General features: G+C 37.4%; 1 protein-coding gene across 1 annotated transcript; it reads left to right on the plus strand.

The window, feature by feature from the left end:
• The first annotated feature begins 7,570 nt into the window (after positions 1-7,570).
• On the plus strand, positions 7,571-113,591 carry LOC149804066 (aminoacylase-1-like). The gene is made up of 16 exons (XM_089953934.1): positions 7,571-7,735; positions 38,742-38,806; positions 47,332-47,436; positions 52,016-52,087; positions 54,091-54,113; positions 57,643-57,719; positions 59,379-59,468; positions 68,047-68,103; positions 77,136-77,209; positions 80,335-80,384; positions 82,883-82,946; positions 89,687-89,729; positions 95,453-95,559; positions 98,525-98,604; positions 100,780-100,840; positions 109,122-113,591. Exons 1-16 carry the CDS (start codon positions 7,621-7,623, stop codon positions 109,293-109,295), a joined length of 1,257 nt encoding a protein of 418 aa, XP_089810060.1. The 5' UTR covers positions 7,571-7,620; the 3' UTR covers positions 109,296-113,591.
• The last annotated feature ends 30,588 nt before the right edge of the window (positions 113,592-144,179 follow it).

Consider the following 144,179-nt stretch of genomic DNA (forward strand, 5'->3'; position numbering starts at 1 on the left):
AATGTGAGGGTATGTGTGTTTGTAAGAGCTCAGGTATGTTTGTGTGAATGGTAGATTATAGGTTTCTTTATTGTTTCTTAGCGTATGTGGAGAGTATAGTTTGGGTTTGATTATATGAAATGAGAAAAGTGGGGGATGTTTTCCTTCACGTCCGGGCGTTGTTGGCTCATGATCTAGGTAAGATCAATTTTATGTTTTTAGGGAATGTTTTCCTTCACGTCCGCGCTTTTCGTATAAGAACCCACAGTATTCGTCGTTCAAACCATTCTACAGAGAAGATGGCTTCGAACCACCTAGATAAATTTCAAACATTACAAGACGTCCTTGACAATTTGGGCATGATAGAACAAATGCTCGTACGACTCAATGAAGACCACTATTCTTATAGTCCGCATAGAGTAAAAATGGAAATTAACAATTTAAGAAAAGCAAAGGTTATGATCAGTGGTGTCATGAAAGAGATAAAAGAGGAGAAGGAGGATGAAGAGGAAAGAATAAGAATACGCAAATGGAACGAAAAAATTGAAAAAGAAGAAGAAAATGAGAAGAGGAAGGAAGAAGAGGAAGAGGAAGAGAAGAAAGAAGAGGAGGAGAAGAAAAAGAAGAGAAAGAGTGTAGGTGAGAAAATAAGAAGTTGGTGGAGAAAAAGAAGAACTTAGAAGTAGAAGAAGAAGAAGAAGAAAACCCAAAGGCCCTTTTCAGGGCCAGCCATATTTCTCGAAAAGAGATAGCCTTTCAATTGCCTACCCCTTTTTTAAAAAAAAATTTTTAAAAAAAAAAAAATCCCATGTTCAATTCCCCTTGTCCCTAAACAAGCCCAAACTCTATTCCCCATGTTAAATTCCCCTTGTACGTAGAGTGACCCACGATTTTTCGCCATGTTAAATTTCCATTGTACGTAGAGTGTCCCACGATTTTTCGCCATGTTAAATTTCCATTGTACGTAGAGTGTCCCAGGGGTCCCTGTAATGCTAATTCCCATTGTACGTAGGGTGCCCCACTTTACTACTTGTGTTCCGTTGTTTAGTATGTCTTTGTCACACATGTATCGGTAACGTACGTATTATTAAGCATTACTTATGCTAAAATTTGTCAAAATATTACTTAATAGATTTATCAAGATTTTATTTTCAGACAGATATGAAACACAATTACATTTTCGAAGGGTTTATTCAATCCTTCGATCTTGATTTCATATTATTTGGACCATGAAACTTAATTATCCCATGTTTTATAACCATGAACATCACAACATTTGGCACGTAAACTTTGTTATGCATCAACAATAATCATTTATTTGGTTGTTTTTTATAATAAAACGTACAAGTGAATTTTGAACGCCTTTTATACTCCAAAAAAACCTCGTTTTACACCAAAAAATGTCGTGCGTAAATAAGGGTTGCGTATGTATCATGACCTTAGCGACCTACATTCTGAAAACTCGTGAATGAATGTTCAGGGTATAATTATTCAAAATTTGCTTTTAGATTTCTCAGAGAGTATTCACGATTGATTCAGAGACTTTTTAATTCAATCTTCAGTTTTATTTTTCATCTTTATCTGACAGAATTGGCTTCTAATTACACTAGCGACAGTAACGTAGGTACTGATATACACCATTTAGGTTGCGATAATTTCAGATCCAAGCTTTATTTATTGTTTATATTGATTTTTTGGGGAATGATAGACGTATATTGATATAGCAAAAAGATATGCATTAAGGAAAGAAACGTATATAATGAGGTAACGTGTCAGCGACATTGATTTGTGCCTCATTAGTGAATTTGGGTCTTTGGTGGTGTTAGTAAAACATTGATATGCATGGATGATAAATTCATTCAGAAGAAACATATTAATATACCCATACTAAGACATGGAAGACACTGACAACAAGATACAAATTTTAACTGCAGATTTCATGGATAAGATTACAACAATGACAGACATTACATTCACATAACTTTACAACGAATTACACGCTCGGCTCAAACAATTTAAAACACACACATGATATGTTAATCGAGAACTGGTTAACAGCATCGATATTTTGCAGCGAAGTTAATGACGACACAGACAAAAGTATCAAACGAATGGAAACGATCTAGAACAAAAGTTTGAAATGGACAGAGATTTCTTCAAAACTAAAATAGATCAAAACATTCTCACACTTAGTCGTAGAATCAACACAATTAGAACCGGAATGAACAAAGCATAGAGAACATCAAAACAAAGATTAACAATCTTAAAATTCCTTGATCACCACTATTCCTTATCCCCCCCCCCCAAACTAACTGAATCTGATTGATTGACACTATGTAACATGACGCCCTAATTATCATCAGTTTCGTGATAATTTTAATTATTTCTTATTCCTGTAGAGCTCAGGTCACGTGATACTATTTGAGAAAAACTTGATCGTCACCAGTGCAAGATTTACACGCATATCACCTTATATAGAAACAGCGTTTAAACTTTGACAGGGAAAAAAATGGCTGAGATATTTGATTTAAATACTTGAATTAGAGCATTATTCTTAGTTTAATTAAGTTTAACTTAAATAAAAATACAATTTCAAATTTCAAATAAAAACTGAGTCTATCCCCGTTAAAAAGAAACTATCATAACTAAGTTCAGCAATTATTGTTCTGTATGACTTGCATGAACGTGTCATTTTAAAATATAAGACAAACTCTTTAATAAGCTTGAATTATGTGACGTTTATTGACATTTTATGTGATACACATTCATCTTTTTATGCATATATATCTTTGAAACATGGGACATGACATTTCCAGTCACGTATTTGTATTTGTATATGCATAGTGTACATACCAGATGCGTGCTGTGGTGTCTCTTTTTCAAGTACAGTAGTTCTTTACAACAGTTTAAAAATACTTTTTCTCGATCAACACAGCATATTATTGTCACGACGAATGTGGTTAATTATACAACTACTATCTAAGGCCTTAGGTGTGACCATTACTAATATGGGAACTTTTTAAATTTGATATGAGAACTCTTCTGCCTGCACGTGACATTATGATTTTATCCTGTGTATACATGCATTTAAATTCCAGTCCTGTGATTTTAAATTATCCTTCTCTCTTTCCACACCATACGAAATCTTTCTGCATGTGGTCTGACACATGCACTCATTGACTTCGTGAGCTGAGCAATAACTATTGTTTAGAGGGGGAGAGAGAACAAATAGACGAGAAGTCTGTGGGACAGAACCCTTGACGGTGGCCCCTGTGACAAAGCCGCCAGAATTTCCTACGCTTTAAGCGTTTCGGTGTATAATTTTAACGAACGAGAAGAAAAAACTTACTCTAGAAATTGCTCCAGTTGTTTCACGCTCATTTTAAGATTTGTGAAATCTGAATGGCACTCGGAATCCGCTGAAGGAGCTAGTATGTCCGGTGGTTATTAATCCATTCTTCACCAAGTACAGCCGGCAGGCATCATGTTGTATATACAGAATACGAACTAACACTCATGTAACAAAATGTTGTCCGGGCTTTTACTTTACCAAAAGTTATTTTCATTTTTGCCTCATATACTATATTGGGTGGAAAGCAACATTAAAATTTTTCCAGAATACTTCTGTTACTTTTTTAAAGTTCGAAATAAATATATACCGCCTAGTCTGCAGTAATACAACTAAAATGAGGCATCGATAATTGACAATTATCAGTAATGTATAGTATAGTATATATTTAAACAATATCCTGCAAGTCCAGATCAGGTGAAGTGTTGGGGGTGGGTGGGTTGGGTTTCCAACATTTCAAAAGGGATCTGACTTTCCCAGATGGGGCACCAAAGCAAACGTCTATGTGTCTATTTACACAAAGTGTGAATTATACCCAGTAAACCCCCACAAGAATAAAACATTTATCAAATTTCAAGTGAACGTGTGTGTGTGTGTGTGTGTACCCCGCCCCCAAATCCGTTTCTGTACTGATTAATAAAGTCGGGCCCTATACTGTGATCCATATACATGTATTTATATACATGCATTTATATTATGTAGGGTTATCCCCCTTTATCAAGCCTATCCTTAATCCAGCACCCTTCTTGCACGCCTATATATTAGCTGTACCGTGTGCTTCTGTTTCACAAACGATGTAAGATCTAAACGCATATCCTTATGTAATAGTGTATGCATATGCATGAATAATTATAAGAATTATGGTAAACTGTAAAGTTCATACCCTAACTTAGAAAGTGAGATGTCAGTTGTCATTGTGAATTAATTATTTATTAGTTTTCTATTTATTTATAAAGTCTCTAATTAACCCTATCTTCGCTAGCCATGATTCCAATATGTTAAAGGTCACCGACCACCAATATTGTACAAACGTGTGATATTATTATAGCTATAAACAAAACGCATTGGTTATGTATGCACACCATAAAAATGTTTAATTAGACTTAAAACTCCGCTTTAAATAATGAAAAAATTATTCGGCAATCTCCGTAAACTAGCGGTAGTTTCCGCGTGCCAAAACCGGATATAACGTCCCTTCTATTCAACCTAGCCATTCAAGTGCTTAATTTCCCCCACGTAAATGTCTCTGTGACATAGCGTAAGATCGTGCTTTTGTACAGCAAATATGGTGGACTGTGTTGCATTTGGATGTAACCAAAAGAGTGATGATGGGAAAAAGCGTTCTTTCTTTTTCCGAAAAACAATGTTTACCAGAAAAAAAAAGTGTATTTAATATGTGGGATCGAATAGGGGAAGCATGGGAATCTTGTATCATTTATGCCGGATTATAGTGAATTTGGCCCAAAGACAATTCGGCCCAACTCGAAATACAATTCGGCCAAACATAACAATAGTTTGTACGTTCTTTTTCTTCAACAAAAAAGTAGATGCTATGTAAGATACGTTTTAGGGGAAAAAAATTAATTTAAACAAACTATTTTGATATTCTTTGAAAGAAAATAATTATACTTCGTAACGTACATATTTATGAGAGAAAACACAAACTGACATATCTTGCTTGTGCTAATTAAAATATTTATATACATTTTTTATGCTAAAAAATATATGCATCTGCACAACAACATTCTCAATTTAAGTCTTCCGGTTAAATTATTAATAATCATTTATAAAACAAAAATACGTAACAGATAATATTCTACATAATACGTATACATTTTGCTAAGGGTAGTGTACATGAGATATTATAACAAATATACTTAATTTTAGGCTTCACGTTGTAACACAGCTGCATACAATACATACTAGATTACACAGAGAGAGAGAGAGAGAGAGAGAGAGAGAGAGAGAATAATGTTGAGCATTTTGTCAGTATTTAGTTTGCTGCAAGATCAAGCTCTTGCCAGTTAATTTTGTTTTTATTTTTCAAGTTGTCTTAGTGTTTGCGCGCGTACATTAAAAGCTTATCATTACTGGTCAATATTGTCAATCATATTTGCTACATTATTCCGTACAAATTAGAAAGTAAATAAGTCTGTGTTTAATTTGTGCCCCCCCCCCCCAACACACACACACACACACACACACGGTACAAAATAAATTGAGAAACATACACTTGTTTGAAAATAAAATGGAAGAAACTAACCTTGCACTGTTATCAGATATTCCTTCTTTTTTTCGTCATGCGAAAATTATTTCTTAAAAATATATATCCAGAAACTTCGTATATGTAGCGGATGCCGGCTTGCGTACGCATCCTTAGTGTAGTGTGTATCGCTTATGTCAAATAACAAAATCGCAAATGAGACGAAGGTATCACCCGATTGCTTGAAGGCACCTGCCATTTACGCATTATAACTTACTTATTACAAACTGACTCAGACTGTATTGTATCCAGGTTAACTATAAGTCGGTACCTCGCAAATAAAAAAAAATAATTATTTTAAAATACATTTAATGTGAGTGCAAATGATAATCTTTTTGCTAGCATGGGTTACAAAAGTATTACTAAAGGAAGTTATTATTGTGTATAATATTTGCCCTGCAAACATCAATTATGATTACATATGGCAAACAAATAGAAGCCCGGTTGATAACCATAACTAGCAGGGAGTAATAAACTCATTGTTTAAATTTACCGACAGGATATCAAATACATGGGTTATTTTATTGCAATGCAAACCAACCCCCGGAATCTTGACTTTGGTATCTTTTTAGTGTGCCAATTTTTTCTTCTGAAGTCGGCCGACAAAAGGAAGTCAAGTTTGGTTCCTTTGGATTCTTTAAGTTTGCCGATTTCTTCCATCTTTTTTTTTTTTTTTTTTATAAAGTCTGCCGACGAAGGGAAGCCAGCATTGATTCTTTTTACCTGTATTAACGGGAATTTTGAAAATAAATTGAAACAATGGAACAGTTTTGAAAGCGACAAAATCTAGTGCACGAAGCATAATGATATAAGGCTGAACAGTAAATTAGTATTCATTAGTTTCATCTAAATATTCCTTATCCATAGTTTATAGTGTTTTATTTTTCGACAACAAGAAGCATGTACTTCGTCTTGTAGGGATAAATGTATGTCATTTCCGGTTGCGTCCTCTATAGGTGGGAAATCGTAACTAAGGGGAAGTAACAGCGTTGTATACTTCAATTTCGAGTAATTAAATTAATATTTCTTCTTTAGACTTGATAATTCTTTTTTTTTCTTTTTGTGCTAGAATAACTATTTTTAATCATGTAAAGCAAATCTGATATAAATAGGAAAATGTTGGAGTATGGCCGGTGACCTTTAACCTTATATACCCCTTGGCGGATCCAGCAGATATTTCTGTGCTTCGGATCTGTGAATTTCATTGGATGCGGCGACAAGCCACTACATCCAATCGCACTTAAGTTGTTGAAATTTGAACACTGTCCTTACATGATCGAGACAAGTGGAGCACACAAATGGAATGCACTAAAAAATAAAATGGGTTCTTTCTGGTACGTATCATACTTTCGACGTTAAAATATACAAAATATCTTTCTGAAGTCAGTTGCCTTCACCATTTTCGGCCGATCTATACAATGCCCCACTGTTAACACGCCACTGGTTAGTTGTCATTGTATACTAAGGGAGACAATTCATGTAATCCAATAGATGTCGCTAAAACAAAGCACTAAAATATTTGCTCGTTCCGCAAAGGTGTAGATAGGGCTAACATATGGGAATCTTGGCTAGCGAAGATGAATTAACCCATGTGTGTGTGTGTGTGTGTGTGTGTGTGTTTTGAAAAGGTAACAAGCAGATAACGATTTTATGTAAATGAAGGATATGCAGTCTGCTATTATCATGTTGCAACTACAAATAAGTAATGTTTTATTTCCGAATTGATATATAACTTGATAGCCATGTAATATAGCAAATTTCTGAGAACAAAAGTAATTGCATAGGTGTTAAATTGTGAATTAAATGCATGCACCCACGAATTGTTTTCGGTTTTTCCATCATAATTCCCACCGTAACGGCACGGTGTATGACAAGTTAAAAACATTCCAAAGAAACAATGCACGGTTGATACATCTGTGACAACTACTGAACTAGGCGCCGGTTTCTTTTTTCGAGGTAAGTATTAGGTTTGCGAACCGTGTGCAAAATATCATTTACAAGTTGTATTGTACCATTTGAGTGTCAAAGGATGGATACAAAAGAGACTGACAAGGGAAACAGGAAAGGGGATGCAGAAGATCCTGCAGTGACGAACTTCAGGGAATATCTGAGGATAAAAACAGTACATCCCACCCCTGACTATGGTATAATATTTGGATTCTCTTAACTCCCATCACGGAAACATTTTGATGATTGTTCATAAGTTCCTCCAAATATGCGCGCACACTGTACTTCTGTCTAAACTGATCGCTTGAGTGATTTCGAATCGGTATTTTTTTTTTAAATGATTCTTTTTACTGTTTACCTTCGAGAAGGATGAACAGTGAAACTCCACTAAAAATATCCACAAGTCAAAATCATTGGTCAAAAGAGCATCAGAATGCATTGACATGTTAGTCGTACGATGTTAGTCCTACAACGTAAGACACATACCCGATATTTTTGTTCTGGGGGGTGATAGGTCTTACTGCCTAAATAACCGCGCTGTGTAGCGTGTTTTGATGTCGACTAACAGTATAACGAAAGTAAAATTTTCATAAATATCAACCAATAAAGTTACTTTCCTACAAAGTAAAGTTATAATGCTTTTGTCATACTTTACTTACCATGATGCCTTTTCTCTAATAAATTAAAATTCTCACAAAAGAACTGGACCTGTTTTCAATTTTCGTTGGCCTACTTTTCAGTTGGCTGGAAAGCGATGAAAGCCGGAAATGCCAAAATTGGGTTAAGTTGAAATATTATTCTTTAAAGAAAAGAATAAAGATATATTATGCCTATTGGAACTGTAAAGCAATGTCTCGTTTCATTCAAGAAACTTATCCCCCACATGAACCTACTTAAACATACTTCGGCATACCTCAACTACCGTTGCATTGCAACAAATTCGAATGTATGGCTAGGCCAACTAGTAAGCAGCCACCTTATGTTGACATCGCATGGTGCTGATGAATTCCAACTTTTCAGTAGGCAGTGGACTCTTACTCGACACCCCAACATAAATGTCAAAATATAAAAAATGTAGTGGCTAGGGTCAGAAGAAACTTATATTAACATTGACTCTGATATTTATGTTTTTGGTCGCCGTCATACTGCCTAAACAGAGGTGTTGTGTAGAGTGTTGCAGGGTTGACTGACGGGAACGAGAAACCAAACTTGCTGGAATATCTCAAACACTTGGCAGCCCATATTGACACTTTTGCACAAATTAGAGTCGTATTACTTTAGTTGGACTTTACTTACTCTGCTGTCTTTTCTCTCATAAATTCAAATTCTGGCAGAAGCAAATGGATGTGTTTTCAATTTCTATTGACCTACATTTAAGTTTGCTGGTATGTGATGGAAGCCGGAATGCTGAAATCAGATTAAGTTGAAATAAGTTTCTTTAACGAAACAAATAAAAATATACAAATATTGAAGAAAGTGTTTAGATTGCTTTGTTATGTTCAAGATAATTATCCTTTTAACCGATTTCATCATTCCCATCTTCCATTGTGTTCCAGTCAACTGAAATGTATGTCATTGGAACGTGATTCTGTCATAATTTGAAGTTATCAGAAGAGAAAAAAAACATGAGAGTAAGCAAAGTCTGACTAAACTATTATGACTTTAATTTGTAGAAAAGCATTGATACGGACTGCCAGATGTGCAAGATATTCATAAAAATTTGGCTTCACATTCCCATCACTTGACCTTGGGATACACTTCACAATGCCGCTTTTATGGCAGTCAGATGGCAGGATTAGAATTGATGCCTTACTTTGTAGGACAAATTAACATGTATGTCCACATGGTCATGTAGTGTTCCTGAAGTTAACAATAATATAATTTTAGCACAGTTCTATTCATTCCTAATTGCTTTTTTTCCCCCTGTCACTGGACCTCGGAACACACTTCACAATGCTGTTATTTAGGCAGTAAGATAGCGACCCAAAAACTTAAATATCAGGGTCGATGTCTTACATCATAGGACTAATTAACATGATTGCATGGTCATGTAGGTGCCTATAGTGTTCCTAAAGTTAACAATAATATTGTTTTAACAAATTTTGATCGTTCTAATTATTAGTGTACTACATCTTAGTTGTTGAAATTCCAGAAGAAATTATTGATTGCTGTGGACCTTTGCAGTGGTAGTTGCATGCTAAAATGGGTCAAGAAATTAGGACTTTGGGTCTAATAATTACTAACGCTGGTTACTACAGATTTTTCCAATACACTGTGCATTTGTGACAGCACAGTGTGTGACATTTAAGCCAGTCAGTAATGGATCACATTTATTTGGACACTGATTCTGTGGAATATATTTTTGGGGGCAGTTATAATTTTAATCTTGAATGAATGTTAATGGACAATTGAGTGAAATAAACTGAATAACCACCATTTAAAGGTATTTGTAATCAAATGTGAAAATATGACATCAGTTATAAGCTGAAAATATTAGTACGTCATGCCTCCATCACTTGTATGACTTTTACCTTTTAGAAAGGACAGTATTATTTGTACCACTAACACAAACAGTTTAAAACTGAAATAAAATATAACAATGAATGAATTTCAGTAGGATAGCCATAGACATTTTGGGGTGACCCAGCTGAACAATTCTGTCTTTCTCTAAAGTTGTGTTAATATTATATTTTGATATAAGTCGGGAGATTGCTTATATAAATAGGGAGATTGGGACCTATAATTGGGAATTTTTTTGCGGCATTTTTTAAGCCTCCTTTTTGCTAAATATTGACCAATCGTTGGTTCCAACACATTTGAAATTCTCAAAGGACATGCTATTTCTCCCTGTGATGTGGCTTTTTTTCTCCCGGGACATGCCCTCAAATCATTATCTGGTTAGCTGTGGCCAAACTGCACTATAGCTAAAGGTTAGTCTTAAGTAAACAAGCAAGAAGGAATACAGTACTTTGCAGGCCATAATGGATCGGTCATCACTTTCAATTTAGGATCTCATTGGGACTAATTAACAGTTAAGCCCTATCATTGTAATTATCTCGTGAGAAGGATTGACCCTCTGACATTAATTCAAAGAAACCATGTTAGTAGTTATGTGGGATACCCTAGCCTCAATGGGAATTAACATTACAGGACCCCCTGGGACAATCTAGCCTCAATGGAAATTTAACATGGAAAAAAATCGTGGGACAATCTAGCCTCAAGGGGAATTTAACATGGAGAAAAATCGTGGGACAATCTAGCCTCAAGGGGAATTTAACATGGAGAAAAATCGTGGGACAATCTAGCCTCAAGGGGAATTGAACATGGGATTTTTTTAATTTTTTTAAAAATTTTTTTAAATTTAAATTTAAATTTAAAAAAGGGGTAGGCAATTGAAAGGCTATCTCTTTTCGAGAAATATGCGTGGCCCTGAAAAGGGCCTTTGGGTTTCTTCTTCTAACACTTCCACTTCTTCAACCATCTTCCAGGGATAGTCCTGGCTTTTAAAAAGCTGTCGCCAAAAAAATCGCCAACCTCAATATTTTGTCGCCAATTTTCAAAAAGTATCGCCAGAACAAGTAGTGTACATTTTTTCAAGTGTTAATTTAGTCTGTTAATGTAACAGGCAATGAAAATTACAAAAGATGAGTTAGTTAATACTCTAATTACAACAAGCATTAACAAAAGGTTACAAAGTGTTGCATGAAGATCCGTCACGATTTTAGGGCTGCCCACTTGTTGAATGCAGTTTTAAAGTCTAATTTTTCACATCTGTACATGCTGATTCTCATTAAATTCTCGAGAGATGAGATGCAGAGTTTATTTCTGATGTCACTTTTTATGAAGTTCATCTTACTGAATCCACGTTCACAGTCTACAGTGCTGACAGGTGGCACCAGTAGTCTCTCAGCAGCCCCCCCCCCACCTTATGGCTAGCTTCACAAAGCTTGTAGTGAATTGCTTCCTAAATCCCAAGAATGATCACTGAATGCTGTATAAATTTTCTTGACAAGCAAAATAGGATCTCCATTCCCACGAATGAAACTTACACGAGTCAACACCTGGCAATATTGGACCATATATATATATATGCATAAATTCACACCCAATTTAGGGATTCTTTCACTCCTGTATTTTGAGAAATAAATAATTATTATTAATTATGCAAAACTGTTTTTTTTTGCTATTTCTTGTTGCGGAGTTTAAGTCTCTGCAGCTGTAACACTGATTGATGGCAAAAGGAAAAGATCAATGAGTAAAATGCTGCGCTGGCGACAGATATAATTGTGATTGAGATTTTTTCCATTTGCTTTGTATTTATACGCAGTATTCGGTACTTCAAAGGTTATAAGTTTTCTATGAAGGTTCAGCAAAACTATTGTATTGGTATATGTCAACAACAAAAAAAAAAAAACAACAGAACGATTAGCCATTCAATTAATTGTATCTGTTCTATTCGCATCTTCAGAAGTCGGTCAGTTGTAGGTATAGTTCGGTAGCATGATTGACTGTATCACAGCATACAGTACTCAGCCCAGATGTCAGCATAAGCAGATTATAATGTAACAATGCATGGTAAAGATGGGGTTGTCAATACGAACAAAGGGTTGTTTGTGTAACAGATTGATTCCAATGCATTGCTTAGTCAAGTTTGTGGCTTCCTTTCATTCTCCCTTTCAATTTATCCAGTCCAAATCCATGATTGTATGTACAAATTAAATAACCAAAAAGTCTGTCGCCAAAAAAATTGCCAGATGGGATATTTTTGTCGCCAGTAAGGAAAAAAAATTGCAATTTGCGACATTGGCGAAGCCCAGGACGATCCCTGATCTTCTCACTTTTGTCACTATTCCTGTCTTCTTTTTCTCCTTTTCGGGCATCCAGTCTGGATGGCCCAAGGCTCTAAACTTTTCCTGGACTTTGATCCAATTTTGATTTAGCCTTTCAAAATCAGCCTGTTTCTTTTTGTTTTCCTGATCTTTTCTTTCTTTATACCATCTCTCTTTAATCTTCTTTACCTCTACCTCCATCACTTTTCTCATCAACTCCTCTCCTTTCCTCAGTCTTTCCTGACCTCTCTCCACATAAGAGCACTCTGTCCCATGTGACATTTTTTCAAGAAAGCACCTGACTTTGCTTGCATTGTCAAGTGCTTCCTTTAGGCTTCCCACTCTGACATAGGTGGGATTTATCATACCTCGCAATCTTTTTTCCTCCTCTTCAATCATTCCTGCTATCACTTCTTTTGCTATGTTTAGACATTTAGCGTAGTCCAGGTACTCTGCTATCTTCCATTCTTTTTCTAGTCTCTCAACTACATAGATACCATCTATTATCCAGTTGTATATATCTACCAAATTATTGAACAAGTCACTTGCAACCACCATCTTCGTTTTTTATTATTCCGTAGAATGGTTCGAATGACGAACGTGCTGGGTTCTTATAGTGAAAGCGCGGACGTGAAGGAAAACATCCCCCTAAAAACGTAAAATTGATCTTACCTAGATCATGACCTAACAACGCGCGGACGTGAAGGAAAACATTCCCCTACTTTCTCATTTCATATAATAAAACCCAAACTATACTCTTCACATACGCTAAGAAACAATAAAGAAACCCATAATCTACTATTCACACAAACGTATGCTAGCCGTTACTAACACATAGACTCCCACTATGAATAAAGAGTTAGTGTTTATATTCACACTACTCTACCTACACACATTGGCAAATGGATCGTTATTTCTTTTCTAGAGTATTGGGTAGCCCTGAAAAGGGCTGTTGGTTTTTTTTGAACTCCAGATGCACCTATCTAATGGTTGCACCTTCCAGGCCTGGCGCCATACACACATCTTTGACTCCAGTCTCTTTTTACTTTTTGTCTTGAGAGTGCAGAGGCGGGATGATTCGCTTCAGCACCCCAATCCTCTGTCTCAGGAATATTGTACGACATCCTCTCCTATTTTCTTTTCCTCCTCTTCCCTCTCTCTTCTCTCCTCCTCTTCCTTCTTTATTCTTGCTTCTTCTATGATAGCCTCCGCTGATAGTTCATTTACTATGCGCCTGGCATATTCCAGGTGCATCTGGAGTTCTAGCAGCTTCACAATCCTTGTATTCATTGTCTTGCTGTTAACAGGTCGACGATGGGTAGCCCAACTGACGATTAGTTTTTAATTTATACTGAAAGCGCGGACGTGAAGGAAAACATCCCCCTAAAAACATAAAATTGATCTTACCTAGATCATGACCAAAAAAAACAACGCACGGACCTAAAAGAAACACTCACTCACTTTTTTATGCTACCCATCACTATTTTAAAATTTTTTATAAATCACTTCAATAGACTATTTACATACGCAAAGCAATTCAATCTAACCCCAAATCTACACCTCAAACACCAAAAAAAAAAAAAACCAAACATCATATTAATCTACTATCCACACCAACTTACTTGAGCACTTACAAACACACAATCCTATACACAAACACATACCCTCACATTTTTTGAAAAAGAGTTAGTGTTTATATTCACACTACTCTACCTACACACTTTGGCAAATAGATAGTTATTTCTTTTCTAGAGTATTGGGGTAGCCCTGAAAAGGGCTGGTTTTTTTTTTGTTTGCTATGGCATTCGTTTTTAGTTTCTAAGAATGCGATGTCCTCTGAGGATAGACTTTCTGGCAATAGGTCTGCTTCTTCGGAAAGAGAAGAGAACTCTTTGGTGTCGATACGGCAATCGACAAAGCCTCTGTCAGCTTCAGGTTGCTGCTGCTGCTGTTGTTGTTGTTGCTGCTGTTGCTGCTGTCTCTGAAGTCTGTACTTCTCTGTCCATTCTTCTTTTTCCCTGTTCATTTCTTCCCAGAAGAGCTCTTCTATTAGGTCTTCAGTGACTTTTAGCATTCTCACATTCTCTATTTCTTCTGGCTTCGGTATCAGACTGTGTCTGACCCTATGCAAATTCACGTAGGCTTTGTTGAGCTTAGCTAGTTTGGAGCACATCTTCGTAGGAGGATGAGTCGACAATGGATGGTTAGATTGGAAACAACCCGGTTCTTAAAGTCAAAGCGCGGACGTGAAGGAAAACATCCCCCACATGGTTTTCGAGTCGCAACGTTCAGTGAGTGTCATGAGAGGGATAGTAAGAAATGAAAGAGCATCAATCCAACATTCTTATAGCTAAACAAAAGACAAAGGCATTTTTTTTTCAAAACACAACATTTTTTTATTCAAAAATCACTTAACACTAAACAACAACTCTTAACATTTTTAACAATAATCCAACCATATAACATCAAACAATTTTTTCAAATCACAAACATTTTTTCTCAATTGACAATCTACTTTAAACAGGGCTGACAACGTTGTGAATGAAATTGTGATTTCCACTGTTGGAAATCATTAGGCCATTGATGGACACTACGTTCCCTAGCTTGAGACAAAAGATAAGCATAATGGTCACAAAACCATCGATCTACTTTCACATCATTTCTTGAAGAAGAACGAGGATCAAAATGAGTCACTAAATGTTCTAAGGAATAGCCCAGGCTGCGATGATGCAGAAAATACACACAGTACTGTCCACACACCAAGGAATCTGTGCCTTGTAATTTCACATTATTGAATCGGGTGGTTTGAGCATTTCTTCTCATAAAGTCGATGATATCGTCTTCCAAAGGGGGCAATCCATACGAATCGAAATATTCCACACATCCTTCTTGAGGAAAGTAGACGGCTACCCAGTGGGTTCCTGGGAGATGACTGTCGTCCGTGTTGATCACGTAAGCTTGATGGTCTTTAGGTTTGCGATGAGGGAGTTCATCTTTAGCACAGACGACAGGATTCCAAGAAGACGTATACGAACTGTGGTTCAAAAGGTAATAAAGTTCCCAGGTATCCATTGATTTGTGTGTTGTTTTCTTCTTCACAGATAATAATAACTCGTCAATTCGATCCTGACTTTTTGCTTGAAAATGTCTGACGAATAAACGGTTATTCGTTCTGTTTCCTCACTCTGATTCAGGAGAGCTTCGATACGATGGATTTCTTGAGTGGTTAATGGTGGACAAGAATGTTCACGCAAGTCTTTATACCACTGGTGCAACACGTCTTTGTTCGAGATGAGACTCCAAGCTTCGTCCAGATACTCGTCCAATTTTTCTTCTTGACTTAACATTAGGCATTTATCGTGTTGAATTTGACTGGGATGATCGTTTTGACATCCATAACAATTTTTCTTGATAAATTCCGTCATTTTTCGAATAAGTGTTTGGCAAAACAGCAGACTAAATGGGCTTCTTGTTCTGGCCATCTCGACTTCATCATGATCACTTCTTCTTCTTCCACAGTCTTCTCACATTTCATGTCCAAAGTTTCTCCACTAGGTAAAGAGGGATAACAGTCTTCCATGACTTCTAGTATCTAGAATGACTTCTCTCAAGCTGTTGATTTCTATGGTATTATCGAATTCAGCATACAGGATGACGTTCACCGTCTCGTCCAGTGCCTTTTTAAACTGAAGTTCCACACGAATCTGACCTGATTTTATAGGGTGGAAATGTCCCTTGTCGCTGCCTTGGTCTGGAATGAAATCGAAAGCCCACAAAGCATAACCTCCTGCATAATTCTCGTACGCAATGCCGTGACTGGTATTGGTTCCTAACTGTCCCGTGGCTTCGTACAGGGACAAGTACAATCTCAAGTAATTCTTCTTCTCAAAGTCAGGTTCGAAAGGTCGGGTACACAAGGTCTTGCCATCGCGACTGACTTCGATCTTGGACACGTCAAAGTGTTGAAAGTGGAAAGGATTTTCAGCGAAGGCTCGTTGAAGGCTGTATTCAAGACCATACCAAGGATTAAACGTTTGGGTAACTGTCCTTGAAACAGATGATCTTCGATCATGGATCGCTGTCCCTTGGGAATGGTGAAGGTTTTCACTTCCACGTGACGTATCGGATACTTGGTGGTCATTCTGCTCAACGTCTGACTGATGTTGTTTCCCGCTTTGGGTAACACTTCCACGCGTCGTACGTAGAGTTTGGCCTCCTCGATTTTGCTTTTAGGAGTGCCAGTCTTAGTAGCATCAGTATCAGCCAACAAATGGAAAGCGGTACTGCTGCGATTCAGTCTCAAGCAGATATTTACGCTGTTCAGCAAATACTTTTCTTGCAACCACATGTCCAAATGCAAATGATCCATCAGTTCTAAACTGTTGTTATTTAAGATTTTCTTTCGTCTTTCCTCAAAGCCGTCATTGTCTTTATCTAGTAGGTCAAACTTGGCCTCTTCGTCAGGTTCCCATATCACACAAGCATTGAGATGAGTGTTCTTGGCATCTATTCCGTACGTCAAGAGATTTTCCAGATAGGCACGGTAAGGGTAAGTATCCATGCTGCTGCTGACCAGTTTGTTATTTAAGTACAAGTCCACTGAGCTTAACAAGGAATGCATGAAATTGTTGATGGGAGCTATATTCTCAGTGTCGTCTACTGCACCATTATCCTTGTCTAGAACTTTGACTTTCAAGTACAAGTAACTGCTATTCAGATCGATGTAATCTTCGGGCTGTCCCTTGATTTCAAACTCGATGGGAGCAGAATCAGTCGATGAGGAGACGGGGTGAAATTCCACCCATTGGGATTCTTCCATCGTCGTCATCGTGGGGGGCATGGCAAACAGGTCCAGTTCCGTCTTGGAACAAGCGCAAGATTCTCGGTGCATCATTTTTCTTTGTGTCTCAATAATCAAAAACGTCTAAGTCTCGAACGGTTCTTCTTTTCTTGGCCTTTCTAGCTTGAAGTCTGGTGAAAGGGTGTTTTCTGCGTCGTCTCTTTCTGCCTTGTCCTTGCTGAATGCCTGACTCGGTAGCGTGCAGGGCATTTATAGGTGTGTCTCGGCGACCCAAAATGTCTTTGCCCGTTTGCAGCAAGACATTTTTGCCTGCCCTCATGAAGGCTTCTTTAGGGCTTTGTTTGTCGATGATGACATTTTGGAGAAATTCTTTGCCTTGCGTCAGTGCCGCATCTTTCAAGGCGTGCAATCCACGTGTCACCATCGGTTTCAACACCAGGGCCACCGAATGAAAGGCTGATTTTAACATATCTCCTAAACCGTGTCCTCGCTGTCGAGCAACCCCTCGGTACACTGGATACATGATTTACTTACGAGTCGTGAGAAAACCGTTTTCGAAAATGGAGTTTCACCGTGACTTTCCCTTTGGTGAATGGAATATTTTGTCCCAAATCTCCTTTTATAGTAATGTTGACCGTGTCCAAATACGACTTGCTAACAGGCAAATAGTGAGGATGGATAAATTCGCGGTGAACGTGGTAAGTGTTTCCACCTTCCTCATCAGCGTTCGTGGCAGAATCCACTTTGAAAGGAATGACACGTAGTAACGGTACGGAGGTGTGTCCCACCACGTTGTACTCCACCACATCGGAGTACACAAACATCAAATTCAGTCCTTGATTCAGTTCTACTGGGGTACGAAATAACTTGTTAAAAGACTCATTGTTGTAAATGATGGGTAATTCGTTTTTCTTGAGCATGGCCATTCTCATGTTCATGTCTCCGCCCAACATGTCATACAATTCATGACAAAATAAAATGGACAGGCTTTTAGTTCGTTCAAATTTCATCGAGAAGCGACAAGCTGCTTTGTGGTACTACATGGTGACTCTTTTGTTGATATGCTCCAAAGCTTTCAGAAACACGGCATTAAACCTGGTGGCTATGGTGTTGACCAAATGTTGACGACTAAAATAATAGCCTGGGGGAATAAACAATTGATAGGTGGTGTACTTTTGTGTACGGGTTTTCTTGTCATATTTGACATGGGTATCCATCCACTGTTGCATTTGCTCGTCATGAACTTCCACATCAAAAAAATTTTGATTGGGAAGGACATTGAGGACTTGGGTTGGGTGAATGATTTCTACTAAAGCCACTTCCCAATGGGCTTCGTGATCTAAGGGGATGGCTTGAGGTAATTTGGCCGTGTAACAGCACAACGTGTTGTGGGGAAACACCTCCATGGAACTGTCACTGGGTAAGGTTAAGTAAAATTGGTTTTGGTGACTCATAATTCCAGAGTTATGTTGCTGTCCGAGGGGTTACTGGACGTCAGAGGTGTGTCTCTGCTCAAAATGGGGTTCTGGTTGTGGTTGGACTGGTGACTGGCACTGACACTGGCACTGGACACAAGGTTCCCATTGGAGGAGAATTTCAGGGAGGGATTGGGAAGCAGGTAACCGATGCAACTGCTCAATAAAATGGTCCACAATTGTTTGTCTCCTTGTTGCAAACTCAAATTGGCGATGGCTGCCCCGATGACACAATACACCACGAAGATTTGGCAGAAAAAGACGATTTGCGTTTTAGGCACACGTTCTCCACACCACACCCACAAGGGTTGTTTTTGTAAATCTTGCACAGAAGAACTAGGTGAAGGATGAGTAGTCGACGTAGCTGCGTCTGTGTGAAAAGGCATGATGGTCACTTCTTTTTATAGTCGATGACTTGCGAAGCGTCGATCCAAGAATAAAAACTGGGTGGATATCCTTTCCAACGTACTTTGACTTCTTTGACACGTCGTTTGCCCACTTTATGGGTTCTGCGTTCGAGAATGCTTTCGATGTCGTACACGTTGTCTTCTTTTTTGGTGACACGTTGTAACTCGGGCAAATAAAACGTTCCTTTGAGCACTTCTCCGTTCATGTCTTCCAATTTATAGATGGCAGGATGACGGCCATGCACTCGTCCAGTGACGCGAAACAATTCGGTCGTCCAGTTAGGTAAGTAACCTTTGTCGAAAGTGCATTTGGTTTTACCAATGCGCACCCAATCTCCTACGGCCAACATTCCACTTTTCTTGGGGACAGCCCTCGTCGGGGACGTACCAAACAGACGCTCAAACACCAGCACTTCGTTCTCGGGAGTCACGTCTTGCGGGGCACGTCCGATGCTTCGATGGTAAGATTGGTTGTACGCTTGCACCAGGTGCGGTAAGATGTCAGTGTACTTCAGAGTGTGGTGATGAGTAAAATATTTCCACATGCGTTCTTTCAAAGTGTGTTGAAAACGTTGCTGGCTTTGGTTTCGGGATTCTCGGTGGTAAAAAAATGAATGTCACGTTTCTTTAATTCTTTTTGGAAAGCTTGGTTCAGAAATTCGGTGCCTTTGTCCGTTTGCCATCGAAGAGGGTGACGACCGCTTTGTTTCAACACCCATTGCAGGGCTCGCACTAACTCGCTGCTCCTTTTGGAAGTCAAGGGCACGACCCAGGCAAATTTGGAAAAGACGTTGATGACACAAAACAAATATTTGTAGCCACGATTGTAGCTGGCCAAATGAGAGACATCGGCTAAATCGGCTTGCCATTGATGATCGATGCCTTCCACTCGGGTGCGACTTCTGGCAAACTTGCATCGAATGGGTTTGTGCAAAGTGTAGGTAGCTTGTTCTTGTAACCATCGTTGCACTTGAGGTGAACGGAGACTTTTCAGTCAAGTTTTGGCAGCACGATACAATTTTTGAACTCCTGCGTAACCTGCAGGATGCGAGGGATCATAGTAAATGCTGGCTAAGACTTTTTCCATTTTTTTATTTTTTTGTGTTGGTTGGTGTGTTAATAAGTCACCCACTCTTGGAAGAGGCTACTCTTTTTCTCTTGGGGTATTTTCTTGGATTGCAATGCTTTGCGTGTGCGACCGGCAATAGGTGTCGAAGAGGAGGAGGATGTCTGAGCAGGGGATATCGGTTCTTGTTTCACTTCTGTCTTCACTTCTGTCTTCACTTTCTTTTTCTCTTGTGATGAAGAAGGGGTGGCCATCATCTTTTTAATCCATCCAATTCTGGAGGTAGGTGGTGTTGTTAACTTGCGTACTTTTTCTGGTGGAGTTTGAAACCCTTCTTCTTCTTCTTCTTTTCCTTTTTCTGTCTTGGTCACTGGTAGTGGTGGAACTGGTACTGGTGATGGTGCTGGACTTTTCATCAAGGTCTTAAAATCTTTCAGAGTGGGTAGAGCTGTTTCGTCTAAAGCTTTCTGGTGAAAGAGTTGCAGTCGTTGCAAGAGTTGACCGTACTTTTGCGATTTTTCTGTTTCGGACAAATCTTGGCGAACCATCAAGGACTACAATTCGTGTAGTAACTGGGACATCTCGCTCAAATTGGGATTGGGAGGTAAATGCGGGGTGCGTTGTTCTTGCCACCGATGGTATTCCATCCATCGTTTGTAAGGCACTAAAGCTAGTTTTCGTCCTTCCATGGGGTTGTCAGGGGTCGATTCTGAGATCTTGGGACTTCCGAAGGTCTTTTTATCTTGCTCCCACCAGTCCTCCCAACATGGTTCCCAAGACTCCTTTCAGTATGGGGCCTAACAAGAGAGGCAAAATGCCTCCACGTTGGACCAACATCTTCTTTTTTTGACGAATGGGAATTTTCTTTCGAACCATTTGGCGAAGAACGTGACGATGCTTGCTTAAGCATTGTTTCTGGTGTTTGGACAAAGGAATCGTGCCTTTCAAAACGTTCAAACAACATTCGCACACGGTATCGATGACCTCTTTGGAGGTCGTTTGAATGAGTTTTTTCGTAGGGGTGGAGAAGCTTTGGACAGGACAGATAACATGTCCCCATGTTTGACTAAACGTGGTGGCAGTCCTTTCCTTTTCTTTCCTTGGGGTTTTCTGGAGGGTGACATCTTTGAGTCTTTAGGAGCACCAAAAAAACACTGATACCCTACTTGGTCACAGGCCTTTTTTATACTGGAACGCGTCGCCACTGATTGTCTTTACTTTGTATCAGTTTGAGGGCAGGCATGACACGACGTGCAGGGGTACATAACGGACTAAATCGAGCCAGTTCTTGCTTGGACAAATCCAGTAAACTTTGTAACATGCCCGATCTTTCATGGACTTTGATTTTGGGAGAAGGTACTTTGTGAGCAGCAGCCACTGCCACTAAATTGGAGGGTCCTGCCACTGGTGAAGTTCTTTTGGGGGTCATCAACGGAGAAGTTCTTGGTGTGATCAACGTCTCCAAGTACTCTTAAGTTCCTGGTGTCATCAACGGAGAAGTGGACAAACGTGAGGATGCCGGAGACGTAGTCACTGCCGTGGCAGGTTGTGGTTTGCGAGTGTAAGGTTGCGTCCTGGCCGAAGTACCTCTCTTGCGACTAGTTTTCTTCTGTGGACTTTTCTTTTTCTGGGGACTTTTTCTCTGTTTCTTTTTCTGGGGGCTTCTTTTCTTTTTCCGGGGTGGTGTCTGGTAAGAGGAGGGTCCCGCCACTGGAGAAGTTCTTCTCTTTGGGGACCTGGTCTTTTTCTTTTTCTTCTTGGGGCTTCGTTGGACTTTTGTCTTGGGGATAACTTTGGGGGCATTAGGATCCCATCTCAAGAGTGAGCGAATGATGACCCCTCCTAAAGTACCGCTCCCTCCAGGTTTCAAAATGATTTGTTTTTTGGTTTGAGTGTCGATGCGGGGATCGGCCAGTTGGACCAAAGCGACTTTGTTTCAATTGAAAAAGCGTTTGGTTTGATGAGAAATCTGAATGATTCCTTGGAGTATTTGACGTGCCGTCACCGTGAACCATCGTAAGACTTCTTTGAGACTAGCTTCTAAGACACGAGCTCGTGTTTATGGATTTTTTTCTCGACTGATGCCATACAAGGCACGAATCAATTTGACGGGAAGATGCGACTGAAGGGACGTCATGTTCACACTGTGTGAGACAGACGAAAAAGGGTCTGAGGTTTTTATAGATTTTTTTATGGGGAGTGAAATGAAGTCAAGGACGGAGACGTGTACAGGACAGGCCCTCCGTCTTGGCACCAGTGGTGAAACAAGTGGGTACGAAATCGCAAATCCTCGGGGGTCGTAGGTTTCAAATCGACGAGTAAATAGGCATGTGGCGTTTGAGTGGCATCGTCGTACGCCTGAGTCAGCCAAGGCGTCCCTAACTGTTTGGCTAAGACTTGCACTTGCGATTTATCTTGAGGGCTTTTAAACAAGACCACGTAATGCGCATTGAGACTGATGGTACGATGGGCTTTACTTTGTTGAAACAAATTTTGGGTGATGTAAACGACACTGGCATTACGGTGATGCCCTTTGCGCGTGAACCACAGTTTAATTTCTTCTTCGTCTTCTCCTAACATGTCGTCGAAAATGACCAAATGGGTTTGACGAGAGTCAGAGACGATGCAGTCGTCTTCTTTAGGAATGCCTTCCACAAACACGATGGAATCGCCTTGACTTTCTCGCAAGAGGTTGTACGCCGATTGCCACTCTTTGTAACACCACACGATCCGTTGAGGTGGCCGATCGATCAAATGATGTTTATGTTCGATCAAACGTTTGACGAATTCGGTTTTGCCTGAACCGCTAGGTACATCAATGAGCATGTTAAAGGGATGGCGAAGATACAAAGCCTCCCAACTGGCACGATCTAAGTGTTCGTCGATGACTTTGACAGTAGAGGAAGAGGGAGCAGAGACAGCAGAGGTAGCCATTGTGTGAGGAATGTCACTTGTGACACGAAAACAAACAAGCCAAGAGTTTATATACTTTTTCAGAACAAGTTTATTGAATGTTTTTTTTCAAACATGAATACGAAAGACAGAAATACATAAAAGCCAAAGGCTTAAGTACAAGAATAAAAGGCACATGATAACCATGAATGTGGAATAAAGACAAGTGTCTGTACAACATGTTTTGGGTAATGTTCTAACCAGTTCTGTAGTAGGGGGTAAGGTCACACAAGTGTCCTCCTGAAAGGGTCTTTCAGGTCTGTCCACGACAGTCCTGTCCTGGGTGACGGGTTCTTCTGGCACCGTCGCTAACACAGGTTGAAAAGTAACTTTTTTCCTTGAACAACTCTCGTGCATACTGGGCCACTTCTTGGGTCCAAGCCTCAAAACCCCATTCTTTCCAGGCACGGACATCTGTCCAATGGGGATGTAAGTCACAAGCTACACACACATCGTCATACACGTCTTGGGTAGCTAAAAGTTGACGAATCTTTTTTTCCTGTTGAGGTTGAGAAGTATCCAGATGAAAACGCAAGGCTTTGAGCAAAAGGAGTTTTTCGTGACCATTTAAGGCCATGGGGGTATGGTAAGTACTGATCGTAAAGAGTCCACAAAGAATCGGCTGGTAAACGAAATCCCAGAAAACAAGTCACTAAGACACACACCACTTGTCGACCCAAATTGAATGGATACAGTTCTGGTAATAATTGATGGTAATGATCCACGGTTTGAATATGGTCATTGAGTTCCTTCCACGGAATCTGTTCAATGATATGTGACATAATCCGTGGCATGGCAACTTGATTTTATAGTGTCTTTGTTTCGGAAGCAATAAAGGTAATTTCTAACTAAACATGTTCGTTCTCCAGTAGGGAATTTAAATGTTACATACTGTAACTGAAACGTCAGAGTTTGTCTAGATGTTTCGTCTTTTTCTAAGCAGATTCCATGTAACAAATGTTGGTAATCTTTTAACTCGTCTTCCTCAATACGTTGCAGTAAGTGAATCTCGAAGTAACCAAAATTACGAACGTCTGGTCCATCATCATCCACAAACTGAAAGTGTTCAACAAGGTCTGACCACTGAAAAAATTTCTGACGAATCAGTCCTCTTATACCATTCAGGTACCAGTGGTTAAAGATCTGGTGACGTAACAGATGCAATTGTTCTTTACGTTTGACTTGTATTTTCACCAGCTCTCGGTAAATCCTTTCTCTCAACTCCTCAGGCAAGCTCAAAATGTTCTCTTGTAAAGTATCCATAAGTATATACACTGTTTTTGGAATCATTGGGTGGTGGCCAATAGCCTCGTTTAACTTTGTGCCTAATGTAATATCCACTCATAATCAGTCTTCTTGTACTTTGGAACAGAGCATAATTTAAAAACGGACGAATCACTTTGAGTTTGCGTTTCACTTGTATTTTGATCAGTTCTCGGTAAATGCGTTCTCTCAACTCCACAGGCAAAGCACGAATGTTCTCTAGCAAAGTATCCATGAATAGGTCATACTAAATCCTCTTTGGTCTGACACAAGAAATGTACTGTTTGCACAAACATGGTTTTACTTCAGTGTCGAATTTAAATCATTCGGTCACTAATCTACACATTACAATTCGTTCAGAAGTTTCCTCTTTCACTAAGTTGACATTGTGTTCAAGATGTTGGTAATTCGTTAACTCTTCCTCTGGAATTCGATGCAGTACGTTTACAATAATGTAGGTAGAATCATCCATACCAAACCAATCCTTTTTAAAACTAGAGGATCGTTCATCAATGTCTGTCTGATGGAACACTTTCAATTGAATCAGTCCTTGTATAGCCTTCAGGTACCAGTGGTTCAAACACCGGTGACGTAACGGATGCAATTGTTCTTTACGTTTCACTTGTATTTTGACCAGCTCTCTGTAAATGCGTTCTCTCAACTCCACAGGCAAAGCACGAATGTTCTCTTGTAAAGTATCCATGAACAGATGATGGTAAGAAGTACTTCAATGTCTCGGTCCCACTAAGGGTAAGTAATGACAATTCGGTGATCATCGAGCATGTTCAACGTAGGCCGAATCTTGCGGTTCCCAGTGGTGAAGTGACACACCACAACTGAAGCACTTGATTTTATCTCCTTCGCCCAAGTAGAAAAATCCGGATATGGCTAATTCTTCGGGGGTCGGTCCTCCCAGATACTTGGGCCATTTTCCTTTGAACAATTGAAGACGATTTTCAAAGTCGCAGTATTCCAACAAACGCACAGGGAACGAATATTCGTCTTTCACAGGTTCGTTTCGATGAGGGTTGAGTGACATGGGTAGGAGTTTGCTCAGGGCTGGATGACATCCGTAGGGGGGTAGACGTGAAGGTGAACATTCCCCTTTAAAACGAAACCCAGTAAAATGTCCAAGAGGACGAGCGGCATCACTTTCGCATCCCTCAGGTTTGACACGCACAGCATCACTTTCCATGATAGGGGTAGGGACACTAAAGTTCCCATGATGCTTTACGGCATCGCTCAGGTCACAACGTACAGCATCGTACCCATCGCAAGGCTCACAATCGCATTCCACTTCAGAAGCCTCACACTTGAATTGTGCATTTCTAAACAACTTGTTTCGTGCTTCTCTGAAAGTATTCATCTTGTTCGCTCGGTCTTGGTAGTCCCAATGAACTATCGATCTTGCCTAGGGTTCCTTTTTTATATACAGACCAATACCGACGTGACCGTACGGCAGCGTAAAGTGATTGGGAAGTCTCACTCGCTTCTGGTACATGATTTGATAGACTTTTTCCAAGGGCCGACTGATGATGTGGTGAGTGGGTAAACGTACAATCTTGTTCGGTTGGTAAGTGGTCACTTTAAAGTTTCCATCCTCTCCCGATTGCAAGGCTTCTTTCAATACCCCAAAGTTGACCACTCGACTGGTACGATGATTCAGAGTCAGTCCTTTCACTTTGCACGTCGTGTGCACTTCTCCTTGTTTGTCACGGTATTCGTAGCCATAATTTTTGGGACCGCCACTGACGAAACTTAGAATCTTGTCGTCGGGATGCTCGTCTGTCCAGGCTCCTAAACGGTTTCCTTCGATGTCAGGGTGATGTTGAATCGGGTGATGGTTGTAAATGCAACTGTCCGTGTCAAAGTACAGGACGCGTTCCCCTAACAGTTCTAAAGCTTCGTACAATTTTAAGCGAGCATGGGCTGTCACGTAAGCCGCAATGATGACATTTCCAAAAGGGTCGTCTTGTACAAAGTCCAGATCTTCTTCGTAATTGACCAAGATCAAATCCTCTCGAACGACGTCCACGTGTTTCATGTATTTGGTTTTGTCGTGAATCATCTGGAAGTAGTGGGAAGATTCTGTCAAATATTCCGTCTTGAGTAAACACGGTCGTTGTGCCATTTTACCCCACAAGCAATTTAACATCACTTTGGCAAAAGATCGCCTGCCTTCGTTTTTCTCGATGTGGTCTAAAGAGATGCCTTCTTGTTCATAGTATTTCTCTTTGAATTGTATTTGGTCTTCGGGAGTGTGACACCAGGACGGATACCCGCTGGCTTCTTGTTTCAGTTTCAAAAAGGCATCCACGTAGTCAGCGAAAATGCCTTTCTACGTGGGATCACCCTTGTGGTATTGTTGTGTCTTGGGAAAGTGACAAATTTCGTACACTTCTAACAGTTCATATCCCATGTCCAGAGCTTTGAACAATTCTACGCTGACCCAGGTTGCCGTCAAGGCACGTTCTTCCTGGCTGTGATGGCAAGGCTGGACTTGGTTGCACGTTTCGGCACAAGTACGGCACAAGGGAAACATCAGTTTGCCTTGACAATGGTGAGGTAAGACGGGATGGTATAGGTTCGTGGGAGGCAAAACTTTGCACTTGATTAAGCCTTCCTATTGTCGAATGTTTTTCAGGACGATGTGTTCCGTGAACAATTGCGGGTGCCCTACAGGAAAGCGACAATATTTGCACATGTAGGGATACAGCGAACACACGTCCAAGTATTTGATTTCTTCTCCTTTCTCTTCGTCGGCTTGGTACAGCAAACAGGTGGCATTGGTCCTTCCTCCGTACAAACTATCCCTCGGGTTCAGCGGGTCCATGAACTGGTCACTTTCCACGAGGCGTTTAAACTCGGGATCGGTTTTCATACGGTGATCGTACTCGTGTTCCCACATTTCCACCACTTGGTATCCTTCCTGTTCCAACTTTAGGCGGCGCTGACAAGTGTCCTGGTACAAGTCTTCCATGGTTCGTTGCAAAAACTGATTTTTAGTGCTACGATCAGGGTAACAGACGGGACATCCGTGAAATAAGCAACCGTTAAACTCGTACACGATCTTGGGGTTTTCTAAGTCCCAGCCATCGACCGAATACGTTCCGATGGTCTTTTCGCCTCCTCCGTTGTGGGCATGCTGAATCCATTTATCTTCCTTGTCACACAAGTAATGTAACCAACGTAGGCTTCGACCGAGTATTGACGCTTGACATAGTGGATCGTTTGAGGACTGATGACAGCCACGGTGTTTTCAGGCATAAATCATTGGCGGTACACTAAGGAACACGCTTTGGCAATGGTGCAAGCTTCTTTCAAAGGATCGACCCCTCCGTGTTCCATGAACAGTTCTCGAAATTTTCCACAGCAACGCCGTAAAATGTCCACATCGGAACGACAATACTTTAACATTTCTTCCTGAAAGTCGAAAGGGTCGGAGGCGTGAGCCTGGTACCAAGCGTAGAAAGCTTCTCGTTGTTCGGTACGCATGTTGTCGGGGTCGTAATAGTGAGCCTCAGGTAAATGGGGTAGAACGGCGTGTTGATTGGCTTCCGTATTGAAAAAGTGTGGAAAGTACCCTTTAGCCATTTCTGTCATTCCAAACGTTTTAGGCATTCGACTCAAAGGCATGGCCAAATAGCTCATCGAATCTTTAAACTGTACTTGTCCCACTTGCATGAAAATGATTTTGGCTCCGTTCAAAATCACTTTAGGACGTTCGGTGCCTTGTTCCTTATAGTATCTCAAAAGAAACTGTCCATCGTATCCGAAGAAATTGTGAGCCATCACCGTGGCATGACGATGACAATCTCCGTAACATTCGATGTCCTCTTGGCTCCACGTCTTGTTGATGGGATCTAAGACCCATTGGGCAAAATCAGCTAATGTGTTTGGTCCTCGAAAGATTTTTTCACGCCCTCCGGGAATTTTGCTGCAGTGAGGGCAATAACTGAAGATAGGTTCTTGAATGCACTTCTCGCACGCTCGATGAGCCACGCAGAAATTAGGAATGTGAATGCCGGTCTCTTGCATGCATTCAAAATCGAAAAAGATGAAATTGCCTTTCTTCTTGTGACCGTCCTCTTTCTCTGGTGGGGGATGGTATTTTTGCACGTAGCATTGGTGTTCCAAGTCCACGATGTGGTGACAAATGTGACATTTTTTCTTTCCTCGACATACGTGTACCTTGGCATTATTGGTACGTAGGCCTTGTCCACAGGTAGGGCACATTCTCAGCAGTTGACAAGCACATTTCTTCTGTGAACCTTGTGTCTTCAAATGTTGTTGGTAACAGGTAGGGCTGACAAACGTGCGCAGGCAAGTTGAACAAGGCACTGGTTCTTCGCTCAGACAGGGTGGAGAGGCCAAACATCCTGAGCATTTCATTCCACAATGCTTGTGTTGCTCTCGATTGTTATAACCATAATCACATTTCTCACAGTAATAACCGTATCCCAGGAATCCAGTAATACTGGTAATGGTATCGAAATGGTCATCGTGATAATAAACATGAATGTATTTTCCGTCCTTAAAATCTTGGCCTCGAAACAACAGAGACCCACGCATTTCTTGAGGGTGCACTTTCAAGGTGTAGCGTGGAGCTAGGGCATCTTGCAATTTCTGCATCTCAGGAATGCCAGAGGGTGTGTCTTTGGTCAGACCAGCTTGTTGCAACAGGAGTTCTGCTTCGTTTCGTTGTTTGGCTCGGTCCGATTGTCGAATAGTTTTCCAGGCTCTTTTCCATTCTGTCGTGTCATTCTTGTTGGCATAGGTTTGTCCCACCACGATGGCTCGAGCTAAACACATCTGGTCTTGAGGGTTGTTAATTCGGACGAGACTTGTTTTGGTGTTGCGAAGATCGTCCACCAATAACATCTTTTTGCGTCCAGTCCCTTGAGGAGGAGAGACGTGGGCCATTTTCAGTGTGGCTTTACCATCGGTGATGTCAAACTGGTCATTAGATTGTTGTACGTGTTGAATCTTGTCCATGACTTTGGAAGGGGTTAGTTCTGCGTGTCTGCTAAACTCGATCCAAACAGGGGATTTCAAACCGTCGTGATCTATGGATAGTGTCAAGCGATCGTCTTCTTTTTGTTGACATTGTCGCTTGAGTGCAGTGAGCAAAGAATCCCACATCTCGGTGATAAACCCTTCTGCTTTGTCCAATGGTACGTCGGCCTTGAAATCTTTAAACTTCACCGTGTAGGTGTAAGCCCTTGGTTCTAAATTTTCTAGAGGAGCGCTTTTCCGTCTCTCGAATGGAATAGTACTTTTCAGGATTGACTAAGGGTGGTGAACTTGGTTTAGAGGTTTCAAATTCTGGTTCACTCATGTCCTCTTCAAAATCACTGGCATGAATTTGTGCCAAGATTTCAGCCCTGGTACGAGGCGATAGATCACGTTTCTGCCTCTTACTTTCTTCTTCTTTCTTCTCGAATGAATAGGATCGTTTCATCTTGAGTGAAAAACGTCAAATGACTCAAGTTTAAACACCATAGACTAATTTATAGTCATGGCAGACCAGCGTATATAAAAGGGTGTGTGTCTTGTCCTTTCACTATTCATTTCACTCTCAAGCCGAGCACAACAATGGAAGAGACTAACCAAATCGAACGTTTCGTCAGAGCTTTGCAAGGGGTCATTAGAAAATTCTCTTCAGACCAACCCACGGACTACTCTCCTTCCTTTCGAGATAAAAGTCAAGATACTTGCTATATCTGTCAGAAGAAAGGGCATTGGTCTTCAGAGTGTCCAGACCGTCAAAAAAGAAAAAAAACGGGCTAAAAAAGACAAAAGTCAAGATACCTGTTATTATTGTAAAGAAAAAGGACATTGGTCTCCAGATTGCCCAAAAAAGAAACAAGAGGAGTCGGAAGAAAAGAAGGATTCTTCAGAAGAAGAGAGGGATTCTTCAGAGGAAGAAGAGAGGGATTCTTCAGAGGAAGAAGAGGAAGAAAGAAGACAATTCTATTTAAATGAGGCAAAGAAACAGGAGAAGAAAAGAAGAAGGGAAGAAAATGAGGAAAAGACGGTGAAGAAATTTAAAAAACAGAGAGACTAAACAAGGAGAAAGAAGAAGTCAATGAACTTTTAATTAAAGTGTTTTGTTGTAAATTGTGGATTGGATTGGAAAAAATGGAGAAAAAAATAAATGAATGATATAAGGTAAGTGTCTTTGAGTTTTGATTTTAAAATAAGAACGTACACTCACGCACTCATACACAGAAACGTACTATAAGGGTAAAATGAGTGGGGTTTTTTTTTGAGTGATTGGCAAATTGAAATTGTATTTCTTTTCGAGAAATGTGGGTGGCCCTGAAAAGGGCCTTTTTTTCTTTATGGTGTAGGGGTGAGTTTAAGCAATCAACTTTAACTACCTTAAGCCTTTGCCACGGCCAAGGCCTACTTCTGGACTGCGTAATGATGATGATTGGGTTGAAATCACTAAGGGTGGTACGGTAGGCTTAGTCACAGGGTTGACGTGTTTAGCTCGGGAAGGTCGTATTCTCTTCGGTTGTGATAAAGAAGTCTGATACATTTGTTTCAGACTTCTTAACTCCGCTAAAATGTCCAACAGTACCGTGACCGTTTGATTTTCACCCTCTTGTTTCTTTGCTGCTACTTCTTCTTGTTGTTGTTTTTTTCTTACCTCTTCTTCTTGCTGCTGTTGCTGTAGGAGAAAAGCTTGTTCCGCTTCCTTTTGTCGTTGTATAAATTTCTCCAATTCTTCTTTCTGTCTCTGTCTAAAATTCTCCACTTGCGGTAATGAAGAAGGTAACGAAGGTTCCGGAACAAATTCTTGCGAGGAGAGAAAATCCACAAAATCCCAATTCACCTCTTCTGAAAGTAAGTCCGGGTTCCCTTGGGCGGTCTCCCCTGTTGGTGCACCCCAATGGATCGTTTTCTGAGTTTCCGTCATGTTGAATCACTGTCGCATAGATTGACTGCACACAAGCGCTAGCGAATCTATATAGACCACGTGACGTCACAGACTGCTCTCTTCGGATTGGATGCGAGCTGACTGAATTTTGTAACGCGTTTTCGGATTGGTGAATGAACTCAATCCGTTTCAATCCTTCCTGTACCTATAAATAAGCGCAGTTCACTGCATTGATTCACCTGTTCTCGTCGCTTCAAGATGTGGACCACAGTTGAGTCATCCACCCTTGTGTCTTCCATGATGTTTAGGACGGACATGCTCATGTATGTCCGGTCCAAGTGGACTGTTGTTGATAGGACAGATACTAGTCTATGGATGAGGAGAGTTTACATAGAAAGACAAGGATGTCTCAAGAGGGTACTTGTGTATGGACTGGCAGTTAGAAGGAGTTTAAGAAGAAGAAGAAGATGTGACAGATGCCATCTATGTTAATATTAATATTAACATAAACCCAAAGGCCCTTTTCAGGGCCACGCATATTTCTCGAAAAGAGATAGCCTTTCAATTGCCTACCCCTTTTTTAAATTTAAATTTAAATTTAAATTTAAAAAATTTTTATAAAAAAAAAAAATCCCATGTTCAATTCCCCTTGAGGCTAGATTGTCCCACGATTTTTCTCCATGTTAAATTCCCCTTGAGGCTAGATTGTCCCACGATTTTTCTCCATGTTAAATTCCCCTTGAGGCTAGATTGTCCCACGATTTTTCTCCATGTTAAATTTCCATTGAGGCTAGATTGTCCCAGGGGGTCCTGTAATGCTAATTCCCATTGAGGCTAGGGTATCCCACATAACTACTCATGTTCTGCAGTGTGTGTTAAGTATGCACCAGCAGTTGATTGACAAATGAACAATGCTTTATTTTGTTGTAACTAGCGGTGACTAAATATGCAGTCTCAAGCTACCATACATGTGGCAACTATTTTTCCCACGTTTTATATCCCATCTGATTTCCTTATTCTCAGCGTGAAAGGCATTTACCATTGTTTGCTAAATAACATATTTAATATGAATTAGTTGCATGGTATGTCGTTCATACCTTGTTTTAATTTAATGATGGTAATTAACTTTTTTATATACGATACTGTAATGCGAGGTGTTCACTCTGTAGGTTTCTTTGGTTGGTATAGAGATGTTACAGCATTCACAGTGATCATTCTTGGAATTGAAGCTAATTGCTGACAATGTTCTTGTTGTGGTTTATTTGGGGGAGGGATTTCTGATTCTAGTATTCTAGGGTTTAAAAAAAAATTATAAATTGATGCAAATAATGTTTAAACTTAACATTCTCTTTACTGAAGAAAAAATTTCTTTGTAATGTGATAATTATTTCGTCATGACAGTATTCACAGGTGATAAAGTAGAACATGGCTTCTGTGGATTGCATAAGAATTATCTATGTAGTTTTTTTAGGAGAAATTAAATTTGACAGACATAATGTAATAATCAGAAGTTCTCTGCAAAAATCTGGAGATATGAAATAGAGAGGTACGGGTAGACGTTGAATGACCCCAAAAATTTAGCGTTTTTTCTCCCAGCTTGAGAGTTGACAGGTATGACATTCCAACAATCTTCTGACAACATTCAAAAACTGTGAAGAATAAAAGCTACTTGTGTTTCTGAAACACATATGACCCACTACTAGTAACAAGTTCCAGATCTATAGTAAACATTACACAAATGTAACCATCCAGCCATATCAAATCAGTACCATTTTCATTTGGGAGAAAGAAAACATCACATGTCCTTTGATGAAAACTCTATGTCACTATGAACATCCATCATGGACAGTGATGCCCAACCTCAGGTCATGACCCAAAAGAGGGTCACAGGGGGTCGTTATAATGCTAAGAGTCAGTAGGTCTTATTGGTGGCCACTTTAGGGTTGTAGCAAAAATAGGTTGGGAACCACAGGCTAAGGAGGAGTATTGAGATGGCTACCATGGCAACTACATTGATTTCAGGTTGGCACCATTTTCGTCAGGGATTGACTAAACATGGTTACATCTTTTAGTCAAAACCCCATATCAAGGAGGAGTAGTGACAGAGCAGGGCTTCAAGTTGCTAGTAAATTAATTGCAATTTTAAACCAAAGTTCTAATTGACGAGTAAATTTTCCAGAATAATCACTGGCTGACGAGGAAAAAACAAACAAGGCTCAAGCTCATTGATACTGATAGAGGGGCTTGTATACGTTGCTTACAGTTGACATATCAGTCATACATGTACTATAAAAAGTACAAGGGAGAACATTTGTCATGCAACCTATTTAAGAATCTATGCTGATATTTCAAGCTACTTTTCACGTTGTGTAATAAATTTTTTTTGGTACTAGTGTTTAGCTCAGGCAATTAACTTTGTATGCCTATCCAAAGTTTGGTTTGCTATCATACCTTTAAGGAATGCCAGACAGTTTTCTCATGTTAATGCTTGATATGGTCATGATCGTACCTGTTTCATATGAAAGCACCAAGCACTGAATGGAATACTGCCCTCTCACTGGTCGACCAAAATGACTTGTAGTGCCAACTGATAACTTATTTTCATTCATCCGATAAGGGTGCAGTATTCGAGTCAGTCATACCCAAAACATTTTACAGGGATTTTGTTTAGTAAAGTATTTGTATGACTTCTTTAAACATGACTTAAAAATGGCATTCAGGCAGCAAGCTTCTTTACAATCATTGGCTTTTGAAGGCATTAGTTGGGAAAAGGTTTCAGAGTGGATACAAATATAACACAAGATGGATCTAATATTAAAATAACCTCATCTTAGCAATTTGTTAAATAAATGGCTTTAAGAATTTTCATGGTTAAGGTTTAGTGATGGAATGATGTTTTTTACTATATGTTAGTCCACACCAACTCCAGCTGAAAAAACTGACTTCATTAGAGGATGCACAATATTCAGTAAAGAATCACTCACATTAAAAGGAAACAGCAAGAAAATCTCTCCATTCATGTTATTGTCAACCTGTTTTTTCATTATAGGCGACGAAATGTTTGCAAATGACATCTTTATTTTTAAGTTTGTATCCAATCTGTGACCAATTCATTAGACCTGCTTGGAGCCCTGCAAGCCTATCAAGATGGTTGCAGTGGCAGCCATATTGGTGCCCAAGTGATAACATTTTCATTTAGACTCAACTAAACCTGAGGCCGAATCTTTGTGTAAAGTTTCATACCATTCCTTGAATCAGTTTTGTCTGAGTAGTTTACTAATGATTTTATGTTGAATTAGTGTACAAGTGTTAACAAACTTGTGTTGACAGATGGATGAACCATCCCAGAAACTCCTCTGAGGCATGGTCAGTAGAGCTAACAAGGCTGAAAATTGGGAGTTTTATTACATTAACATGGTATCCAGTTCAGATGAATGGTGAAAATTGACAGTTTTTGTATTAAGAGCACTAATTGAATCAAGTATGTACACCACTCTCTTGATAACTCACAAACCCGCTTTTAGCAGTTTCAGGCATGGATACAATTTTTTAAACTAGAAACTACTTCAGAAATTGGCCCTTTTTATTGCATGTGAAGAAAATTGCAATCAAAATTGGCAACTGAAAAGTTCATGAAATTCTCAACTTTTCAGAAGAAGTCATATATTTTGTTAAAATTTGTTTCTAAACAACATAATCACTACACTGTGAATAACAATATTCAGTGAAATTTTGATTGATGAAAATGTGTAGGTGAAAGTTCTCCATCATGGGATGGAATTTCCATCTTCAGAATGCCTGCATGGGTCTATCCTCCAAATCATGCAAATTAATTTTTGAGGGGAGAGGATTGAAGTGGTTGGAGAGCAATTAGAAAAAATCAGTGCTCGTTATACTTAATTTGTAAACTTACGATTTACTGTTGAGCAAGTAATTGGAAATTTTCATGTGGTATTTAATTCACTTGTGGCTTCTCAGTTGTGTTGTGCTGAATCATGAAGTTCTTACTTCACTCCGTATTTAATAATAAATAATTTGTTACATTATCTTGGCCAAGCTGTCAACAAGTACCTGGGTACTCGGGTTCCTGCCTGTTGATAATAACCCAGGTAACAAAGTGGGCAACTGGTACCCATTAAAAATTAAAGAAAACAAGCAACAAAACATTTCTAAGCTCAGATCAAAGACATCAGGAGTGAACGAGATGCAAAATAATAATAATTATTGCAGTTCTAGGCTCATATTGTGTGACTATTTGCTGATGCGCATTTATCCTTTGTTCGATGTCCATCTAATTTCCTTTTTTCTAGCTATAGTAACTGTACATGAAACAGTTCCAAGAAAACAAGATTTTCTTGATTGAAACCACATCATAGATTCATTATGTATTTTGATACGTACATGTATGTAGCAGGCCAATGTAAATTGAAACAAAATGATGCCATATATTTAGAAAAACAGGCTCTATCATGATATGTGACACATGAATGTTACATGACTGAAAAATGTTAGGGGAGTGGGATTTTGTTAAATTTAAAAATATTTTACCTGAGGAAAAGGACAAATTAATAGCACTTGATTGTATTTTGCTGAATCATCAAGTTCTTACTTCACTCTATAAATCAGTGCTCTCTATGGGTATGGAAATCCATTCATTATATTCCAGTGCAATTTAATTCCTACATTTGCCTCATAGGAATAGAGGGCACTGAATTATTTGATTGAGGGACCTCGGCTGTTTCTTTTCCCCCATGAATACCATTTTTCCATTGTGTTCTGTCCCCCCAACTTCATAGAAAGGGTTTTTTTAAAAATAATAAATAATTTGTTACATTATCTTGGCCAAGCTGTCAACAAGTAACTGGGTACTTGGGTACCTGCCTGTTGATGATAACCCAGGTAATAAAGTAGGCAACTGGTACCCATTAAAATTTAAAGAAAACAAACAACAAAACATTTCCAAGTTCAGATCAAAGACATCAGGAGTGAACGAGATGCAAAATAATGATTACAGTTCAAGGCTTAAATTGTGTGACTATTGGCTGATGCGCATTTATCCTTTGTTAGATCTCCATCTTATTTCCTTTTTTCTATCTATAGTAACTGTACACGAAACAGTTCCAAGAAAACAAGATTCTCTTAATTGAAACCACATCAGATTCATTATGTATTTTGATACGTACATGTATGTAGCAGACCAATGTAGATTTTTAAAAAAATGGTACCAGATATTAAGAGAAACAGGCTTTATCAATGTGACACATGAATGTTACATGACTGAAAATGTTAGAAGAGTGGAATTTTGTTAAATTTAAATATATTTTGCCTGAGGAAAAGGACAGATCAATAGCAATTTACAAATTCTGAAAGAAGAATTCAACAGTGATGTAATACAGCATTCATAGTTTGTGGACTTAGGACCATCCAGTGGAAGTTAGACACGTAGATAATTAAAGTGAGTGTAATACATCAATAATTTATAAATTTGTTTTGTGTCTGTACTCTAAATCCACATGGATCTTGATGATTTGTGCCAAGAATTGAAATGACAGATCTAGGTAAGTAGCAAAAAGAAATGGATGTTTTTCATAGTTTTCTGCAATTATGGCAATTAATATATATTGATTGCTCTTTTTATGCTCAGATTACACCTTTTTGTCACTTGTATTAGTAGTTGTTATGCTTATACCTCTCTTTGTGGTTGACATGTATATGAACCTACAATAAATCAGTTCCGCTTTACATTTAATACAGTTTCCCTTTGATTGGATACCCCTGTAACTGATCATTATCGTTGACAAGTACCCAGTAGAAGTTTCCTAAAATTGTGACAGCTTTAATCTTGGCTTGGGAGTCATTGGTCAGGATGATTGGAATTTTGCCCATGCTAAATTGTTAGACAATAACTGCATTTAACCACCCACTAAAATACATTGGCTTAAGGGTATTGCAAGAGATGGCAGATAAACTTAAGAGCAAAGAATCCCATGAGAATATTTTGATTTTTAGTTGGTGTCAAAATCTGTCTTTCATCTTATGTGTGCAGATGTGATAATTTGAATATATACTGTTTGAAGCAAGTTTTGTAAAATGGGGAGGGGGAACAATCTTAATCAATAACGTTTAAATTTGTAATTTATTGAGATTTACTAAATTTCATATTCTAACCCTGTCACAGGCAGCACGATAAATTTAATCCTGCCAAACAGACATGGACCAAACTTTGTGGATGGCTTGCACCTCGAATAAGGAAGAAGCCCACTGATTTTTGGGTCAAGGTCAAGGTCATTGAGACTGAAAGAAGAAAAATGGCTTTTGCATGTCTTTAATTTTAGGTCATGAACCTTGACTGATGTTTGTGGAGGGCTTGCACTTAAAGTATGAAAGAGGTATATTGATTGTGGAATGAAAGGTTATGGTCATTTTGGCTCAGAAAAATGGGTTTTGCAGAAAAACTTATTCTAGACTAAGTTCTTTGACCAAACTTTTGTGGATTTTCTGCAGTTTGAGTAATAAAGCAGTTTATATATTCTGGGGAATAGAGGTCAGAGGTCATGGCCATGATTGGTCGAATATAATGGTTTTTGCACAGTAAGTTTAGTTCAAGCCTTCATACCTTGACCAAAGGGCTAAGTCATTGAACCCATTACTGATTTATCTCCAGAGTCGACCATGTGCAGAAGCCTTTTAAGTAAGGGGTGGACGTGTATGTTGTTCTTGTTAAATATTGTAAGCGTCCACAGAAAAGAAGATAGTACAGTGAAGTTAAGATAGCAAAAGCATCAAAACAAATGATACACCCAGAGACCATTGCTAGTAACAATTAGGTACATTATTTTTCCTGCCAAGTAAGTATATAAATATATGGTATACATATATGGATTTTGTTTCCAGATTTTCAACCAGGGGCCAAGTCCAAGGGGGTTTTGGTGGTTGTGGCAAACATAGACCTAGATTAAGCCAGGCACTGGTTCAATGATGGCTTTAGGTTGAGCAACTCACTAGTTACCCAAGTGACTTGGACGCTAAGTTAGGGGCCTGCGGGGGAGGGGGGATTTTTGTAAAAGTTAACCCTGGAGCCAGTGTATGCTGCATATCTTATGTGTCTGAAAATTCAGTGGTCCACGCTAAGTTTTATTTAAAATTATTAAGGATGAAACTTTTGTTTTTGTGTATTTTGACCGTAAGGTTACTCCGTGGTATTGTTGTTTTGGCTTTACTGCCAGTGTTTCAGCTATATGTGGCGACCAGTATATTTGGTGGAACAAGAACCTGGGAAGAACCACCAGCTACATGCTTTCTCAAATATGCACGTTGGCCCAGCCCAAAACTCGAACCCACATGAATAGAGGTGTGATATCAATGTCTAAAGGCAAATGCATTAACCACTCGGCCACCCTGGATGCCTCTCCATGGCGTTAAAAGTCATATATTGTACATACTTCAGCAGTTTTAGTTGTATCATAAAGGTGTAGAGGAGGTTTGAATGACAAAACTAAAAGAATGAATTTAATTTTTTTTCAGATGGTGCTATTGCGTTTTTGAGCAGAATGGCAGATGGAATAGGTCTCCCAATGAAACAGATAGAGGTGTAGTATGAATATGATATTGAGGATATTAGCTTTAATTAGATATAATTACACATTTTTATTTCATTAGATGTAATTACTAAAGCTGAACCGATGTCACTTTTTGCCAATACCGCATATAGCCGATTATTAAAATTGCCGATACTGATTATGAGACTGATTATTTCATTATTATTTGTTTTATAACAATGACTGGTTCAGAAACATACACCTATTAGTGTAATGCAAACATGTATTTTGCCGTGTGAGTTACAACAAGGTTGTTTATGCGGCAAGTGAATATGAATTTCTGTACAAAAACAAACAGGAACCGGACAAGAAGTATGATGCTATTTATAGAAAACAACGATCATAGAAACATTAAACTTGAAATTTTTAAAACTAACACTGATAAAATTCAAGATAAAAATGAATGAAAATGTATTAAACAAGTATTTTAACTTGGGTTCAGTGATGCAGGTGGCCAGTACTAGATTTCAATAAATGACTAAAAAAGGTTAATAACGATAGCCCAATTATAATTAAAATTAATAATGCACATACTTTAAGACTTAAGTTAGACGTCACTGTACGTTGGCTGCAGCTAATACTGAAAGCCTAGCTGAGGTAGGTTGTATTTAAGCAACAGTAACATTTCTCCCTTCTCGCCAAGTAACTATCCACAACGATCCGAAAAAAATGTGCCCTGCGCCACTATATAGCTGCTCACTCGGAACACTTGAAACTGGTGCAGACAAATAGCATCTAGCTAATTTGGCCAAGATGAGGAACTGAAACCTGTGAGCGTTCCGCCAGGCATATATGTCTTCTCGTGGCAACAGAGGGCTGGCCAGATACATTTCAAGCATCGCGCCAACAGCGTCATTCATGTGGGTTCTTTCGTAGACGGTATGGACAGGTTTGTCATGGGCCACAGAAACACATAAAACAAATCCCAGAGACGTTGATGGTCCAGTGGCATTTGTTTAAGTTTTTCTCTTTTTTTGGGTTGGGGGTTCCTCCTTGTCAGCTGATGCAACTATGATGCATTCTGCTCTAAACCATTCTTTGGATCTGGTCACAAGTAATTCTGCACTGAATAGGCGATGTTTGAATCATGGATCCAAGATGGTGACCAAGACAAGCTTCTTGTTGCTGGAAACGTCAGCAAAGCATGTGTTTAGTGGTGTCAACATATCACGGTACATTGTCTGAATACTTTGACTAGCTTCATGCTCTCGAGCCAGCAACATTCAGAGCATTTTCAGTATAGGAAGAATGACAGAAGCAGCTGGGGTATCCAGTTGTAACATCGCTGGCGCTGGCATGCCAATATTAATGCTGCATAATATTTGTATGTTGGCATTCAGCTGCTTCAGCATGCGACCGCTATTCATTGATTAACAGCATTGCAGGACTGGTTAAAGAACAGATTAACTATAGTGAGTCATAGTTTTGTAGTAGTTGGAAATTTCGCTACCTATCTAATCTGCCTAGCTATCTGCTAATGTGTATGCTGGAAGTTCAACAGCCACATGATGTCTCATTGGCTGGTTGGCTGCTGTGACTGGGATGAGTGCATGAATGGTATTGATAATTTGTTGCGTGCAGACAATTTGTGGTAGTTTACAGCAAGCGTGTTGAAAAGTATTTACTTTTAAGAATATATTGGCTTTCAATTAAACCCCAAATCAAATGTTTATTCCTTAATTTCCATTATTTAATTCTGATTTAAAATTCATGCCATGCCAAGATGAATGTTATGATTGAATTTATATTTGGAAATTTGTTTACATCGGCACCGATTATTTCTGCCGATACCGATTATACCAATTGTTCTAATAATATGCTCGATTATGAGTATGGCCAGTTAATCAGTACAGCTTTAATAATTGCACATTTTTAATTAATTAGATATAATTACACATTTTTTATTAATTAGATATAATTACACATTTTTAATTAGATTTAATTACAATTTTTAATTAATTAGATACAATTACACATTTTTAATTGATTAGATGTAATTACACAGTTTTAATTAGATACAGTTACACATTTTTAATTAATTAGATATAATTACACATTTTTAATTAATTAGATACAATTACACATTTTTATTAATTAGATATAATTACACATTTTTAATTAATTAGATATAATTACACATTTTTTATTAGATATAATTACACATTTTTTATTAATTAGGTATAGTTACACATTTTTTATTTATTAGATATAAATACACATTTTTAACATTTTTTATATCATCTCTGATCCGTTTTTAAAAAAAACAGTCTGTCTGGTCCCATTCTGCAACGACCCATGCAAATTATTTGTTCCATATATTAGTTAGCACATGACTGTTGTAAAGAGTAATCTGATTGATCTAAGTTATAAATTCATCCAATGAATCTTCATGTAATGGAAACTGATGGCAATGGGAAGAAGAAGCATGCTTGCAAAACATGGCATCCCAAGTTGTTGAGAGAGAATATGATACGAAAGGTTTAGATAAAGGTTTAAAATTGTATGGGAATGGCTGGAGCAAAAAGTTGACAGAAATTTTGTTGGTAAGTTTATAAGAAAACTGAACGCATGAGGACTGGCATTTTGTGACCTCTGCAAGAAAGATCTGAATTTGGTAATCACGGTTGGAAGAGTTTGGAACAGCCCTTACAAAAGAAGCTGCATATGGAAAAATCGAAGCACAGAAGGCATCTGGAAAAAGTGCACTTAATTACTATAAGAAAAAAGATTTCTTGCCTGAGAGAACAGATGTAGCCCTCTGTCAGAATATGCGCACTGCATGTCGCCAATAGAAGCACCAGCATGAAAAGGAAAAGGCTGTCACTGAGATGGAAAAAGAAATGATTGCACATTGAGCCAAAAGATGTAATTGGTGACAGAAAGGAAGGCTAAAGAAATTTTTGCCAAAGCCGCAAAAACAGCTTGACTGGCATATCAGCAGGTTGTGTCCATTGGTGGAAAAGACAAGTGAATGTATGCGATTATTTGTATATAGCTGATGTACTTTGGTGTTTATTTTAAAGATTTGTTATGAAAAGAGAGAAGTATAATATATTTGCTGCAAAAATTGACAAGTTATTGTGACTTAATTACGATGTGAACACTAATTTTGTTGTTGTTGTTGTAGGGTTTAATGTCACTTTTCAGCACATGATAGGCTATACATGGCGGCCAGTACTAATGATGAAGGAAGAACCCGGGAAAACCCCGGAAAGAACCACCGACCCACGAGAAGCTACTGGCAGGCTTTCTCACATTCCCACATTGGCTGAATCCGAGACTCGAACCCACACAGAGGTGAGATGGCAGTGATCTGTAATGGGGAGCGCTTTAGACCACTTGGCCACTCAAGGACCCCCCGATGTGAACACTGACAAGCACATGAAAAAGCTTCAGCATAAATAGCATTGGAAAACAAATTTATGTGACTGTAAATATTGTGAAATTATTAAAGTAAAGTTGGATATTTTTTGTAAGTTTATTAGTTTTTTGAATGATTATTTTGCTTTATTTTATGATCATAAGTTGTACCAGGAGCAGTTTTTTATGAGTGTAAAATGTGTTTTTGACCTGGATCACGGATGCTGCCCCTCGAGACCCCACTGGGGTAGGAACCCCAACCCCCCTTAAAATTTGTTCATTTTTTTTTATATGGAAGACCAAAATCTTGTCTGGTAAAGAATGCTTAAAATAATATAATGCCATTTATTTGGTGAGCTTTGTTATTATTGATATTCAGATTCATATTTTAGAGAAGTCTTGAAGTTTGAAAAACGGTTACACACTATGTATGAATGTCTTTCACTTTGCTATAGTCATTCATGCAATGTGTAATTTGCTATGGCTTTTCACACAATGTGTAATTTGCTATGGCTGATAATGTAGTGTGCAATTTGCAATGGGTGTTCATTCAGTGTGTGATTTGCTGTGGCCATTCGTGCAGTGTGTAATTTGCTATGGCTGTTCATGCAGTGTATAATTTGCTGTGGCCATTCATGCAGTGTGTAATTTGCTATGGCTGATAATGTAGTGTGCAATTTGCAGTGGGTGTTCATTCAGTGTGTGATTTGCTATGGCCATTCATGCAGTGTGTAATTTGCTATGGCTGTTCATGCAGTGTATAATTTGCTATGGCCATGCATGCAGTGTAATTTGCTGTGGGTGTTGATACAGTGTGTAATTTGCTATGGCTGTTTATGCAGTGTGTAATTTGCTATGGCTGTTTATGCAGTGTATAATTTGCTGTGGCCATTCATGCAGTGTGTAATTTGCTATGGCCATTCCTGCAGTGTACAATTTGCTATGGCTATTCATACAGTGTGTAATTTGCTTGGCTGTTCATGCAGTTAGTAATTTGCAATTGCCATTCATGCAGTGTACAATTTGCTGTGGCTATTCATGCAGTGTACAATTTGCTATGGCTATTCATGCAGTGTGTAATTTGTTATGGCTATTCATGAAGTGTATGATTTGCTATTGCCATTCATACAGTGTGTAATTTGCTATGGCCATTCATACAGTATGTAATTTGCTATGGCCATTCATGCAGCGTACAATTCACTATGGCTTTTCATGCAATGTACAATTTGCTATGGTTATTCATACAGTGTGTAATTTGCTATGACTGTGCAGTTAGTAATTTGCAATTGCCATTCATGCAGTGTACAATTCACTATGGCTATTCATGCACTGTACAATTTGATATGGCTATTCATACAATGTGTAATTTGCTATGGTTGTTCATGCAGTAATTTGCTATGACCATTTATGCAGTGTATAATTTTCTATGGCCATTCATACAGTATGCAACTTTCTATGGATATTCATGCAGTGTGTAATTTTCTATGTGTGTTCATGCAGTGTGCAGTTTGCTATGGGTGTTCTTGCAATGTATGATTTGTAATGGCTATTCAAGCAGTGTAATTTGCTATGGTTGTTCATGCAGTTAGTAATTTGCTATCGCCATTCACACACTGTGTAATTTGCTATGGCTGTTCACGCAGTGTGTAATTTGCTATGGCTGTTCATGCAGTGTGTAATTTGCTATGGCTGTTCATGCAGTGTGCAGTTTGCTATGGCTATTCATGCAGTGTACAATTTGCTCTGGTCATTCATACAGGCATCAAATTTATCATCATTTCTTGGTATTTATTGACCATCACCACTCCCAGCCACATGAAAAACACTTTGAACCAAGTCATCACAGTCCATCTAAATTAAACTGTGGTGTTGTGTAGTAAATTGTTTGAGGATTTAATGAAAAAACAAAGTGAATGTAGGTGCAATATTTCTTGTTTATTTTTCAAACTCATAGAAGCATAAACATTCCTTAATTGATGGAGACAGATGGTAAAGGGCAGAAACTTCATTATCTGTTCAGTTAAACAATGGGATGATCTCAGCAATTGTTCTAGTTAGCGATTTGTTCACAATCACAATTATATGTAGGTATGGCCAATTTAATTTAATTAAATGTAGATGAATTGATTGTAGGTCTTCAGAATGTGTCATACTTTGTATATGCTAGGTATGTCTGACAGGACAGACTTTTTGACAGGCTATAAAATGCTGAAATCAGACATCGGGATTTTGTTCGTCTTGTTCACAAGGTGTACATTGCATTAGGTGTGAAATGGCCATGTGGCTTTTATAAACAGTACAGTGTAACCTCTAGATGGGACCGGTATTTGGGAACTAGTTCCATGCCTCAACCATGTTTGGGAGTAGACCATTTAGTTTTTTGGGTAGAGAAGGATTCCCAACAAACAGTTGTCATTTTCAAAAAGACATTAGAGATAAATAGTGTATCCCTGCACAAATTGAAATTTATATTGATAACTAAGGATTTTGCTGATGCACACCAAAAGCAAAAGGTAACAAGCATTACATCATCTAATGAAGTGGTGGTCGCATAATGCAGTGTTGTTCACCCAATGTAGTGGTGATTACCTAATGCTTTGATGATCACCTAATGCTTTGATGATCACCTAATGCAGGGATGATCACCCAATGCTGGGATGATTACCTAATGATGGGATGATCACCCAATGCTGGGATGATCACCTAATGCTGGGATGATCACCTAATGCTGGGATGATCACCCAATGCTGGGATGATTACCTAATGCTGGGATGATCACCCAATGCTGGGATGATTACCTAATGCAGGGATGATCACCTAATGCTGGGATGATCACCCAATGCTGGGATGATTACCTAATGCTGGGATGATCACCCAATGCTGGGATGATTACCTAATGCTGAGATGATCACCCAATGCTGGAATGATCACCTAAATCAAAGATGATCGCTGGTGAAATACAATTATTGTTTTGAGTTGATGCTAAGGAATAATAAATATTGAATTAAAAACTGAACTGGATTTGGTTTGACTGTAGCAGATCAGTGAAAATAATGGTCTGGTGTGTTAGTGATGGAAATCCTAATTTCAAGCCTTGCTAATCTCCTGGTATAATGTCCCAAAGCTGTGTAAAAGAAAGGAACTTTTTTATCCTTCCCATCATATCTTGTGAGTATATTTTCAGGCTCCTTATCAAAATTATTTAAATAGATTAATACTTTTACATGTGACAAACCAAAGGAGTGAAATAATTTAGAAGTTTTGACAATAAACTTAACTCATTAACTCCTGGAGGCTTGTGTCATTTTTGCCTGAAATGCAGGTAGGAAGAACATTTTTGGGGCTATTTCTGAATTTCTGGTTAACCTAATCCCAAGTTGTGTTACAAACAGTGGTTTTTTCCTCTGTATTTGGTAGTGCAGCTAGAAAGTCCAGATTATTTGGTATCATTGTAGAGCTACATCTGTCTACCGTTCTGTAATACCACCCACTTTGGTGTATCTTAAATGACCTTGATGCTACAGAGCTCGGAAGTAGGCTACTACCTCCTGATGCATAAACGAGGCACCAGGGGTTAAAGAGTTAACAAGGGTTTGGGAATTTTTTTACAAATTGTCAAAGAATGTCTGCTTTTGTAATTTATGTGCAATGTCGATGCACAAGTGATTAAGTACACAAGGAATATTCAAATTTGGTGACCTCATCAAAATGCACCCATTAAGAAGCCAGGAGCTGTGCTTTTGAATTCAGGCATGGACAGGCATGGACAAGGTGTGTCTCATTTTTTACCCAGCTCTATTAACAATAAGGCAATTTGTATGATTCCCTCTGTCTATACATGAGTGATTCCCTCTGTCTATACATGAGTGATTTCCTCTGTCTATTCATAAGTAATTCCCTCCAACCATTAAATTACAGTGCAGATGTTTTGTGCTACTTGTCATCGTTTCATGGTTTGTTAGTGTATGATATTTCTAAGAGTTTAAATATCTAGTAACTTGCTAGTATGCTGGACTAGTGACTAGAAAGTTGCAGGTTCAAATCCTTTCTAGCTAGGTCAGCCTCTGTGTTGTGTCTCTGCACTAGAAATGTTTCTCTGATTGCCGTAGCATGATATAATCTTTCGTGTCTTAATGTGAGGTTAAACTCTAGTAAAATGAACAATCCTCACTATAGGTATGGTTTACATTAAGCATACAGATTCAGTGATGGGAACATAATATGTTATTGCTGATATATAATTGTCATTTGGCTCGGTGACTGTTGATTATGTTATGAATATACAATAGTTGTCCAATGACAATTACTATATAATTGTTTGTGTAATGTTTATATGGTAGTTGTCCAATAAAAATGTTACCATTGTTATGCGTTTAACAATACGTGTCCAGTAATGGTGACTGTTGCTTGTATCACATTTTTAGCAATTGTCCAAGTTAAATTACTGTTGATTTTAACAGCAGTTATCCAGTAAATGTGACTATTGCTTGTATTGTTGTTAGCAGTAGTTATGAAAAATGACTGTTGCAGTGTTGTTTTTTATAATATTGGTCCAGTAGCAATTGCTGTTGCTTATTTTTTTTACAATAGTTGTCCAGTAAAAATGACTATTGCTTATGTTGTTTTTACAATAGTTGTCCAATAAAAATGACTATTGCTTATGTTGTTTTTACAAGTTGTCCAATAAATGTGGCTATTACTTTTATTTTATTTTATGCAGTAGTTCAATAAAAAATATTTTAAAACAATAATTATCTAATTCAAGTTACTTCTGCTTGTTGTTTTTGCAATAGTTGTCCCATGTAAATCACTGCAAATGTATTTTATAAAACTTCCCTAAACTTGCTTTTCAAATACCTGACTTAGTTGCAGACTTAACATATTGGTTTATGTGGAGCAGATTTTATACCAATAAAGGTTTTTTACACTAGTCTGGCTAAATTAGTAAACCAATCCATATAATTTGGTCCTTACAATGTCCTGTTTTATGATTTTTTTTCTGTAATGTGGTTATGTTGTTGCACTCATAAACAGGACTTAAGTTCCTTTGAGAAGGAAATCAGTTGTTTTGATAAAAAATCTACAAGATTCTAATCTACTCTATCATTTTAGAAAGTAGCTTGATTTCTTGAACAAGTTCTGTGTTCTTTTTTCAGGTCTCTAAAGGCAGAATAATAGTGTTAATGACTTGGGAAGGAACCAATCCATCGCTGCCATCTATACTTTTAAACTCGCATACAGATGTAGTGCCTGTATTCGCAGTAAGTATAATGGAATACTGTCCCAGGGGAATATTGTTATGGAATACTGTCCCAGGGGAATATTGTTATGGAATAATGTCCCAGGGGAAAATGCCTGCATTGTTAAATTTTCACAGCCTGACAGTTTTGAAAATTCTGAATAAGTAATTGTCTGCTACTTTTCATTTAAAAGAAGAGGTTATTGAATTGGACCAGTCCATCCTTTCTCTCATTTTTCTCCATACATTTTCATTTTGACATGATAATTCCCTTAATTATTGCTGTATTTAAACCAGATTCAGTAGGCAGCTTTATTGTGACAAGGTCTTGTCTGAATTTGATTTTCAGTGCTGGACAACCGGTTTGGCAGAATCTGATTTTTGACTTTCAGTACTGGACAACATGGTTAGCAGAGTCTGATTTTAATTTTCAGTACACTTCAGTATGGTTTAGTGGAGTCTGTTTTTTATTTACAGTGCACAACAGTATGATTTAGTGGAGTTAAGTCATTTGTTTGCAGACCCACTCTTCATTTGTACACAGTAATGCTATGAATTGTTATTGTAAATCAACAAAATTTAGTACACAGCTTGATATTGATGACATTTTGAAAGGTTTTGTCTGACATAGTTTCACTGTTTGGCAGAGTTATTGCCCTTGAATTTTGTTGGCTTGGCCCACTTTGATTGCTGTACAGTAACTCCATTATTTATTATTTGGATTTCAACTGAATTATTTTTACATCTTGGTATGAATGGGTCATTGTTCTATATCATTGTTAAATTTTCATTTCGACGCAGTAACTTCTTTGTAATTAAATTTCAGTAAAATTTTGCAGATGGGTTGATATGGATGGGATCTAGGGTGAGTTACTAACCAGCATTAGGCATCATTATTTAGTAGAGTAACACCACTTGGTTTTTAACCCATTCACTTTCATTTTTGCACAGTAACTATTTTGATTATGATTGGAGTTCAACGAAGTTTGGTGTGTAGCTTGATAATGACACTTGCTAAATTTGATTTTTATAGTGTCCTGTGAAATATTCCTTTCATTGAATAGGATGCATTGAAAATCCCTTGAATTTTGGAAAAGTTCGTTTTATCATTAAAAAGTTCTTGATTTTACTGAGGGAATACAAGACATTAAAACGTCATAAAATGCTTCACTTTGTTTGCTCAGATTGTTTGCTTTTTTATTTTTCCTTCAAAATAAAGAATAAATAAATAAATAAAATTCTGTGAAGTTGGGTGGTTCAGATTACAAATGACATGGTTTTCCTAGAAATAATAGCACAGTAGTCCCCCTCTTGAACGGCCCCCCTGACCAGCGGCCACCCACTCCTTACGGCTAGAATCCGTTGGCACCGACGAGTTTGTGTTCAAAAGTACCCCTCGCGAAAGGCCACCCGCCTAACGCGACCAGTGGCCAGCATATTAGTGCAAAATCATAAAATTTACCTCTCACAAGCGGCCGCATTTTATTTGAATATGTATCCAGAACCAGTATTGTATTCATAATGTGTGTTAAGTAATCTGATTTCTGTTTCCCGATGTCAGGTTTTTGTTACTGAAAGAAGTGTTGAGTAAAGTACATTTACCACTGAGGTTAATATCATATCATTTACACCTCACGAGAAGCCAAATTTATTCCATAAAAACCGAGAAAGACTCAAATTTTAATCCATACAAAAGGGTACGTACATGTAATCCAATTAGCCTTATTGCTCTGTTATCATAAGATGTCCAGTTTAGTCATTCTGATAATTGTTAAGAATACAATTATCGAACAGTGGTAACAGTTGAGAAGTGGCAGTATCGATGTACAATACCCAAGTCAGCAGGAAAATGGTTTAATAGCCTTTATGGCTTCCCTTAGTAAGATGTTGAGCTTGTTCACTTTGGTAATCAGTGGCTATTACTACTGACAATAATTGTCAAAATTACGAAAATCTAGCGGCTGCGAGGTCAAATCTGCGTGATGTTAATGGTACACATCGAAGCCGTTTTGGCTTCTCTCACCTAGTTTCAAGAAATGTATAAAAATAATAGGGTACCAGACTGCGACTAACGAATCACGGCAATTTGTTTAGATGCATACAAAATTGTTTTATCAGTATTGTAGTTGGCAACATGAATAACTTACTGCAAAAAGATCAACATGTCATCGAGGAAAATAAAAATTCTCAGTTTAGAGGAGAACATGAAAGTAATTCAACTGACGGGGGGGGGGGGGTGTCGTCGAGGATCCTTGCAGAAAACTAACATCGGGAAGACTCAGATAAACAATATCGTGAAAGATAATGAAACAATTCTGCAGAAGTGGAAAGGTGATATGGACGGAGAAAGGAAGATTGTTTGAGCCAGGAGACGTTTGTATCCTGATTTGAAAGACAAGAAAAAGCAAAAATTTTGTCAGTTGAACTGGGATATGACGACTTTACCGCAAGTAATGGATGGTTGCACAGATTTCAAGTGCGACACAATATCAAGTGTTTTGTCATTAGCGGCTAATCAGCTGATGTTAATAATGAAGTTGTCGAAGATTGGAACAAAAGACTAAACAATATATGCAGGGGATATGACAGCAAGGATATTTTTAATGTGATGAGACTGGTTTGTTTTTTAGACTGTTACCAAAAAAGTGTTGTGATGTGAACTGTAACATAATTATAAAGACAGTTTTAAAACTGTATCAGTGGTTATTCATAGCATTCTTTTGCAAATGATGACAAAGTTTGTTTTACATTATTTCACATCATGCATTTGATTTTTTAATTAAAATATTAAATATTTAAAATTAAATGTACTTGTGACTTTTTTCATATGTATTTACTATTCGCATTTGTCATCCCCCTCTAGAAAGGCCACCCGCATTATAAGGCCACTTCCCTGTTGCATTAGGGGTGGCCTTATAAGAGGGGGACTACTGTATCCTTTTGCTGTGATGGCATACTAATTTAGCCATGTGTTTTAGTGTCTTTTCTATTTTTGTATCTATTAAATAGTGAGATAAACAAAGTAATATATCGTAACTGTTTTATCTTTGGATAAATAAAATTTCTTGAAAACTTTGGAAATCTTTTTAAACATTTTGAAAAGTTTGGAAAGCAACTCTGCAGATGGATGGACCAATTTCTGGTTGCAGCTGATTGAATGTCAGGAAAACCCAATTTGTTTATGTACAGTAACTCTTTTATTAATGGTTTTCAGATAAATGTTGAGTGTAGCATGATATTGATGTAAACTCTGAGTTTAATTCACAATATTGATAACGTAAATTTTTAAAATGTAGCATCTTTTAAAAGAGTTATGGCAACTGATTATCAAACTCATCTACTGCCTTTTTCATGCACTAACTCCTCATTCTTACTTTATTTCAAGCAAATTTGGTATGCAGCTTTATGTCAAAGATATCTTGACTGAGTTTGATTTTCAGCACTTGGCATTATCACTTAGCAGAATTATGGCCCCTGGTAACTGATCAGAGTTATGGCCCCTGGTCACTTAGAGTTATAGACTCTGCCCAATTTCATTTCCACAAAGTAAATCCTTAAATATTATTGTATTTCAAGAAAAGTTTATTTGCTGCTCTGTATTGAATAACATGAGATGGAATTGTTGGTAATTTGCAACAAAATAATGAATAAAAACACATTAAGAAATGTTTAAATGCATTTAAATTATGCAAAGCAATTAGATTTTAAGAATTTAGTTCAAAGTTGTCACCATATTGCCACTGCCACAAGGTCCATGCATTTGTGACCAAACATTCAGTCAGCATTAACAATACTTTTGGGACATGTTTGGGGTGTTCCAAGAACATTTCAACTGATAGAAGATGAGTGTGTGTGTGTGATTTTGATTTTTAATGTAGCTTTAACATTTTGTCACTCATATCGCTACTATGTCTGCAGTGTGACAGTTTATAGTGATGTCTAGCACTGGGGCATCATGCTGTAGACATGTAGCATGATGTCCCACCCAGTCACATTATCATGACACCAGGCTGACCAGTCCTAACACTAACTTCTCAATGCTGAGCGCCAAGCAAGATAGCTGTTGGTACCATTTTTATAAGTCTTTGGTATGACTCGGTCGGGGATCGAACCCACGACCTCCCTCATACAAGGCAGACACTTTAACCACTAGGCCACTGGAGCGGTTGATAGAAGATAAACCTTTGAGCCAATAGTAACAAAGTTATTTTTTGCATTGTTTTCAGTTTTTATTTTTAAATTTACCATTATTGATCAAAATAGGAGGATAGGATCAGCACTATTATGTGCTTACAAAGGCTTTTGATTTGTTATAAGCACTTTTTGGCCATGATCAGGGCTGCTAGGTACTTCAATTTAGGTCAAAAACATAATCGATTACCACCAAATTGTTATCTTTACATATGAAAGATTTACCTGTACAAACAAAAATAATTTTATTTTTATTTTTCTAAATTTTAAAATTGAATTTGAAATCAAAGATTATAGCCCAGAGTAGCTGGTCATTGAGCCTTCATTTGCTGGGTAAAATTCTGGCACCTGTTCCTTTTGGTAAACTCTTGAAATAACATGTATTAAGCAATAGTCTATGCTTTCAACAGGAGCATTGGAGAGTTGACCCATTCAGTGCTGAAAAGTTTGAAAATGGAGACATTTATGCCAGAGGAACTCAGGTAACCTATACATATTTTGCTACATTTGAACAATATATTTGGCATTGCACATTTAGCCAATTAAAGTCTTAATCACTTTGTTTTTGTCTGTTTATTGGCCAGTTTATCATCACCTTGCATTCAGCATAGCACTGAAAACAGTTAATACATTGTGATGAAATTTTATATGCAGATTTGCCCTCTGCAAATAATGGCAAAGTTTTGACCGAGTTCTGGTTCTTGAAATGAAAGATTCTACAACATCTGTGAATGTAAAATCTGTCGTATCTGTAAAATGTCTTGTATGTAAAAATCTGTCTCATCTGTCTTTTCTGTAAAGTCTGTCTTATCTATAAAATCTGTCTCTTATGTAAAATCTGTCTTATCTGTGAAATCTGTCTTGTATGTAAAATCTGACTCCTGTGTAAAATCTGTCTTGTGGGTAAAATCAGTCTTGTCTGTAAAACTTGTCTTGTGGGTAAAATCTCTCTTGTCTGTAAAACCTGTCTTGTATGTAAAATCTGTCTTATCAGTAAAACTTGTCTCATCTGTAAAACCTGTCTTGTATGTAAAACCTGTCTCATTTGTACAATCTGTCTTATCTGTAAAATCTGTCTCATTTGTAAAACCTGTCTCATGTAAAATCTGTCTTATCTGTAAAACCTCTCTTGTATGTAAAACCTGTCTTGTATCTAAAATCTGTCTTGTATGTAAAATTTGTCTCATCTGTAAAATCTGTCTTATCTGTAAAATCTGTGTCATCAGTAAAACTTGTCTCATCTGTAAAACCTGTCTTGTATGTAAAACCTGTCTCATTTGTACAATCTGTCTTATCTGTAAAATCTGTCTCATTTGTAAAACCTGTCTCATGTAAAATCTGTCTTATCTGTAAAACCTCTCTTGTATGTAAAACCTGTCTTGTATCTAAAATCTGTCTTGTATGTAAAATTTGTCTCATCTGTAAAGCCTGTCTTATCTGTAAAATCTGTCTTATCTGTAAAATCTGTGTCATCAGTAAAATTGGCCACATCTGTAAAACCCGTCTCATCTGTAAAATTTGTTTCATCTGTAAAATCTGACTTATTGTGTAAAAACTTTGAAGATACTATTGTATTATGATTTCTTATGTAGTGCCCTACATAATAAATGTGTAGGTTTATTTTAAAGTGTGTTAAAATGGAAATACAATAGAATATGTCTTGAAGACCACCTCAAAACAGGTGGTCTCGCATAACAGGTCACAGTGCTATATAATCAATAAATTTGTGCATTGAGAGTGTGGTCTCTTAAGACAGGTGATCTCACATAGCAGTGGTCTTTCAAAACAGGTTTTACTGTACTATGCATATTCACTTATAATTCTAGTCCAACTGCAAACTGCACAGATCCAGATTTGTCATTGCATCATGCATTGGCACATTTTGGTTTTCACAGTCTGTTAGGAGTCATTGGTAGAAGAAACTTCACCCTGATCTTCTGTTGCATATGCATTGGCAGGTCAGAGTCTGTTGTTCGCAGTTAGACCCACCTTATAAATGGGTATGTATGGTGACCTGTCATTGAGGATTTTAGGACATTAATAATGGTATAAACTGTTTCAGGAGCATGCTTCTGTTTAAAGTTTCATTCATTCATTAATACAATGCGCCCATTTATACTTTTAATTTTGGCATGTAGTAATATTACTTGAATAAATGGCAACTTTTCATAAGTCACAAGTGTTTTAATTACTGATTCTTGAGTGTCTTACATGAAGAAAAGAAAAGCTGAAAAAAATTGTCTATTTTCTGATATTTTATTTGGCATGGATGATTTCAGGCCATGTGATTGTTCAGGTGTGCACTTGGGTCTCTTGTGTTAAAGGGAAAGACTTTCTATTTTCTTAATATTTCCCTTACATGTCTATTTATTTGGTAATAATAAGTTCTGTGCAACTCCTCTTTTTGACACTTTTAATGCTGATTTTTTTTGTGTATTATTTTTGTTGTAGTTTAATATATTTTTTCAAATTTTATCTTTTTCAGGATATGAAGTCAGTTGGAATACAGTAGGTGCTTATTTTGAGTATTTGCAAATGGGCAAGAATTTGTGAGATGGGTTCTTTCAGTTACAGTTTCAAGAAAGTCAGTTTACTTTTAATTGATTTTAAAGTATTCTATGCAGTTTTTTTTATATTGACAGAATGAGTCAGTAACAAGAAGACAATTTTTTAGGAATAGTCAAGGAATTAAAAATTGTCACTGTATCATGCTGAAAAAGTGTAAGCTAAATGCCTTTCCCAAAGACATACTGAGGCAGCCAACTTGGGCTGGCTGCTCTGGGTGGGTATTAAAGCCATGACCCTTGCATTATGAGTTGGGTGTGTATAGAATCCATGACCATTGGATTGTAAGTGTGGCTGTGTAGTGAAACCATTACCCATGGATTATGAGTGTGCATGTGTTTTGTAGCCATGACCTTTGAATTATGAGTCTGTATATGTATTTTAGCCATGATCTTTGGATTAAGAGTCTGGGTGTGTATGAAAGCCATGACCCTTGGATTATGAGTCTGGGTGTGTATCAAAGCCATGACCCTTGGATTATGAGTCTGGGTGTATATTGTAGACATGACCTTTGGATTATGAGTCTGGGTGTGTATGGAAGCCATGACCTTTGGATTATGAGTCTGGGTGTGTATCAAAGCCGTGACCTTTGGATTATGAGTCTGGGTGTGTATGGAAGCCATGACCTTTGGATTATGAGTCTGGGTGTGTATGGAAGCCATGACCTTTGGATTATGAGTTGGGGTATGTATTATAGCCATGATCCTTGGACTATGAGTCTGGGTGTATATTGTAGACATGACCTTTGGATTATAAGTATGGGTGTAGTATGGAAGCCATGGCCATTGGATTATGAGTCTGGGTGTGTATCAAAGCCATGACCTTTGGATTATGAGTCTGGGTATGTATCAAAGCCATGACCTTTGGATTATGAGTCTGGGTGTGTATGGAAGCCATGACCTTTGGATTATGAGTCTGGGTGTGTATCAAAGCCACGACCCTTGGATTATGAGTCTGGGTGTGTATGGAAGCCATGACCTTTGGATTATGAGTCTGGGTGTGTATGAAAACCATTACCTTTTGGATTATGAGTCTGGGTGTGTATCAAAGCCACGACCCTTGGATTATGAGTCTGGGTATGTATCAAAGCCATGACCCTTGGATTATGAGTCTGGGTGTGTATGAAAGCCATTACTTTTTGGATTATGAGTATGGGTGTGTATCAAAGCCATGATCCTTGGATTATGAGTCTGGGAGTGTATGGAAGCCATGACCTTTGGATTATGAGTTGGGGTATGTATTATAGCCATGATCCTTGGACTACGAGTCTGGGTGTATATTGTAGACATGACCTTTGGATTATGAGTCTAGGCGTGTATGGAAGCCATGACCTTTGGATTATGAGTGTGGCTGTAAATGGAAGCCATGACCCTTGGATTATGAGTGTGATACTCTGCTGAGTTGTCATGACTTCCCCATTCTCAAGTAGGTGCACATGGCTTTATGTTTTTGAATGCCAAAATAATGATTTTATATTTTGTGTATTTTTTCTCTGAGTATTTTTGTTGTATTTGTTGAACATTTTCATTATATTTATTGTGTATTTTTTATATTCATTGGGTATTTCCATTGCATATATAGAGTAGTTTTGTTTTGGTAGTTGAGTATTTTCATAATGTTCATTGAGTATTATTGGTATGCTTGCTGAGTATTTTCATAATGTTCATTGGGTGTTTTCATTATGTTCATTGGGTGTTTTCATTATGTTCATTGGGTGTTTTCATTATGTTCATTGGGTATTTTCATTATGTTCATTGGGTGTTTTCATTATGTTCATTGGGTGTTTTCATAATGTTCATTGGGTGTTTTAATTATGTTCATTGGGTGTTTTCATTATGTTCATTGGGTATTTTCATTATGTTCATTATTTTAATCTTTGAAACAGTGTAAATAATGAAAATTTCAGTCTAGGTTATGGGTTAAAAATATCCTTTAAAGATGAGGCAAAATGTTTAAGGTCATGGTCATTCTGTGATGGAAAAGATGGATAACAACAACCTGATTTGATGCGTTTGTGCGATATGTATTCTTAAAAACAAGCACACTGAAATTGTTGCTTCACTTAGACCTAAAAATTATCTATTTCTGGATTTTTAATTGCTGTACGTTCCAGCCGATAAGTTGATATGGGAGCATACATTGAATTCACTAATTTGTTTACATTTTCCATCCTTTATTCAAATTTAAGTCGATGCGGAGTAAACGACAAAGCCAGTTTAACATATTGGCTACATCAAATTTGCTAGTAACTTCTGGTTTCATGAATATTGATGTTATCACTGTATTCTATTCCAGATTAATTGGGAAATTGCAGTCACCAAATTTAGCATAATTTTCTCTCATTTCTTTTTAGAGAGAGTGGAAGGTTTCAGGGTGATTGTAATATGTATTGTTCATTTACCTGATCATTGTGATCTTCCTCACATACAAGGGCACGACTGTATTCCATTATCAATAGACATCTCTACATAAATGTATCATTCTTGTTTTAATTACAATATCCATTGGCACAAGAAGCACATGGATTTGCAGTGTTATTTACATGCTAATTAAATATGCCTATATCTTTGACCAAGTTATTCTAGTAGGTCATGAAAGAAAATGGTGATGCTCAGACATTAAGTATGGCTGCTACAACAGCCATCATGAAAATCTTATTAGCACTGAATGAATGTCATGTTTTCACAGGATTTTCACTACAAGACTTCTTATGCCATCTGGTTTGCACCAAAAGATAATGGAGAAAATTTGACATCCAATATGGCCACCACAGTGGCTGTCTTGAAAATCTTGTTATTACTACTCCTGTACATGGATTGTCAGATCAACATAAGATTTTCACAGTAAGAGTTCTTGTGATGTCTGAATGAGCATTGATCTGATGTCTGATATGGCTGCCTCAGCAACCATCTTGAAAATATTTTTATTGCTACTCCTGTACATGGATAGTCAGATTAGCATGAGATTTTCACAGTAAGAGTTCTTGTGATGTCTGAATGAAAAGGGCATTGATCTGATGTCTGATATGGCTACCTCAGCAACCATCTTGAAAAAATTTTTATTGCTACTTTTCTTGAATGGATTGTCATTATCAACATGTTTTTTATTTTAATAATAGACTTCTTATAATGTCCAGTTGGTCTTAAATGAAAATGTTGCTGATGTGCGGTACTGTATGGTGACTATGGTAGACATCTGGAAATTCTTGTCATGGCTATTCCTTCATCCTGGATGATCATATTAACATGGGGATTTTACTGTAAGACTTAAGATGTCTGGTTGGTCGCTAACGAAAATGGTCAAATCTGATATCCAGTATGGCCAATATAGCAGCCATCTTGAAAATCTTTGTGTTCATTAGAAAAAAATGTAGCAATATGAGCCACTAATGTGATGACTTAAGTCGGGAGTTTGCCAAACATCACATTGCCAAAAATGGTAGCGTAATAATGTTCCTTTCTCCTTCTTTCAGGTATCTGGAAGCTATCAGAAGACTTAAAAATGAAGGGAAAAAATTGAAAAGAACGATTCATTTGTCATTTGTACCAGGTATTGTGCTTGTTTGCCTTACTTATAAGGAGCATATAGAATTGCAAATATGCATCTGTCCTGTCCCATCTGTCCTGTCCCATCTGTCATGTCCCATCCCATCATATCTTATCCGTCCTGTCACATCACATCCCATCTGTAGTGACCCAACCCATCCCATACATCATATATATTTTGTTTCCATTCAGTAACTTTTGAAATACTTCATGGTTTGACACCAAGTTTACACGATATTTTACATTGAAAAGAGCTAGCTCAAGTTAGATTTTCACTATGTTCAAACTGAATTTTAACAAGTTACCCTGAAGTGGTTTTTTAAAAAAAATACAAAATGTGTATCTCATATGTATTCATTTGGTATTTCATTTAAGTTCCATTAGCATTTTAAATGATCATGTGTTTTGTTTCAGTCTCAGAAATGCAACATGATTTTGCATTTATTGCTTCCATTCAAGGTTTCCTTTCATTTTCGTTGATTTGGAATGCACTTATGAAAGTAAGTTTTTCCATTTTTGATAGAAATAAATAGAGAAAACTATTATTTTTTAATCTGTCTTCATGAATGCTTGCATTAATTAAATGTATACAATTCCAAAAAAGCATTAAATTTAACATAAATAAAAATATAATTGGAACTGAAATAAATATAGAAAAAGTTAATTGTAGAATATTTGTAAGCAAGTTTTGTCTTGCTTCTTTCATTTTGTTCCTATGCAAATTCTTCATGTCACAACCACCTGTAGTTGGTCATGTGATCATCTGCCATAGTTGATGATGTGATCTTAACTAGCAGATGTATAGTTCAGTTTTTATTTGAACAAAGTGAAGTAAGAAATGGTCATTTTTAGTTTTGTGTATATCTACAGTGATTTCTCGAAGATGTTCCAAAGAGGGCCAAATTCTCACTCTGGCATATTTGTAATGAAACTTTTTCCACATTTACTATCATGGGTGGATGGGGCATTTTTTTAATGGAAATTATACATTTAAACAAATATGTATGATATGTAACTTTTAATGCTAGGTTGGTTCAAGTCTCAAGCTCAGCCAATGTGGGTATGTGAGAAAGCTTGACAGTAGCTTCCCGTTGTGGTTCTTTCAAAGCCAGCTCTTCTGGCCCCCATGTATAGCCTGTCTTGTGCTGAAAAATGGTATTAAATCCCATAACGACAACAACCTAACTTTTAATGAAGAAAGTTAAAATTTACTGTTTTTCTTCATTATCATCAAAGCAGCAACAGTAGTGTGTTATAACACTGACACTGCATTGGTGTTATAACACTGACACTGCATTGGTGTTATAACACTGACGCTGCATTGTATGCACAATTAAAATTGCTTTTAATAATGAGATAATCAGTGAAAGTGTCTCATTGCAAGTTGCAGATTGTCGCATAGCTCTTGATTTTAACTGTTGATATAAAAAATCAAGCACTTACATGATCCGATTAAGGTATTGAATATTCATAAATGTTACAGGTTTCTTTAGTCTCGCAGAAAATCATCAGTTATTTTAAGTGGGAATTCATACAATTTAAGATGGATATTTGTAATTGCTTGCTCTAGAAACGACGCTGATACCCGCTGTGATAATATAATTTTTTATATTTCATCCTTCCCATCATGCTTCATAATGGAAATAAATCATTTCTATTTCAGATGAAGAGATAGGAGGCGCCCTTGGTATGGGGCTGTTTGTAGACCATGAAGAGTTTAAGAAGCTGAATGTAGGGTTTGCTTTGGATGAAGGTATATTTCATACAAAATTTGAATCAAGCTTTTGTCTTTTGAGGAGTCCATTTTTCAAAAAACTTTTTTAAAAAAAAGAACAGCAAACCTTTCTTGACAAAAGTTAAGTCTTTGAATGAAAGTTATAAATTACAAGAACTCTCTCCACCCTAATTGGTTACAAAATTTTCATCCTGACTTTTTCCACCTTAAGCTTAAAATAAATGCTGTTCATGTGTTCATTTGCTTTCATTGAATAATTGTAATATATTGCCCAAACTTGTTCATGTATTTTTAGACTTCGCCTAGTGGAAAAAGTCTTAGTAGATATATGAACTTAACAGAGTCAAAACTGAATGTGTAAGTCAACATAAAATAGTTTTTGCTGTGGAATACCATATATCAAGCTAGACTTGAATTTTATAGAGAAGTGACTTCTCCTTTCTGGACAAAATACGCAGTAGTGAAAAATGCTAAATGGAGTTGTGTGTGTGTGTGTGTGTGTGTATATATATATATATATATATATATATATATATATATATATATATATATATATATATATATATATATTCACCTGCAGTGTATTCATACTTGAAAGTGTTTTATGTTTGAATGTTGTTAGAGAATGCATTGTATTTTGGCCGTATGACTTAGAAATAGCAGGGCAGAAACTATACATTGGAATTCATTTGAACTGACAGAAGTACCTAGATTACAGTATTCTAATTACAAATTCTTAGTCAACTTAAATAAGATGTATGGGGAGGGTTAAATTCCTAAAACTTCACTAGTAGGTTGCAGTTGAAAACATTTAAAAACTAGTTTACATCCCCCACCCCCCCCCCATTATCATGTACATGAGAGCACATACTCCGGTGTCTTCACACCATACTGAGTGTTGTTTATCCATTCCAACCACTGATGTTACAGGTGTTTTCACCTTTTAGTAAAGTTTTGAAAATTGGAAAAATTAAATTACTTGTTTTAGTGGCAGTTGATTAATTATACTTCCATGTGGGTGCATCTGTTTGTAGAGATTTTCTTAATATTAAAGACAACTCACACTTTCTGGCTTCATTGCAGCAATCCATTGATAGAATTACAAACTTATGCTTTTAATATTTGTCTAAGTACTTGTAACAATGCTCTATAGTGGTTAGATATTATTTGAAGCACTGCTTTTTTTTCCATTTTGTAATAAAGAGTACAACTTGGATCTTAAATAATTGTTTAAATTCCACAAGTAAATCATTGTCCCATTTAGCTTTCAGTTTTCAAGTGCAGCATGATATTAAATCAAATCCAAGCATCTATTCCTATATATAGCATTTGTATTAGATGGAGGAAATCATAAAGAATGGTGTACTTATTAAAGTACATGTTGCACCTCTTGTGCTTCATTTTTATTTCTGCAGCAATGTAGCATTTATATGAATAGTTGTTTATATACTGTGTATTTGTCTATGCATGTGTGTGTGTGTGTGTGTGTGTGTGTATATATATATATATATATATATATATATATATATATATGTGTGTTTGTGTGTGCCTGAACATATTATCTTGTGTCTTATATGTGCATAACAGGGGGCCTTTGGGTAGTTTCTCATTTGTAACTAATTGAGTCATCCTCTGAAAATAAACTAATTGAGTCATCCCTTGAAAAAAAAGTCCTTATTAATTTTATTTATTATGTTTCTAATTTTTTAAAATAAATTTTTGGCTAAATCTTCTTTCACATAATATTAATAGACTTCTGATTTCAAGGAATTGTATATTTTCCTTATTTTATGTGCCCAGTGAATTGCAAAAACAGTCTTCTGAATAAGTAATTCCTAGACACACTGATGTCGGCCATTATTATCATGCCAATTCACTAATGGTTTCACAGTGATTTTACAAAGAAAATCAAGCAAGTAAAAATCTTAAGTAAATATATTTAGTTTTTTCATCCATTCTTTTCCTAAACACAGATTGTTCTTTACTCATTTCCAATTTATAAACTCGACATGGTGTGTTTTCATCATCGAATGATAACTGGCAGAAATCTGGCAGTGATGGCAATAATAATTTGAGGGGAAAGGGTTAATGGCCAACTTGCTGTTGAAACACACGCCTGTAATTGTGCAAAATAGTTTGCTTTGTCAGCATAGTTGATATCAACAACTGCATGAAGTATTTTAACTAGGGCTTACTCAGCTGGGTTAAGAGAGCATTTTAGATGCCATAAACTACTGCCACTCAATTTACATGAAAAAAAAATCACAGGGCGAAGTTGTTTTCACTTTCCTAATAGGAGAAGGTGATGTTAGGGTCACATTTTCTTGGTGACTTAGTCACCCACTTTCCCATCGTAGCTCAAACCCTGACATACCTGTATCCATTACAGTTAATAGTTCCATCATAGGCCCCAGACATACCTGTATCCCTGGCATATCTATATCCAGTAAGTCACCCACTTTGCCTGGCAGCACAATCCTTGACATTACCTGTATCCATTACAGGTAATAGTTCCATCATAGGCCCCAGGCATACCTGTATCCCTGGCATATCTATATCCAGTAAGTCACCCACTTTGCCTGGTAGCACAATCCCTGACATTACCTGTATCCTTTACAGGTAATAGTTCCATCATTACATGCACATGGCACTCTTTAACTAATTACATTATAACCATTAGAAGGGGAGACAACTTTTGATAGGACAGAGGTATTGCACAGTGTTATGTAATACAGGCTGGCATGTAGGAACAGAAACTGACAATGTCCCACATTTACATCTGGAGTTAATTGCAAATTTCTAGATATGTATGAAGCATGCAATAACTGAATGATACCATTTTAATTGATCTAATTTGAAATTTAATCCTTCACTGGTTCTGACTTGCAGCTGACGGGTATTTATATGTTAGCCATTGTCAATGCACATGCCTCATCTCACTCTACTTGTGATTGTTACATTTGTTGTATGTCTTTAAACTCTTATTATGACAGGATTTCATTTATAAATGTCTTAATACATCGGACATGATTTCATTCATGATGTCTTTGTTGAATAAATTTAACATGATTTCATTTATGAGACATATCTTTGCTGGATATATCTGACATTTCATTTATAAAACTTGTCTATATTGAATATATTTGACATGATTTCATTATAAGTTATTTTTGTTGATTATATCTGACATGATTTCATTTATAAGACATGTCTTGAATACTTCTGACATGATTTCATTTATAAGACATGTCTTTGTTGAATACATCTGATATGATTTCATTTATAAGACATGTCTTTGTTGAATACTTCTGACGTGAATTTCATTATAAGCATGTCTTTGAATACATCTGACATGATTTCATTATAAGACATGTCTTTTTTTAATACATCTGACATGATTTCATTATAAGACATGTCTTTGTTGAATACATATGACATGATTAATTTGTAAGACATGTCTTTGCTGAATACATGACATGATTAATTTGTAAGAAATGTCTTTGCTGAATACATATGACATGATTAATTTGTAAGACATGTCTTTGCTGAATGCATATGACATGATTAATTTGTAAGAAACGTCTTTGCTGAATATATCTGACATGATTTCATTATAAGACATGTATTTGGTCCTTGTTATATATCTAACATGATTTCATGATAAGATGTCTTTCTTGAATATATCTGACATGATTTCAGTATAAGATGTCTTTTCTGAATAGATCTGACAATTTAGGTCAGACATCCACGTGATATTAATTTGTAATTCAGTATTATATACATGATGAAACATCGATATTGCATGATATTGTTTGGTAATACAGTAGTCCCCTTCTTGAACAGCCCCCCTGACAAGTGGCCCCCTGCTACCTATGGCCAGAATCCATTGGCACCGACGAGTTTATGTTCAAAAGTACCCCTCATGAAAGGCCACCCGGCTAACGCAACCAGCAGCCAGCATATTAGTGCAATAATATAAAATTTACCTCTCACAAGTGGCCACACTTTAATTTAATATGTATCCAGAACCAGTATTTTATTCTACTTTGTGTTAAGTAATCCAATTTCTGTTTCCCAATGTCAGGTTTTCGTTATTGAAAGAAGTGTTGACTAAAGTTCACGTACCACTATGGTTAGTATTATACATTTACGCCTCACGAGAAGCCACATTTATTTCATAAAGCCAAGAAAGACTCAAATTTTAATCCATATAAAAGGGTAAGTACATTTAGCCATGCTGTGTTATCATGTCCAGTTTAATCACTCTGATAATTATTAAGATTACAATTATTGAAAAGTAGTAACAGCTGAGAAGTGGCAGTATCGATGTACAATACAAAAGTCAGCAGGAAAATGGTTTGATAGCCTTTATGGCTTCCCTTAGTAAGATGTTGAGCTAGTTCACTTTGATAATTAGTGGTTATTACTACAGACAATAATTGTCAAGATTACAAACCCTAACGGCCGCGAGGTCAAATCTGCATAATATTAATGGTACATAAATAAACCGTTTTGGATTCTCTCACTTAGTGTAAAGAAATGTATAAAAACACACAGCAGTTGCATAGCTGCCAACCCTCACGATTTTGGCGTGAATTTCATGACTTTTTCAGCAATTCACAGATTCACGCCACAAGCAAAAATTTCACGAATTGTCCAATTCTCAATTATTTTAAATCTTTAATAAAAATAACCAATTTCCCTTTAAGCGCTAGTCATGATATTGGCAATTGCCAAAATGGTCTGGTACTGCTGGTCGCGATATTAGTAGAACTACTGTCGATTGGTACAGTTGGCCTGGTAGCAAGCATTTTAGTTTATTTTAATCTATATGTATAAGAGTAGTTTTACAAATGCTTTTTGAGAGAAACTGGGGCCTAACTGGAATCTTGCTCCGCGCATGTGTCAACAACACTGACTTGAATTACTGTTCAGCATCGCATGAAAGAGCTTGAAAATGGCATCAACACCAATGAAAAAAGAAATGTATTGCTCGCAGGAAAAAAAGTTTAATTTGGAATATACCAAATATTAACTGTGCATTCTGCCAATAAATATTGATATACATCATGCTTTTTGCACACAGTGTGCCACAAATTTTAGTTTTGGGCATAATGGCAGAGACGATGTGAGGAAGCACATTGGTTGCAAAAAACAAGTAGAAGTTGGTAAAATTAAGAATTTGCAGATTTCAGCTCTGGAATATTTTAAGCCATTGGCTGAAGACCTGCAAGCTACCAATGTTGAAGCATTATTTGTGAGTTTTCTTGTTGAATACAATCTATCTTTATCAGCTGTAGACCATGCTAAACATTTGTTCCAACAAATGTTCCCGGACACGAAGATCACTTCCAAATTTTCCTGTGGAAGAACCAAATGTGCTGCAGCTCCTGTGCATTCCTCACAGCAAGTGACAGCGAAAGAGTATTTTCTCTAGTGAGGAAAAATAAGGCAGACTTTAGGGCCTCCTTAGGTGCAGAAAATTTGTCAGCAATTTTAGTCACCAAGATCAACCAGCAGGCAAGAAGTCTAAACTGTTTTGAAAACAAATTTACGATCAAGCAGTTAAGGAAGTTCAAGTCTACCACAGTATCATGTCTTGATAAATAATCACAAGAACAAGTGAAGTTTATGAATACCATAATAAACAGAAATATATGTTTCTGCATATATGTAGTGTTTTAGTTTTATATTGCGATCTTGATATTCTGCAGTAGTGTAATATTGATGGTCAGAGTGGATGGAGTTATTGTCATGGTATTTTTCACTAATTCATGTCCAGATTCACTAATTTTTATCCCTATTTTCACTAATTGCGAGCCGTGAAGGTTGGCAGCTATGCAGTTTGTTTAAATGCATAAAAAATTATTTTATCAGTCTTGTAGTTGGCAACTTGAATAACTTACTGCAAAAGGATCAACATGTCATTGAGGAAAAGAAAAATTCTCAGTATAGAAGAGAAAGTGAAAGTAATTCAACTGACTGAAGGGGGGGGTCAAGGATCCTTGCAGAAGACTGTGATGTCGGAAAGACTCAGATAAACAATATCGTGAAAGATAAGGAAATGGAAAGACTCAGATAAACATTATCGTGAAACATAAGGAAACAATTCTGCAGAAATGGGAAGGTGGAATGGATGGAGAAAGGAAGATTATTTGAGCCAGGAGATGTTTTTATCCTGATTTGAATGACAAGGTTTTTGAATGGTTTTGCACTGCACATGCTAAGAAAATTCCACTTTCCGATTGAATGATCCAAGAAAAAGCAGCAATTTTGTCAGTTTAAATGGGATATGACGACTTTACCGCAAGTAACAGATGGTTGCACATATTTCAAGTCTGACACAATATTAAGTGTTCTGTCCTTAGTGGAGAATCAGCTGATGATAATAATGAAGTTGTTGAAGATTGTAACAAAAGACTAAATGATATATGCAGGGAATATGACAGCAAGGATATTTTTTATTGTGATGAGACTTGTTTGTTTTTTATACTGTTACCAACAAAGGGACAGATGATGTGATCTGTAACATAATTATAAAGACAGTTTTAAACTGCTTTGGTTGCCTTTTGGTTAGAGCGGATGCGGGAGGTCATGGGCTTGATCCCCGGCCAAGTCATAACAGAGACTTACAAAAATGGTACTAACAGCTTCCTCACTTGGCACACAGCATTACGAGGTTAGTGTTAGGACTGGTTGGACTTGTGTCAGGATATGTGACTGAGTGGGACATCACTATAAACTGCCACACTGCAGACATCGTAGCGATATGACTGAAAAATTGTTAAAGCTACGTTAAAAATCCAAATCACACACACAGTTTTAAAACTATATCAATGGTTATTCATAACATTCTTTTGAAAATGAAACAATTTGTTTTACATTTATTTCACAACATGTACGTGATTTTTAAATGAAAATATTAGATGTTTTAGAATTAAATGTATTTGTGACTTTCTTCATATGTATTTACTATTCGCATTTGTCATCCCCTTTCAAAAGGCCTCCCTCATTATAAGGCCACTTCCCTGCTGCAATAGGGGTGGCCTTATAAGAGGGGGACTACTGTACAGTATATATGTACATGATGAAAAGACAATATTTATCGGTACTACATACATATTTGTTTACACAGTTACCGATTTTGTAAATGTTTAAAAGCAGGAAACTAAGCCATTTACACCTATAAGCATTGTTGTCTTACCCATATTATTTTTAAAAATGTGAAAGAAAATATGTCATATCTTTTAACATTGATAACTTGAAAAGTATCTGATAGATTTTGACTCAGATTTTAAGTTACCTTAATTTCCTGTAAGCAAACTGACTGACATTTGAATGCTTTTATTTGGCATTTAGGAAAACCATTCATATGAAAATGAGGATGAATGAGAAAATAATGTAACTATCAATACATCATATTTACCAGAACCTTGTCCATTTTTACAAAATATGATAATAGAATCAGTAAAACATTTTGATAAACCATCTGCAAGAAGTCAGTTTCCTTTCTCCTTGTTATGGTGCTTGTGGAAAATGAAATCGTGTCATGTCTTGGAACATTTATATTGTTGATAACGTTTCTTTATTGTGTCTGTGTCAACTATATATGTGTGTGTGTGTGTGTGTGTGTGTGTGTGTGTTTATGTATATTTGATTTAATTTATATTTGATTTGATTTAATTGTTTGTTTGTTAGTTTTAAATTTTTTATTCCATTACATGTTATAGTAATGTAATTTTGTTTACTGGAATTTTACATTTTTCCAGAAATTAGTTTGACCTGACTGTTTTTTTGTAAACACCTATTATTAGAACTTTGTATCTTAATGCTGACCTAGTTCCTGACCTTGATACAAAATTAGTAAGAGTTGAAGTAAACAACTTCTTTTTATTTCTTTTTTTATTCATTCTTAGTGTGGATTTATAGGGTGGTATTGAGGTTGTACTGGGTGTACGTGACTTTACACATGTGAATAGCCTCTATTTAGAAATTCTGGTTAACCGGAATAGTGCAGTAGTCAGATTTATTGGTGATATATTGAGAAATAATTTTAGTTGGGCTTTTAAACACTTTGACCAGTTGGAGTTAATTTTAATTTTTATTCAAATTATTTGGAGTCTAAGAGATTCATTTTTTTCCCTGGCAGTATTTTGGTTCTCATACAGAATTCTTGGACAAAGACATTTATTGAAATTTTATTCAGAATTTAAACATCAGAATATTATTGTTTGTGGATCAACAAAGAACTGTTGACACATCAGTACTATACCGGCTACAGTATACGTCATCACCTTCCATTTTGGATTTTTTTTGGGACTCGAATGGGACTCGAACTCAAATTCATTAGAATATTTTATTACTAGGACTTCTAATTTTTAATTCTTGGATTATTCTTGGATTATTTTTGGAATTGTTTCTTAAAACCGTAAGTTCTTTTCCTCATTTTACCTTGTTTTTCTAGGGAAATAAATTATTAGTTAATTTTTACAAAGCTTGTTGTCTTTACTTGTTTCTTGTTACTGTTTATGAGAGCCTAAACATGTAACTATATAGATAGATATATAGATATATAAATATAATGTTTTCTTTTTAGGTCTTGCCAGCCCTACTGAAGCTTACACAGTCTTCTATGGAGAAAGGACAGCTTGGTGTAAGTTTTCTGGGGACCTTCTTGTAGATGTAATAGGGGCCTTGGTGTAAGTCTTCTGAGGACCTTGTAGATTTTATAGGGACCTTGGCATAAGTGTTCTGGGGACATTGGTGTAATTGTTCTGGGGACCTTGGTGTAAGTGTTCTCAGGACCTTTGTGAAAGTGGCATGAATACTTTGGTGAAAATGTTCTGGGTACCTTGGTGTAAGTGACATGGAGACTGGTGAAAGTGTTCTGGGGACCTTGTTGTAAGTGTTCTAAGGACCCTGGTGAAAGTGGCATGAATACTTTGATGAAAATGTTCTGGGGACGTTGGTGTAAGTGGCATGAAGACTGATGAAAGTGTTCTAGGTGACCTTGGTGTAAGTGTTCTGAGGACCATGGTTTAAGTGTTCCTGGAACCTTGGTGCCAAATCAGAGCTCATATATATGTGTGTGTGTATGTGTGTGTGTTTTGGATTTTTAATGTAGCTCTAAAAACTTTTCAGTCATATTGCTACGATGTCTGCAGTCAGTTTGTAGTTATGTCATGCACTGGGGCATCATGCTGCAGACACATAGCATAATGTCCCACCCTATCACATTATTCTGACACCAGGCTGACTAGTCATAACACTTATCCTCTTGATGCCAAGTGCCAAGCGAGGCAGCTGCTAGTACATTTTTATATGTCTTTGGTTATAATGACTCAACCAGGGTTTGAACCTGTGACCTCCCACATCTGAGGCAGATGCTCTAACCACTAGGCCACCGAAGCGGTCAACAAATTTTGTGCATTCATCCATCTTATCTTTATTTTAGTTTATTCTCATCTGCTGTTTTACTGTGAAAAAAAGTTGTTCATGGAGATAGAATCGGCCAGTCAGTAATCCATCCAATGATCTCACTTTTGCTTCCACTCTTTATTTTGAAGCCATTTAAAATAAATTTATCATGCTTTGTATAAATGTTGATATTAAAACTTGGTCTATTACATTTCTTGCTTGATAAATCCATGACTCTTGTGTTCAAGAAGAGAGCAGGCCATACTCATAATATGGATTAATATTAAAAGGCATAAGATCAAATATTGGATGATGTTCTCACCACAGAAAACCCATATGCTTTGAATTCACCCTTTTGGTAGAGTACCAATTTTTGTGGAACTATTGGTTGATATAAGCCAGAAATTGAAAGAGCCAGCAAATAATAGTATTTCTATGGAAACAGAAGGATACTTCCCTATTCTGCAGGTCTAAATACCATATATATGCGCTTATAAGTTTAGTCCAACTGTAGACAACATACACCAGGATCAACTGCCATGTAATGCTCCAACATATCACATACATACATATACACACTTACATACATACATACATACATACATATATACATACATATGTACAAACATACATACATTCATGCATACATACACACCTGCATCCATGCATACATGCACACACATACATACATCCATGCACACACACATATGTACGTACGTATGTATTTGCATACATACATCCATACATGCATACATATATACGTACATACATATATACATGCACACATACATACACATACATAAAGCACTCTCTTGGCCTAGTGGTTAGAGTGTCCCCCACTGATGTGGGAGGTTGTGGGTTCGATCCCTGGCTGAGTCATACCAAAAATTTACAAAAATGGCACTTACAGTTGCCTCGCTTGGCGCTCATAATTAAGAGACTAGTGTTAGGACTGGATGGCCTGGTGTCAGGATAATGTGACTGGGTGGAACATCATGCTACATGTCTGCGGCATGATGCCCCAGTGCTAGACATGACATCGCTAAAACCTGCCACACTGCAGACATCATAGCGATATGACTCAAAAATTGTTAAAGCTATGTTAAAGAATCCAAACCACACACACACACACACACATACATACAAATGTAGTTCTCTGGTAAAAATACATTACCTAATCACACTGCCATACATGCCAACAACCATTTCGCTTTTTGGCATAATCATTACATTTATTTTCTCACCAAATTAATTTTACACTTGGCTGTTTGTGGATTATGCATTTTTTGTATATTAAAAAATAAAATTAAAATAAAGCAATAAAAAAAAATCGTTTTTGTTGTCATCTCTTTTATTCCACTGATATAAATTTGAGAATATTCTTATAAAGATGACTGCTGCATAAATAAAGCATAAGAATACATTCCTTATTTGCAATACGGAATACTTTGTGGCGTGAGTTGTGGATGTTATATGATGGAAATATTAAAGCAGATGCATCTTTACAAACTTCAGAACATGTCAGATCAGAATAAAGAACAAATCAACACCGCTTTAAAACTTCAAAAAAAGAGTACGAGAGTAATATAAGTCAGCACTCTTTGAGTACATGATCGTGCTCATTGCAGAATGCCAGTTCATGATCATACTGCAAAACTTAACCTAAAGCGACTGCTGAATATAAATAATTTTTCGGTTTATTTTGTATTTGTATTCTGTTTCTAATCCATATGGATTTTGTCCTTTGTGATAAGAATTTTGACCAGCTGCAGAACCAGGTTAGTAGTAAAAATCTTTTTCATACATGTTGTGATTCTGACATGTGATATATAGATTACTAATTTTACACCCAGGTTACGCTTTTTTGCCACGTTTAATAGCAATAATTATGCTTACACCTATCAGGTGCATGTGGCATGTATGCATTACATTCTTTGCTACATCTGCATCCAACCCTTTCAGAAATAAAGAAAAATATATCTTTATACAATATATTGACAAAGATAAGCAACTCTTGCTGGATAACTCCTCTCTCTACCCACTAGGTGGCTTCCCTTATACTTGGTTTAAATCGGATTTTACTTTTGCTGTTGCTGCAATATGCAGAGTAGTCCTCCATACAGTTCTGTAAAATTGGATAAATTTTATAACTAATTGTTTTCTTTTTCATCGGTATATTAAGTTAAAGTATTTTTATGCTCCTTACTTCTTTGTAAATATCAGTGAATTTATTGACATTTTTTAAATTATCGTACTGTTCATTGTCATCATGTTTCAAACAGCAACATAATTTTCAAAGTTGGGGTTAAGCCTTTGCCCTAATTATAGCTCATTTTTATTCTGTATGCACATGGTTGTTTATTTGCTTTTCATTAATGATATATCAGTGCAGATAAATGGAAGAGATTCGAAGTAGTAGAAGACATTAATGAAACGTGCTGGCTTTATACCAGTCGCTCTTGATCACACACTTGTATATGCAGTGTGGACAGAATACATGGTTTATTGTCCATAAAACAAATGGCTCAAGGGATGCAAAAAAGAGCAATATCTATTTCTTCTCTACACGAAGTCCTACTTAAAAATAATCTCACAAGTCTCATGGGGGATGCCAAAATGTCCCCGCAATCCCCCTCCCCAAAGATTCTTAAGACAGCTCTCGGTTTTGATGCAGTCGAAATGAGAGTTGATTCCAGCCCAGAGTTGGAATCATGCCTGTGCATTCTAATAAATATAGCTGCATTATGTAGATTGTTGATGCCAGAACAAGTAGAAAATTTTCAGGCTCACGTAGGGGATAAGCCTTTATCTCGGCCCACAAGGTATGACAATGCTGTCAGATATCCCCCCTCCCCAGGAGATGTGAAGGTGCAGAGACTTACCTACCTCCATCTGTAATATGATAACTTAATATATGATACCCATACTCTGTGTACTTAAACGTTCTTGCCTTGTGCGGACCTACCAACCTGTACAATTTTGCCATTAGTCTTACAAAAATGACCCTTAAAATATGGGCTTTTGAAATAAAAGCAAAGACTCAGAAATGTGATTGTTGCAGTAAAATCCAGATTATTGAGACTCGTGTGTGATTGATTTGGATCCAGATTTCGTATTAGATATAGTGGGGTTAGTCTGGGAACCAGACTAACTATACTTTAGTATGTCAGATGCTTTAAACTGCACATATTTTTGCATGCAAAGTGTTAACATGATCAATCTGTTGATTACATAGTTCTTAAAAATTGGCATCCAACAAGTGATATATGATGAAGACAAAAGGGAAAAAATATGCCTCCTAAAAAGTGTTAATAACCAGTACAGAAGAATAAAAAGGAATATTCAGATTCTTGTGAATAAAAGCAGGAAGGGACACAAATACGTCTATTGGGCATCATGTGTCGATTTGAGTATGACCCAATGCGACAATGGAATTAGCTTTAAGCCAGCAAAAGAAAGCAAGACCTAAAGGTATAGCCAGCAATGAGGAGTCCTGTGGTGGTGACATAGGTGACAGGGCTGTCTCTGATTGATTTCCCACATTTTGTAACTTGAGAATCCTCTGATGATTTATCTCCCTTATCTGACAAGCAGTCACACACGAGGCCATGTCAGCATGAAGGCTTACAGTGTCTTCGTTCTTAGTCATGCGTTTCTGTGCTTTGTTGTAGCTCTACACCTGTCTCTTATTATTGAACAGAAAGTCGGTGCAAAGCTATTTTTTATAGCATTACTTGGACTACAGCAGATCAAGTTTTACCAAAATAATTCACCATGCTGTCCGTAAGAGGTTCAAGGATGATGCAATGAACTGTGGTTTTCAGACACTAAATGTATTAGCAGAGAAAACTCACCTGTACGTTGCCAGACATTGTGGAATTAGTAATTCTGTTTAATCAGTGACTTTGGAAATCACTGGGCACACCAAAAGTTTGGTCAATGGCAGAGCTTGACACTCTTCACTCTGTTTCGAGCAACTTGAGAGACATCAGCCTCACTGGATGCAAGCAGAGATGGTGATGCTTGCTCTCAGGCTTCTTCTTCACTTTTTGTGCCACTATGTTGTGGGATAACTTTGCCTTCAGAGCCTCCATTGATGTTTCCCCCTTTTACCTTTGGTGTTCTGCCCTCCTGCTCCTTCCTTATCAACCACCCGGACCAGACTCCAGCATCTGTTGATCTTATCTCAGAAAAGGTAGAAACAAACTTCAAATTACTTCTTTCAGTCTAGCAGAATCACAGACATTTTTTATACAGGGACGTCTCGTGAAATCAACAAACAGAACCAAGGGACATGACTCAAAAACAAACTTCTGGCAAGTCATCCTATTGTAGTTCCTCACATCAAAACCACAGTTCTTGCAAACCACAGTGGACAGAGAAGTAGTGATTGCTTACGCCAAAGTTTCTCTTCACAACTGCTTCCATCTCATGAAAAATGACATCTCTACATTGCCCTTCCCACAGAACCCGATAGGAGGAAGGCTTCAATTCTCTTATGCCGAATGGGACAAGATTTGCCATGACAATCACTTGACTCAACAAGTGGTTTCCGAAGGACTTTGCATTAGTTTCATAATACCTCCTCCTCTGTCCAGAATATAATCAGCTATAAACATTTCAACAGACCCATTCAAAGCCAGCACCATGCAGCAAGAAATAAACAACCTTCTTCAGAAAATGGCAGTAGAAATCTTGCAATGCATAAATTCCCTGGGATTTTATTCCAGACTTTCTTGGTCCTAAAGGCAAATGGCACTCTGTGCAGTGTCTTTAAACTAAGTGCTCTCAATTTATTTATGGTCATTGGTTCTCAATGGAAACACCATGGCACATTTTGAATGCCGTACAAGAGGGAGACTTTAAAAGATGCATATCTTCACGACTCAATAAGCTTTTTGCCTACAGAGACATCATTTATCAATCCCAAGCGCTCCCATTTGGATTCAACGTCAGTCCCAGGGTCTTCACTTGAATGATGAGCCGTGTTATGGCTCAATGTGTGGATCATCTTCAAGGTGGAAATGTCATGTTGCCTGAACGATATCCTACAAAAATATCAGGTGAGTTATATATTAAAACACGATATGATAACCCTTGTCATGCTGCTTACAATTCTGGGTTTCCTTGTAAAAAAATCAGACCAAGTGCCATCTCAACAGTTTAATCTCAGATTGGAATTCAGCACACAGGTAGACACAGTATGTCTCCCTCAGTATGGAATTCAGCACACAGGTAGACACAGTACATCTCCCTTAGAAACGGGCATTGCAAATCGGAACCATGGTGGCTTTGTTAATTTTGAGGGATTTTCTTTTTGCATGGTATTCCTTCGCCATCTAGGCTTGCTCAACATGGCAATGGACCTCATCATTCTAGGTTGCCTTTATATGCACCCATTATAAATGACTCTTCTATCCCAATGGAGGTCAAAAGTTTGTCCACTGGACCAACCTCTCCCCCATTTGCACAAATAGGAGGTAGCATCTGAAGACTTGGAGTAACCTCAATTGGCTCACAGCAGGTATACCTGTACAAGAACAACCACCAGAGATCATTGTACAGATGCAAGAGCAGATGGCTGGGGAACACACCTACTACTGTCTTCTCAGGAAGCCAGTGGAGTGGGGTCTTCCCAGGACTGGCATCTACATATCAATATTCTCAGGAAGCCAGTGGAGTGGGGTCTTCCCAGGATTGGCATCTACATATCAATATTCTCAGGAAGCCAGTGGAGTGGGGTCTTCCCAGGATTGGCATCTACATATCAATATTCTCAGGAAGCCAGTGGAGTGGGGTCTTCCCAGGATTGGCATCTACATATCAATATTCTCAGGAAGCCAGTGGAGTGGGGTCTTCCCAGGATTGGCATCTACATATCAATATTCTCAGGAAGCCAGTGGAGTGGGGTCTTCCCAGGATTGGCATCTACATATCAATATTCTCAAGATGAAGGTCATTTTGAAAGCCTTTCACAGGTGGCAGGAAATTTTAACTATCAAGCGAGTCCTCATTTTACCAGACAACTCTACAGTGGTGACTTATCTTAATGGCAAGGCAGAACCAAGTCCCTAGACCTTTGCATTCTAGTGTGGGACTTAATAAAGTGGTGCTGTCAACAACATATCTACCTCCAAGTTCGTCACATTCCTGGATGCCAAAATTAAATGGCAGATTCTATGTCCAGGAACAATCCAGAATTTTCACTTGGTTTGGCACCCAGTGGGACCAGTCATTGGTGGATCTGTTTGCAATAAGGTAGAATACCAAGCTCCCAAACATTTGTCTTACCAGTCCCAGGTCCCAAAGCCTGGGCATCTGATACGCTATCCATAGATTGGAACGGCCTGAACACATCCACTTTTTCCCTCCAACACCTCTGATTCAAAAAGTTTTACTTAAACCATGAGAAGTGAAGTGTCACTGCATTCTCATTGCACCACTTCTGTGGGAGAAATTGTGGATCAACAACCTCCTCAATCTCATGACAGAAATTCTCTGGAAAATAACAAATTTCTATCATTTACTCAAACAACCATGATGGCAGTTGTTTCACCCCAACTCAGAGCTACTGAACCTACATGCTGGATCATATTGAACAGGCCCTCCGTAAGCATATGAAGGCAAATGGAAAATTTGTACGCAGTGGTAAACACAAGAACATATAGTCTACCACTGCAATAGCTAACTTCCTCCTCTGGCTCTTTGATGAGAAAAAGTTAGCACCAGGTACAATCAAAGGTTACCACTGCACAATAGCTGACACCTTTCATCATCATGGAAGAAAAGATATCAGACAAGGACTTATCCAACCTCCTCTCCAACTCTGATTATACATGGTCAAATACATTGGCCCTATGTCCAATATCGAACACCATTCAACCCACTTTCAAATGCAACTTTGGCTCTCCTTTTTAAACAAGACCTGCTTCCTTATCATACTAACACAGGCAGGCAGAATCAGCAAAATACTTGGCCTATCAGGGAACCCGAATTAACATAGGCAGGCAGAATTAGCAAAATACATGGCCTATCAGGGGACCCGAATTACCTTTAGTTCCAGGAAGATGGGTCAGTTTCACTTATGACAGTTCCCTCTTTCATCACCAAGAGCAGGGTTCTATCCACCGGCAACCAGACCATTGTATTGAAATCATTGTCTACTCTGGACACTTCCACTCAAGGCTGCCTGCAGGATCTAGTATGAGCCTTGAAGTGGTACCTTAAAAAGACAGAGCCATTGTGTCGAGGGAACTCGAGCCTATTTTTGCCTCTCAAACAGGGTCAGGACAACGTAACAGCATAGACCCTGTCATCATGGATTAAGTGGATTGTTTGCTCTGTATATTGAGAAATAACAGTTGCTACAAGCATTGCCTCTGACCGGAACTTGTTCTCTAACTGAAATTAAACTTGCTTTGGAATAGAGATCTGATTTCACATTTTCAAGTGTTTACCTGATTGATCTTTCATCCCAAAGGGCTCAACTTGTTATGATGGAGCCTATAGCCATGGCTTAACAGGCCATCTTCCCAGGTCATTCAACAGCTTAATAAGATTTGACTTCATGACTTCTGATGGATTTGTGGGAAGGAAAAGTTTTCCCTTTCCGAAACCACTCCCCAACAGATGGAGCTTTCCAGAATCACCTGACCTTTATGTCTTGATATGGGATGCCACATAACAGGACAGTGCAACATTTTAGCCAACTCAACATCAGGAAGATGACAACAGCTTCATACAGAATGTTCTTCTCCTGCCACATTTAGACAGGTACAGTGATTTTTTTTCATTGATATCAGGTTCAAGGTCCAAAATCATGAGAAAGAATTAAGCACTGTACATACAGGTATAGTGTTCACTTAATGCAGAAATATTAACCAAATTTTGTATGTTGGACTGTCACAAAAGCATCTGAGAAAGTTTAAATACTCAGCAGTTAAAAGAACTGAAAGGCCAGCCAGTTGAGCATCAGTCTCTTCTAGTGAGTCTTTGTTGTTTTTTTTTTGCAAGCCTTGTTCATGAAGTCACAGCAGGTAGGCACATAACATATGGATTTGGGATTCTGGCCCCAGGATAACTGTCCATGGATAGTTTGGAAGAGGGTGATGGGGGTGTAGATGTGGGGACTTTTGATTGTAAGCCATCAAAATAGCACTACTTTTAATTCCTTTCCAACTTAATTAGGTGGGAATTTTGAAATGGCATGTTATAGATTTTTCTCTGGTCAGCTTTAAACATATACAGTAGCTTTTGGTGTGCTTTCAGGGCTACGAGTGAAGTGCACAGGAAATCCAGGTCATGGGTCGAGGTTTATTGAAAATACAGCTGCAGAGAAGCTTGTAAGTATAGGCAAGTGGCCAGTACACTCATTTTTTTTATAGCTAAATGAGCTATAATGGGATTTATTCATGACACATGATTGCATGATTCATACCAAAAAAGTTAATCAAATGTGCCAGATTTGTGCATAATATTTTTTCCTTATTTTTTTCCTGACCATTGTTTATTTCATTAAATCCCCACAATTTAGAAAATCACACACATAACTTTTTTTTCCAAAAGTGTTGGAATTCTCCTCCAAACTTTTTTGACTAGTCCCTGACTATCAGGAAGCAGTTTCCATAAATAAACTTATTATCTTTGTGTCTGTCTGATGAGTCTGAAAAATTAAAGTGCCAGTTTATATATCCTAAATTTATACCTTACTATTTGATACATCCATCTAAAGTATGGACCTGATTAGTTACTAATTAGACGAAAATCATTTTTGTTTGGGAAATTTTATCATTCATATCCCTGTCTAATGACTTTAACAAGCGGAAAGAGTTTGAAATTTAAATTATGAATTATAATTCTGCAGCTCGTTATATTTTCAAAATTGTTCAGAATTGCTTAATTTGTCTTCACAGTTTTGGAACCTTAACAATGAGTTCCTTATTTCTGCTTAAACACTGTTACATTATTTACGGTATAAGTTGGGACACCATAAATTAATTTTGAAAGTACTATTTTTTGCACTGTATGTTCTGGGACACATCATTTTTTCAAGTCATAAGTTGTGGGACACCTTTTAAATAATTCAAACATTAAATGTATAAAATACACTCCAACTAAAATTTTATTTAAAAAAATATGAAACTGTATTTGAGATAAAACTCTTCAACCCACTGCAGCATTATCTTATAAACACAACCTTTCTCCTGCACACGTACAGTCCATTCTTTCAGTGCATGAATATTTTTTTTTAGCTTTCTCATACCTTGAGAAATTATTGTTAGAGGCAACTCATCACCAGATGTGGAAACTGCATGGGCTAAAGTCAGATTTTTCAAATCTGCGCCATTTGTGCTAATTCTCACACTTTTGACCCCAATCTTATCGTCAGTCTGTCCAGGAATGAGATCAAAGAACGCTAGAATTCAGTTCATGTTGATGATCATATTGTCGATGAAATCATTTACTTCTCTTCCTGCCTTCATAAATTCATCAAATGATTTTATTTTCTCCAGATCTTCTGGGCAATGCTGGGTCATCGATGTCCATGCACGAAGCACTGTATTGTGTCACTTTAAAACTTGTTTCATTGTTTTAATGTATTTTCAAAATTCTCATGAATACTAGTGAAAAGGAACCAAAGTCAGCTTCCATATCTTGGCTGTCTTTGTATATTATAAAAAAAATCAGCACACTTAAAAGAATCCAGAGTTGGCTTCCGTGAGGTCAGCTTGCTTTGTAACAAAAATAACTTTTGTCCTTGATGTCCTGTTGGTAAGTTGAAACTGTGTACTTACTGCTCGCTGCTAGTTGTGTTTATTCACCACCAAGGCTTCTATGTGCTTGGCATCTGTAGTTATAAATGACTGCGGGTAAATAATATACAAAGCAATACCTTGCTTTAATGATACTTTTATAACCCATGCTAGTGAAAAGATTGTCACTTGCACCTAACACTGTGTCATACATGAATGGCAGTTGTTTTCAAGATATTGGTTGATTATTTCCCTTTCATTTGCAAAATCATCTGCTTTTCTTCTGTCCTTCATGAAGCCATCAAATGATTTTATTTTCTCCAGATCTTCCGGGTGATGCTGGGTCATTGATGTCCATGCACAAAGCACTATATTGTGTCACTTTAAAAAAATTTTCATTGTTTCAATTTATTTTTACAATTCCCATGAATACCAGTGAAAAGGAACTAAAGTTAGCTTCCACTATCTAGGCCATCTTGTATATTCCAAACAAATCAGCAATAAAAGTAATTGGCACACATAAAAGAATCCAAAATCGGCTTCTGAGATTGGCTTGCTTTGCAATAAAATTACCATCGTATTGATATCCTTTAAAAAAAGAAAAAGGCCTCAAAGTGTCCAAAGTCATCTTCTGAGGTCAGCTTGCTTTGTAATAAAAATAACCATTGTCTTTGATATCCTGTCGGTAAGTTCAAAGATTGAGTTGCTGCTCACTGCCAGTTGTGTTTATTCACTCACTGCCAGTTGTATTTATTCACCTGCTGCCAGTTGTGTTTATTCATTCACTGCCAGTTGTGTTTATTTACTCACTGCCAGTTGTGTTTATTCACCTGCTGCCAGTTGTGTTTATTCGCCTGCTGCCAATTGTGTTTATTCACTTGCTGCCAGTTGTGTTTATTCACTTGCTGCCAGTTGTGTTTATTCAGCACCCTGGCTTCTGTTTGCTTGGCATCTGTAGTTATAATACAAATGGTTAAATAATACACACATCAACTTGCTTTAATGATACTTTTGTAACCCATACTAGCGAAAAGATCGTCACTTACACTTACGTAAATGTGTTGTCAAATAATGATTTTTATTTGCAACATACTGTCATATAGTTGACCTGGATATAATTCAGTCTTGTTTATTTTGCACCTAACACCATGTCATGTGTGAATGACAGTTGTCTTCAAAATATCGGTTCATTTGCGATTTTTTTGGATCCAGTTTTCAGTTGGATAACATATTCAAACCTTTGAGAACAACCAAACATGATTTGTTTCTCAATGTTCATGTCAATGAACCATGTGTCTTGTGTTAGCGGACATAAACGATACATGCTACAGTATGGAAAGCTACACTGCATATTACAGAGTTCATGGATATATTTTATTCTTTGATGCTCATGATGAAATAAAGGGAGTAAATGATAACAAGACAAGGTTGGTTTCTTTCTTTTTAATATCAGATAAGCGTTTTTTATCTATTGCGATGTGCAGTAGGGAGACACATATTAAATACAAATTTATTTCATTTTTTAAGTCTTGCGACATATGACCTACTAGGTTAAAAAACGTTTCACAATAAGTTCTGGGACAGGAAAACAAAGAATTATTTTATCTTGTCCCAAAATACAGTATGTCTGATTTGTAGCCTAATCAATTTCCAGGGAAAAAAAGCCATTTTACAATTTGGTACTTACCATTCCACATATCTATTTTTTATTCAAGAGAAAAGTCATCAACAGTTTTCTAGACTTCAGGGCTGAAGAAGAGGAAAAGTAAGTTTAGTGCTTGCTCATTTATTGTCCAGTTTTATTAAGGTGACAAGTTCTAAATGTAAACAATATTGATTTTTTGTACCGTCGTTTATTGTGTTCCAAGTCTGTACTTTCTTTGCATTTTATTGGCACATTTTTTGCATTTGAAATGCATTCAAAATTCATTTTGTCTGCATTTCAGTCACATTTGCATTTCAGTTCTCAACTCATCATTTTTCATCTGGAATTTCCTTTCATCTGGAATGAAAACGATTTCCTTTTGTTTTCATTCATTTGGAATGAAATGAATTTCCTTTTGCTTTCCTTCATTTGAATTGGAATAGAAGTGCATTTACTGAAATCGGATTTTCCATTTTCAAGTGTTAAAAGTAAAGAATATTGTTTTCATATTTTTTTCTGACATGTGAGCTTTAATAAAATGGCAAATGCAAAAGACAGCATTAAATTTACAGTAAAATTAAAATATAACTGCAGCTGCAATAAATGGTAGATTGTCAGCAGTATTTATTTAATTTCATTCAAATAAAAATTGTAAAGGTACAACTCTCATACAGTAAAGATACAATACAAATTGTAAAGATAAAAATGTGCCAGTGCTGCCATGACAATAATGGCAGTTCTTTATGTCTGCTTCGACAAGAATGTCATGTGTTTTAAGGAGTGAAAAAAATTGTGTTGATGTAAAGAATCTGATCCTGAATGGCAATGTGAAATGGCTTTAGACCATAAAGTTTAGCAGCAGAATGAAAAAAATCAATTTTCAGTCCGTTCATGACTGCATTTTGTTCAGTTTTCGTTTAGCGTTCATAATTCTGCATTTTGCATCTGTGCTCTTGTTTTCTGAATATCATTTCTTTTTGTTCAATCTCCATTGAATGTTTGTGTTCACTCCGCATTTCATATATGTTCATTATGCATTATGTGTTTCGTTCTGCATTTTTATGGAATTATATAATCTATTATTATTCTACTTTCATTACACTGGTGAAAATACCCATTTCAGGGTGTGTATTTCAAGGAAATGATATAGTTAGAAATGTTTATTTTGTACTGAATTGAAACAAAAATCAACTTTGTTCAAAGCAACAGAATTGTAATGGTTCATCGTATATCTTATATTTGCTAGTGAAGGTGATAACAAGTGATAATAAGATGTGAATGGAAACATTATATATTTAGAGGCCGTAGGAAAAGATTGAATCAAAACTAATAACAAAAATGGTTGCATTGCCTCAGCATCAGATAAGAAACTGAGAAATGTCCTTTTTGTTTTTGTGTATGACACAGTTCCATTAATAATAAACTGTCTTGCATTTTTGCTCTAATTGAATGTGAATTCTGGGTTATGTGTCCTACATGTGTTTTTGTGTAAGAGTTATTGCCCTTTTTGATTGCAGCTGGTTACAGTGTATGACAGTGGTGTTTACTAGATTGCAGTGAAGTCATGTATGTTGACAGATGATTATGTTTCCAATGTTTAGATCATCAGAAGATATGCATGTTGACACTGTTTACAAATGAATTATGGGTATTTTTGTCTTTTTGTGATTTTTCTTCATGGGGTATGGATAGGATGCAAGATAGGTTGTATATTTGTGTGAGAAAATTGTTCACCATTTTTCTAGTTCCATCTTTCTGACAGTATTGGGTTTTAGATTTAGCAAAGTTAATTCTTTACATTTTAGGTAACCCCCGACTTACATGATAGTTGCATAGCCAAGAGTAGTCGTGTAACTGGAAATCATATAACACAACAAAATTTGGTTTCACTGCCTTTAATTTTCATTGAAAAATGCTTAAGTTAATTGATTTATTTAAAACAATCATAAGAAACAGCATGATAGTGAAATTGGCCTAAGTTGAAAAAGCATAAGATTCCTTTTCTAGTCTGTAAAGAGCAAATTTTAGTAAGCAGAGCCTTTTGCAATGCACTATCATTACTAGATCTAGTTTTATTTGAATATCCAACACCGTCAACAGTAATATATATTAATTTGCTTTTTGATAATTTCCTTTTGTTGGAATATTTTTTTGTATGTGCTTAAAAGACTACCTGCAGGCATGCATCAGTTTTATATATAGACTGCATAAAACCATTACCATTTAATCTATGCTGAAAATTTCACGATGGTGAAATGTTGTGATTTAGTTTTGCCTTTGGAAGGAGACCCCTCTGATGGCCTAGTGGTTAGAGCGTCCACCTCACATGCAGGAGGTTGTGGGTTCACACCTCAGCCGAGTCATAGGCATCATTATAAACTGCCACACTGCAGACATCATAGCGATATGACTGAAAAATTGTTAAAGCTATGTTCAAAATCCAAATCACACACACACACACACACCTTTGGAAGGATACATTTAGCTTGTGCAGTTTTCTCGGCATTTTGTCTGGAGTCAGCTCATGAAGACTTAAGGATAGGTTGTTGAAACTGATGCTGCTCTTTGAATATTGATGCTGTTGTTTCCAAAACACCTCATGTTTAGTTTGATTTTAGATTGAAGGGAAATTCTTGCCTGCGACTTGGAGGTGTGACAACAGTAAACTTGACAATGCTAGAGGTAAGACATTTGCCTCAAGTTTTAGAATACAAATCCAGTTCTTTATTACCTTTTGAATAGATGTTCAGTCCTAGGCACCAATAAATTAACTATTATTTTGAAATTTGATCTTTTCAGGGTACAGTTGCTGCCTTAATGTAGTCTTAAATGTAATTCTATAGTAGTACCAAATGGATAGGTAACCATTGATAATAATTATATTCACCGTCTAAAGAGTAAAGTCATTGTTTTACCATTTTGTAATCAAGATTTAAGTTAAGTTACATCTTTTTGGCTGCTTTTTTAATGCAATATAGATATTTAGAACACATAACCTGTGTAGAAGAGAAACAGTTTGAAAAGACTGAAACTGCACAATGTGATGGTTTCTGATAATTTGTAGGCTTGAAATAAAATCCAACGATTCCAGCCACTGTTTTGCACCACAATACAAGTCATTTATTTAGATGGCATATAATGAAATTTTATGTTTTATTGTCACAAAGGTGTTGACTTTGTACTTTTAATCTTCATATAACCAGTGTCTCTCATAATTGGTTTCTCTCCATACAATCATGTCTCAAATGACTACATTTGTTTGGAGGCCACATTTTATGGCTCCCAGTTGTGGTCACTTTAGAAAGGTTTAATTGTGTAACTAATTTGAACTTTGAAAAATACATGCTGGGTAAAGAGTAATGCTGTTTATTTTCATGTATAAAGTATATAGTCTGGTTCAAGCATTTAACATGATCATCAATGAAAGCAATATATAGACTGGTTCATGTATTGACGATGATCATCAATGAAAGCAATATATAGACTGGTTCAAGCATTTAACATGATCTTCACTGGAAGTAATATATAAACTGGTTCATGTATTGACCATGATCATCAATGACAGCAATATATAGACTGGTTCATGTATTGACCATGATCATAAATGACAGCAATATATAGACTGGTTCATGTATTGACCATGATCATCAATGGAAGCAATATATAGACTGGTTCATGTAATGTCTATGATCTTTGATAAAAGTAATTTTTAGCCTGGTACATGTAATTTACATGATCGTCAGTGAAAATAATAATATAGGCTGATTCAAGCAAAATCACGTTTAAAGTATTATATTGACTGTATTTTTTTGTGTACTTCTTAGCTCACCTGTCCAGGATCAGACCACTAATTAATTTCTCAGAGAAATTTTAAAATATACAAAAATAGAATTACAGTAAAACCTGTTATGAGAGACTGCGCCATCTGCCAACAAAAAGTCTCTCAAGACAGGTGGTCTCTCATAAAAGGTTTGTAAAAACAGGACCAGTTTCCAAGGTCCAGTTTCCGAAAAATATAAAGATAAATAACCACAATCACTGTACATATATTCTATTTTTTATTAATAGTTCTTGCTAAAATATTGTATGCATTCATCTGAAAACAAGTTTATATAGCAATAAAGATATACTGTACTTGTATCATTAACATGAAATTACATTTACATTTGAAGGTCATATGTACATGTATTTGCATATGAAATATTTCTGATTTACTACTTTTCCTTTATAACACCCTAAATTTGTTTTACCAACATTTAAAATGCTATTTTTTACTTCTTTCAGTTACAGTAATTATTTTCTCTAGCATTAATTTCATCTCATTTTAGTTGGCAGTTCTTCCATTGTTATTAAGGTAATAGGTGTCAGCATTATTAGTGCTCAGTTGTAGTATTGACTGTAAAGACGGTTTTGACTAGGCTTTGTGAAAATGTGATAAATCTTTACATGCGCATATATAACAATTAATGAAATAAAAAGAAACAGTTTTCTCATCAAGAAACAGAATCACATACTCAGAGACAACACTCAGTGGCTTAATTCAAAGAAGACATACAGGGATTAAGTCTATAAACAAAATGTGCAACCTGGTCACACCAACTTGAATAGATGACAGCTTGGTGACTAGAATGTAATCACTAACGTCTGGGGGAAAAAGAAAAAAAAATACCTTTAACTCTATCAGTTAAATCCCTAAAACGATTCTCACTTGCTGGTTTAATAGAAAGACTTATTTACCCCCAGGCAATATGGATTAACTCTAAAGACAAATAATATATGTGACCACTACATTAATTTGGGCAACACAGTGGCCAATATGCGACTATTAGCTTGGTTTACAGACTGTACCATCTGTCACTGTATACAAATAGGGTAGCCAGAATCTTTTCTTTTGTTGTTGTTCTTTTCATTCGTGTTTTTTATAAGAACAATCTTTACTATTCAAGCTATCATTGTTACAAATGATTGCATAAAGGTCAGAGGTGTCTGTCTCTGTTCTCGCAATATGGACAATCATTCATAGCATTGGATACAGTCGGGAACCAGGCTAAGTTCTGGAATACTCTACAGGTACTTTTAGTCTGGTTCGCAATAGAAAATATGAAACACTAAAAGCATACCTACAAAATTTCAGATACCAGTAGCCAGCCTCTTTTTTTGTTTTTTTAGAACATACAAATGGTCATTGGATTAAATAAAGGCCGGTTGAGTTTGTCCCTGTTTTTGTAATTGCAGTCGTTCATAGCAGTGTCAAAATGCATATTCTGCCAAGACATCGTGGTCTCGTTTAGCAGGTGATCTCTCATGTCAGAGCGTTTATATAATAAAATTGTTCTGTGCATAACGATTGTGGTCGGAAATGACAGGTAGTTGCACATAGCAGTGGTTGCTCATGACAGTTTTTACTGTAATTTTTTAATTTGATTGGCATACACCATATATCCATTCATTAGAGTTAGAGCATTTTTTCAGCCTTGAAAAACCAGTGTTTCACAGCATTTTCTTGCACCTTGTGCTGCTGTTGTTGTTGTTGTAGGGTTTAATGCCATTTTGCAGCACACGATAGGCTATACATGGCGGCCAGTATTAATGGTGGAGGAAGAACCCGGAAAAACCCCGGAAAGAACCACCAACCCACGAGAAGCTACTGGCAAGCTTTCTCACATACCCACATTGGCCGAACCTGAGACTCGATCCCACGCAGACAGAGGTGAGATGGCAGTGATCCGTAACGGAGAGCGCTTTAGACCACTTGGCCACTCGGGGCCCCACCTTGTGCTGCTAAAAAGGTGACTAACTGGTCTGCATCTAATAACATAGAATCACACTGAGACTTTATAGGTTGTTTTTTCAGTATGAAATAAAATACATGATATAAAAATAAAAGTAAATATTTTGTTGTCAAGTATAGTATATAATTTTATTGAAGTTTATTAAATGTACGATGGAAAATAATTAGATCCATTTACAAGCCAATAGGTGCATCTCAAAATATTTAGTGCTCAATTTTTAATTCCTTCACCAGTAGACTGGTTCTCTGGGTGTAAAATAATTAGTGGTCTGGTACCATCCATAAGACCAAGTGAGCTTGTGATATGGCCTTACTTCCAGTATGGACCTGCTTCATTTGTGCCCCATGTGCAGTCCATGCCCCATGTGCAGTCCATGCTGCATGTGCAGTCCATGCCCCATGTGCAGTCCATGCCGCATGTGCAGTCCATGCCCCATGTATTTGCTATTTTCTATTTCCATTCAAAAGCCAATGGATCAATTTTCACAGGAACCATCCAGGCATCAAGTCCTTCCAAGTATGTACAAAAGGGTACCAGACTGTCAATAAATATGGTGGATGTTATAAAAATAGAAGAACCTTGTCATGATTTCCTCAACAACAAAAAACAACAAAATTTTACCAAAGCTGACTGCACTCACACATGTGGGCCTTGAAGGTTTATTCAGATGATGCCTTTGGAAAAACCTTTAAAATACTTGTCAAAAATATTTCGTAAGAAGTTGACTTAATTGGACAAAAATACCTTCATGGTTTGAAGGCCTTAAATAATTCATTCCACCATCCAATATGACCACCTTTGCTGAACAGAATTTGAATAAATTAGACAGAAATAATCGTAGCATGAAGGCTTTTAAATTTGTGTACAAATGATACAGATCTGCCATCCAATCCAATGGTGTTGCTGTGAACTAAAAAATAGAAACCCCTCAATGACTTAACAAAATTGTTCATCAGAATTTTGATCAAAGTTAAGAGAAAGTACCTTGGTAATTTATGGACTTTCACTTTTACACTAGTGATACTGTAACCCATTGAGTATGGCTGTTGTTTTTTCTTCTCGTTCTGATTATGTTTGGAGTACATCCACTTCCTGACAAATCCAGTCTGCACTTGACCAAAAAAAAAAAGGATGTTCACTACTTCATTTGGCTGTGTTTTATAAGAAAAGGTTTCCTGTTTGTCATGGCATCTCCCACTCTCTTGTCAAAATCCTGAAAACTTTTAAAAATTGACAGAAAATATCATGGCAAATGTGCAACATGACTTTCAGGTTTCTATCAGTGGTGACAATCAATCCAATATGGCCACTGTTACTAAAAATACAACCTATAAAAAACCTCATCAAAATTGACTGAAAGCATCCTTATATGGCGGCCTTTCATCTGTGTACAAATCCAAAATGTCTGCTGTAAGAACTACTCAAGATAGAAAAAAAACTTTTAACAACTTCTTAAAAACTTCTCTGTAGAATTTTACTAAATTTGTTAAGCGTCCTGGTTTAAAGGCCTTTCAGTTTGTTTCATTTTTTGCAAACCATCCCAGTTCACCATTCTATAGGGCTGCTGCAGTTACTAACACTTTTTTAAAAGAAGCAATTCAAAATTGTTCAGCAGAATTTTAATGAATTTTGACGGAAAGCATCTTTGCTTTAGGACATATTGGAGTTGCAATCGAAGAGAAAACATCTTGACATTGAAACCTGTCAATTTTGCACAAATGATTTTGGTTACTCATCCAAAATGGCTGCCATTACTAAAAATAGAAAACCCATTTTTTTTACAACTTCTTAAAAACTGATCAACAAAATTTTATTATTTTAACATAAATTATCCTGGTATAAAGGCCTTTAATGTTTGTATAAATGATGATGAACTACCATTTAATATGGCCATTGTTACTAAAAATAGAAAAACCTTTAAATGACTTCATAAAAACCGTTAAGCAGAGGTTAATAAACTTTAATAGCACCCTCTAGCATTGCAGTCTTTCACTTTTATGCTGATCTGTGTAAGATATGCCTGCTGTTACTAAAAATAGAAGATTTAAGTAACTTCTAAAACAAAAATGCTCACTAGAATCATGGATTAAATTTAACAGAATGCATTCAGGTTTAAAAGCGTTTTGATTTGTACAAATCATGCCGATATGCAGTCTAATATAGTTGTAACTATGTCAAACAAAAATGAATATTTAAACAACTTCATCTTGAAAATTGCTAATAGAGCATCCTGGTGTATATGTGTCAGAATTATATACAAAGGATGCTTCTGTGTTATCAAATATGACAGAAGATGCTGACACAGTCTGAAGTCAATGTGTTGCTTACTGAAAGAAGAAAATTTGTTTTTGCATAATAATTTTTGTTTTAGACCAAACACCTTGACCAAACTTTGTGGAGGGCTTGCAGTTAAAAGTATGGAAGAGGTTTGCATATGGTTTGATTTTTAAAGAAAACAAATTTCAGGGATTTTCCTCACTAGTTATCCTGGCTATCTGAAGAAAAAGGACCTCGTATATTGTGGGTATTGTTTTAATTCTCTTATTTCTGTGTGTGATTGATGGGTGTAATTTGGGTTATAGATTAAAACAGTTTGGCCTTGCCTCAGTTGTGCACCTTCAAAAACTGCTAGCTCTGCTTGGTTATTTTCACTTCATGGACTTAGGCCAAATTGTAAAATTCATTGCACTTTCAGAAACTTGGTATTAACTACTCTGGCAAGATTAGTTTTCACTATTTAATAACTGCTAAATTTAGTGTTCAGGCTCATTTTTCAAGCACATAGATGCAGCCATTTTGATCAGCTGTGTGGAACATGCATGATTTGCACAATCCAATATGTAAATCTATCCACAATATATGAAAGCAACATAGAGGTATGCTAATATTCTCTCTACACATGATTCAAATGCAGACAACTTCATCTTACACCTGTCACTCTCTCAGAAGCATATAATACCTGTAGAGTGCAACAAATAAGAAAATAATGGATTCTGCACATTGCGTTCAGTTGAAGATGGCATACCTTGAGCAAATAAAGTTGATTAATTTAAACTGATTGGTAAGTTAGTCATACCCTACCAGTGCCATCTAGTGGACATAAGGTGGGTAGACAATGCACCATTCATGGTTCTGTTTTTGTAGATTGATCAAGTACACCCAATTATAGATAAAATAATATTAAGATCCCATTACTTGCTGTTATAGATAAAACAGTATTACAGAGCCCTTTACTTGCTTTTATAGATAAAACAGTATTTCAGATCACTTTTACTTGCTGTTATAGATAACACTGTATTATGGATCCATTTATTGGCTATTTTGTTATAGGCAAACTTCTAAAAAAAGGGGGTTTAAAATATTTGCTTTATTTGACTTAAAATTATTGCTCACATTTTGACATCCTAACCAGAACATTCCCTTACCTGAACATTCCTTTAGGTCTCGAAAGGCATTGTGTTCAAATATTGGTATTTCTTTTATAGTATGGCAGTTTTAAGATTTTTATTTAGTCTTTTTGTGTTTTATTGCCAAAAACCCTGAAATACAAAAATGGCAAGGTATAATTTTCATTCTCCATTTAGCTATGTTCGTAAAATAACCCTTTCAATTATTTATTGTTCTTTGAAGGGAGGAGTCCAGTACAATGTCGTGCCAAGAGAACTTGCAGCAGGTTAGTATACAGATAATTCAAGATGCATGATTATACATGCAGTACAGCTCACACGGTTTTTTATTTCTCCATGCGTTGTGGAGAAAATGTATATGCATTAAGATAGTAGTAAATGGCACATTAACACACTCCAGGCTATTTAGTGCCAAGAAAATCATGATGTGATCACAATCACACCAAGGATGCATATTTACTGAGTGCTCGGGACCTAAGTGGTTAGAGTGATCACCTTGGATGCAGGAGGATGCAGGCAGGTTCCAAAACCCTGGCCCACTCATACCATGTATGTATTGGCAATGGGTGGTTTGATTCTAAGTTACTTTAATGTCTGTATTGGTTGTGGATGGTCTGATTCTGAGTCACTTTAATGTCTGTATTGGCCATGTGTGGTTTGATTCTGAGTTACTTTAATGTCTGTATTGGTTGTGGTCTGATTCTGAGTTACTTTAATGTCTGTATTGGCTGTGGTTTGATTCTGAGTCACTTTAATGTCTGTAGGATATTTCCCTGCGACAAGTGAATACTGGATATATTTCAATGAGTGGGTGAAAATACTTAAGACTTTCACCCAAGAGATAAAATATATCCATTATTCACTTGATAGCAAGCAGATTTTATTTTTATTTTATGCTTAATTGGCTAGCAAGATGTACTGTGTGTTTAGTCTATAACAAATTGAAGTAGCATATTTCTTACTGAATCCTTCGTGATGTCCGTGGTTTACCATTCATGTTCTGCTGTGTGAGTATGTGGTGTAGGGACACATTTGTTGTTTCTTATAAGTTGAAAGTCATTGTGAGTATGTGGTGTTGGGACACATTTGTTGTTTCTTATAAGTTGAAAGTCAGTGTGAGTATACCACAGGGACACATTTGTAGTTTCTTATAAGTTGAAAGTCATTATTTCAGTGCCATAGATCAAAGCTTAGGTGATTTGAAAAAGATTAAAGTACATGTTTTTCTTTTATCCCATTGAATGCCTAAGGCACATCAATGAAAATTAAGTGCTGTTTGCTGGTTTTCCTTGGTGCCTGATTACAGGATTGTCAACATTAATCGATCATTCTCTCAGTCAATCAATCCAATCCAGAAAGATACTAGACTACCGTATGTACTCACATATAAGGTCATTTGCATATAAGTCAACCCCCCACCCCCACTTAATAGGTATAAATAATAAAAAGTGCATAAACTAAGTATAAAAGGATCCACAAGTCTGAGATGACATCCCTAGATGCACACGGTAAGTTCTAATACATTTATGTAGGTAAACTTATATTCGCAAAAATTATATCTATACCTCTCTCAGGGTTGGCATATATGGTTATTACATGAAAATGGTATCAGTTCATAAATTTGTTTGAAAAGTCAAGAAATTTATTTAATTTTCTGTTTCTTATTGTTTCTGCTTAATTCAGAGTTGTGTATAATTTGATCGGACAGTGACAAGAATCGAGCATTTGCAGGTTGCTGTAGTTCCCTTTTGACTAAAGTTAATTATTGGTTGTTTATGCGTTATTGCATTAAACTTTTTATATGATGCACCAGTAATTACGTTTTTATTTTGCCTTGAAAATGTTAATACCTTACTCATTAAAATGTGAGCCAGTATGACAATAATGCACAGCAATAGGGTTCAATGCTTGCATTCAGGCTAGTGAGCATACTTACATTATTGCACCATCACATCTACATTCTAGGTTTAAACATTCTGTTGAATGAATTACATCTCTTGGAATCGAATCATGGGCACCACTGCAATAAACTTTAATGATATATCCAAAATACATTAATGAAGTTTCAGAAAAAAGGCTTTGAAAATTATGCTAATATCATGAAATTGAGTTGTAGATTTCTTTGATGTAAGTGACCCTACACCCCGTTTTACAAAACTGGTAATCATGCTAACATTTTGGAGTGAAAGGTAAATACACATCAAAGTATGGGTGTAGCCACCACTCAAAATTCCCTCTTAACCCAAGCCAGTTTCAGGGTTTTAATGATTAACTGGCCTGTATTGCTGTTGGAAAACAAATGACAAATCTGCCAATAATTGACAAAGGAGTCAGCGAAACATCCAGTTTTCCATTATGTGGAAAATTAAGATTTTGTTCAGCCAAACACAAAACTAAAATAGATTGATGATGATCTTTGCCGATCTATATCCATAATTTTAGCCTTTATTATTACCATTCTTTCATGAACATGTAACAGTTATGCTGGTTATGTGCCTTTCACAAATAAACGTGTATACCTTTTTATGAAGATTACCAAAATTTGTGGGGCCCTGAGTGGCCAAGTGGTCTAAAGCGCTCTCCATTATGGATGACTGCCATCTCACCTCAGCATGGGTTCAAGTTTCGGATTCGGTTAATGTGGGTATGTGAGAAAGCTTGCCAGTAGCTTCTCGTGGGTCAGTGGTTCTTTCCGGGGTTTTCCCGAGTTCTTCCTCCACCATTAATACTGGCCGCCATATATAACCTATTGTGTGCTGAAAAATGGCGTTAAACCCTACAACAACAACCTAAATTTGTACGATCACTTATAATTTTGTGTAGGATCACATAATTTTGTGTAGGATCTTATAATTTTGTGTAGGATCACATCTAATTTCATGTAGGATCACATAATTTTGTCTAGGATCACATAATTTCATGTAGGATCACATATAATTTCATGTAGGATCATATAATTTCATGTAGGATCACATAATTTCATGTAGGATCACACATAATTTTGAGTAGGATCACAATTTTGTGTAGGATTTCGTGTAGGATCACATAATTTCGTGTAGGATCTCATAATTTTGTGTATGATCACAATTTTGTGTAGCATCACATAATTTTGTGTAGGATCACATCTAATTTTGTGTAGGATCACATAATTTCGTGTAGGATCACAATTTTGTGTAGAATCACATAAATTTATGTAGGATCACAAATAATTTTGTGTAGGATCACATAATTTTGTGTAGGATCACATCTAATTTTGTGTAGGACCACATAATTTGGTGTAGGATGACATCTAATTTTGTGTAGGATCACATCTAATTTTGTGCAGAATCACATAATTTTGTGTAGGATCACATAATTTTGTGTAGGATCACAATTTTGTGTAGGATCACATAATTTGGTGTAGGATCACATCTAATTTTGTGTAGGATCACAGAATTTGGTGTAGGATCACATCTAATTTTGTGTAGGATCCCATAATTTGGTGTAGGATCACATCTAATTTTGTGTAGGATCACATAATTTGGTGTAGAATCACATCTAATTTTGTGTAGGATCACATAATTTGGTGTAGAATCACATCTAATTTTGTGTAGGATCACATAATTTGGTGTAGGATCACATAATTTGGTGTAGGATCACATCTAATTTTGTGTAGGATCACATCTAATTTTGTGTAGGATCACATAATTTTGTGCAGGATCACATAATTTGGTGTAGGATCACATCTAATTTGTTGTAGGATCACATAATTTGGTGTAGGATCACATCTAATTTTGTGTAGGATCACATAATTTGGTGTAGGATCACATCTATTTTTGTGTAGGATCACATAATTTGGTGTAGGATCACATCTAATTTTGTGTAGGATCACATAATTTGGTGTAGGATCACACATAATTTTGTGTAGGATCACATAATTTTATGTAGGAGCACAAATAATTTTGTGTAGGATCACAATTTTGTGTAGGATCACATCTAATTTTGTGTAGGATCACATAATTTGGTGTAGGATGACATCTAATTTTGTGTAGGATCACGTCTAATTTTGTGTAGGATCACATAATTTGGTGTAGGATCACACATAATTTTGTGTAGGATCACATAATTTTATGTAGGAGCACAAATAATTTTGTGTAGGATCCCATAATTTGGTGTAGAATCACATCTAATTTTGTGTAGGATCACATAATTTGGTGTAGAATCACATCTAATTTTGTGTAGGATCACATAATTTTGTGTAGGATCACATAGTTTGGTGTAGGATCACATCTAATTTTGTGTAGGATCACATCTAATTTTGTGTAGGATCACAATTTTGTGCAGGATCACATAATTTGGTGTAGGATCACATCTAATTTGTTGTAGGATCACATAATTTGGTGTAGGATCACATCTAATTTTGTGTAGGATCACATAATTTGGTGTAGGATCACATCTATTTTTGTGTAGGATCACATAATTTGGTGTAGGATCACATCTAATTTTGTGTAGGATCACATAATTTGGTGTAGGATCACACATAATTTTGTGTAGGATCACATAATTTTATGTAGGAGCACAAATAATTTTGTGTAGGATCACATAATTTTGTGTAGGATCACATGTAATTTTGTGTAGGATCACATAATTTGGTGTAGGATGACATCTAATTTTGTGTAGGATCACATCTAATTTTGTGTAGAATCACATAATTTTGTGTAGGATCACATAATTTTGTGTAGGATCACAATTTTGTGTAGGATCACATAATTTTGGTGTAGGATCACATCTAATTTTGTGTAGGATCCCATAATTTGGTGTAGGATCACATCTAATTTTGTGTAGGATCCCATAATTTGGTGTAGGATCACATCTAATTTTGTGTAGGATCACATAATTTTGGTGTAGAATCACATCTAATTTTGTGTAGGATCACATAATTTGGTGTAGAATCACATCTAATTTTGTGTAGGATCACATAATTTTGTGTAGGATCACATAGTTTGGTGTAGGATCACATCTAATTTTGTGTAGGATCACATCTAATTTTGTGTAGGATCACAATTTTGTGCAGGATCACATAATTTGGTGTAGGATCACATCTAATTTGTTGTAGGATCACATAATTTGGTGTAGGATCACATCTAATTTTGTGTAGGATCACATAATTTGGTGTAGGATCACATCTATTTTTGTGTAGGATCACATAATTTGGTGTAGGATCACATCTAATTTTGTGTAGGATCACATAATTTGGTGTAGGATCACACATAATTTTGTGTAGGATCACATAATTTCGTGTAGGATCACATCTAATTTTGTGTTGGATCACATCTGATTTTGTGAGCTCATGGATCAGCATAAAGGAAACAGCTACTAACAACTAGCTGAAATGTTATCTGGAAGAACGTGATTTGATCGAAACAATGACTAAAGCAAATTCTGCATTTAATATGTTTAAGAATAAACAAGGATTTAAGTGATGCTATGCACGATTTGCACTGGTTAAGTGCTCATCATTATAGTACAGCCTGGTCTTTTGGGTAAACTCGAACTGGACTGTGAATTATGAAGTCTTTATTTACCTTTATTTAATTTCCTGTTGGAACAATCAGAAAATATGCACCAGTCCTGCAAAATAATAACAAAAGCAATCACAGCAGTTTATAACAGTTTAGTAAGTGTGGGAATACCAAAAATTTATTTCTTTTTTACATGCATATAAGTCATATGTTTTGTGTCCCAAGATTTACAGCCATTATGTTAGTCAACAAAAAAACTTAAAAACTTTCAAGTTTAGTCCTTTGCCTCTGGATAAGCCTGCACCCCCCTCTTCCAGGCCTTTATTTTTTCCTAAACTATTCAGCTTACATGCAAGTATATATGATACACATAAGATTTTATATATGGACTTCAGTATTTTTTAAATGCAGTTTGTTGATTGAAATTATTTTAAATTAAAATAAATTATTTAAAAATTATTATGCAAAAACCATTTGTCTTTTTTCAGGTTTTGACATTAGGATTCCACCAGAAGTAGACCTCAAAGCATTTGAAGTGAAAATCAAATCTTGGTGTGAAGCAGCTGGAAATGGAGTCACCTGTGAATTCATTCAAGTATTGAAATGAAAGAAATGAGCTCGTACTAACTATACTGATTGATAATGGCACCATCTTGTATTTTTTTGGGTCCTCTCTTGCATTGAGACATAACTAAATACCTATAGCAGCGGCAGTACACATTTTAAAATACAATATTTTTATGAAACTAATGCAGAGATGGCCTTCGTACAGTTTGGTTTTATGAAAAATTGCTTTAGATTGAAGTAGAAAGTAAATTCCCATGTTGAGGTCATTTAGCAACAGTGGCCTATATACATTTATGCAGAATCTTTGACTGTTTTTTTTTTTCTTCAGATGTATGTCATGTTGTAACCAGTTATTGGCTTTAAGAGCCATTCCTTCTTGGAAATGGGCTTTACTGAATAGGTGCAAAGTTGGCATCACCTGTAGTTATAAATTTCATGTTTGACAAGTACAGCTTGACCGCTTGGTGTCCTAGTGGTTAGAGCGTCCGCCTCGGATGCAGGAGGTCGTGGGTTTGATCCCCGGCCGGGTCATACCAAAGACTTATAAAAATTGTACTAACAGTTACCTGGCTTGGCTCTGCATTAAGAGGATAGTGTTAGGACTGGATGGCCTTGTGTCAGGATAATGTGACTGGGTGGGACATCATGTTACATGTCTTTGGCATGATGCCCCAGTGCTAGACATGACTGTAAACTGACATCATAGCAATATGACTGAAAAATTGTTAAAGCTGTTTTAAAAATCTAAATCACACAACACACACACACATACACAACACACACACACAAATACAGCTGCTGCTACTGTTAGTCAAAAGTCACGGTACTTTGTTTTATTAAAAGTTATCACAATTTACAGATGTTGATATTGAGTAAACTGTGCAGTCGAGAATATAGAATTATCAAAATCTACAGATGTTGACATTTGGTGAACTGTACAGTGGAGAATATAAAATTATCACAATTAACAGATGTTGACACTGAGTGTCACTGGGCAGTGGAGAATATAGAATTATCACAGTTTACAGGTGTTGACATTGAGTGAACTGTACAGTGGAGAATATAGAATTATCACAATTAACAGATGTTGACAGTGAGTGAACTGTACAGTGGAGAATATAGAATATCACAATTAACAGATGTTGACATTGAGTGAACTGGGCAGTGGAGAATATAGAATTATCACAATTTACAGATGTTGACATTGAACTGGGCAGTGGAGAACAAAGAATTATCACCATTAACAGATGTTGACAGTGAGTGAACTGGGCAGTGGACAATATAGAATTATCACAGTTTACAGATGTTGACATTGAACTGGGCAGTGGAGAACATAGAATTATCACCATTTACAGATGTTGTCATTGAGTGAACTGGGCAGTGGAAAATATAGAATTATCACAATTAACAGATGTTGACATTGAGTGAACTGTACAGTGGAGAATATAGAATTATCACAATTTACAGATGTTGACATTGAGTGAACTGGGCAGTGGAGAATATAGAATTATCACAATTTACAGATGTTGACACTGAACTGGGCAGTGAAGAATATAGAATTACCACAATTTACAGATGTTGACATTGAGTGAACTGGGCAGTGGAGAATATAGAATTATCACAATTTACAGATGTTGACATTGAACTGGGCAGTGAAGAATATAGAATTATCACAATTTACAGATGTTGACATTGAACTGGGCAGTGGAGAATGTAGAATTATCACAATTTACAGATGTTGACATTGAGTGAACTGTACAGTGGAGAATATAGAATTATCACAATTAACAGATGTTGACATTGAGTGAACTGGGCAGCGGAGAATATATAATTATCACAGTTTACAGGTGTTGACATTGAGTGAACTGGGCAGCGGAGAATATAGAATTATCACAGTTTACAGGTGTTGACATTGAGTGAACTGGGCAGTGGAGAATATAGAATTATCACAATTTACAGATGTTGACATTTAACTGGGCAGTGGAGAATATAGAATTATCACAATTTACAGATGTTGACATTGAACTGGGCAGTGGAGAATATAGAATTATCACAATTTACAGATGTTGACATTGCACTGTACAGTGGAGAATATAGAATTATCACAATTAACAGATGTTGACATTGAGTGAACTGTACAGTTGAGAATATAGAATTATCACAACAGATGTTGACATTGAGTGAACTGGGCAGTGGAGAATATAGAATTATCACAATTTACAGATGTTGTCATTGAGTGAACTGGGCAGTGGAGAATATAGGATTATCACAATTTACAGTTGCTGACTTTGAGTGAACTGGGCAGTGGGTGGAGAATATAGAAATAAATATAGATGTGTCAAAAGAGTACAAGTTTAATACTGAGGACTTTGTCTATATTATGACATTAGATAAATAAATGACAGCCTGATAAGGACCACAATCTTTCAGTGTAAAACCTTGACTGTCAACTACATTATTGTCTCCAATTCAGCATGCCTTTGTCATATGTTATTTTAAGGTACCAGTCTAAGAAATTTTGAAAATGTATTCTGTAATTTTGGGAATTTACTGAAAATAATATTTTTCAAGCATTCATCCATGTACATTGATATTGTATATGTTTTTTTAAGAAATTGACAGGTTTGATGTGGGATTTCTGATTATGTATGACACTATTTGCAATGTAGATAAGAAATTTATTATAATCAAGTTTTTCATTTGGAAAAAAAGAAAAAATTTATTGTAGAATCAATAGAACTAGAATATAATAAAACATAGCAAGATGCCAACATATTAAGGATCCAAGCTATCTCAACTTTGACCATTAGTCCTTATTCATGAGTTGCTTATTGTGGTGAAAAGCTCTGTATTTTTCATTTTAACACTGAGTCTATTGACTTTTGTATACTCTTCAAAATGTGAAAATTTACATATATATATATATAAAACTCGTGAAAGATGGGGCTTTAAAGAAAATAAATAAAAAAATACCTGTACTCTTTATATTTTAGAAGTCCGTGGGCCAAAATGTTACTTCCATTCATGGCTCTGACCTCTGGTGGAATGCCTTTATTGCCGCATGCAAGGAAATGTAAGTTCGTTACACTTATTCCCAGAGTTCATTTTACATTTTTTGGGGGGCTCAATTCACTGTTATATGTGTGATTCATTTCACTGTTATTTGTATGATTCATTTCACTGTTATTAGGGTGATTGATTTCACTGTTATTTGTGTGATTCATTTCACTGTTATTTGTATGATTCATTTCACTGTTATTAGGGTGATTGATTTCACTGTTATTTGTGTGATTCATTTCACTGTTATTTGTGTGAGTCATTTCTCTGTTATTTGTGTAATTCATTTCACTGTTACTTGTGTGAGTCATTTCACTGTTACTTGTGTGAGTCATTTCACTGTTATTTGTGTGAGTCATTTCACTTATTTGTGAGTCATTTCACTGTTATTTGTGTGGTACCAAGTTTCATTGATTTCATACTTGCTACAAAAACCATGTATGCAACAGCAATTATCAAACTGTGAAGCTACACTGACCTCCATTCCTTAAATACAAATGTCAGTACTGACAAAAATTGTCGTTATGTTTTATTGACAAGAAGATTAATTCACAGTATTTTTTATTGGGGAGTTAGGGGATTTTTCGTTATTCTTAAAATATTTCTTGATTCATAAATTTTAGATTTTAATCCCCATATCATCTTTTCAACTTTATAGTTGTGAACAAATTGTCAGCAAGGTAATATCCATTAAGTCTAGAGATTTTAAATTATCTTTGAAAGTTAACCTAACATTACCAACCTCTGCCCAAAATATTACCAAATTCATTCAACTTATATGCCAACCAATATGCTTTTGTTATAATCATTTACCTTTTTTTTCATCAAGTTATGTATTATTCTAGACTATATGGATTATGCCTTTTTGGTACATTAAAAAATAAAACCAGAATAAAGCAATAAAAAGGTTTTTTTGGCAGTTTTATTATCGTCTCTTTAATTCCACTGATATAAATTTGACAATATTCTGTAAAAGGTGACTGCTGCATGAGAATAGCAGAAAGGTACTTTCCTTATTTGCTATTTATAGCAACTGTGTATGACCCTTTTCCAAGAAAACAGTTGGGTTTCTTCAAATGTAAAATTGGCCTCATATTCATTATGTTGATAAGCTAGGAAAGTTGTGAACCAGTCTATACTTTTATAGAAAATGGCACCAGATGTTAAGAGAAATGCTTTACAGTGTGAGTTGTGGATGTTGAATGAGGGAAAATGTTAGAGCAAATGGATATTTTGAAACCTCAAAACATGTCAGATCAGAAATAAAGACAAATCAGCACCACTTTACAAACTTTAAGAGAAGTATACAAGAGTGATGTAATACAGCAATCTGAGCACCTGACCTCATTACAGATTTCCAACTCACAATCATTCAGTGAAGTTTACACATGTAGAATAGTGAGTGAGTGCTGAATATAAATAATTTTTCAGTATATTTTGGGCTTGTATTCTAATCCATATGGATTTTGCCCTTTGTGACAAGAATTTTGACCAGCTGCAGAACCAGGTTAGTAGTAAAAATGTACATTATTCAGTGGTGCTGCAATTAAGGCATGTAATATAGAGATTATATTTTTCACACCCAAAGTACACTTTTTTGCCGCTTATAATAGCAATAATTATGCTTATTCCTCTCAGGGAGGCTTGGCATGTACAAGTCAATCCATTCAGCGTTTAAACCATTACAAAATTTGAAGGTCTGCCTGTTCTTTGCTCTCATAACATAAATTAGTTTTTACATGTGTAAATTTCCCCCCCCCCCCCAGTAGATTTTGACAATGTAGATTTTGAGAGTGTAGATAGTGTAGATTTTGAGAGTGTAGATAGTGTAAATTTTGACAGTGTAGATAGTGTAGATTTTGACAGTGTAGATAGTGTAAATTTTGACAGTGTAGATAGTGTAGATTTTGACAGTGTAGATAGTGTAGATTTTGACAGTGTAGATTTTGGTTCGTACTCATTGATCAGGCTAAATTTACCCTGTAAGTTCAATTCTATGATGCTTTAGCTGTATTATATAAAATAAATGTTTAGAAGAAGAAAATAATTGCTTCAATAAACTGAATTTTTTACTATATATATATATATATATATATATATATATATATATATATATATATATATATATATATATATATATATATGTATATATACACACACGCTGTTCATTTTGAAACATTTGTTTTTTCAGGGGAATGAAAGTTGAGCCAGAAATTTTCCCAGCAGCAACAGATAGTAGATTCTTAAGAGATGTAAGTAATGATCCCTCAGTGTACAGGCAATATTGACTAGTTTGCTGTTTCAGCCAGAAATTCTTTCTTTAGATCGAAGCAACAAATTAGGAAACATTACTCTGTTCTCTCACCTTTGAATCCATTTTCCATGTACCGCTTCAGTGGCCTAGTGGTTAGAGCATTGGCCCTGGATGCGAGGATATAAGCCTGCTACCTCCCAAATCCAGACCTTAAAGATGAAATTTCATCTTTAATGCCTGTAGCATATATACTAAGGGCAGTAACACATGCCTATTAACTCCCCTTGCAACTGCTAGATTTTACCACTATTGATGCTTGGCTTCTGTACACAACATAGTATGGAATATGCCTCTTGTAAAAATTTAAGCCATCCATTCAACATTTTGGATTTATTTTTTTATTAATTCTCATTTATAACATAGTGGTATACATTATTTTTTAATTTGGGAGATATTTTATGAAAATTATCATTCTCAGTCTTGGTCAGTTTTAGGTCAGATGGTATAATTCATTGTCATTTGATGCATGTTGACTTTCTAGTGTTCACACAAGCAGCCTGTAGCTCTTGCACTCAGTTTATAACAGTTATTAAGTAGCAAATTATTAACAAATTATTATTTTTGCTGTTGTTTCAACTGTATTTGCTAGAGATGTCAAAATTTTAGGAAATTTCTACTGGGTACCCATCCAGCCTAGCAGTCAGTTACTCAAGTATTCGATCAAAGGGAAATTGCACTAAATGTGAACCTGAACTGCTTTGTTGTAGGTTCACACATGCCAACACCCAAGAGTGTTATTGTATATGCTTTTTAAGAAATTGACAGGTTATATAATTATATATAGAAGGACAGGAATCGTAGCGAAAGATCTTTCCATATTGCCATGCTTCTGGCATGACCAGTACTGAAGCCGAGTTGACCAGTTTCCTTATGTCCAACAACTGGGCCAACCATTCTCATGAATAACCAGTTGTTGACTCTGGTGCAAGGACAGTAGCAATACTTACAGTACCAAAACTGACCAGACTGACCATGACTGACAACCTGATGGACCATTTTCTGATTGACCCAGGTGCAACAAAATCACCTTGGAGAGTCAGCTGTCCCTACTTTGAATACTTATCTGCATGTTATTTGCATTGAATTACTTAAGGACAATGACACTGTGTAATTGTTACCACATTACTAAAACTGCATCATGCCCTAGTTTTAAGGATGGTTCCATTTGGCTTACCCTTGCTGTTTGGAGGCAGGAACTCCACCTGTGTCTAGTTTAGAAGATTGCCATCCCTACCACAACAGAGTGACATCAGACAAGCCAGGCAAAAGAGATCTTTTACTCCCCAAGGGAAGGATTTTTTACACCCCAGTGGTCATTGAGACATTCAGTCTTATGACAGTCAATCTTAAAAGAGAAGTAAGAAAACCAAGTTTCTGTAGCCCCCAAGCTTTCTGTTACCATACACTGACTTAACATCCTCCACACCTAGACAGCCTACAGGTGGACTACTGCAGTTTGTATTATGTTGGACCAACCTTTTTCCACAAAAAGAATGGGTGGCCCAGGTCATTTTCAATGGGCTTTAGGTTATTTCATCCTACCTCCTCCTCTTTCTTCCTCTCCCTTTCTAGAGCATTGTGCATTAGGTTGGAAGGACCATGTTGTTCAGCAGGAGATGGTTACTAACTGACAAGCAGTGGAGATTGTAGAGAAACAACAATCTCCAGAGTTCTGTTCAGGGCTATTCATTATCAAAATGGCTAACAGCAGAAGTTAGGGCCAAATCGTAGACCTATGTTGCCTCAGTGAATTCATACTTCTGCTGATGTTCCAGGTGGTGATGGCGAGGTCATTCCAACGCTCCATCAGAAGAGACAAGTATGCAGGCAGTATCTTTATTTAAAGAGGGTAACACAATTAGCTGAAGAACTGTTCTACCTTTTGGCCCTCATCAAAGGAACCTATTTATATACAAATGCACACATATACACAAACATGCAAACTTATGTATAATAGCATTTACATGTATAGACACACTTGTTGTATATATTTGATTTAATTTAATTGCTTGTTTGATGTTTTATTTTTTTTTATTTTATTCCATTACATGCTGTTGTAATACTGTTTACTGGACTTTATTTTTTTTCTATAGAATTAAGTTCAGTTCTGTTTGACCTGACTTTTTTAAAATTTTCATTGGTAAACACTTAATACTAGAAACACTGTATCTAGTTTCTGACCTTGATTCAGAACCAGCAAGTTTTAGAAAGCAACTTTTTGAAGAAATTTTTGTATTCTTTCTCAGAGTAAGAAATATTAAGTTAAATCAAGGCTATACCTGGATGACATGATATCAGGTAACAAACTTCCATTTCTAGAAGGTCGACCCCCATCTGGGAATCTGTTTTGTTTCTTAGTTAGACTTATTAGGGTAGTATGAGTTTGAGACCCCGTATCTATGGCAGTGGCAGCATATCTGGATGATCTCTTCTAAATTCATATGGTAAGTGCTATTCTCCTCAAGGGCAGAAACGATCTTCTGTCCCGTTAGAATCTTATCATTTTTCTGTTGAACTGGGAAAAATCCAACCTTCACTCCTCCCAGTGTTTTGTTGGCTTGGGTATGGAGTTTATATCCAATCTCAGTACAGTACACCTCCCTTTTGCCTACATCATCCAGCTTGTCTATCTCATAGAGTCTGTTTCCAACAAGGTATAGATTTCAGCGAGAGAGTTCTTGCTGCTCTATAGTTACTCAATGCAGTAGTGGATCCGATATGTTTATATGTGCCCATTACAAACGACATTTACTCAGTGGCACCCCAATTTCAATCCATTTGACCAAAATATCGGTATCACACACACGGTATGTTTTTCAAGACAGGTTTTACTCTATTGCTTAAATCCATTGTTAAATTCAAATATGAATGCTGGGAAAGTTGTTGTTGTTGTTATAGGGTTTAACACCATTTTTCAGCACATGATAGGCTATACATGGCGGCCAGTATTAATGGTGGAGGAAGAACCTGGGAAAACCCTGGAAAGAACCACCGATCCATGAGAAGCTACTGATAAGCTTTCTCACATACCCACATTAGCCGAATCCGAGACTCGAACCCACGCAGACAGAGGTGAGATGGATGCTGGGAAAGAGAGGGCATACTTAAGATAAGAGAACCCGTCTTCAAAGACCATCTCTTTTGCTAAAAAAGTATGGTCTCTCAAAAGACAGGTGGTCTCTCATAACAGGTCACAATGCTATATAATCAATAAATTTGTGCATTGAGGGTGTGGTCTCTCAAGATAGGTGGTCTCACATAGCAGTGTTCTTTCAAGACAGGTTTCATTGTGTGTGGATGTGTGTGTGTGTTTGTATATATATATATATATATATATATATATATATGTATGTATATATATATATATATATATATATATATATATATATATATATATATATATATATACACACACATACAGATTTTTTTATATGTGGAACATTTTAAATTTTCAGATACTATACCAGATGAGTTCACAAAAGTTACAGTTATACCTCTACTAAAAAGCAAAATTGGTAACGTGGTGGACACAAATGACTACAGACCTATAGCTCCTCTGACTATTATTTCAAAAATATTTGAATGCATCATACAGCAAAGATGTGAAGTCACAATCTCCGATAATCAGTTTGGTTTTAAAAAGCATCATTCAGCCGATTTATGTCTATATGCCTTGAAGGAAACTGTCAGCTATTATGTAGAACATGGCAGCCCAGTGTTTGCATGCTTATCAGACATTAGTAAAGCATTTGATAGGGTCAATCATTGGACACTCTTTAAAACGTTGATTGATATTAAAATACCTGTCTACGTAGTTCATATTTTAGTTAACTGGTATGGCAAACAGTTGTATTATGTGCGATGGGTAAGTGTAATATCCAGCGCTTTCCATGTCACCAGTGGGGTGAGGCGGGGTTATTCTTTTCCTTTTGTTATGTAATATATATATATATATATATATATATATATATATATATATATATATATATATATATATATATATATATATATGAATTAAATTGTAAGCTGGGTCAGTGTTACGTGGGGTTATGTCTGCCACCAAATGTTTTGTTTCTCAACAATTTTAGTTTTGCTGATGATATGTCATTGATAAGTCCTTCTATCACAGGTTTCAGGAAATTATTAAAGATATGTGAACAATACGCATTTGAGAATGATATCATCTATAATACAAAAAAAGTCAGTATGCATGGTCTTTCAGCCAACGTCTTTCAAATTACCATCTCCTCTCCCTGTACATCTTAATAGCAATGCACTTACATATGTCAACAGTTATATATATGTATTTCGGTCATATTTTGAAATCCAGTCGGTCAGATAATGAGGATATTATGAGACATTACCGATTTTTGTGTACTCAAACAAACATGCTTCTACATAAATTTAAGAATTTTTCATTGAATATCAAAATTAGATTATTCAAATCTTATTGCTGTACTATGTATTGTGCTCCGCTGTGGACAAACTTTATTGAATGTATGAAAAGAAAACTAGTTATTGGTTATAATAATAGTCTTCGTTTTCTATTAGGTCTTCCTAGGTGGAACAGTGCCTCCAACATGTTTGTAAATTAAAATGTATTCAGTTTTGATGAAGTAATGAGAAAGTATGTAGTGTCAATGATAACAAGAATATCTAATAGTAAGAATTGTATATTGAAATTCTCATATTATTAGTAGATGGAACAAATTACTCTTTAAATATGCCATTTAATTTCATTCTTAACAATGCATGGCATAGTTAATTGTAGATGCATCTGTATACTTGTATGATATATATGTTCTTTTATGTTTGTAATGCTTTTGCTTTATATCTATATTTTAATTTAGATGTATGGACTATGTAGTCTGAAATAAAGAAATCTTATATAAATGTGTGTGTGTATGTGTGTGTGTGTGTGTGTGTGTGTATATATATATATATATATATATATATATGTATATGTATATATATGTGTGTGTGTGTGTGTTAATATACATAGATGTGTAGATTAGAAAGAGCTAGAATGCAGACAAAGTTGGAAGAGCAAAAGCAAATAGAATATGTAATCATGTATTTAGACAGATAATTGGATAGGTATAAAAGATTTTGGAAATGGCTACACTTTTAAGAGAGAGAAAAAGCAGGTTAAAGCATGACTGTTTGCAATGCTTTATTTATGCTCACAACTCAAGGATTTGTGAACACTTATTTTATCCATTTACTTACCAGTTATCTTGTAGTCACCTTCAAATTGATAAGATGCATCCAAATATTTTGAGAATCTGACTTTTGAGAAAGATTTGAGAACACATATTTGTGCCATTTAAATCTTTGCCAAGTAGTTTACATCAAGTCTCATGTAATTATTACATAAACAACATATGATAAACACCCCTGTAGGGTTCCTAACATCATTCGCGCATTGAATAGTTATTATTCAGGTAGTTATTCGTTACAGCCGAGTTCCTTTAATTTCCAAACGCGTACCTGTCAAAGAAACCTCACGAGTTCCAATTTTAGCAATTTAAAACATTATCACCATAAAATCAGCAATTTGCATCAAAACAGTCTTTGAAAACTAAATAAATGTGCTGATATATGTATTGTGGTGAGATTGCAGGGTATAAAACTTACAGAACAAAAAGCGTTAGGAGCTGAACATGACCCCTTGTTGGTAAATTTAACTTGCACAGTATTACTGTATTAACCCAGACCTGCAACATTCAGTAAAATTTCTTTTATCTTACATCCCTCTCTCAATTTTGTGGACTTGCCCACAGGCTAGTGCCGTGCAAATTTGAGCTTGCTTGAACTGAATTTGAGCTTGTCCCAGGATTTGGGTCAAGTGGATTTGTAAACCCCTGTGTATTTATCACATCATCACAAGAAAGTGTGTCATTTACCAGATCTGGGGTCCTATCATCAAGGTCAATGTGTTCAGTATTTTACATTTTCCATCACTTCTACTTCCAGTCTATAACATTACAGTCATTTGAGACTGAGGAATGAAACAGTTTGGTTTTAAAAGGTGTGTTGTGTACCACATTAGGGATCCTATCTTGAAGGTCAAGGTCATTGTTAAATATTTTAAGTTTTCCATCATGCTAACGCTTCCACTCATTAACTTTAAAATTGTTTCTGATCAGGTGAGACAACTTACTGCATTCCACATTGGAGTTCTTATCTTTTGGGTTAATGTCTTGATGTAATTTGAATTTTTTATTACATTTTTCTCTCTGCTTTAATTTTTGGACAGAGACAATGTGGTAAAACTACATATCATTATGAGAAGGTACATCATATACTATATGGCCTATCTTCAAGGTCACATGTCAGTATTTTGGGTCTCAGTTACATTTTCCGTTCTTTTTTCTAATTTGATAGCTACACAAGATGCCATATAGACAGAACTTGATATACTCTCTAGAAGATGTGTTGCATTCCATTAACAAGGTCATGCCAACAAGGTCAAGGTCAAAAATCAATATTTTAAGGTTTCTTTTGTTTCTGTTTTATATCACAAAGTTGTCTGAGGTTCAGAGATGACCCATTGTGCATGCATGCATCTCAGTTTGTTGGTATATCATGTATTACAGTCAAGGTTTTATCTTCAAGGTCAAGGTCAATTTTTGTAAAAATAATGCTTTATTTTATCCTTAGGCCCTTTGTTTGAGATACGACCATGAGACATGGCTGCATTCCATGTTTGACCAATAGCTTTACAGCGCTTTTTTAAAAGTAAAGTCAGATTTCATTTTTTGTGAACTCCTTGTGACCATACCCTTGTATGCTCAGGGAAAAAAGTTCCCTGAATTTTTGCTTGTTATTCAACATTACAAATGTCCAATTATATGTGACTCCCAAAATTTGCAGTAATAATTCATCCAATTTGGCATTTATTTTCTCTGATCATTGGTTTATAACAGTTTTTGCCATGTGTAATTTCCTTTGGAAGAGATTTGGCCATGTGTAATTTCCTTAGGAAGATATTGAGCCATGAACATGCTTATCACCATTTACTATTCTTCTCATACTTGTTGTTGTTGTTGTTACCATATCATCATTATTATTATTATTTTTATTATTATTACTATTATTTTCATCACAGCATATTATTATTATTGCTCCATTGTTGTTGTTGTTGTTATGGGTTTTAATGCCATTTTCAACACACAATAGGCTATTCATGGCAACCAGTATATCTTATGGATGAATAATTCCAGGAAGAATCACTGACCAATAGGAAGCTACTGGTTTGCTTTCTCATATAGCCACATTATCTGAGCCCGAGACACAACCCACACAGACAGAGATGAGATGTCAGTGATTTGTAAAGGCGAGTGCCTTAGACCACTCATCTACCCATTAGTTAACATGAAGTTTTATGAACTAGATCGAAATTAATCTAATATGCATGGTGTTTTAGGTTGAAATAAGTTGCTTCATAATTTGTGAACACGATTTCTCTGCATGGAGAATCTAATAATAGTTTACAGAGTTTAGTCATTGTGAATAAACATTATCATATGGTTATCATCTATTCAAAATTCATAACAAACAGGGTATAAAGGTTATCATATGGTTATCAGCTATTCAAAATTCATAACAAATAGGGTATAAAGGTTATCATATGGTTATCAGTTATTCAAAATTCATAACAAATAGGGTATAAAGGTTAGGCATCATTTATTTGGATCAGATGGGTCCGGTATTGTTTTAAACAAGGGGCTTTTTTTTTGCTTGCTATGTTCTAATGTTATCATATGTCGTTTTTTTTTACCAAGTTAGAAATGACAACTATATTACTTATAGGATTGTAACCTATTTTATAATTTCATTATATCATTTTAATAATTGTAACCTATTTTAATAATTTCTGCAAATCATTCAATTTCTTTTACATTGCTTTTGTATTTAAGATATCCATGTTGCACCACTGCACTTACATCTGATGAACCATTACCTAGGGTGAAATGTTATGACACTGCACTTATATTTGATAGGTTAATATATAGGATCAAATGATATACCACTGTACTTGTATTTGTTAGACTATTATCTAGGATCAAATGTTATACCACTAGGCCATTATCTAGGATCAAATGTTATACCACTAGGCCATTATCTAGGATCAAATGTTATACCACTAGGCCATTATCTAGGATCAGTATTCAGGGAAGACACATTGTCACTCGTATGTTTCTTCTGTCTTTCAGGCTGGTTACACTGCTATTGGATTTTCCCCGATGAATAAAACACCCATCTTACTGCATGACCACGATGAGCACCTCAATGAAAACATATTTTTGAAGGGAATTGATATCTACTGTGGAATCATTCCTGCCCTGGCTGATCTTCCTCACAGTAAAGAAGACACTCATGCAAAATGAAAGTAAATTTATAATGAAATAGTCTTGGTTAGAATTGAAACATATTCCTTATTTGTGAAAGTTAAAGATGCATGTCTTACGGTGTATAACTTGTCTTCAAGGGTATGATAACATCATGGCTGAACTCCCTGTGTAAATTTAATGTTACACAATGATGGTAAGTCTTGCGATGGGAAAAAGTATTTATTACTTTGTGTGTTACAAGACTTGTATGCACATAACAAAAGCTGTCCTAACACTTACAGACACAAAAACGGAGAGACAACATTTTTCATATTATCCGTTCTACTTTTGATTTATAAAATGGCAAGAAATAACATCAAAATGAAATAGACTTGCTGAATTTCAAAACAAATTATATTAATTTATAACATTTACATTTGATTATTCATAATGTTAGTCCCTTAAAGAAGGCTTAGTCTTTTTTATTTTTTAAAATAATGTTATGGTCAATATATGCCAAACAATAGGAAGAAAAAGTGTCCAAGGTGTCACAAGACATTTAGGACATGAAAAAATTGCTATTTCAACTTTTATAGGTCATAAAAATTATTTTTCAAAATTTATGCGTGTCTTAAAAGTTGTAGTGTCCCAAGACTTACCATCATTACATTAAAGATCATCTGAAAAATAAGTGTCTTAGCTTGGTTCTAGAATATCTCAGGTAGTTGCCAAGTTTTACCCTGAAAAAAAAAACATTTTTTTTATTATTCATTATACCAGAAAATGGCTGCACTCCAGAATTTTTCCATTCCAGATCTTACTTTTGTTCAGCTTTGGCCATCACCAAATATTAACTCATATTTTCTTTCTATGAAAGTTTTCATTTTAAAGTAATAAAAGCTTGATTTATTGCCAAATGATGCATTTCTCTTTGTTACTTGGTCAAGAAAGGTAGCACCTTGAATCACTATTCAATCTTGAAAAATATGTAACACATCCCCATTCCATTTCAATTTGTGAATGGGGTAGGGGGCACTACCATAAGACTAGTGTACATGTATGTGCAGTTATAAAGACCCCATTTGTTCAATAATGTCTGTCCTAAATACCCCTTTTAGTTCATCACTATGAAGTAGATGAGAGTTTAAGAGTGTCAGCATCATTGTGTGCAAATATAAGCTTATATACAGCTTCACTGCATGTCAGCCATTTTTCATCTTGGTTCCTAGGCAACAGATTGGACTGGATTTCATAGCACTTACTGCCAATGGAGGGGACTGACTGGGTTCATATATTTACTATACCTGTACGTTCCTGGTTAAGTTTTTGTGTTTGCTCAGGTTTAATGCACCCAGTTATTTTATAATAATGTTATAATAATTATATATTATAATAATATAATAATGTTATAATAATTATAGCTTAATGTTATACCTGGAATTATCAGACTTGTTGAGGGGAGGCATCTTAACAGAAGTTTACTGTGTTGTTGATGCTAGAATCATCAAACTAGAGGATTGTATGCACCTCTACTAGCACCTGAATAGGTCACTGTAACCTACATGTCACATTGTACCACCTTGGGTCAATTAGACCACAGAGATCATTAGCTTGCTTTGTATCTAGAAGCATGACACTTGTTGAGGGAATCCATCTTGACGAGCACTACTATCTTACTGCAAAAGTAGGTCATTATGGCCTCTATTTTACACTTAATTGACTTGGGATAAATTTTGTATAGGATGTTCATTTCTCATGCACTGTTCATGAAATCGATAATGATATGCTTCTCAGTAGTACCACAGCCTAAAAATAAAGTAGCTCATCATAACCTATATTTTATCATTTACTAGCTTTAGCTAGGATTTTGCATCTAATGAACTTTCAAATGCTTTAACATACTATCCTACCTAGAATCTTGGAATGTGGTTTTTTGATGCATTTTGATAAGGACACCATTATTTCAAGAAAAAGTCTCTGTGATCTGTATTTCTTGTTAGGTGACTTTGTATACAATTTGTTAAAAGTTCATTTTGCTGGCTGCTGTTTATGCTCAGATCATGAAACTTAATAATTGACTGCATAGAATTATGTTACTAATACACTTTTACAACCAAAGGTCACTGCGACCTACATTTTATGCTTTACTAGCAAAAGTAGTTGTGTTTAACTCGTGGCCGCAGATTCTTCCATGCTGTACACATCCCAGTTTACACAGAAGGCCCTTTTTTGACAAATGTACTTGTTGAAAGTTAGAATAAATGTTTATTCAGTGGTAAACATTAAATATTAATAACTGTCCATTTTACATTGTGAATGAAATGGGTGGATAAAATCTTGGTCTTCTGGGTTTTTTTTTTTTCTTCATTTGTCTCCTGATGATCTTAATAGATTTTACTGAGTTTTATACGCTGTAATTTCTGATAATTGAAGATTTCCAATTGTTTTACACTTTTTGTAATTTACAAATATTAAAATCATTACTGAAAAACCTAACTAAAAGACCTCTCTTTGGGGGCCACCTGTGAAATGAGACCCAATTCTTAATGTACAGGTCCATTTTCTTATATAATGTGACATCTTTTGACAAACCTGTTTGTCAGTGGTTTGGAGTTGGGTGGATGTGGTTTAAATGAGTGTTCTCTCAAGACAGGTTTTATTTGATAGATATTACTTGCATTGAAACTTGTTTTAGCACTGGTGGAATATAACTAGCTCATAACAAATTTTAAGGGAAACAGATTGTTGTGATTATATTTTATATTGGATTTCCAATTAGTGATAATTTACCCACTAAGTAACTGAATGCTTTAATTTGCCAGATGATTTATTAATATGTTAAAGAATCAAATGCTGCAATTTGACTGATTCTAATCCATATTATGATGCCATTTCAGCTAGAATATAATCACTGAGCTTTGACTGGTTCTTGTGAGTTTAGACCGATTCATGTGCATTTAGACTAGTTCACATGAGTTTTGACTGGTTCAGTCATCTGCAATTACCAGAGGAATCTTGCACAAGATTAAAATAAAACAAAATTCATTCTTTAGAAAAGGAGAGAGATAATCCAGTGAGCAGGGATATAAATGATGTAGAACAGGACATTTTTACATGCTACTAATTTTTACGAAATATTTGTCCAAACCCACGGTGATATTTTGGTGTAGCAATCATTTTGGCATTTGTGTACATATCTACCATAGGTCAAACAGTGCCCTAGATTATCCTCAGTGTTACCATTTTAGATTATTAACATAGATGTTGATGCTTACCTAAATGACATAAATTAGCTTGACGGGTATCTTCATACATATCTAGTCATTATGTTACATTTAATGACATAAACATTTATACATGCAGCATAATTAGCCATTACTATTTGATCACAGACCCATAAAACAGAAACATAAAAAATAAAATTCACCATTTTCTATTCCCATTTTGTATGCATTTACAGCAGTGAAAAAATAATCCATACTGTATATGATAGATCCAGTATGTATTCACTATAATTTTATTTATGTTTTTTCCAATCAGCAATCACTTAATTAAGAATAAAAGAGTGTTTCATGGATTGCATTATCATACACTATAATATGTAACAAAAATAATTACATTTTCATGTGATAGATGAATAGTCTGCATTGAAATGTATGGAATCCTTGCTTTTCTTGATATATATGTTTGTACTATCTATAATACACCAAAACATTATTTGCTGTTTATAGTGGTCTTGTTTTGTCATTCAGAATAATTGAAGAATGGAGTCAATGCATACAGTATTTGACCTGCATCTTTAGATGTTTGAAGTATTTGCACAAAAGAGATAGAGAGAGAAGGAGGGAGAGAGATGGAGGGAGATGGAAAGGGTGTGTGTGTAAAATGAATGCATTGATTTTATCAATTTGTATGCCACAGGATAAATGTTGCTTATTGTGTTACCCATGTGTACACATATACCCAAAATGCCAGTCAGATTTTGCATTTAGGTAATTTTTCAGATACTCTGCTGGGGCATTTGTTTCCCATGAATTGTTAATTATAACATTAAAATAATGAATTGTGTCTCTACTTTTTCAAAGATTTGTTTCCATGACAAATTGTTTATGAAAAATGTTTTGATTCAGTGTTTTTAAGATGTTTAGATTTTTTCACATGGGTGGTTGATTATTCTTGTTCAAGTCAAATGAATGGTTGATTATTATTGATTTTAGTCAAATGGGTGGTTGATTAATATTAAGTCAAACATTGATTGATTATTATTGATTTAAGTCAGACATTGATTGATTATTATTGATTTGTCATTTTATATTATTAAAAAATCAGTATGCATAAAAAGCATGCTTTTAATTTTATATCTTTCATTTTTTTGTTGCTTGAATGTTTATTGCTACTCTGTTAAGAGTCTGAAAGCTTCTAGCTATTTTCTTTCAGTTTTGTAATATATTTTTACAATGTTACAATTTTATGAAGAGGGAGAAGCCTGTGAGAGTGATGCAGTTTTGATGATTCCAGGGTCTAATTATAAACTTGTGACTGCTTATCACAGAGTCTAATTATAAACTTGTTACTGCTTATCACAGGGTCTAACTATAAACTTGTGACTGCTTATCACAGGTTTGATTATAAACTTGTTACCGCTTATCACAGGGTTTGATTTATAAACTTGAATGCTTATCACAGGGTCTAATTATATACTTGTGACTGCTTATCACCGGATTTGATTATAAACTTGTGGCTGCTTATCACAGGGTTTGATTATAAACTTGACTGCTTATCACAGGGTCTAATTATAAACTTGTGACTGCTTATCACAGGGTCTAATTATAAACTTGTGACAGCTTATCTCAGGGTTTGATTATAAATAATCAGTACTTGTTTATGACTAAGATTGTATGTACATGGTGAAGGTTTATTGTGGGGTAGATGTATGCAGGTGTGTACCCATTACCATGTACACATTACCCCTTACAATGTACACATTACTCATTACTGTTTACACATTACCCATTACCATGTACACATTACTACCCATTACCATGTACACATTACCCATTTCCATGTACATATTACCTATTACAATGTACACATTACCCATTTCCATGTACACACTACCCATTACCATGTACACATTACCCATTTCCATGTACACACTACCCATTACCATGTACTCATTACCCATTTCCATGTACACATTACCCATTACAATGTACTTACCAATTCCAACATCACTGCTGCTTGAGTGCTTAGATCCAGTATTGCCTTCACTAACTGATGTTATTAATACCTCTCTCTCATCTGGGGAATTCCCATCATTTTTCAAAACTGCCATTGTAAAGCCTCTGCTGAAGAAACCAACACTAGACCATAATGATTTAAAGAACTACCGCCCAGTTTCTAATCTCCCATTCATTTCAAAAATCTTAGAAAAGGTTGTTCTATCCTAGCTTATATCTCATCTAAATTCAAACAGTCTTTTTAGCAATGTACAATCTGCATATTGCCCTTGCCACAGTACTGAAACTACTCTTCTAAAAGTAGTTAATGACATACTCTCTGTATTGGATAGCGGAAAGATTACAGTCCTCACCCTCCTTGATTTGTCTGCAGCATTTGACACAATAGACCATGATATATTACTTCACCGTCTCCAGTATGTATTTGGCATTCATGATACAGCCTTACTGTGGTTCAAGTCCTACTTGGTCAACAGGACACAAATTGTGTCTGCAAATGGAATACACTCCAATCCAGTTGATCTATGTTGTAGTGTTCCACAGGGGTCTGTTCTTGGACCTGTTCTCTTCATTCTGTACACTCAGTCGCTCTCAAGAGTCGTAGATCATCATCCAGTGTCTCATCAATTGTATGCTGATGACACGCAAATATACAAATCTAGCCACCCAACTAAAGTTGATGCTACCATCCAAGGTGTAGAGAGGTGCATTTCTGATGTGAAGTCATGGATGACTTGTAACAAGCTGCAGATGAATGATGATAAAACTGAGGCCATTCTGATCACAACACAAAGACTTTCTCATTCACATCCTTTACCTAAAACAATAAATATTAGCAACGCTAACATTAAATTCACACGATCAGTACAAAACCTAGGTGTTACTCTGGACAGTACTCTCACATTGCACCAACATGTCATGAACATATGCAAGGCTCAATTCGCAAATATCTTTCAGTTGATGCGACTAAAACACTTGTGTGTTCATTAGTACTTTCAAGACTGGACTATTGTAACTCAATTCTGTCTGGTTCATCTCAATATCTACTCCAGAAACTTCAAAAAGTTCAAAACACAGCTGCTCGGATCATACTTAGAGTACCACGATCAGAGCACACCTCCCCGCTGCTCTGTACCCTACACTGGCTATCCATTCGATCCAGAATCAAACACAAAATTTGTTCTCTGTGCTACGTTTCACTGTCGGACTCTAGTCCAACATACCTATCTGACCTCACCCATGTGCACACACCAGCAAGATAATTACGCTCCTCTTCTGACAATCGTATACTCATTATTCCCACTATGAAAACAAAGTCACATGGACAGCGTTCTTTTGCATACCAAGGCCCAGCAACGTGGAATGAATTGCCCACTGAACTTAGACACAAAGACACAGTGATCATATTCAAGAGGGCTCTCAAAAGTCACTTATTTCGACAGCAAGAACAAACTTAAAAACCTAATAATGTTTCCTACCTGAAATATTCTCAGCATGTTTTTTATTTTATTTTTTTAATGTTTTTCTAATTTCATGTTGTTTGTTTTTTTAATAATATTATTATGTTTCTTATCTTATAGGTGTTGTCTAAAGTTGTAAAGCGCTTAGAACTTCTAAAGATTAGGTGCTATACAAAGTCCTCATTATTATTATTATTATTATTATTATTATGTACACATTAACCATTTCCATGTACACATTACCCATTTCCCTGTACACACTACCCATTACCATGTACACATTACCCATCTCCATGTACACACTGCCCATTACCATGTTCACATTACCATGTACACATTACCATTACCATGTATACATTACCCATTTCCATGTACACACTACCCATTACCATGTACACATTACCAATTTTCATGTACACACTACCCATTACCATGTTCACATTACCATGTACACATTACCATTACCATGTATACATTACCCATTACCATGTGCCCATTAGCCATTACAATATACACATTACCCATTGCCATGTACACATTACCCATTACCATGTACCCATTACCCATTACAATGTACACATTACCCATTACCATGTACACATTACCCAATACCATATACACATTACCCTGTATACATTACCCATTACCATATACACATTACCAACTGCCATGTACACATTACCCATTACCATGTACACATTACCCAATACCATATACACATTACTGTGTATACATTACCCATTACCATATACACATTACCAACTGCCATGTACACATTACCCATTACCATGTACACATTGCCTATTACCCATGGCCATGTACATATTACACATTACCCATTACCATGTACATATTACACATTACTATGTATATGTTACTCATTGCCATGTATAGATTACCCATTACCAAGTACACATTACCATGTATATGTTACCAATTGCCATCTACACATTACCCATTACCATGTACATGTTACCAGTTGCCATGTACACATTACCAGTACCATATACACATTACCCATTACCATGTGTACATTACCCATTACCATGAACACATCAAATCATTGCTACACCTCCTAGATGGGTAATGTGAACATGGCAGTGGGTAATCTGAACATTGCACTGGGTAATGTGTACATGTTATGTGTAATGGGTACACATGCAGACAAAGGCTAGTCCTATCAGCATAGTGTTTTAATCTAGAAGACCTCTTATAGGGTCTGTTTAGTATTCAAATTATGCCGATTTGGTATCTGATATGGCTGCTGCATTGTCCATCTTGAAAATCTTATTTCTACACCTCCTAGATGGCAGCAGTCATGGTGTATCTTTGGGCAAGACACTTTGCATCAATTTTCTCAGCACTAAATAACCTAGTTGTGTTGCTGTGCTAAAAAGCACCAAACTAAACCTCCTTGATGGAATGTCATAGCGGCTACATCTAAGCCAAGGTCCACCGCCGCAAAAATAGGCAAAAATATTCCAAAAGGTATTTTGAGACTAGATTCGTGGCTACTGACACGTACTAAACTGGAAGTAATAAGTGTAAACTAGCTCTCGGAAGGTCGTCGGCTACTTCTGCGACACAAAAACGTGCCTCGGATGCTTGTCAGCGAAGTAATTTACAGAAAAATCGTACATTTCGTTCACCAGAAATGCATGCGCAAGAAAAAGAAACCATAATCAATTTGGACCGCCTCGTCTATTTCTAACATTGGATCACCTGTAGGATTGATTTGGTCAGTCTTTGTTTCGTAAATACGCCAGGTGATTCGAATGACATCTGCCCACATACATTCGGACTATGATCCGTAGGCTGACCTCGAAGTGGTGAATGCCGAGTCCAGTTATCTGAGTAGTGAATGGGGTCACCCTACGGACAATGGGAATTAGCATTAAAAACACCCCTGGGTCACTCTACGGACAAGGGAAATTTAACATGGAGAAAAATCGTGGGTCACTCTACGGACAAGGGGAATTTAACATGGCAATAAATCGTGGGTCACTCTACGGACAAGGGGAATTTAACATGGCAATAAATCGTGGGTCACTCTACGGACAAGGGGAATTTAACATGGCAATAAATCGTGGGTCACTCTACGGACAAGGGGAATTTAACATGGGATTTTTTTCTTTAAAAATTTTTTTTAAAAAAAGGGGTAGGCAATTCAAAGACTATCTCTTTTCGAGAAATATGGCTGGCCCTGAAAAGGGCCTTTGGGTTTTCTTCTTCTGCTTCTAATTTCTTCTTTTCCTCCACCAACTTCTTATTTTCTCACCTACACTCTTTTTCTTCTTTTTTTTCTCCTCCTCTTTTTTCTTCTCTTCCTCCTCTTCTTCTTTCTTCCTCTTCTCATTTTCTTCTTCTTTTTCAATTTTTTCATTCCATGCTCTCATCCTTGTCCTTTCTTCTTCATCCTCCTTCTCCTCCTTTATTTCCTTCATTACAGCACTTATCATATCCTTTGCTTTTCTTAAATTATTAATTTCCATTTTTACTCTATGCGGACTATAAGAATAGTGATCTTCAACTAGTCGTACGAGCATTTGTTCTATCATTCCCAAATTGTCAAGGACGTCTTGCAATGATTGAAATTTATCCAGGTGGTTTGAAGCCATCTTCTATGAAGAATGGTTTGAACGACGAATACTGTGGGTTCTTATACGAAAAGCGCGAACGTGAAGGAAAACATCCCCCCCTAAAACATAAAATGGATCTTACCTAGATCATGGCCCAACAACGCGCGTACGTGAAGGAAAACATCCCCCTATTTTTTTCATATAATATAACCCTAACTATACTCTTCACATACGCTAAGAAACCCATAATCTACTATTCACACAAACATACCTGAGCTCTTACAAACACATTCACTTCCACTATTAATAAAGAGTTAGTGTTTTTATTCACACTACTCTACCTACACACATTGGCAAATCGATAGTTATTTCTTTTCTAGAGTATTGGGTAGCCCTGAAAAGGGCTGTTTTGTTTGGAACTTCATGGACACCTGGTTAATGGTGGCACCTTCCAGGCCTGGCGCCACATACGCATCTTATCCCCCAGTTACTTTTTACCTTTTGGGGGGAGAGAGCAGAGGCAGGATATGTCGCTTCAGAATCCCAATTTTCACTCTCTGGGATTCTTAAATTTTTTCTTCTCTCCTTTTCCTCCTCCTCTTCTTTATATCTTCTCTCCTCCTCTTCTTTTTTTCTTCTTTCCTCCTCTCTTATCCTTCCCTCCTCGACAATGGCTTCAGCGGCCAGTTCATTTAATATGCGCCTGGCATATTCCAGATGCACATGAAGTTCCAACAGTTTCTCCAGTCTCGTGTTCATTTTTGGTGTTGATCAATCAACAAGGGTAGCTGGACTGCCGAACGGGTTTCAATTTATACTGAAAGCGCGGACGTGAAGGAAAACATCCCCCTAAAAACATAAAATTCATCTTACCTAGATCATGACCAAAAAAAAAAAAAAACAACAACGCGCGGACCTAAAAGAAACATTCACTCACTTTTTTATGCTACCCATCACTATTGTAAAATTTTTTATGAATCACTTCAATAGACTATTTACATATGCAAAGCAATCCAATCTAACCCCAAATATACACCTCAAACACTAAGATAAGATATCATTTTAATCTACTATCCACACCAACCTACTTTATCACTTACAAACACATACCCTCACAATATCTTAATAAAGAGTTAGTGTTTATTTTCACACATTGGCAAATTAATAGTTATTTCTTTTCTAGAGTATTGGGTAGCCCTGAAAAGGGCTGTTTTTTTGCTATGGCATTCTGTTTTAGTTTCTAAGAATGCGATGTCCTCTGAGGATAGACTTTCTGGCGATAGGTCTGCTTCTTCGGAAAGAGAAGAAGAATTCTTTGGTGTCGATACGACAATCGACAAAGCCTCTGTCAGCTTCAGGTTGCTGCTGTTGCTGCTGTTGCTGTTGTTGCTGCTGTTGCTGCTGTCTCTGAAGTCTGTACTTCTCTGTCCATTCTTCTTTCTCCCTGTTCATTTCTTCTCTGAAGAGCTCTTCTATCAGGTCTTCAGTGATTTTTAACATTCTCACATTCTCTATTTCTTCTGGTTTCGGTATCAGACTGTGTCTGACCCTATGCAGATTCACGTAGGCTTCGTTGAGCTTAGCTAGTTTGGAGCACATCTTCTTAGGAGGATGAGTCGACAATGGATGGCTAGACTGGGAACAACCCGGTTCTTAAAGTGAAAGCGCGGACGTGAAGGAAAACATCCCCCACACGGTTTTCGAGCCGTAACGTTCATGAGAGGGATAGTAAGAAATGAAAGAGCATCAATCCAACATTCTTATAGCTAAACAAACCACAAAGGCATTTTTTTCAAAACACAACATTTTTTATTCAAAAAATCACTTAACACTAAACAACAACATTTTTAACAATAATTCAACATGATAACATCAAACAATTTTTTTCAAATGACAAACATTCTTTTCTTCAAATACAATCTACTTTAAACAAGGCTGACAACGTTGTGAATGAAATTGTGATTTCCACTGTTGGAAATCATTAGGCCATTGATGGACACTACGTTTCCTAGCTTGAGACAAAAGATAAGCATAATGGTCACAAAACCATCGATCTACTTTCACATCGTTTCTAGCAGAAGAACGAGGATCAAAATGAGTCACTAAATGTTCTAAGGAATAGCCCAGGCTGCGATGATGCAGAAAATACACGCAATATTGTCCACACACCAAGGAATCTGTGCCTTGTAATTTCACGTTATTGAATCGGGTGGTTTGAGCATTTCTTCTCATAAAGTCGATGATATCGTCTTCCAAAGGGGGCAATCCGTACGAATCGAAATATTCCACACATCCTTCTTGAGGAAAGTAGACGGCTACCCAGTGGGTTCCTGGGAGATGACTGTCGTCCGTGTTGATCACGTAAGCTTGATGGTCTTTAGGTTTGCGATGAGGGAGTTCATCTTTAGCACAGACGACAGGATTCCAAGAAGACGTATACGAACTGTGGTTCAAAAGGTAATAAAGTTCCCAGGTATCCATTGATTTGTGTTTTTTTTCTTCTTCTTCACAGGTAATAATATGTCGTCAATTCGATCCTGACTTTTTGCTTGAAAATGTCTGACGAATAAACGGTTATTCGTTCTGTTTCCTCACTCTGATTCAGGAGAGCTTCGATACGATGGATCTCTTGAGTGGTTAATGCTGGACAAGAATGTTCACGCAAGTCTTTATACCACTGGTGCAACACGTCTTTGTTCGAGATGAGACTCCAAGCTTCGTCCAGATACTCGTCCAATTTTTCTTCTTGACTTAACATCAGGCATTTATCGTGTTGAATTTGACTGGGATGATCGTTTTGACATCCATAGCAATTTTTCTTGATCAATTCCGTTATTTTGTCGACCAAGTGTTTGGCAAAACAGGAGACTAAATGGGCTTCTTGTTCTGGCCATCTCGACTTCATCAAAACTTCTTCGTCTTTGTCTTGAGATTCTTCTCCTTCCACGGTCTCCTCACATTCCATCTCCAAAGTTTCTTCACTAGGTAAAGAGGGATAACAGTCTTCCATGGCTTTCTAATAATCTAGAATGACTTCTCTCAAACTGTTGATTTCTATGGTATTATCGAATTCTGCATACAGGATGACGTTCACTGTCTTTGATAGTTTATCTGCAAACTGAAGTTCCACACGAATCTGGCCAGATTTTATAGGGTGGAAATGTCCCTCGTCGCTGCCTTGGTCTGGAGTGAAATCGAAAGCCCACAAAGCATAGCCTTCGTCATATTCGTCATACTCAATGCCGTGACTGGTGTTGGTTCCTAACTGACCGGTGGCTTCGTACAGGGACAAGTACGATCTCAAGTAATTTTTGTTGGCAAAGTCGGGTTCGAAAGGTCGGGTACACAAGGTCTTGCCATCACGACTGACTTCGATTTTCTTCACACCGAAGTGTTGAAAGTGGAAAGGATTTAGATGAATGGCTCCGTTGAAGGCTGCATTATCGACCATACCAAGGATTAAACGCTTGGGTAGCTGTCCTTGAAACAGATGATCTTGGGTTATGGATTGAAGGTTAGCGGGAATGGTGAACGTTTTCACTTCCACACGTCGTATGGGATACTTGGCGGTTGTTCTGCTCAACGTTTGACTGATGTCGTTACCTACTTTAGGTAACACTTCTACGCGTCGTACGTAGAGTTTGGCTTCTTGGATTATGCTTTTAGGAGCCTTAGCAAGATCAGCAGCCTGCAAATGGAAAGTGGTACTGCTACGATTCAGTCTCAAGCGGACATTGACCCCGTTCAGCAAATATTTCTCTTGCAACCACATGTCCAAATGCAAACGATCCATCAGTTCTAAACTTCTCTTGTCTAAGATTTTGCTTTCTCTTGCCTCAAAGCCTTCATTGGTTGTATCTATTGTGTCGAACTTGCCCGCTGTGTCATCTGCCCACAGCACACAGGCATTGAGATGACTTGTCTTGGCATCTGTTCCGTACGTCAAGAGATTTTCCAGGTAGGCACGGTAAGGGTAAGTATCCATGCTGCTGCTGACTAGTTTGTTATTCAAGTACAAATCCACTGAGCTGAACAAGGAATGCATGAAATTGTTGACGGGAGCTATATTATCTTCGTCTTCTACTCCTTTATCATCTTTTTTTAGAACTTGGACTTTCAAGTACAAGTAACTGCTATTCAAATCGATGTAATCTTCGGGCTGTCCTTTGATTTCAAACTCGATGGGAGCGGAATCGGTCAATGAGGAGACGGGATGAAATTCCACCCATTGGGATTCTTGCATGGTCATCATGGTGGGGGGCATGGCAAACAGATCCAGTTCCGTCTTGGAACAGGCGCAAGACTCTCGGTGCATCATTTTGTTTTGTGTTTCAATAATCGAAAACGTCTAAGTCTCGAACGGTTCTTCTTTTCTTGGCCTTTCTTGCTTGAAGTCTGGTGAAAGGGTGTTTTCTTCTTCGTCGTCTCTTTCTGCCTTGTCCTTGCTGAATGCTTGACTCGGTAGCGTGCAGGGCATTTATAGGTGTGTCTCGTCGGCCCAAAATGTCTTTGCCCGTTTGCAGCAAGACATTTTTGCTAGCCCTCATGAAGGCTTCTTTAGGGTTTTGTTTGTCGATGATGACATTTTGGAGAAATTCTTTGCCTTGTGTCAGTGCCGCATCTTTCAAGGCGTGCAATCCGCGTGTCACCATCGGTTTCAACACTGGGGCCACCGAACGAAAGGCCGATTTTAACATGTCTCCTAAACCGTGTCCTCGCTGTCGAGCCACCCCTCGGTACACTGGATACATGACTTAAGAGTCGTGAGAGAACCGTTTTCGAAAATGGAGTTTCACCGTGACTTTTCCTTTGGTGAATGGAATATCTTGTCCCAGATCTCCTTTTATAGTAATGTTGACCGTGTCCAAATACGACTTACTGACAGGCAAATAGTGAGGATGGACAAATTCGCGGTGGACGTGGTAAGTGTTTCCACCTTCCTCGTCAGCGTTCGTGGCAGAATCCACTTTGAAAGGAATGACACGCAGTAACGGCACGGAGGTGTGTCCCACCACGTTGTACTCCACCACATCGGAATACACGAACATCAAATTCAGTCCTTGGTTCAGTTCTACCGGGGTACGAAAATACTTAACAAAAGAATCGTTGTCGAAAATGCCTGGTAATTCGTTTTTTTGTTCTACTTGCTTCCTCATCTCCATGTCACCACCCAACATGTCAAACAATCCAGGACAAAATGCAATGGTTACGATTTTAGACCGTTCAAATTTCATCAAGAAGCGACGAGCTACTTTGTGGTACTCCATGGTGACACTTTTGTTCCTGACATTGACATTGACATTGGCATTCTTAAAAGCTTCCCCAAACACACTATTAAACTTGGTAGCTATGGTGTTGACCAAATGTTGACCACTGAAATAATAGCCTGGGAGAATCACAAAGTTGTAGGTCCACGTTTTAGTTTTCTCATTATAGGTTTTATTGGTATATGTGCTACTAGTCTTATCCAACTCTTGTTGCAAATGTGAGTCATGAACTTCCACCGTAAAACAATTTTGCTGGGGAATGACATTGAGGACTTGGGTCGGGTGAATCATTTCCACTAAAGCCACTTCCCAATGGGCTTCGTGATCTAACGGGATGGCTTGAGGTAATTTGGCCGTGTAACAGCACAACGTGTTCTTGGGAAACACCTCCATGGAACTGTCACTGGGTAAGGTTAAGTAAAATTGGTTTTGGTGACTCATAATTCTAGAGTTCTGTGGCTGTCCGAGGGGATATTACTGGATGTCAGAGGCGTGTCTCCGCCCAAAATGGGGTTCTGGTTGTGGTTGTTGGAGTGGTGACTGGCACTGACACTGGCACTGGACACAACGTTCCCGTTCGAGGAGAATTTCAGGGAGGGATTGGGAAGCAGGTAACCGATGCAACTGCTCAATAAAATGGTCCACAATTGTTTGTCTCCTTGTTGCAAACTCAAATTGGCGATGGCTGCCCCGATGACACAATACACCACGAAGATTTGGCAGAAAAAGACGATTTGCGTTTTAGGCACACGTTCTCCACACCACACCCACAAGGGTTGTTTTTGTAAATCTTGCACAGAAGAACTAGGTGAAGAAGGACTGGTCGACGTAGCTGCGTCTGATGTGTGAAAGGGCATGATGGTCACTTCTTCTTTTTATAGTCGATGACTTGCGAAGCGTCGATCCAAGAATCGAAACTGGGTGGATATCCTTTCCAACGTACTTTGACTTCTTTGACACGTCGTTTGCCCACTTTACGGGTTCTGCGTTCGAGAATGCTTTCGATGTCGTACACGTCGTCTTCTTTTTTGGTGACACGTTGTAACTCGGGCAAATAAAACGTTCCTTTGAGTACTTCTCCGTTCATGTCTTCCAATTTATAGACGGCAGGATGACGGCCATGCACTCGTCCAGTGACGCGAAACAGTTCGGTCGTCCAGTTAGGTAAGTAACCTTTGTCGAAAGTGCGTTTGGTTTTGCCAATGCGCACCCAATCTCCTACGGTCAACTCTCCACTTTTCTTGGGGACAGCCCTCGTCGGGGACGTACCGAACAGGCGCTCGAACACCAGCACTTCGTTGTCGGGAGTCACGTCTTGCGGGGCACGTCCGATGCTTCGATGGTAAGATTGGTTGTACGCTTGCACCAGGTGCGGTAAGATGTCGATGTACTTCAGAGTGTGGTGATGCGTAAAATATTTCCACATGCGTTCTTTCAAAGTGCGTTGAAAACGTTCCACGATGCTGGCTTTGGTTTCGGGATTCTCGGTGGTAAAAAAATGAATGTCACGTTTCTTTAATTCTTTTTGGAAAGCTTGGTTCAGAAATTCGGTGCCTTTGTCCGTTTGCCATCGAAGAGGGCGACGACCGCTTTGTTTCAACACCCGTTGCAGGGCTCGCACTAACTCGCTGCTCGATTTGGAAGTCAAAGGCACGACCCAGGCAAATTTGGAAAAGACGTCGATGACACAAAACAAATATTTGTAACCACGATTGTAGCTGGCCAAATGAGAGACATCGGCTAAATCGGCTTGCCATTGATGATCGATGCCTTCCACTCGGGTGCGACTTCTGGCAAACTTGCGTCGAATGGGTTTGTGTAAAGTGTAGGTAGCTTGTTCTTGTAACCATCGTTGCACTTGAGGTAAACGGAGACTTTTCAGTCGCGTTTTGGCAGCACGATACAATTTTTGAACTCCTGCGTAACCTGCAGGATGCGAGGGATCGTAGTAAATGCTGGCTAAGACTTTTTCCATTTTTTTGTGTTGATTGGTGTGTTAATAAGGCACCCACTCTTGGAAGAGGCTACTCTTTTTTTCTTGGGGTATTTTCTTGGATTGCAAGGCTTTGCGTGTGCGGCCAGCAATAGGTGTCGAAGAGGAGGAGGATGTCTGAGCAGGGGATATCGGTTCTTGTTTCACTTCTGTCTTCACTTCTGTCTTCACTTTCTTTTTCTCTTGTGAGGAAGAAGGGGTCGCCATCATCTTTTTAATCCATCCAATTCTGGAGGTAGGTGGTGTTGTTAACTTGCGTACTTTTTCTGGTGGAGTTTGAAACCCTTCTTCTTCTTCTTCTTTTCCTTTTTCTGTCTTGGTCACGGGTACTGGTGGTACTGGTACTGGTACTGGTACTGGTGATGGTGCTGGACTTTTCATCAAGGTCTTAAAATCTTTCAGAGTGGGTAGAGCTGTTTCGTCTAAAGCTTTCTGGTGAAAGAGTTGCAGTCGTTGCAAGAGTTGACCGTACTTTTGCGATTTTTCTGTTTCGGACAAATCTTGGCGATCCAGCAAGGATTGCAATTCGTGTTGTAACTGGGACATCTCGCTCAAATTGGGATTGGGAGGTAAATGCGGGGTGCGTTCTTCTTGCCACCGATGGTATTCCATCCATCGTTTGTAAGGCACTAAAGCTAGTTTTCGTCCTTCCATGGGGTTGTCAGGGGTCGATTCTGAGATCTTGGGACTTCCGAAGGCCTTTTTATCTTGCTCCCATCAGTCCTCCCAACATGGTTCCCAAGACTCCTTTCAGTATGGGGCCTAACAAGAGAGGTAAAATGCCTCCACGTTGGACCAACATCTTCTTTTTTTGACGAATGGGAATTTTCTTTTGAACCATTTTCCGAAGAACGTGACGATGTTTGCCTAAGCATTGTTTCTGGTGTTTGGACAAAGGGATCGTGCCTTTCAAAACGTTCAAACAACATTCGCACACGGTATCGATGACCTCTTTGGAGGCCGTTTGAATGAGTTTTTTTCGTAGGGGTGGAGAAGCTTTGGACAGGACAGATAACAGGTCCCCATGTTTGGCTAAACGTGGTGGTAGTCCTTTCCTTTTCTTTCCTTGGGGTTTTCTGGAGGGTGACATCTTTGAGTCTTTAGGAGCACCTAAAAACACTGATACCCGACTCGGTCACAGGCCATTTTTATACTGGAACGCGTCGCCACTGATTGTCTTTACGTTTTATCAGTTTGAGGACAGGCATGACACGTCGTGCAGGGGTACGTAACGGACTAAATCGAGCCAGTTCTTGCTTGGACAAATCCAGTAAACTTTGTAACATGCCCGATCTTTCTTGAACTTTGATTTTGGGAGAAGGTACTTTGTGAGCAGCAGCCACTGCCGCTAAATGGGAAGGTCCTGCCACTGGGGAAGTTCTTTTGGGGGTCATCAACGGAGAAGTTCTTGGTGTAATCAACGTCTCCAAGTACTCTTCAGTTCCTGGTGACATCAACGGAGAAGTGGACAAACGTGAGGCTGCCGGAGACGTTGTGGCAGGTCGTGGCTTGCGAGTGTAAGGTTGCGTCCTGGCCGAAGTGCCTCTCTTGCGACTAGTTTTCTTCTGTGGACTTTTCTTTTTCTGGGGACTTTTTCTCTGTTTCTTTTTCTGGGGGCTTCTTTTCTTTTTTCGGGGTGATGGTGGTGGTGTCTGGTAAGAGGAGGGTCCCGCCACTGGAGAAGTTCTTCTTGGGGACTTGGTCTTTTTCTTTTTCTTCTTGGGGCTTCGTTGGACTTTTGTCTTAGGGATAACTTTGGGGGCATTAGGATCCCATCTTAAGAGTGAACGAATGATGACCCCTCCTAGAGTACCGCTCCCTCCAGGTTTCAAAATGATTTGTTTTTTGGTTTGAGTGTCGATGCGGGGATCGGCCAGTTGGACCAAAGCGACTTTGTTTCGATCGAAAAAGCGTTGGGTTTGATGAGGAATCTGAATGATTCCTTGGAGTAATTGACGTGCCGTCACCGTGAACCATCGTAAGACTTCTTTGAGACTAGCTTCTAAGACACGAGCTCGTGTTTGTGGATCTTTTTCTCGACTGATGCCATACAAGGCACGAATCAATTTGACGGGAAGATGCGACTGAAGGGACGTCATGTTCACACTGTGTGAGACAGACGAAAAAGGGTCTGAGGTTTTTATAGATTTTTTTCATGGGAGGAGTGAAATGAAGTCGAGGACGGAGACGTGTACAGGACAGGCCCTCCGTCTTGGCACCAGTGGTGAAACAAGTGGGTACGAAATCGCAAATCCTCGGGGGTCGTAGGTTTCAAATCGACGAGTAAATAGGCGTGTGGCGTTTGAGTGGCATCGTCGTACGCCTGAGTCAGCCAAGGCGTTCCTAACTGTTTGGCTAAGACTTGCACTTGCGATTTATCTCGAGGGCTTTTAAACAAGACCACGTAATGCGCATTGAGACTGATGGTGCGATGGGCTTTACTTTGTTGAAACAAATTTTGGGTGATGTAAACGACACTGGCATTACGGTGATGCCCTTTGCGCGTAAACCACAATTTAATTTCTTCTTCGTCTTCTCCTAACATGTCGTCGAAAATGACCAAATGGGTTAGACGGGAGTCAGAGACGATGCTGTCGTCTTCTTTAGGAATGCCTTCCACAAACACGATGGAATCGCCTTGACTTTCACGCAAGAGGTTGTACGCCGATTGCCACTCTTTGTAACACCACACGATCCGTTGAGGGGGCCGATCGATCAAATGATGTTTATGTTCGATCAAACGTTTGACGAATTCGGTTTTGCCTGAACCGCTAGGTCCAGCAATGAGCATGTTAAAGGGATGGCGAAGATACAAAGCCTCCCAACTGGCACGATCTAAGTGTTCGTCGATGACTTTGACAGTAGAGGAAGAGGGAGCAGAGACAGCAGAGGTAGCCATGGTGTGAGAAATGTCACTTGTGACACGAAAAACAAACAAGACAAGAGTTTATATACTTTTTCAGAACACGTTTATTGAATGTTTCAAATATGAACACGAAAGACAAAAATACATACAACCCAAATAGTGATGTACAGGAATATAAAACACAGCAAAGCGATCAAAGTGGAATATAAACAAGTGTCTGTACAACATGTTTTGGTTAACCAAGATGCCCTAGGGACAGTGTGTAATGTTCTTACAGTCTCTACATGAGGTATTGTCACACAAGTGTCCTCCCGGAATGACCTTTCAGGCATGTCCATGACAGTCCTGTCCTGAAGCGAGTGGTTGTTCTCGGTGACGGGTTCTTCTGGCACCGTCACTAACACAGGTTGAAAAGTAACTTTTTTCCTTGAACAACTCTTGTGCATACTGGGCCACTTCTTGGGTCCAAGCCTCAAAACCCCCCTTTTTCCAATCACGAACATCTGTCCAATGAGGATGTAAGTCACAAGCTACACACACATCGTCATACACGTCTTGGGTCGCTAAAAGTTGACGAATCTTTTTTTCCTGTTGAGGTCGAGAAGTATCCAGATGAAAACGCAAGGCTTTGAGCAAAAGGAGTTTTTCGTGACCATTTAAGGCCATGGAGGTGGTAAGTACTGATCGTAAAGAGTCCACAAAGAATCGGCTGGTAAACGAAATCCCAGAAAACAAGTCACTAAGACACACACCACTTGGCGTCCAAAATTGAATGGATACAGTTCTTGTAATAATTGATGGTAATGATCCACGGTTTGAATATGGTCATTGAGTTCCTTCCACGGAATCTGTTGGATGACATGTGACATAAACCGTGGCATGGCAGCCTCTTTTTATATTCTCTTTTTTTCGGATGCAATAGACGTACTTTCTAGCCAGAGATCTTCGTTCTCCAGTAGGGAATCTAAATCTTGCATACTGTAACCGAAACGTCAGAGTTCGTTTAGGTGTTTCCTCTTCCTCTAAGTAGATTCCACGTAAAATATGTTTGTAATCCTTTAACTTGTCTTCCTCAATGCGTTGCACTAGGTGAATCTCGAAGTAACCATAATTATGAACATGTCGATCATTAGCGACCTCAAAGTGTTGAACAATGTCTGACCATTGAAAGAATTTCTGACGAATCAGTTCTCTTATACCATTCAGGTACCAGTGGTTAAAGATCTGGTGACGTAACGGATGCAATTGTTCTTTACGTTTCACTTGTATTTTCACCAGCTCTCGGTAAATGCGTTCTCTCAACTCCACAGGCAAAGCACGAATGTTCTTTAGCAAAGTATCCATGAATAGGTCATACTAAATCCTCTTTGGTCTGACACAAGAAATGTACTCTTTGCACAAACATGGTTTCACTTCAGTGTTGAATTTAAATCGTTGAGTCACTAATCTACACATTACAATTCGTTCAGAAGTTTCCTCTTTCACCAAGTTGACATTGCGTGAAAGATGTTGGTAATTCGTTAAATCTTCCTCTGGAATTCGATGCAGTACGTTTACAATGTAGTAGATAGAATCGTCAATACCAAACCATTCCTTTTTATAACCAGGAGGTCGTTGATCAATGTCTGTCCAATGGAACACTTTCAATTGAATCAGTCCTTGTATAGCCTGAAGGTACCAGTGGTTCAAACACCGGTGACGTATCGGATGCAATTGTTCTTTACGTTTCACTTGTATTTTGACCAGCTCTCGGTAAATGCGTTCTCTCAACTCCACAGGCAAAGCACGAATGTTCTCTTGTAAAGTATCCATGAACAGATGATTATGGTAAAAAAGTTACTTCAATGTCTCGGTCCCACTAAAGGTAAGTAATGACAATTCGGTGACCATCGAGCATGTTCTACGTAGGCCGAATCTTGCGGTTCCCAGTGGTGAAGTGACACACCGCAACTGAAGCACTTGACTTTATCTCCTTCGCCCAAGTAGAAAAATCCGGCTCTGGCTAATTCTTCGGGGGTCGGTCCTCCCAGATACTTTGGCCATTTTCCTTTGAACGATTGAAGACGATTTTCAAAGTCGCAGTATTCCGACAAACGCACAGGAAACGAATATTCGTTTTTCACAGGTTCGTTTCGATGAGGGTTGAGTGACATGGGTAGGAGTTTGCTCAGGGCTGGATGACATCCGTAGGGGGGTAGACGTGAAGGTGAACATTCCCCTTTAAAACGAAACCCAGTAAAATGTCCAAGAGGACGAGCGGCATCACTTTCGCATCCCACAGGTTTGACACGCACAGCATCACTTTCCATGATAGGGGTAGGGGCACTAAAGTTCCCATGATGCTTTACGGCATCGCTCAGGTCACAACGTACAGCATCGGTCCCATCGCAAGGCTCACAATCGCACTCGTCTGCAAACTCCGTTACGCAATTACAATGGTAACCACATGGACAATCGCAGTTTCCTTCCGGACATTTTCCGTCGCAATGCATGGGTCTTATCCATCCAATATTAGTCACACTAGAGGAAGATAAAACTTTTTTACAATCCCCAAACTGGAACGATGTCTTTTTCAAAGTATTCATCTTGTTCGCTCGGTCTTGGTAGTCACAATGAACTATCGATCTTGACCATAGCCCCTTTTTATACTAGTCGCAATGCAGTCTCCAGCTTGTACATCTTTCCTTTTTTACGTTTTTTATGACTTGTTTCGGAAGGTACCGTCTCTAAAGTACCGTCAACATTGTACCGTAGTGTGATGGGTGGATAGGCTATAGAAAGGTAAGGGCAGTGCGGAGACCATCGAGTATGTTCCAGAATAGCTGAATCTTTATAGATACATAGATCCATTCGTAACTTCAGTCCGCAAGCGAAACACTGTACCTCGTATCCCAATCCTGACTCAGGTCCCAAGTAGACAAATCCTGTTCTAGCTAAAACATGCGAAGAAGGTAATCCTTCCCTATCCGTAGACCATTTCTGAAACGTGTTCAATCGACGGGCACAATCACAATAGTTAGGTAAGAAAACTGGAAAATGGTAGGGTTTGAACTTGGAGTTCTCATCGGGTTTCTCACTCGATTCTTGCTGTGGCGAAGTCATCTTTCTGGTGGGTGGCTATCCTCTTACAACCAATGTTTTATACCAACGTGTCCATACGGTAAGGTGAAATGATTGGGAAGTCGCACTCGCTTCTGGTACACGATTTGATAGACTTTTTCCAAGGGTCGACTGACGATGTGGTGAGTGGGTAAACGTACAATCTTGTTCGGTTGGTAGGTGGTCACTTTAAAGTGTTCATCCTCTCCCGATTGCAAGGCTTCTTTCAATACCCCAAAGTTGACCACTCGACTGGTACGATAATTCAAAGTCAGTCCTTTCACTTTGCACGTCGTGTGCACTTCTCCTTGTTTGTCCCGGTATTCGTAACCGTAATTTTTGGGACCTCCACTGACGAAACTTAGAATCTTGTCGTCGGGATGCTCGTCTGTCCAGGCTCCTAAACGGTCTCCTTCGATGTTAGGGTGATGTTGAATCGGGTGATGGATGTAAATGCAGCTGTCCGTGTCAAAGTACAGGACACGTTCCCCTAACAGTTCTAAAGCTTCGTACAATTTTAAGCGAGCATGAGCTGTCACGTAAGCCGCAATGATGACATTTCCAAAAGGGTCGTCTTGTACAAAGTCCAGATCTTCTTCGTAATTGACCAAGATCAAATTCTCTCGAACGACGTCCACGTGTTTCATGTATTTGGTTTTGTCGTGAATCATCTGGAAGTAGCGGGAAGGTTCTGTCAAATATTCCGTCTTGGGTAAACACGGTCGTTGTGCCATTTTACCCCACAAGCAATTTAACATCACTTTGGCAAACGATCGCCTGCCTTCGTTTTTCTCGATGTGGTCTAAAGAGATGCCTTCTTGTTCGTAGTATTTCTCTTTGAATTGTATTTGGTCTTCGGGAGTGTGACACCAGGAAGGATAGCCGCTGGCTTCTTGCTTCAGTTTCAAAAAGGCATCCACGTAGTCGGCGAAAATGCCTTTCTGAGTAGGGTCACCCTTGTGGTATTGTTGTGTCTTGGGAAAGTGGCAAATTTCGTACACTTCTAACAGTTGGTATCCCATGTCCAAAGCTTTGAACAATTCTACGCTGACCCAGGTTCCCGTCAAGGCCCGTTCTTCCTGGCTGTGCTGACAAGGTTGATCTTGGTTGCACGTTTCGGCACAAGTACGGCACAAGGGAAACATCAATTTGCCTTGACAATGGTGAGGTAAGACGGGATGGTATAGGTTCGTGGGAGGCAAAACTTTACACTTGATCAAGCCTTCGTATTGTCGAATGTTTTTCAGGTCGATGTGTTCCGTGAATAATTGCGGGTGCCCTACAGGAAAGCGACAATATTTGCACACGTAGGGATACAGCGAACACACGTCCAAGTATTTGATTTCTTCTCCTATCTCTTCCTCGGCTTGGTACAGCAAACAGGTGGCATTGGTCCTTCCTCCGTACAAACTATCCCTCGGGTTCAGCGGGTCCATGAACTGGTAACTTTCCACGAGGCGTTTAAACTCGGGATCGGTTTTCAAACGGTGATCGTACTCGTGTTCCCACATTTCCACCACTTGGTATCCTTGCTGTTCTAACTTTAGGCGTCGCTGACAAGTGTCCTGGTACAAGTCTTCCATGGTTCGTTGCAAAAACTGATTTTTAGTGCCACGGTCAGGGTAACAGACGGGACATCCGTGAAATAAGCAACCGTTAAACTCGTACACGATCTTGGGGTTTTCTAAGTCCCAGCCATCGACCGAATACGTTCCGATGGTCTTTTCGCCCCCTCCGTTGCGGGCATGCTGAATCCACTTGTCTTCCTTGTCGCACAAGTAATGTAACCAACGTAGGGCTTTGACCGAGTATTGACGCTTGACAAAGTGGGTCGTTTGAGGGCTGATGACAGCCACGGTGTTTTCAGGCATGAATCGTTGTCGATACACTAAGGAACACGCTTTGGCAATGGTGCAAGCTTCTTTCAAAGGATCCACCCCTCCGTGTTCCATGAACAGTTCTCGAAATTTTCCACAGCAACGCCGTAAAATGTCCACGTCGGAACGACAATACTTTAGCATTTCTTCCTGAAAGTCGAAAGGGTCCGAGGCGTGAATCTGGTACCAAGCGTAGAAAGCTTCTCGTTGTTCGGTACGCATGTTGTCGGGGTCGTAATAGTGAGCCTCAGGCAAATGGGGTAGAACGGCATGTTGATTGGCTTCCGTATTGAAAAAGTGTGGAAAGTACCCTTTAGCCATTTCTGTCATTCCAAACGTTTTAGGCATTCGACTCAAAGGCATGGCCAAATAGCTCATCGAATCTTTAAACTGTACTTGTCCCACTTGCATGAAAATGATTTTGGCTCCGTTCAAAGTCACTTTAGGACGCTCGGTACCTTGTTCCGTATAGTACCTCAAAAGAAACTGTCCATCGTATCCGGAGAAATTGTGAGCCATCACTGTGGCATGGCGATGACAATCTCCGTAACGTTCGATGTCCTCTTGGCTCCACGTCTTGTCGACGGGGTCTAAGACCCATTGGGCAAAATCGGCTAACGTGTTAGGTCCCCGAAAGATTTTTTCACGCCCTCCGGGTATCTTGCTGCAGTGAGGGCAATGACTGAAGATAGGTTCTTGAATGCACTTCTCGCACGCTCGATGAGCCACGCAGAAATTAGGAATGTGAATGCCGGTTTCTTGCATGCATTCGAAATCGAAAAAGATGAAATTGCCTTTCTTCTTGTGACCGTCCTCTTTCTCTGGTGGGGGTTGGTATTTTTGCACGTAACATTGGTGTTCCAAGTCCACGATGTGATGACAAATGTGACATTTCTTTTTTCCTGAACATACGTGTGCCTTGACACTATTGGTACGTATGCCTTGTCCACACGTAGGGCACAATCTCAGCAGTTGACAAGCACATTTCTTCTGTGAACCTTGCGTTTTCAGATGTTGTTGGTAACAGGTAGGGCTGACAAACGTACGCAGACAAGTGGAACAAGGCACTGGTTCTTCGCTCAGACAGGGTGGAGAGGCCAAACATCCTGAGCATTTCCATCCACAATGTTTGTGTTGCTCTCGATTATTATAACCATAGTCACATTTCTCACAATAATAAACATATCTCAGGAATCCAGTGATACTGGTAATGGTATCGAAATGGTCATCGTGATGATAAAGGTGAATGTATTTTCCGTCCTTAAAGTCTTGGCCTCGAAACAACAGAGGTCCGCGCACTTCTTGAGGGTGCACTTTCAAGGTGTAGCGTGGAGCTAGGGCATCTTGCAATTTTTGCATCTCAGGAATGCCACAGGGTGTGTCTTTGGACAGTCCGGCTTGTTGTAACAGGAGTTCTGCTTCGTTTCGTTGTTTGGCTCGATCGGATCGTTGAATAGTGTCCCAGGTTCTTTTCCATTCTACCGTGTCGTTCTTGTCGGCATAGGTTCGTCCCACCACGATGGCACGGGCTAAACACATCTGGTCATGAGGGTTCTTAATTCGGACGAGACTTGTTTTGGTGTTGCGAAGATCGTCCACCAATAACATCTTTTTGCGTCCAGTCCCTTGAGGAGGAGAGACGTGGGTCATGTCCAATGTGGCTTTACCATCGGTGATGTCAAACTGATCATTAGATTGTTGTACGTGTTGAATCTTGTCCATGACTTTGGAAGCAGTTAATTCTGCAGGGGTGCTAAACTCGATCCAAACAGGGGATTTCAAACCGTCGTGTTGTATGGAAAGTCTCAAGCGATCGTCTTCTTTGGGTTGACATTGTCGCTTGAGTGCAGTGAGCAAAGAATCCCACACCTCAGTGATGAACACTTCTGCTTTCTCTAACGGCACTTCAGCCTTGAAATCTTTAAACTTCACCGTGTATTTGTAAGCCGTGGTTCTAAATTTTCTAGAGGAGCGCTTTTCCGTCTCTCGAATGGAATAGTAATTTTCAGGGTTAACTAAGGGTGATGAACTTGGTTTAGAGGGTTCGGATTCTGGTTCACTCATGTCCTCTTCAAAATCACTGGCATGAATTTGTGCCAAGATTTCAGCCCTGGTACGAGGCGATAGATCACGTTTCTGCCTCTTACTTCTTTCTTCTTCTTTCTTCTCGAATGAATGGGATCGTTTCATCTTGAAAGCAAAAAGTCAAATGACTCAAGTTCAAACACCATAAACTACTTTATAGTCATGGCAGACCAGCGTATATAAAAGGGTGTGTGTCTTGTCCTTTCACTATTCATTTCACTCTCAAGCCGAGCACAACGATGGAAGAGACTAACCAGATGGAACGTTTCGTCAGAGCTTTGCGAGGGGTCATTAGAAAATTCTCTTCAGACCAGCCTACGGACTACTCTCCTTCCTTTAGAGATAAAAGTCAAGATACTTGCTATATCTGTCAGAAGAAAGGGCATTGGTCTTCAGAGTGTCCAGACCGTCAAAAAAGAACAAAAACAGGGGATAAAAAAGACAAAAGTCAAGATACCTGTTATTATTGTCAAGAAAAAGGACATTGGTCTCCAGATTGCCCAAAAAAGAAACAAGAGGAGTCAGAAGAAAAGAGGAATTCTTCAGAAGAAGAGAGGGATTCTTCTGAGGAAGAAAGAAGACAGGTGAAGAAAAAGAAACAGGAGAAAAAAAGAAGAAGGGAAGAAAGCGAGGAGGAAGAAGAGGAAAAGAGTGTGACGGTGAAGAAATTGAAAAAACAGAGAGACTAAACAAGGAGAAAAGAAGAAATCAATGAACTTATTATTAAAGTGTTGTGTTGTGAATTGTGAATTGGATTGTAAAAAATGGAGAAAAGAATAAATGAATGATATAAGGTAAGAGTCTTTGAGTTTTGATTTTAAAATAAGAAGCTACACTCACGCACTCATACACAGACACGTACTATAAGGGTAACATGGGTGAGTTTTTTTGAGTTATTGGCAAATTGAAATTGTATTTCTTTTCGAGAAATGTGGGTGGCCCTGAAAAGGGCCTTTTTTCTTTATGGTGCAGGGGTGAGTTTAAGCAATCAATTTTAACTGCCTTATGCCTTTGCCACGGCCAAGGCCTACTTCTGGACTGCGTAATGTTGATGATGATTGGGTTGAAATGACTAAGGGTGGTACGGTAGGCTTAGTCACAGGGTTGACGTGTTTAGCTCGGGAAGGTCGTATTCTCTTCGGTCGTGATAAAGAAGTCTGATACATTTGTTTAAGACTTCTTAACTCCGCTAAAATGTCCAACAGTACCGTAGCCGTTTGATTTTCACCCTCTTGTTTCTTTGCTGCTACTTCTTCTTGCTGTTGCTGCTGTTGTTTTTTTCTTACTTCTTCTTCTTGTTGCTGTTGCTGTAGGAGAAAAGCCTGTTCCGCTTCCTTTTGTCGTTGTATAAATTTCTCCAATTCTTCTTTCTGTCTCTGTCTAAAATTTTCCACTTGCGGTAATGAAGAAGGTAACGCAGGTTCCGGAACAAATTCTTGCGAGGAGAGAAAATCCACAAAATCCCAATTCACTTCTTCTGAAAGTAAGTCCGAGTTCCCTTGGGCAGTCTCCCCTGCTGGTGCACCCCAATGGATCGTTTTCTGAGTTTCCGTCATGTTGAATCACTGTCGCATAGATTGACTGCACACAAGCGCTAGCAGATCTATATTGACTAGGTGACGTCACAGACTGCTCTCTTCGGATTGGATGCGGCTGGCTGAATTCTGTAACGCGTGTTCGGATTGGTGAATGAACTCAATCCGTTTCAATCCTTCCTGTCCCTATAAATAAGCGCCGTTCAATGCATTGATTCACCTGTTCTCGTCGCTTCAAGATGTGGACTACAGTTGAGTCATCCACCCTTGTGTCTTCCATGATGTTTCGGACAGACTTGCTCATGTATGTCCGATCCAAGTGGACCGTTGTCCACAGGACCAACACCAGCCTGTGGATACGTAGGATCTACGTGGAGAGGCAAGGATGCCTGAAAAGAGTGCTGATGTACGGACCAACAGTGAGACGCAACCTAAGGAGAAGAAGAAGACCAATGCGGTGCCATTTATGTTTATGAATACATTAACATAAACCCAAAGGCCCTTTTCAGGGCCAGCCATATTTCTCGAAAAGAGATAGTCTTTGAATTGCCTACCCCTTTTTTTAAAAAAAATTTTTAAAGAAAAAAATCCCATGTTAAATTCCCCTTGTCCGTAGAGTGACCCACGATTTATTGCCATGTTAAATTCCCCTTGTCCGTAGAGTGACCCACGATTTATTGCCATGTTAAATTCCCCTTGTCCGTAGAGTGACCCACGATTTATTGCCATGTTAAATTCCCCTTGTCCGTAGAGTGACCCACGATTTTTCTCCATGTTAAATTTCCCTTGTCCGTAGAGTGACCCAGGGGTGTTTTTAATGCTAATTCCCATTGTCCGTAGGGTGACCCCATTCACTACTTATCTGCCTTTGCAAGAGGATCGAAAGTGCAAAATGGTTGTCATAATTACCGTTATTTATATCGTTGTCACGTGATGATGGAATTTTACAGCATTCTCGCTAATCAGAAAATGCTCCGGCCCGAAGTTTAATAGACCTTTTCGAAAATCCAGAAAATAATCTGAAGTCTTTAAAATTTAGGAAAAGCAAATCTTGTTATCAAAATATCCCCTCCTCAGAGTGTAAATAATCCAGATTATAGACCACAAGCAATACCTTTCAAAAAAACTTGAAGGCTCTGCTATATTTTAATTCAATGTTTGGTTTTGAAAGAGAGTATCTCGTTAAAAAGATGGTAATGGTGGTAGTGTTTGTTTGTGCTGTTTTTGACAGCACCTTAAACACAATATAGGCTGTATCATACCAAAGTAATGGGAGCCAAATGCCTTTCCTAAGGCCAATTGCATGAAGTTGTCCCGGGCTGGCCTTTGCGAGTATTGAGCCCCGACCCTTGGATAACGATTCCAACGCTCTATATCAGAGCTACTGCGTCTTCCAGAGTGACAGTAGGCTAGAGACGTCGGTCAGGTAATCGATCTAAAGCAGCAGTATTTTTGTTATTGTTGATTAGGTAATAACTAATTATTTAGGTCAAGATAAGGTTGTTATTGTTGTTTTGAGGTTTTTCGCCATTTCTCTACGCAAGATATGCTATATATGGCGGCCAGTATAACTGGCGGAGGAAGAACCAGGGAAAACCCCCGGAAAGAACCACCGACCAACGGGAACCTACGGCAGCTTTCTCACATACCCACATTGTATGAGCCATGTACTCGAACCCACGCAGACAGGTGAAATGGCAGTGATCGGTTAAGACGAGTGCTTTAGACCATTCGGCCACCCGGGTTCCCGAGGTCAAGTTAAGAAGACAGTGACCTGTTTTTCATGATTTATTACATTTTTCAGATTCAGCTGTATCTCCATGCTGGATATGGTAATATTATTCTCATCTAGCCAACCTCTTACACGTCTGTTTTACATATATACGATTGAATCAAATATTACATGCCTAATGACTGGCGATTAAAGTTAATGCCAAAATTCCTTACATACATAGATCATGTAAGATTAATCCATCTTTATTTATTATTTAAACAATTCTAGATGCAACTTACATTTTTATCACATGGACTAGTAAATATACGCGCCAGCATAATGGGTCGTAAAAATTATTTAACTTTATTAATTTGATTCTGTACTAATCAGTGATTAACACATTAGCCAACTGAAAACTGCTGTAAGACATAAAGCTGTCATGTCTTCCCTACACAGACATGAGACAATAATTTAGTATTGCACCGATGTTAGTTTACCATTTTGGTTAATCAGGTCTGCTACATTTGCATTTTTTTTTTTTTTCAATGGCTGGAAAAGCCTGTGAAATTAATATGCTGAGATCCTTGACGCGGATCGACAACACTTTCCCGAATATTAAACAAACTGAATAGCACGATTTGGGTGACAGGACTTGTTTTACATTGATATGCGTTGCAAAAAAAGCACGCTTGTAATGTTAGTTTTAAATCGTTTTTTCGGGGGGAGGGGGGACGCAGCTTTAAACACGAAACCAGAGCTCATACGTCCCAAAATTGGAGTCTGTGACCTAATCTAGCATAAATCCTAAATCAAGTTTGTCAAGATTTTTCGTCTTGTCGCTGGCTTGCTGGACTTGCACTGTGCGAGTTGTAATCTCGATTCCTGTTCAGATCGGCTGCTGTTGTTTCTCTCGGCAAGTCTCGGCAAGACTTCTAATGTCATTGCACTGGCATTTAATGGTCTTACTTGTGCCGATGTGCCGTTCAACATCACTGACTCAATCATTCAATTAATATAATTGCCGATTATACAACAGTGTTCTTGGGTACTCGACGTGTCATCACCGATTCGGGTGTGAGGAGGGTTCGAGGTGAAGTCAGTTCTGGATCATACTTTATATCGAATTTCATAAAACTAGTAAGGATTGATTTTTTCTCTAGATTTACATTTTACCCGAGTGCGTTTCTTTGAGCATGTATATGAAGTTATAATAAAAAGTTATTCGTTTTATGCCAAAATCTTGTTTCCAAATATAACACTAAATCTGAACTCGTATGCAACAGTTCATGACCCGTATTTTCAACGCATTTGACTACGAAAGTCCGAGGCAATCTTTAAACATCAGAATTAGTTCTGATACTTGTGTTTATTACATGACCATATAATCTTACATGCATGGCCTGGCGTTCGACACAGCTGTTCAATCCGTATGTCCGTATTACACACACAGACTGAAACTACCTTGACCTTTGCGTGTCGATATTACACACCAGACTGAAACTACCTTGACCTTTGCGTGTCGATATTTTCAGGCGCAATGAATAGAACTTTCATAAATACCGTTTCGTTTCGAATTTCTTCAAGTGGTAAATCTAAAACTATTTAGGAAGCGTAAAAGAGTGAGTTTGTAATAAATACAAAACCTCATTCGTGTTTTCTTCTGAGTGAAGGGAAAGAACGAGTTTGATATGGCTAACGAAAACGACCCGGCCTCGCGATATCCGTAGGCCATATCATTCTCGTTCTTTAAGTCGAGTCAGAACAAAACACGAATGTAGTTTTGTGTATTTATCAACTTCATTCAAATTTTGGATTTTTTAAGAGGAACTAAAATTGAGACGTTCCTAAAATAGTCTGATTCGGATTATATTTCAAAAGAAAGTTATCGCTTGCCAAAGACACTCTGACGTAGGCGCGAGATGAAGTTTCGTGTTTAAAAGGTATGGAGAATACGTGATTAGATTTGTTAGGAATGTAGGGTATCAAGACGGTGATTCACCAAGATTGTGGATTTGAGAATTTCTTGTAGTGTGTGAAATTACACTTCACTTTATGGATTTGTCTTCGTCGCTACCGTTAAATGGTTGACATAGTTAAATTTTGATTTACCTTATGCTGATGATAACTTAATGGAGATAACGTTACATGGCATAGAAAGTTATATGTCAGAGAACTTACATGGAGATAACGTTACGTGGCATCTAAAGTGTGTCAGATAGCATACGTGGAGATAACGTTACAGGGCATATAAAGTTGCCATAACTTTCATGGAGATGATGTAACATGGCATAGAAAGTTACACGTGTCAAATAACTTGCAGGGATAAAAGATGTTACATGGCATAGAAAGTTACATGTGTCAAATAACATATTGATAAAAGACGATACGTGGCGTAGAAAGGTACACGTGTCAGATAACTTACATGGATAAAAGACGTTACGTGGTATAGAAAGGTACGCATGTAAGATAATTAACATGGAAAAAGACTGCATGGCGTTGAAAGGTACACGTGTCAGATAACGTAAATGGATAAAAGACGTTACCTGGCATGGGAAGTTATATGTATCAGATAACTTGCATGGAGATAACGTTAGGTGGCGAAGAAAATCATGTCAGATAACTTGCATGGAGATAACGTTAGGTGGCAAAGAAAGTAATGTCAGAGAACATGCACGGAGATAACGTTAGGTGGTGATGAAAGTCATGTCAGATAACTTTCATGGAGATAACGTTAGGTGGCAAAGAAAGTAATGTCAGAGAACATACATGGAGATAACGTTAGGTGGCGAAGAAAGTCATATCAGATAACTTGCATGGAGATAACGTTAGGTGGCAAAGAAAGTAATGTCAGAGAACATGCATGGATATAACGTTAGGTGGTGATGAAAGTCATGTCAGATAACTTGCATGGAGATAACGTTAGGTGGCGACGAATGCCATGTCAGATAACTTGTTTGTTGATTACGTAACACGTTACGTGGCATAGAGAATTAAATGTTTCAAAAAGGAAGAAAAACTTGCCATTCGCCCTTGGGTAAAAAATTGCACAGGACGAAATTAAGTTTAGAAATTTGTGGATATTTGCAGACTTTTCAGTATATTTTTCTATTTTTAAAAGTATTTTTAGTATGGGATGTAATGAGTTCCTTTGAAATAACCTACATAAGGAATCGTAAATGGGTTGATGTAAAATTTGGGTTTTATATTTAAGAAACGAAGTCCAACATTGTCGTAGGTGGGGGAATGGGGGATCGTACTTTGAGCTACAGTTACAGCATTCCATTTAATTCAGGCGTGCTCATGTTTTTTTGTTGTTTGTTTTTTTTTAAAATCTTAGATCCAAAGATATTTTGCGTATTATTAGTGTTAATTAATTCCGTAATGAGCGAGATCCACGCGTACTAACGAGATGATTTTACGTGTAATTAGCTGACTTTATTTCCATTCTGGAGGTCATACATCTGATCCGATTTCAATAAAACGCAGAATTATATTGTAATAAATCTATATCATGTGCCATTTGTATCTACGTCATAGCTTTGTTTGATTTTAGTGATTAATCGTTTGATTATGGGAAGTCAGTAATGGGGAGGTATCTCTCAACGCGAGCAATTAACCAGTTTCGAGGAAGAGACGTCGTAATGTACAGTTTTCACGAGATCTTGTGATGGCTTCAATTAGTTTCGTAAAATGGTGTACGTTTTTAGTAGCTTGAGTTGGGGTCAGGGCAGGATAAAATGTTTCCGGTTTGCAGGTTGTTACGTGTTTAGGCTCTTACAAAACGTAACAAGAAAAAAGTGAAGGCAACAAGCTATATAACATTTAACAAATAATTTATTTCCCTAGAGAAACAACTTAAATATTAGAAAAAGAACTTACGGTTTTACGAATCAAATCCAATAATAATCCAAGAATAAAAAAATAGAAGTCCTAGTAATAAAAAGTCCGAATGAAACTGAGTTCGAATCCCGACGAAATCCAAAATGAAAGGATATGTTGTGGTCAGCGTCGTACAGATGTGTCAACAGTTCTGTTGAATCACAGAAAATAATATTCCAATTTTAATTCTGTCTCAATTTCGACAAATGTCCTTGTCCAAGAATTAATTTAAAGCACTAGTATTTCCAGGGAAAACAAACTTGAAATCCAAATAAATTGAAGTAAACACAATTATTAGCCAAAAAAACTGGTTACTACATAAAACACTTTAACTTCTCAAGTGTTGAGGCAAGAATAATTGTTTCTCAAAACATCAGTAATAAATCTAACTTCACTGCAAAGCAGATGCCCGGATGTGGGTCAATCTTCTGGAGAGAAAAAAAACCCTAATTGATACATGTTATTTAATACGTTGTCCAGGTATGGCTTTGATTCTACTTTATGAATCTTACTCTGAGAAAGATTTAAATTTTTTTTTTAAATTTGTGTACTACAACTCTTACTGGTTCTGAATCAAGGTCAGAAACATGGTCAGCATTAGATACAAAGTTCCTTTATAACCGAATTAAATTTCTGGACAATGTTAAATTCAGTAAATAAAATTACATTACAATAACATGTAATGGAATATAAAAAAGGTATAAAACTAACAAACAATTAAATTAAATCAAATATACATAATGTCGCCAAGTGGTTATATCTTAACTGAGAGCGGTCGACAAGGACCGATAATTTTCACCATGTAATAATTAGGAAGGATTCCGTCCTTTATTTGGAGACGCCATTTATAGTGGTTGTGAAAGCAGGTGGTGGAAGGTTACATGTAGAGTGTTTGTGTAATGCGTTCGAGGCTTTGCTTTTGACTCGGAGATGGAAACGGAAGTATTGATGTTCGGCCTTTCGCTTAGTGGAAAAGCCATGCAAATGGGAAACAATGAAAAGCCATGTTGGCATTTATTGATTAGAGGAAAAGTGTTTGTTGTCAGCGCGTTCTGGAACTTCTAGGTAACAACGACTGTTGTCTGGAAGTCCTTTGAAATAGAGAAAAACAATGGACTTCTAACCAAACTCACGCAAGTGTTTGATTCGCTCGGTATACAGTCCCCTTGCGTGTAACAATATGTTTATATCATCAGTATCTCATTCGATTCTTTTATCAGCGAGATCAGCACATAATGAAGTGATCTTACATCTAGTTGGTTGATCTTATCAGTATTCGGAAGTCGATATTTCTGTTCCGACTTTGATCAAACTTCGAATGTGTGCTCATACACAAATTTCGATTAA

Source organism: Sinohyriopsis cumingii, chromosome 3 (genome assembly GCF_028554795.1).
Source record: "Sinohyriopsis cumingii isolate HCF-2022 chromosome 3, ASM2855479v2, whole genome shotgun sequence".
Taxonomy (NCBI): Eukaryota; Metazoa; Mollusca; class Bivalvia; order Unionida; family Unionidae; genus Sinohyriopsis; species Sinohyriopsis cumingii.

Bases quoted from the DNA above. Each gene is read 5' to 3' on its own strand.
- LOC149804066 (XM_089953934.1), top strand. From the start codon at position 7,621: ATGGATACAAAAGAGACTGACAAGGGAAACAGGAAAGGGGATGCAGAA. The intron at 77,210-80,334 runs GTAAGTATAGGC...TTTTTATTCAAG, and splicing joins ATACAGCTGCAGAGAAGCTT to AGAAAAGTCATCAACAGTTT. The intron at 95,560-98,524 runs GTATTGAAATGA...TTTATATTTTAG, and splicing joins TCACCTGTGAATTCATTCAA to AAGTCCGTGGGCCAAAATGT.